The 120,427-nt window shown below is 39.9% G+C and overlaps 3 protein-coding genes and 1 non-coding gene across 11 annotated transcripts; 2 read left to right on the top strand and 2 right to left on the bottom strand.

Annotated features, from left to right (window-relative positions):
- Positions 1-5,131: 5,131 nt before the first annotated feature.
- LOC139666033 (gamma-crystallin M2-like) lies at positions 5,132-7,596 on the top strand. Its single transcript, XM_071545107.1, has 3 exons — positions 5,132-5,149; positions 5,916-6,158; positions 7,324-7,596. The coding sequence occupies exons 1-3, from the start codon at positions 5,132-5,134 to the stop codon at positions 7,594-7,596; spliced, it is 534 nt and encodes a 177-aa protein (XP_071401208.1).
- Positions 7,597-20,483: 12,887 nt separating this feature from the next.
- On the top strand, positions 20,484-39,436 carry LOC139666035 (ETS translocation variant 5-like). 2 transcript variants are annotated; one of them, XM_071545110.1, is made up of 13 exons: positions 20,484-20,569; positions 24,103-24,172; positions 24,444-24,531; positions 25,429-25,476; positions 25,650-25,700; positions 29,407-29,509; positions 30,567-30,824; positions 33,208-33,488; positions 34,016-34,078; positions 34,202-34,270; positions 34,586-34,737; positions 34,883-34,984; positions 35,834-39,436. In XM_071545110.1, the coding sequence occupies exons 2-13, from the start codon at positions 24,125-24,127 to the stop codon at positions 36,065-36,067; spliced, it is 1,497 nt and encodes a 498-aa protein (XP_071401211.1). In that variant the 5' UTR covers positions 20,484-20,569; positions 24,103-24,124; the 3' UTR covers positions 36,068-39,436. The 2 variants fall into 2 exon arrangements, with proteins under 2 accessions (XP_071401211.1, XP_071401210.1); XM_071545109.1 differs by having other exon boundaries at positions 34,883-34,990.
- Positions 39,437-46,524: 7,088 nt separating this feature from the next.
- Positions 46,525-86,858, bottom strand: LOC139666039 (voltage-dependent L-type calcium channel subunit beta-4-like). Of its 7 annotated transcripts, none has more exons than XM_071545116.1 (15): positions 86,796-86,858; positions 77,600-77,683; positions 68,657-68,734; positions 68,564-68,605; positions 67,407-67,529; positions 66,108-66,235; positions 62,300-62,376; positions 61,728-61,747; positions 58,576-58,656; positions 54,189-54,247; positions 53,100-53,209; positions 52,043-52,194; positions 48,282-48,377; positions 47,831-48,016; positions 46,525-46,785 (listed from the first exon to the last, which is right to left on the bottom strand). In XM_071545116.1, the coding sequence occupies exons 1-15, from the start codon at positions 86,856-86,858 to the stop codon at positions 46,525-46,527; spliced, it is 1,560 nt and encodes a 519-aa protein (XP_071401217.1). The 7 variants fall into 7 exon arrangements, with proteins under 7 accessions (XP_071401217.1, XP_071401219.1, XP_071401218.1 ...); XM_071545118.1 differs by having other exon boundaries at positions 68,564-68,614; positions 68,669-68,734; XM_071545117.1 differs by having other exon boundaries at positions 62,300-62,382; positions 66,111-66,235; positions 68,564-68,614; positions 68,669-68,734.
- A 12,777-nt stretch (positions 86,859-99,635) lies between these two features.
- Positions 99,636-99,729, bottom strand: trnai-uau (transfer RNA isoleucine (anticodon UAU)). The gene is made up of 2 exons: positions 99,692-99,729; positions 99,636-99,671 (listed from the first exon to the last, which is right to left on the bottom strand). It is a non-coding gene; the product is annotated as a tRNA-Ile (tRNA).
- Between the last annotated feature and the right edge of the window lie 20,698 nt (positions 99,730-120,427).

Below are 120,427 nucleotides of genomic sequence, written 5' to 3'. Positions count from 1 at the left end.
CCATGTGCCATCAAGACCTAAGAGTCTGCAGGTTTTCATTCCAACCAATCACTACAGCAGTTGACTTCACTGATTAGTTCCTCCTCTCTGGTTGAAGGTGTATTAATCAGTGAAATCAGCTGCTGTACTGTTTGGTTGGAATGAAAGCCTGCAGTCTTTTAGGTGTCGATGGCACATGGTTGCGGATCACTGATCCATAAGCAAACAAATCCTAAAAATACCCATGTCCCTCATGTCGGGTCAAGTAACTTTCTGACTTCCCAAGTAAGACTTCTATTATTTAGTATTTGTTGTAGATTCAGTCATATTGAAAAGTGGGTGTAGTGTACTTCACCTTTAATTTGTCACTTCAACCTGTCCCATATGAGTCCAGGTGGGGAACTCGTGGAGGATGAAGGTCTGGGAGAGGGCCAACTTCGAAGGCCAGTCGATGGACGTGGCGGACAACATGCCCGCCTTCCACGAGCGTTGGCACAGCCGCGACGTCCACTCCTGCAGGGTGTTCGAAGGCGCTTGGATCTTCTACGAGCATCCCAACTACAGGGGGCGCCAGTACCTGCTGGAGAGGGGCGAGTACCGACGTTACACCGAATGGGGGGGCGTGCAAGCCAACGTTGGCTCCATCCGCCGGGTTACAGAGTTCTAGGCACGTCAAACCCGAAGGCTGAACATGCATCGCGTGGTACTGCTCCAAAAATAAAGCAATGATACCAAATTAAAAAGCTACCGTTGCTTCGTTTCCTGTTTTTGAAATGATTTCTCATCTCCTCTTTTTCACTCATTTGCTGTGACCGATTTAATTCAGTCCAGCTGCTTAACAGTGGCATACCGTTACTAAGTTTCACATCATGAAATATGTATTATTACACATATTTGATGCCACATTTTAATATGCTTCCAGACATGTTGCATAAAGAGTCTAACTTAAGAGTTTAACATCAAGAGTTTAACATGTAGATGGACAATAACGTTTTTGATATTTTACAACCTCAAAGTACATGTAAACTCGTATGTAAAATATGTAAAATAAACGCAAAAGTGTTTAGCTGTGTTAGACTGTCGGTCCTTATCCAATAAAACAACAAATTTCATACTGAATACAAACATCTTCAATTCAGTGAATCACCTCAGTCAACTTGTAACGTCTACGTGGAAAATAACTTATAGTTTTTATGCACCTTGCAAATGTAAGCAAACATTTTACAGCCTTAAAATCTATGTAAAACGCATGTTAGTCTTAACATGAGTTAGTACTCTTAGTCTTATTTTTAAAGAGGTTTTCAAAATGAAAAAATATCTTCAATCCAATGAATCAATATGTAGCCAAAGACAGTAATGGAGCAACAGTGTTTCAACAGTGAGAGCCACACTGCAACCACAGACTCGAGCTTTAGCAACAGATTGTTTCACACCAAAATGTATAAATATTAAACTAACTTTTCATTATAAAGGAGTATTTAAATGTAAATGGGAAAAGGAATTTTGACTTTATCCACTGAGGAAAACAATTTCCCTAAGTCATATGCAAATCTGTGCATTTTTATGAAATATTAGCAAATTTGAATATGTTAATAACTAAATAAATAAAAGTCAGAAAACAAAACATGTTTGTATTTGTGTCCATATTCAACATATCAAGTTTAATTCTGATAGGATGGAAGGATTTTTTTCTTATTCACATGTGATGCCTTGCCTCAATAGCACTGATTTTCAATACTTTCACCTGAGTAGAATTTTGACTAGAGTCTGTTTAACATGATCAGAGTACAATACTATAGGTATTTCTAGTTTTACTTAGCTAAAAAAATACATTTGTGTATCACTTCCATTACTGCTTAAATGAGAATATCTGGACAGTCTTATAAAATAGAAATTGTTCAAGAGGCCCAGGCTACAGGCATCTAGGCACCTAGAGGCCCAGGCTACAGGCACCTAGGAATTCCGTGATGTCACATCTCCGGAGCATGGAGCGCCAACTCACCAAAAACCCACAACTCGCGACAATCTACCAGCAGGAGATCCAGGAGCTTGAGAGTGCAGGATATATCCCTAAGCTCTCCCCCCAGGAAGCAGAACAGTTGGACGAGTCGTGGTACATACCTCACCACCTGGTATCCCATAACAGCAAACACAGACTTGTCATCAATTGCGCCTTCACCTATAACGGTGAGAGCCTCAACAAATTCCTTGGCTCGTCACTTCTGGGGGTGCTTGTCCAGTTCAGAGAACATTGTGTGGCAATCAGTGGAGACATCCGTGGAATGTTCCACCAGGTCCATCTCCTCTCTGATGACAAGCCCCTTCTGAGGTTCCTCTGGTAGGACCTGCAACCCGGGAAACCCCCGGAAGTATATGAGTGGCAAGTCCTCTCCTTCGGCACCACTTGCAGCCCGTGCTGTGCCACATTTGCCCTCCAGAGGCATATGTTCAGCCACAGCAATACCTCCGCACCTAGGTTGAGCAAGGGCAAGTTCAGCTAGCCTTTGTACTTGCACGATCCCGTGTCGCCCCTAAGCGGCAACTTTCCATGCCAAGATTGGAATTGAGTACTGCCCTCACTGGTGGGCGGTGGATGACATAACCCGGGGGAAGACCCTATTGGAGCTGGCTCAGCCTAATAGATGGAGTCAGGGGCCAGAGTTCCTGTACCAGAGCCCTGAGTTATGGGCGGTAACCCCTACAGCAGTGACCCTAGAGGACCCAGCAGAACTCAGGAAGTCTAGGTTCTGTGAGTTTACTACTATTGACCCCTCCGCCATAGATGTCAGCCAGTACTCCACCTTCCAGGATCTGGTGGAGGCTACTTGCAGGTCCCTAAATGGCTGCTTCCCAGCTCAGTGCAGCTGATTACCAGCGAGCGGAAGACACTATTCTGCAAAGAGCACAAAGGGAGAGTTTCCCACAGGAGTACGATGCCCTACATTCCGACAAGTCCATCTCCTCTGGTAGTCGCCTCATCATGCTGTCCCCAGAGTTTGACACCCACACAGGGTTAATTTGTGTTGGGGGTCGATTACGGCATGCTGAAGGCCTCAGCACAGATTCGGTGCACCCGATAGTACTCGACCCAAAACATCTAGTGACTCAACTTCTAGTGCAGCAGTATGACAGCAAGCTATGCCACCCAGGACCTGAACGGGTCTTTGCAGAGCTCCGACGCCGGTTCTGGATTCTCAGGGGCCGAGAAGTGCCCAGAGTGCCAGAAGTGGAGGGCCAAACCGAAGGTGCCCAAGATGGCCGACCTCCCCCCAGCCCGGTTGCGTCTTCTGAAGCCTGCTTTCTACTCCACGGGGGTCGACTGTTTTAGCCCCTATTCAGTGAAACGGGGACGGAGCACTGAGAAGAGGTGGGGGGTGGTCTTTAAGGTTTCAAGAGGCTCTAGAAAGGGGCTGTCCAACGCTAATTGCGGCATGTGAACGCCTCATGTTCACAGCATGCTGCTGCCGCTCTAGTCAATTAAGAGTGCCAGTAGGAGTGGAGAGTGAGAGAAGAGAGGAGAGAGCGGACAGTAAATACTATTAAGAGTACAGTTACGTTTTAGTTCTTAGTATTATCACAACGCCAGTTTACTTTTCTGTTATGAGTGTGCATGTGTGACAAAGGGTGAGTAACCAATTAGCTTTTTAAGACATATTTGTTATAATGTGTCATTTTCGTTGCTGCATGGAAACTGCTGTATGAATTTGTTGATGTGTAACAGTTACCTTTGGCATAACGTTGATAGAATATCATAATCCATTTAGTAACTGGTCACATAATGGAGAGAGAGGCAGTGATGCTGTTTGAGTACATTATTTATTTATCTTGTTAATGTAATTAACAGTTAAAAGTTAATGTTAATTATTTTGGTTCTTGCAATATAGTATAATTATTACAATAATTTTGCTGTAGGTCTGGATACAAGGAATGTGTTATTGTTAGAGCAAATACTATACAGTCCACCTTTAGATAATAGTTTATACAGCTTGATAGGTTACCTATGTGATTACCTATTACCAAGGGTTGTTGTTTTTCTGTTTAGGCCACACTCCTGTCCATCCTGAGAATAAACTGGCCAGAGATAACCCTCATGTCTGTGTTTTCACTGACACACCGTGGCGACAGCCATCTTTAACCTTGAACCAGAATCCTCCAATTCAAAAAATAAATGTAAAAAACCAAGCTTTCTGTCACTTGTGTTCTATTTGGATAGGAACTATTTCTTCTCAAAGAGGCGCTACCTTCTAAACCGGTGCAAGCATCCACGAGAACCAGAATAATCCAAAAATAAATGCTGATAGAAAGATCGTTTTTTTTGTACAATTTTCTCAGATAACATGATTATACTGTGAATGTTGTGTTTTGCAAAACAACTTTTATCATAGTTTTCAAAGACTGTCCCGTATGCCCCTAGGTTTCTATTGCAGTAGAGTAGGAGGGGGCAACCCGGTGTTACCGGACAGGCGGAGCAGGCGGCTAGCGAAGTTCTTGATGGAAAACATGTTATTTGGGCCCAGGGTTCAAAATACTGAACTTTTTATTTAAATATGGATTACTAAATTAGAAATATGTGGATGCGGACGATTCTATGAGTGCAATAATGACTCTAGCGACCTGCAAACCTACTTCAGCCGCTGTAACTCCGTCAGAGTGGAGGGAGGATTCTGGGTAATCTATGAGACATATCTGGTATACATGTAAATTTAAGTATACATAAACATAAATACACAAACAACATAATTAAAAGTATACAGTATGAAATGGTGAAACAATTATGAAAATACCATTAATATATGCAGAATATAACAATTGTAAATGTGACTGAACTGTCTCCCAACTTTGCGATGATTGCCACTAACCACTGACAACAACTTTATTAGATCCACCAAATCTCTCTTTTTCTGGAATCAACAGCATACTCTCAAAAGGTCAACATCGACACAACAAGCATCAAACATTGCATAAACGTCATGTATTTTATAACGAATGCAGCATCAGCTATTGTGCCAAAGTTAATGCTGGGCACATCTGAATGACAATCATTCTGCTGGCAATGCATTTCAACGTCATTCATATATAGATGTCGACCATCCGTTCGTATCAGGGGGTTTCATTTGATTGAGTGAGGGAGAACATAGAATAAGGTCTGATGATGGAGCGCATGGGGAAGGTAAGTACTGTAACTATTTCCAGCCACTTTGCATTGTAATGCACCTGAGACGTGGTTCCAAATAAAGCCTACATGTAAACTGGTAGAAACAAGTTGAATGGAACCCCTCTGTTGTCAGTCATCTTCTAGTCCTTCTCGTCCTTTTCAAATCATAATGAATGAGATGGTCAAGGAAGCAGAGTCACTGATTACAGCCCAGTATTCAAACTGTAATATCTTAACAGACAGGATTTTGTGTAATTTGTTTGACCTATCTTATGATTGTTATATTCTGTTTTTATTCTGGCATTTTTATTGACTTTAATTTATTTTTGTACAAGTTGTTGCAAAGCAATTTGAAACACTGTTTAGAAAAGTGATATATTAATGGAGTTTCTTCTTCTTAGTCTTAGTAGTAGTAGTAGTAGTAGCGGTAGTGGTAGGGATAGTATTAGTAGTAGTAGTAGAGGTAGTAGTAGTGGTAGTAGTAGCCTAGTAGTAGTAGTAGTAGTAGTAGTAGTAGTAGTAGTAGAGGTAGTAGTAATAGTAGTAGTGGTAATAGTGGTAGTGGTAGGGGTAGGCGTAGTATTAGTAGCCCTATAGTAGTAGTGATAGTGGTAGGGGTAGTGATTAGTATTAGTAGTAGTAATAGTAATACTAGGCCTAGTAGTAGAACATTGTTGTAGTGGTAGTGGTAGAAGTAGTAGTAGTGGTAGTAGCAGTAGTAGTAATGCTTAGTAACTGCTCAGTCTTTACTTTGTAGACTAACTCAGAGTCCTGCTTGTAGATCTTCTTCTACGAGGACAAGAACTTCCAGGGTCGCAACTATGAGTGCAGCGGTGACTGTCCTGAGCTCAGCTCCCACTTCGGCCACTGTAACTCCATCCGGGTGGAAAACGGGGCCTGGGTGGTCTATGAGAGACCCAACTTCATGGGCTACCAGTACGTCCTGATGAGAGGGGACTACCCCGACTACCACCGTTGGAATGGCTTTAATGACACCATCCGCTCCTGTCGCCTTATCAGAAATGTAAGTCTCAGAAAAAAGGATTGGGAATCAAAATATTTATATAACCCTAACCCTAACCCTAACCCTAACCCTTATTTTATATGAAGCACTTTGCCAGTATACACTATCAGACAAAAAGGCACATGGTGGTAAGAGTGACCTTCTCTGGTGTTCATACCATACCAGAACACATGAAGAAATAGCTGAATATGAGCATCAGTCCAGACTTCATTTTGTTATGCTAGGCTTTCCAAACAAGAGTAAATGCTGGTTATCAACATGTCATCATCTTTCTACTTATACCCATCCTTGCGCTTTGGGGGTCTTTTCCTGTTGTTGGTTGGGATTATGTTCTCTAACAAACCACCCTGCATTTCTCTTGGAAGAGGACTCATTTTCAGGCGTTTTGGTGCTGTTACTTGGTGCCATCTGAGTTCGAATGGCACTGTTCTCCTGGCCAAATGAACTGAACTAAAGGAGTAATGCTCCAGAGTTGAAATAAACCACTGCAAACATCTTTGGTGTGAACGCACGCAAAGAGTAAGGAAGAATCAGAATTAGAGGTCAACCCATCGTTGCCAGTTCAGAGGAAGTCCACCATTTGTCCTACTGCAGAAGTGCTATTCTCTGCAACTCTGTGGTTCCTTTAGCATGCAAAGACCAAATTTACTACTGTAAAACAACAGTGACATGTGGACTAAACATGAAAATCCTAATGTACAGGGCCATAATGTTGTACCATACAAGGCTTTTTATTGTGTTTTGTCTGAGTATCACGCTTATTGCAAAATTATGGTCCGTGTGTGTCTGCTAGACACAGGATAGTGAGTTGATTTTGACAACAAAACAGTAGTTTTTAGTGTCTATTTTTCACGTCTATCACTCATGGATATACTCAAGGTATATACTCAAGGAGGAAGCTGTTGCATCTGAAAAAAAATTAACTTCTTGCCTCATGGTATGTAGACAGTATGTTTATACTCAACATGCAAGCAAATGCCAATGGACGAGCTAGATGGCTAATTTGGTAGAGAGAATGTATAGGAGGCCCATTAGTTAGTATGTCTGGTAGATGTTTGGTAGTCTGCTTTATTTGTCTTGGCTTTTTTCCTGGACAGTGAGGGTGCATATCAGTGAACATTCCTCATTAATATTGAGTGCACTCATCCACCTCTTTATGTTCAAGTCCTCCAGAATGCACAAGATTCGCATCTACGAACGTCCGGACTTCGACGGCCAGATGATAGAGTTCGGTGAGGACATGCCCAACCTGCTGGACCGCTGGCGTTACCGTGAGGTTCACTCAGCCCATGTCCAGGACGGCAACTGGGTCTTCTATGAGCATCCCAACTACAAAGGGCGCCAGTACCTGCTGGAGAAGGGCGAATACAGGAGGCACCCCGAGTGGGGGGCCCTTCACGCCTCCGTGGGCTCCATTCGACGTGTCGTGGACATTTAGACCCATCTCAGACTGCACCTCCCACTTCCATCATCCACTCATTCTCCCTAACTTAAGACTTTGTAAATAAAAACACAGGTGTACGCAAACTCCAGCTGAGTGGGTCTGTTTCTATTTACGCTGATTATGAAATACAAACCAGATCACAGCAGTGCTGCAACCTTGCCATAACATAACAATAACATTAATACAGGTGAAAACAAGAGAACAAATAAAACCCCATGATGACGTTCACACTATAATGAAATCTTGTGCATTTTATGTTTATGTGAGATTGAAAGTAATGTGAGTGTAGCACAGAGGTTAATCATCTGCCTGCCAACAGTACAGCAGCTGTTGAAATACCAATACTTTATACTTTGGGTTATGCTAATCACCCACGATAACCAACCCGGTCTCACGGCAGTTCGTGAAATAGTCATGAAATTTAATCTATTGATGCGTGTACATGGACACGATTTTTCAGTTTTTTTCGTGACACTCAGCACAACTTTAAAACTAATGTATTTCAATGGGAAGTATCTTTTTTTTTTTTCTGTCAGTCGGGACTCAGGAAGTAGTGTGACATTGAAATAAAATGGTGGCCAGTAAAGGAGTTGTCTTTGGGGTGGTGGATGGGTGTATACATTTACCTTTGATGCCGATGACCGGGGTTTGATTCCCAGCGTGTTGAAAGTACATTTCAACCACAAGCCACATTTAAATTTTTAACAAACGTTTTTCTTATTTAATCATGACCAAACCATTTCTCTAACCTTAACCAAGTTGTTTTAGTTGCCTAACCATAACCGTAACACAAGTAGTTTTATTTGCCAAAACTTACGTTTTCAAATTTGTGGTGGAGGAACGTAATTCAGGTCGTGGTGGAGGCACGTTTTTTAGGTCGTGTTCATTTCACGAAAAAAATGGCAAAATCATGTCCATGTACACGAATCAATCAGCAAGCCAATATATCAGTGTAATATGTATATGTGTGTGACTGCTCATGTATTCGCGGGCAAGTTGCACATGAATGTCTGTGTGAGTTGGGTGCTGACGGTTTGGTGGAGGTGAGCAGTGGGTGCTAGCCGGTGGTGGGTGATAGGCACCCAGCTAAAGCCCCGACACAAAAGGGCTGCAAAACCCCACTGATGATTCAGGAGGATTTGCCAACAAGGACCCACAGCATGCCAGCAGCCATTGTGCTGAGGTGGCAGCCTGTGCCAGGGATGGCTGAAAAAACAGGGAGCAGTCCAACCACTATCCACTACCCAGCCTGCACTGGGGCTGCTGATGCGTACACACAAACAGAAAAAAAAAAAAATAGTGTCTAGGGGTTAGACAAATATATCGGTTTGCTGATATATTTGCTAAATGCAGTTTCGGAGGCTTTTCCACCCTGACAAGAAGAACTCTGGGGGAAACACTGAATACTTGGAATTTGGGGATTTTTTTTGGCATAGAAATGAACAAATTGAAAGATATTAAATATTGGCACATATTTTAAATCAAGTTTTAAACATCCTAAAATATTTGTAATACAGGCCCTTTGTGTGTCCGCATCTGGATAGTGATACATCATGCAATTTCCCATGTATATCTTGCATGAATACTGCAAAAGAAAATCAACGACTTGATGATAATCTTGGTTTTTAATCATGATAACTTAGCGCAGATGCACAGAGAATATATTTACTGTTGGAGGTGTTTCAGTGCATTCTACTAAGCCATGTTTAATGAAAAGGAACTTCCACACACACCAATCAATCAACCAATCAATACATACATACAAGGTTTTTGGTATTACTATATTATCGGCTTGGAATCATGAAGTGGAGCTACTGTAGTATTAAATATGTCCAGCAGAGGGGAGTGCTGTACATGGATTTAACCAACAGAACACACACACACACACATACACACAGGCGTTCAGCATTGAGCCCATGCAATTACAGTTAGTGCTATTCCCAGAAATATCACTATCATCATCTCTTTTTTACTTTTAGTAAATAGAGACTTGTGTACATACCGGATCTGGGTCAAATGGTATTCACAAATAATTCATAACATTTGTTTTAATCTGCTTGGAGGACCAGATGGATGCAGATTACTATAATAAGAACATTCAAATAGTGTGAGGTAATTGTCAATCACAGAAAATTGTACTAAATTGACTTTCACCTACCATCCTTTGATCCTGTGATCCAATACAGCAATGTAAAAATACTCTCATTACAAGTAAAAGTCCTGCATGAAAAATCCTACTTAAGTAAAAGTACATAAGTATTAGCAGCAAAATGTAGTTAAAGTATTAAAGTAAAAGTAGTGGTTTGGTCCATCTGACTGATATTTTATTATATATGACATCATTAGATTATTAATACTGAAGCATCAGTGTGTAAGCAGCATGTTACTGTTGTAGCTGCTGGAGGTGGAGCTAGTTTGAACTATAAATATACAGTTAGCTAGTTTAGTGCAGTGGTTCCCAACCTAGGGGTCGGGCCCCTCCAAAGGGTCACCAGATAAATCTGAGGGGTTGTGAGATGATTAATGGGAGAGGAAAGAAGAAAAAACAAAGTTCTGATACACAAATCTGTTTTCAGTTTTTGGACATTTTCTCTAATCTTTGATTTTTGCTGAAATATTGGATCATTTGAACATTTATTGAAATGAAACCATGTGAGGTTTAGAGGGAAAAATCACTATTTGGTGGAGCTGTTAACAACTCAGACATCTGAAATGTGACCCGACTACACACTGCTTTTTGTAAGACATCAGAAGCCAAAAAGGTTGGAAACCACTGGTTTCATCTTTAACAATGTGTTGTATTTTAAAAGCTTGTTATATTATCCATTGTGTCAAATCTCCATCTGAAAAGTAACTAAAGCTGTGAAATAAATGTAGTGGAGTAGAAAGTACAATATTTCCCTCTGAAATGTAGTGGAGTGGAAGTATAAAGTAGCATCAAATGGAAATATTCAAGTTAAGTACAAGTATCTCAAAATTGTACTTAAGTACAGTACTTGAGTAAATGTACTTAGTTACTTTCCACCACTGCAATCAGAGTTACAAAGAGGCCAAATATTCATAGAGCATTGGCCACAAAAACTGCAAAAATATTCAATGTGTTGACAGGAACAGTGTGGACTGGATTTTGACACCACAAAACTACAGATTCAAAAATCACCACTGAACTGAATAAACACCTCTGTGACGGTCTCTGCATGAACTGTACTGAGCTTCACTAAGCTGGTTATGACAGGGCTTCCATTTAGAAACCACATGCATCCCATGCCATTGCACAGAGTCATAACGTGGTGTAAGGAGCACAAAACCTGGAGTCTTGAAAAATGGAAAATGTAATGGCTTTCATTATGAGAATGATATTTCAATGACCCATGCAAATAAGTACATGGGTCATTGAAGGAAGGATACCGAATAAGACACAGGAGCCACCTAGTGGTACAAGACCCTCATTACACAGGACAGGACACAACCCCTTGCACCCTGAGTTTCCCCTTAATTAGCTAAATTAGTAGCTTCAAAGTTAGAAAAAATATTTTTAGCCCCACTACAGCAGCGGCTCTATGCATCTAAAGATTTTTTTGGTTTTCATTATCTTAAAGCCATTTTGATCTAAAGGCTTATGCAAAAATGCTTGAAATGTGTTTCTTAGACAAATATAAATAGTGAAGTCGATGCCTATGTATGAATTTCTTCAAAAGCCTTTGCCTTTCCGTCAAGGCAAAGGGCAGCTACTTCAAAGAATCTAAAATATAAGATAGTTTTGATTTGTTTAACACTTTTTTTGGTCACTGCATAATTCAACTTGTGTTATTTCATAGTTTTGATGTCTTTACTATACTATACTCTTTACCTGTGTTTTACGTCTACTCTCTATATGTGATAATTTGGTAGCAGGTTTGATAGTTTGGTCTTTTCTGCAGTTTTTATTTGTCATCCAGTAACACAATATCCATGGACTGGGTGGAAGGAGAAAGGGTCATCTATAGACCCATCAAGGTATGTCAGCATTGTTTTATTGCGGTTAAACTGTAAAGATTTCAAGCTGTAAGTGTAGCATAAGAGGCTATTGAGTGACATTATCTCGAACAGAACAGACTGTGCAGCTCTGCTAGGAGAGGAAATATTATCTGTCACAAGTAAGAACCAGTTTTGTTTCAGGCCCACACTAAATAAAACACCTCACAAATTCTGGTAGAGTGTCTCTTATGCTTATACATGTGGACATCTGATGTTTTCCATTCCTTTGTAGAAAAAAATCATGGTGCAGTTGTTGAGGCTTCAGCAGAAAAACCGGGTCCCATCTGAGCTGACAGCTGAGGACATGACTGACTGGCTGGTGGAGCAGGGCAAGAAATCTCTCAGGGAGCGGTGAGACTTACTGAGACACATACAGACTGAATCTATCATGAAGCTAGCGGGTTTCTAATGAGAAGAAAATAGAGCAACACTTAAGATGACCCTTCTGTTTTCTTTCTATTTGGAGACTGTGGAGGTTTGAGCTTGAGGGTTTTGATGAAAGTGTCCAGCCTCTCCTCACGCTGGTAAGACCACGTTCAGGACAAGCTCTCCGCCTCTCTGATCTCCGCGGACCGTCGGGCCGCCTTCTCCCGCTCCATCCGGGAGAAGAAGGTCCTTTCTATCCAGGAAATACACACCAGACCTTCTGCTGGAGGAGCTGAACCGCTTTGGTGCTGGAGCTGCTGACCAGGATCGTTGACGTCACGGTGGGGGAGATCCGTGTGATGTTCGAGTCCCAGAAACACACGGAAATGTCTCAAGTGCTGAACACCAAAGAGGTAAGAAGACCTGTAGAAGCAGTATGAGATAGTTTTCATAGAGTTTCATTTTCCAAAATTCAAACTTCTCTCCCTCTTTAGGTGGATTCCACCCAGCCAGCTGTAGTGGATGGAGCCGTGAACTCAACCCCTCTTGATGGAGATTTGAGCCTGGAAACCAAGCCCAGAAATGGACTCTTTTTGCCCATTTACTATATTGCATGCATACTTTACATTACTACCGACCATTTTTCAAAGCACACCATACTTGTTTAGATGTTTGCGTTTTTCCTACCTTCCAAGCAGCCATTCGTTTCCATTCATTTCGTTACAGTATGAAAATCAACTTGCTGAGACTTGAAACTTGCTTGAGATAGGTAATCCATCACTATGAAAATCCCGCCAGGATTTATCTTTGTCAAAATTACTTTATCATTGCGTGGTAATTTAGCGCAATGATTGATCATGAACATTGATTCAAAAAGTCTACAGGTCTTCTGGTGCGTTCAGGTGTTAGTGGGAAACTCAGAAATCTGGGAACGTCCAAGTCGGCTGCCAAAGAGCATTGCATTCAGTGCTATTTTGTTGGAAAATCAAACATGGATGTCATGAAATGGATGATGTGGATTTGGCTGCTACTTGCTTCAAAAAAAAAACTTATGACAACATCTGCAGACTTTTCAAATCAATGTGTGCATTCAACTAAATTACCACACAAAAATAACATAACTTTGACAAAAATAAACCCAGGCAGGATGCTGGCAGGCAGGGCAAACGCGTTCAAACATCTAAAAAAACACGATGGTATGCTTTGGAAAATGGTCGGTAGTAATGTAAGTATGTGTGCAGTGTAGTAAATAAATGGGCTCAAACATGCAAAAAACGGTATGGTCCTTTCAGCTCTAATGTAATAATAAATAAATCTGGAATATGATACACTTGCAGACTGTTAATGGGAGGTCATGGATCATAATTGCTGATTTTTTTTAGGACCGTCAGAATTAACTGGCTGTAATCAATGGCAGCCAGTTAATCATTAGCGTGCAACTCATAAGAACACAAGGAAATGACTCATCCTGCAAAGAACAAGACGTCATTAGCCTGCTTTTTATTATAGGGCAATTCAATGCTGACCTGAGCTTATTGTTGTCGTTGCTCAGTTTCCACTCACTGCCCCCAATCTATGTGCTTCATTTTGCATCTTATCAACAGAGATTGTTGTCCGTTTTGGCTACAGTTTCAAATGGAAAGGTTGCCCTGGCAGTGTAGTGGAAGCCAGACTACAAAACCCACTGAACCTTGAACGGGTTGAGTAGGTCTGAGTGGGCTGAGTGGGTTATGAATGACAAGTTGGCAGATGGTCAGATATGTAACCAGGAGAATCTCATGTCTAAGGCCTGTAAATATACCATCTGGTAAATGCAACAATAAAAATATTTCCTTAAAGGAATAGTTCACCCAAAAATGAAAATTCTGTCATCATCTACTCACCCTCATGCCAAATGAAACACAGGTGAAATTTGTTAGTCCATATAACACACAGGGAGGTTGCCAACACAACTTGGTAGCAGCCTTCTCCAAAACAACTGAAGTCAATGGGGACCTGTTCTTTAGAGTTCCAAAACAAAAACAGCCAAACAATCACACTGTGAATAGAAAGACCTATACACCATTATTTGTTGCAAATCAATCAGCTGTAGTTCAGATTTGTACTAAATGATGGTGTAAATATACTGTAGGTCTTTTTGGAGCTCTGAAGAACTGGTCCCCACTGACTTCAGTTGTTTTGGAGAAGGCTGCTATGGAGTTGTGCTGGCAACCTCCCTGTGTGTTATATGGACAAACTTCACCTGTGTTTCAACTGGCATGAGGGGGAGTAGATGATGACGGAATTTTCATTTTTGGGTGAACTACTCCTTTAAATGACTCTCTTTCCAATGAACAGGTTTACTGTTATCTAGCCAAACTTTTGCAGCACGTTTGCCTGTATTTTACAACCTTTTAGCTCAATATAGATCAACTTGTAAACATTTCTGCAGCAGTAACATCAATACAGCAACAACATGCAGCTACATGACAGTTAGAACCAATACGTCAGTGCAGGATATGTGCTAGATAGTAACATCCTTGTTTATTTGGCCCCGCATCAAACGGAAGTGTAAAGGCCAGCGATGTGTTTTGTACACACGATAGCAGACACGTGACGGCAGAGTTCACAGGAGAAATGGCAAATCAGTAACAGGACTGCTGAGCTCAGCTGATGGGTGAACTATGGCTGTTATCATACATAGATCCGTTCTGGCGTTCATCGATGCTGATCAAGCCGTTTCGGAGCGGCACGTAAACAATCACGATACCACACTGCAAAAAAACATCCGCTTTAACAGGTCATTCAGTTTTAAGACTTAAGATGTGATCTTTATCTGTGATTAGAGAACTGCCAGACTGCCAAACCAACTGTCTTCAAGAATCTTCTTGAATCAAGGCACACTACTTTGTAAGTGGAGTAATCTACCTTATCTCGAGATGTTGTCACTACAAATGAAACTGCATTGGAAACAAGTCAAATTTTCTTACCAGATTAACATTTTTAAGGGGGCAATGAGGATTTTACTGCTCTTTAGCACAAAATGACCATAACACAGTCACCAGCCACTTTATCTATCTAGTACCAGGTAGGACCCACTTTTGCCTCCAGAGCAGCCTGAATTCTTCCCAGCATGAATTCATATTCAATACATCATACAGTGAGGTAGAGCAGCGGTTCTCAACGTGGGGTCCGGGGACCACCAGGGGTCCTTGAGGGGGTTACGGGGGGTCCCAGGCAAATTGATGAATTGTTAACCTGCACCATTATTTCATTTACAAGAAGTTAACACAATTAGAGAATGTAGAAGAATGACTGTTTTGGTCATTGTCTCTCTGTTATCTCTCTACCTACAATACAGACAGTCGTGGAATTTTGGACAAAATCAAATCAAATAATCAATCAGTATTTTCAGATTTGGGTCTGAGAGACAACATTTCATCAAATGGGGGTCTGTGGCCCTAATGTGGACTAAATTTGGGGTCCTTGATATGAAAAAGGTTGAGAATCACTGATGCAGAGTAGAGAGAGAGCTTTAGAATGGAGCAGTAGTGTGATCTACTGCATGCATTGCGAGCCCATGATGTCACCGTCCACGCTCCTATCTCTGATGCAGCACTGTATAAACTTGGAAGCTGTGTGCAATACCGAGCTATAGACCAGTGATTCTCAACCTTTTTCATATCAAGGACCCTAATTTGATGAGATTTTGTCTCTTGGACCCAAATCTAAGAATATTTTTGGCTGGACCGCAACAGTGGGGCCAGCCCTATAAACGTGAATGTCTGTCACTCACTGACTGACTGACTGACTGACTGACTGACTGACTGAGTGACTGAGTGAGTAAGTTACGCCATTGGTCGGCCGTGGCACGTGGCACACCCATACAAGGTCCAGCCATATACTAGGTTTTGACCTAGTCTTGTTATTGTTAGATATGATTTTGTCCAGAATTCCATGACTATGTAGAGAAATAACAGTGAAACTAGGATCAAAACAGTCATTCTTCTACATTCTGTAATTGTGTTAACTTCTTGTAAATGAAATAATGGTGAAGTTTAACAATTCATCAATTTGCTGGGGACCCCCTGGAACCCCCTCAATGACCCCTGGTGGTCCCCGGGCCCCACGCTGAGAACCACTGCTATAGACAACCTGTCGGGTGTGCACAAAAGCATCTTAAGAAGTTTGTGTACCTATTCTGCAAGAGCATCATGCTATGCTTTATGTAATAATAATAAGACTTGTAATAATTTGATATAAAATAAAATAAATTATGCACACCCTGATCCAAAATTAACCTTATTCCTTGCTAGCCCCATAATAGGAGTGCGGATCGGCCAAAATGTCCTCTGAAGATCTAACACTCCAATTGGTTCTCACAACGATAGTAAAGTACAAGAACACACACACACACACACAGGCGTTCAGCGCTGAGTATCCGGGCAGAATCATAAAGCATGTAGGCCATTCTTTGTCTATTTTTAGAGTTGTATTGCTGAGAGAGACTGCTTGGAGCACAGACATAATGAGAGCAAGCTGAGCATTATATTTAAATTGTTGCATGATTAGGTCGACTGTGGGAGCCCACTTTGTCACATGGGAATGGAGGCCAATTATAAGACTAAGAATATTCTAACTGTACATATTTTAACGGTCTTACACATTATAAGCTGAATGTCTTGCAGTGTGGCATGACAAAGGACCTTTGAAGTGGTCATTTGCGAGATCCTGCCTTTAATTTCTTTTGTCTCCATCTTTGTTTCTAAGCAGTCATTGATGTGGTGTGTTTTCATTTTGTCTCCATCCACCATTGCTGTGGTGTTTCTGCACTTCCCAGAGATCACCTGCCAATCAAACAGTGTGGGCGGAGCTTGGATTTTCTGTTGATGCAGTTAGAGTTTCAACCAACAATAGAGAGTAGCAAAACGGACATTTATGTATATGAAAAATAATTACTGATTACTTTAAAGGTAGTCCTCAAATTTGCCTAAGATTCCCATTCCTTATCAAGAAGCATCTCTAACCAGAACCACACTAAATACCAGAGCTAGCACATAATCAGGTGACAAACTTGGTGCTCTCTCTGAAAAAACTGGGAATGAGTTCAAAGTGGAATTAAAAGTGGAGAAACTGTTCCCCTGTCTGTGACGAGATTAATGGCCTTTGAAGCAGTCATGTGTGATACTGCTGGGTAAATACTATCAAAGAGCAACGAGAACTGTTACGAAAAGGCAAAGATGTCTGCTCCTGTTGGCTTTGGTGAGGGCCCAGAGAGGGAGAGGTGGATTTGGGATCTGCACCAACAACTATAAAGGCGGTATAGTATTTCCATGGTTGGACAATGGGATCTTGATGCCGGGCCATGCCTAGTCTTTAAAGGAGAAATCTCACCTTGCATACTCTTAAACTGTTAGATCTCATCAATCTGTGATAAATGCATTGCAAGAATTACCCCCCCCCCCCCCTCCCGCATGGATGTCACAAGCTGACACCAATAATGGTTAGAGGTTGGGCAAAGGTAACCTGACGCGCCAGATGGTTTGTTACACAGAACCATCTGGGAAGTCGTCCTTGGAAACTGTTTGGAAAAGGGCAGCCACTTTCAAAAAATACTTGGCAGGTGGTGAGTGAACCATCTGTCTATCACCGTCTAGCACGGGCTAACTTCAACCAATCAGATCAACGAACCATATGACGTAGTAGGACAGCACAGAAGAGGAAAGACAATAACAAACTATGTAGTTAGGATGTCGGTAGACGATTCTTGCCAGTCGGGAGAAGAGCAAAAACATCTTTTCCATCCAGAAAAGCCTTCAGTGCCGTTCTTTGCTCTCCTTTCAATGAAGAAATACTCTGCAGTTCAGAAATCACTGATGTTATAGCGGCATCTACGCTTGCGAGCCACCATTGTTGTGAACGAACAGTCGCTTCTCAGTGTCGTCACACCTAAACCACGCCCCCAGCTGCCCTCATAGGACGCTGATTGGTCTGCATCACTGTGGTTCGGCCACAAACGCAGAACTTGAAGCCTGGCAAGATGGATTCTCACGTGAACGTGATCTCGCGAATCCAGCTGCCTCGCAAGGTAAGGGCAAAGGGGTAGAAGCCTGAAAGGGGAAAGGTAGGCTACATACAGACCTACAGTAAGAGCATATAACATAAAGTCATAGATAGAAACAGACAAAAGACTGTAGTAACAGAATATGGAAAACCAAACATCTAATAGTCAGCCAAACAACTGCTAGTGACCAAAGAAGGTTACACATTGCACATGCAACATTGTGGTAATAGTTAGGAAAGTGGGTATACTACCAAGCAGAGGTAAATATACAGCAATATTTCCATGGTAATCAGGCTGATAGGAGGTTATATTCTAAATGCCCAGACAGAGAGGTGGATATTAGGGTTAGACCAATCTCGGAACCCATCGTCTATCGGTCTGACGACGATTAGACTCTGGGGGTGACGGCCAATATTTGGGGGTTTCCGGTGTAGCCAGCGGACATCCGGGCCAAGACTTCCTCTTCCGTGCGCCGGTCATTGTTTACAGTCCGATTAGCAACTTGAGACGCGAGAATAGAGTTGGAGTTGAGAGACGACGTCTCATATGCAGATATCTGTTTATAGAGATTAGCCGAAATGTCGTCTGGACCTAAAAAGCTTGTGAAACAAGCACTACTACCATGCCTGTTGTCAAAGTTGTTAATACTTCCCACTTGACAGTCTGTTAAATATGTAAATCGATATGGCTAACATCATGTGAGGCTAACATATACAAAATTAAATCTGGTTAACCAACAATCTAGAAATACATTGTTTGGACAGAAATCTACAAACAGGGGATGCACCTTCACACGTGTTCCAGCGTTTAAAGTCACAATGTGATGTGACGTATTTCCTGTTGAAACAGGATGTTGGGGTGGGACATAACGCAGGGAGGGATCACTCAAAAGTGTAAACCAATGGGATATCAGTTAGAGAGAGAGAAAGCGAGGTTTTTTTTTTGATGGGAGGGGCCGGGTTGTTCAAGAATCTGCAATGGTTTTCTTGGTTGGAATTTTTATGTATGCCTCCTGGTACACGATGATGTCACCACTAAAGATTTTCTGTTTTCCAGGAAGTAAAAGTAATGAGATTTTGATATAAAAATACAAGGAAAAAAATGTTTTGTCATTTTTTTTGGGCATAAATTGTCATATAGGTAGCAAATAAGTTTTTCAGGTCAGTGTCACTTTAAAAAAAATTAAAAACAATTTGATGCATGTTGGCTCTGCATTCTGGTGTTTGAGAAAATTGCAGTGATGGGCATATACTTTAAATTCCCCAGAAAAAGTAGGTGGGTTACTTAATGTATACCTTTGATACGCTGCTGTAAATATCAAAGCGGTCAACGGTTAGCTGTGGAGTAGAATACAGCCTCTTTGACATACCGCTATATGAATAATGGATATAAAAGATCAGAAGAACTCTCTCACAGCAAATTAAAGAGATAAAACATACAGATCATGCATAATACATAGCAGAGCATGGTCCGGCCACCACAACAATGCTGACGATACACTCCAAGCAACCTTGATTTATATATTAATATTGTTCTGCATGTATCCTCAAGATGAGAATTATATTCATATAGGTCCATTGTGCCAAATTATATCTAGAAATATAAGTAGGCCTAAAAGTAAACTATGAACTAGAAATCTAGAAATAACTTATTACACTTTCAGAAATATATTTATTTTAAGTTTTTAATTTGATGTATTTTTGATGATATGATTTACTAATAATATACAAATGAATAGCCCACTATGAATTGATATCATAAAAATTTACTCTTGGAGCGATATGGGTTTATGAAGGCTGATACCAGTGTCTTTGTGTTGAAGCTGCTGGTAGATGATATTTTCTGCTGATATTAAATATCTTTAGATTTGACTGTTTTCATGCTGAAAAAATAACAAAAAATTACTCGTATATAAAAAGTATTTAGTGTTTCAGTTGTGGAAAAGCTTCTGAAACAGCATTTAGAGCATCGTGGGACACTAAAACTCCCACTAAAACCATTACTAATTAAATTATTTTAGGGTTAGCAGTTCTTTAAGGCAGGGTGACCCCAGTAATTAATCTTAATTTCAGTAGGCTAATTACAAAAGAACTTAAAATTTGTTAATTTAAACCATAGTCATTACTGAAGTTTTATGAAGTTTTAAGTTTTTCAATGAATTTAAAAATGAATTTGTTTATTTACAATTAATAGTTTGAATTAATAATTTAATAATTTGAATTTTTAAACTTCTATCATTAAAAGGCAGTGTGCTCGGCCCTTTAAGAGAGCTGTAGAGACATGAATGAAACGCAGCCATTCATAAAAAACAAGGGGCGAGCTTAATGGCAGCCTTGACGGGGATTGGCTCACTCTTTGAATGGCATTGTGAAACAGCCAATGGGAGCGAAATACAGGGATCCGCTTGCGCTCCGGGGAAAGCGGACCTTTCCATTGACAAAATCCACAGTCGTGTTTTATCCGAGGAGCTGCGGGGAATGTAGCGGAGAAAAGCGGCGTCAATTTCTGTTTCACCACTGCCAAGAAACTTCACTTGCCAACGTGAGTCCTGCACTATTTTTCGGCCACTATAACAAAGCCTAGAGGTGTATGCTTGGGTCTGTTTTGCCGTGATTAATCACTGTATCGACACTGATTGCAGCGTTGTGATTTGTTACTCGCGGTGAGGGGGAGATGTGGGTAAATGCGAACGCCATTTTATGAGAATGATAGGGTACAGTAGACTCTTCTGGCGTCCATTTTCCTGCATCTGTCAGTTTCCATAACAGTAGTGTTGTTTGCAGCAGCTCTTTATCTCCTGCTCGTATCGTGATTCTTTCTCTGTGGTCTCTGGCAAATTTGTGAATGGTGAAGCTGAAGCTCCCCCCTTCCCTCCCTCCTCCGGCGAGGATCCAATTTCACTTCATTGAGAAAAACAAGGCGGCCCCATAGTCGGGATACATGCCGTTCTCTCTTGTGTTGAGGAAACGGTATGCCAAACTATTGAAACATCTGTCAGTCTTAATGTTGCCTTACTTACCGACAGAAGTACGTTGAACATGACTAAAGACATTTTTCGACTAGCTACGAGCCACTCTTCGAGTCGGGATAACGTTACACGCAATAGCCTACACCAAGCAGCACTTAAAATAAAATAGCAACTTTATTCCCACAACCTTCTTCCATCAAAACACACCGTGTTTGGCGGTAGCGAGCAGCGTGAACCAGTGGTAAAAGTTGACAATTTCTTGAAATAACGTGCTTCTTGTTGATAGTCTCTATGCCGAATATATAAGAAGAGCCTACCGACGGTCTTAAGATATCCGTGTACGAAGTGGGCTTGCCGATGAGAGAGGTAGCTAGCGTTAATTAAAGGACTGATTTTTGAATGGCGTTTGGCGTGATAGAGAGTATCCTACGAGACATATCGGTGCTGGGAGGCCCTACGGGGGAGGCGGGGGGAGGGGGAGGGTGGGCGTGTTGTACAGTTTGGAAACTGTCCGTAAAAGAACACCAAATGTCTTTCTTTGGGAACTTTTCTGAAACCGAATCTCTTCGTTTTTTACATTGTAATGGCGCACTTGGCCGGCCTCCACACTGCAGTGAAGCTCAATCTGGGTTATGTAACTTGAATTAAATCTCACAAGTCTAAAATGATTTTGCTGAGGATGAGTTACAGTGGTTTGATGAGTGTCCCGCATAGTAACTCACAGTTACTCAAGTAAAAGTAACAATACCATCATGGGAAAACACTTGATGCAAAGTAAAAGTTTACTTAAAGAAAAAAGTATAGAAGTAGCCTATTGGCAGTAAAAGTACTCATTCTTTCAGAGTGTTAAATTATTGATGCATTAACCTGTAAGAAGTATTCTAATGTTGTCGGTCTAACTGCTCCATATGCCAGTGATTCTCAACCTTTTTTATATCAAGGACCCCTAATTTACTACACATTAGGGCCACGGACCCCCATTTGATGAGATTTTGTCTCTCGGACCCAAACCTGAGAATATTTTTATTGTCAGATATGATTTTGTCCAGAATTCCATGACTATCTGTATTGCAGGTAGAGAGATAACAGTGAAACTATGATCAAAACAGTCATTCTTCTACATTCTCTAACTGTGTTAACTTGTAAATTAAATAATAGTGAAGTTTAACAATTCATCAATTTGCTCGGGACCCCCTGGAACCCCCTCAAGGACCCCAGGTGGTCCCCGGACCCCACGTTGAGAAACACTGCCATATGCTGTTGGGGAGTTTAAACTCTAACAATGCATCACATTTTATGAGCTTATCGTATGTTTTGCATGTAAAACCTTATTCTGCAAAGTAGTAACTACAGCTGTCAGATAGGCTAAATGTAGTTGAGTAAAAAGTACAATATCTCCCTCCTGAAATAATAAGTAAAAGTATAAAGTCTCACAAAATGGAAATACTCAAGTAAAGTGCCAGTACCTTAAAATTGTACAGTATTTGAGTAAATGTACTTTCCACCTCTGACTATGAAATATACTATGAATTGAACTCATTAAGATTGATATCAGGCCTAAAAAGGTGGTAAACTATAGGAAACTGGGTTTAGATAGAGTTAAGCTCCACTGAATCCCCAATAAAGCTACAGCAGATTATTATGCTGCCTGTTACAGACCAGACAAAATAGACTCCCTTCTTATACAGACAGCCAGTTTAACATGATCAAAGTCTTGATTGGATCGACCATAACTTTGAATCAAGCTGGTGAAGAACTCGTTGCCCTGCAGGCTGTATTCCTGTCAGAGCTGACTTACAGGAGCTTACATAAGGCCCTCATTGGCAACAGGGCTTTTACAGCCACTGTAAACCCTCCCCAGAGGAGCATGGGGGTTAGAAAAACACAAACAACACCAAGACGCATGAAAGGAAGGATGGTCAGATGGGTGGAGAAGGCAGAAGGCGTTGATGCCAAGTAGCCTAACAGGTGACTAGATGTTACTGCCTTGCTGCGTGGCTCTTCTCTGGTTTCTCCACAGAAAGACGAGGGGGAGACCAATATATTTGACCTTGTGACTGACCATGTTATTGGAGAAATGCATGTGACATCTTAAAACACTGTTAACAATCTGTAATATGGTGATGTACCTTGCATTTCTGCGTCTATTTGGTTTGTTGGTGTTGTATTTTTGTTATTCCTGTGGATAACTGGTCAAACGTAGGCGGCTGCAATGGAATTTGATCGCAGAAAAAAAGGAAAACATCCAACAGTGAAAACTAGAAGAGACTAGTAAATTTCCATTTTTCATAAAATATGGGATTCATTTCTTACATTTTTGGAATCAAGACCTGATATCCTAACTTCGTAAATTTGACATTTACCATTTTTTTTTTTTTATTTACCTATTTATTTTTTCTCTCAAATTGATATGCAGGCATATACTGTATGTATGCATTTATGCATGTGGATATATGTGTATATGTATATAAGTAATTTATGTTCATTATTATTATTATCATTTTGTAAACTATCATCATTGTTTTTATCTATACCGATGGTTCAGAGTTCATGCGGGTGGGAGGGAGGGAAGTTGTTTCGAGGGAGACTTGAATGATGCAACCAACACAAGTGATGTACCATGTTCAAAATCAATAAAGATAATGTGGTACAACAAAAATAATTACAAATTTCCACACAAAAACATGTAGTTAATTTTCCCATGGATGGAAAATTGGTCTGACATTTTGTCTGTCAGTGTTGCTTTAGCATTAGTTTCCTGAATGTTAAGGAGCTGCTAACACATTTAAAAGAATGTCATTAGTCTAGGTTTCAGTGGAGAGTTTTAGTGTCCCATGATGGTCTAGATGCTGTTTCAGAGGCTTTTCCACTCTTCTTCTGGGGAAAATGCGGAATATTTGTATTTTTTTAGGCATGTAAATGAGCCAAAAGATGAAAAGTGAGAAAAGTGCTCATTTAGGCTGATAAGAGAGTTGAATTTTTTTACTTGCTGATATTTTGTGCTGATATTCAATATGAGTCCAACCTCAGAACAAGCATCTCCCATTGTCTGACCATTGGTTTCCCCAACCCCTCTTCCCTCCCTCCCACCTCTGCTGTATTCCAGAGAGAGTGAAGACTCCTGCAGCATGGACGGCTTTTACGACCAGCAAGTCCCTTTCCTGGGGCCACGGAGTGTGAGTTTGAAACGTTTTTTTTTTCCACTGTCCGCCTCAGCAGAATGTCAAATTATTTCACGGATTGAACAAGGATGTGATCGGGAGCGCCAAAAAGGAAACGGGGGGGGAAACTCCCATCAGAGTTGAGGCAGGAGTCGAGTGTCCGGAAAATTTGACATCCCGCAAAAACACCAAAGATCACATCCTTGAAATGAATACAACTCGAACTCTAACTTTAAGTTCATTGGCAAATCTGTTCACGTAATAATTCCGTTTTTCAACTTTCTAGAAATCTCACGTAGAGGAACCGCAGGGCAAACCTCTCAGCGACAGGAAGAGGAAGTTTGTGGACACAGAGCTGGCTCAGGACACAGAAGGTAGGCTTATTATGGGATGTTGGCCCTTAAATGCAAGACAGAGTGTTGCCATAATGACGTCAGCAGAGTTCATTGTCTGTACGAGAGAAAAGCCCAGTGGCGTGTTCAGCAATTTATGCATAACCATTGGACTCTTTTACTGTACAGCCTACAGTTAGACTGGTAACACTCACTAAGTTAAGGGTTAGTTAATGCTTAATTAACAGTTAACTAATGTGTAATTTACTAATGGTGTTCATGTTAACTAAGGTATTAATTTATAAATGTAATAGTTTATAAAGATGACGATTAAATAATGTATAAATTAATACCTTAGTTAACATGAACACCATTAGTAAATGATTACCAGACACATTAGTTAACTGTTAATTAAGGGTTAGTTAATGCTTATTAAGCATTAACTAACTAACTAACCTTAACTTAGTGACCCTTATTGTAAAGTGTTACCGTTTGACTGATATATTGGTTTGCTGATATTGAGCTTAAAAATCAGATATTAACGATATGATTGATATGATGCAGTTTGATTACATATTTATTGTAGAGTTTATCAAAACCACACTGATTGTCAATGGGAAGCTCTTAACCTGAATTGATTCTAATAAGATGTTTTCATCAGATTCCACACAAACATGCATCAATATGTTATTCATCTTATTATTTTCTTCTTTCAATGGAGAGTTTTAGTGTCTAGGGGGAAACACTGAATACTTTTGAATATTTCTTGGCATGAAAATAATCAAATTTAAAATTATTGAATAAAGGGCACAAGATATCAGCTATCCAAAAGTATTGGTTGAACCCTAAAATATATGTATAGTATATGAAACATGCAGCCTGTATTGTTTACATGGAGTGATACAAAGAATAAATTGTAGTTGTTCTTCCATTTTGCAGAGCTCTTTCAAGATCTCAGCCAGCTCCAGGAAATATGGATTGCAGAAGGTGAGTACTGCAAGCATTGACTTCAATCATGTTAAAGGAAAAGAAACACTTTAATACTGATTGATCATATATAACAGTATAAGAAGATCCAGAGGGGAGTATTCCTTTAAGTAGGAGGCATGTTTTGATTAGAAGACTCCTTTTTTTTAATTTTCTCCTTTCCCCTCTTGCAGCCCAGGTTCCTGATGACGAGCAGTTTGTCCCAGATTTCCAGTCTGATAACCGTGAGTACCGGCTTCTCCTCTAATATTTATGGAGGTGGTGAGAGTCCCCGCAACAGTGAATCAACGCCATGCGGAATTACACACATTCTTTATTTATGCCTCCATTTCCCAAAGACGACATTGTTTCTGAACACGGGCGAACTGAAAAGACGGCTCTGTTTCGCAGATGGAACCGCTAAGGGTGCGATCACACCTACAGTTTGTTTTCTTTTGGTTTGAACTAGGGTTGCAAAATTCCGGGAATTTTCAAAGTTGGAAACTTTCCATGGGAATTAACGGGAATTCATGGGAATAAACAGGAATAAACCAGGAATTTACTAAATTGAAGGTATGCTCTTAATAGGGAACTTAAATATAGTTGGGGAAAATATATTTTAGCATAATCCTGACTAAAACAACCAGATATCATGCAAGTACAGTTGAATATCTATGCTATTCCTCAATCACATGCACACATAGCACACTGCTTACTGCAGGGCTGTTGAGACCACGCCCCCTACATGCACTGTGCATTCCTGTGCATTTTTGTTAATTTTTGAATGGGTTGGGTCGGGGGGATGAGTAATATTTAACTCAACATTCATGTTTTTGTTCTTCAATGAAAGAATTGATTGTTCAATAAAATATTTAACACTTGATAAAGTTCTACTTACAAATAAATCTGTTTTAATTGTATTATTTTGGATGGATGTCTGCTTATAACAAAACAAATATTTATGCTTGGATATGATACCTTTCCATTAAATTACCCTCAATTCCCAGTTAATTCCCATAAATTCCCATAATTCCCATGGAAAGTTTCCAATTTGGAATATTTCCAAAATTCCCCAGCTTAACTTCCCATGGAAATTTACCGGAAACTTTCCGGAAATTTTCCACCCCTTTGCAACCCTAGTTTGAACCATTGTGGAATAGTTCACTTTGTTGCATTTTTGTATTTGGTTCGTTTAAAGGAATAGTTCACCCAAAAATGAAAATTCTGTCATCATCTACTAGTCTTGAAGTTCCTGTCATCCAGGGTTTGTGCCTCACATGCATTTCTTCAAGACTCGCATGGAGTTGGCCACTGAGTTTAATGATAATTTTACTAGATTGGAGCGCTTAGTAGACTCCTAGAACCTGAGGCCCTTACTCATCAAGCCTCTCAGACAGGGAGAGCCGGTTTAACCCCATTAACCAAGGCTACATTTGCGCTCTAACAGGAAAAGTCTGAACAATAACCCTATAACCCTTCTAGAGATGTTTCCTACCAGGAAAAATATAATGGAACTACCCTTCAAGTCGGAATTCCAAGTAGGAAATTTGGGCATGATTTGTCAGCCCAGAGTTTCCTAAGATGCAGTTATCTGATGTAACTTTAACATGGCGACATACACTATGAATACTGTAGTGAATAATTTAACATATACATTGGAAATGTTAAGTTGCACTTACAGCGTTACGTTACAATGCTAATGTTCTATCCTAACTAGCTAGCTAACGTTGCTTAAAGGAATAGTTCACCCAGAAATGAAAATTCTGTCATCATCTCCTCCCCCTCATGCCAAATGAAACACAGGTGAAGTTTGTTAGTCCATATAACACACAGGGAGGCTGCCAGCACAACTTGGTAGCAGCCTTCTCCAAAACAACTGAAGTCAATGGGGACCTGTGTTTCAACTGGCATGAGGGTGAGTAGATCATGACAGAATTTTCATTTTTGGGTGAACTATTCCTTTAAGTTCACACTGCTTGTAAACTCAAGTCACATGGACTCACAAGTAGCTTGTGTTTTTTGGACAGTATTTTGTGTAAACTGTCATCCTGCCAGCTTAGAGATTTTGGCGAGAAGAGGGGCGTGTCAAATCAGATTCCAGTCCCTGTAACTTCGGCTGGTCACGTAAAGGTTAAGCGCCGGCTAAACGATGGCAGTTGATGTGGCCCAGGAAATGAGGCTGTGTGTGTTATAAAATGACTTCCTACCCGGCCTAACTGTACCCTAACAAGATCAGATAAGGGAGGAGGTGGGGAAATATTGGTAAGTTTGGCGTTCTATTCAGGAGGCTCACAAAGACGTCTCTGTTTATTGCTGCTTGATAGCTGCCTCAATGAAGTGGCTCTCAGTATAAAGCAGTTGACAAATCCGTGCTAAACAGCAGCCGCATTGTGTATTGAAACATTACCAATATTGTGTCATCATTGCATTATGCCGATGAGAATCTCGCCACAGAAAACGGTGCTTTTCCAGCTGAGGCCATGCTCATGTAGGAGTCTCAGAGCGAGAGGTCAAAGGGCACAAAGAGTGTTACATCATTCTCGTTGCTATGCAACACAAAGTTATACAACAACTTGCAAGCTTTATAATTAGCATGAGAATATTGCTGAAAAAATACCAATGGGCAAGAGAAAGTAAGCAATTGCTCTTGGTGTTACTCACCAGGGGCCGGATTCACCAACGTGTTCTTAAGAAATGACATAAGAGGAAAATTTAGGAAGTTCTTAAGAAGGCTCTTAAGTGCAATTCCTCAATATTTTCTTAGTAACGGTCTCATTTCTTCTTCTTTTTTCTTTTCTTTTTTTTTACAGATAGATAATATTCTGTTTATTACATGCACATCATATGCATTGACTACTCATGCAAGGAACATGTGACTTTCCAGATTGGCTCAAACAATCATTTTGTAAGGGAATAAAAATCCAACATCACTACTTTCAGACTGATTACTGGCGTCTGAGATGTATCATAACTTTTTTTTTTTTATTTATTAAAGTAACAGTCTCATTTCTTATGAATGTCTTTAATTTTCCTACTTAAGAACTTCTCAGAATAGGGCCTGAATTAATTCTGGTTAATAAACTTTAGGCTTACTGCCATTGAGGCTAGGAGACAAGGCTAGGAGGCTAGGAGACAAGGCTAGGAGGCTAGGAGACAAGGCTAGGAGGCTAGGAGACAAGGCTAGGAGGCTAGGAGACAAGGCTAGGAGGCTAGGAGACAAGGCTAGGAGGCAACCCAAAGTGCTTCCATCTATAAAACAATTGGGGAAAAACCTATTTAGGGCAACTAGAGCAAAGATTTAAACGTTGGTTGCTGTTGGTAACTGTAAAATTTGCAGCTTATTTTCAACAGACATGAGACAGAGGCCTACCTGGCCCTACACCAAATAAAGCTTTACAATAAATGTTCATCTTAATGTTAGGTGTAGGGGAACCTATGAAGACTTTGAACTATAACCTACTTGTCTAAAATGTGTTTAAATATATGATATTAGAGGCTTACCTTTTCACTGTAGGAGTTTTAAGACAGGTAAAGGGCAAATTGGAGAACTTTCATTTCAAGAATACCATTTATTCCTAAGTGTTTTCTTAGGAAGAAACATAAGAAGAAAGTTAAGAAAATATATAAGAACTGTTTTTGAGAATAGCATTTTTTCCTATTTTTTTTTTCTTAAGACTAAAGTTAAGAAAAAAATGGCACTTGAGAAGATTTTTTTGTCTTAAGAAGGTTTTGTGAATCCGGCCCCAGGAATCTAAGAGGGCTGCTTACTTCTTTCCAGGAATTGCTATTTTTTTTCTGTGACAGTAGTATTTGTTAATTGCTCGGGGCCACCTCTTCGAGAGCCGGGCTCTGTGTGTTCATTGGTGCATTTGTTCATGTGTACTTGTGCTTTCCTTCTCTCCATTTTGCTGAAACAAAATTGTTCACTGTGTGTGTGTGTGTGTTTTGTAGTGATGCTTCATGGACAGTGTGCCAGTAAAGTGAAGCGAGAACCCAGTCCGTCCAAAGACTTGTCTCCCTGCAGAACACCATACAAGTGCCTTTATAGTTACAGGTATGTATTCGTGTTAGACCGATATATGAGGCCGATATTGTCCTTAAATCAGATATCAGCCAGTCAGTGTCACCCACCTATGATATGATGGATTATGATGCAGTTTAATTGATTACATATTTATTGTATAATTGATTAATACTACAATGGTTGTCTATGGGAAGCCCTTAACCTGAATTGATTCTAATGAGACATTGTGATCAGATTCCAAAAGTGTGCACGAATCTGTGCTGTTATTGTCATCATCCTCCGTTTCAGTGGAGAGTTTTAGTGTCCCATGACAGTCACAATGCTGTTTCAGAGGCTTTTCCGTTATGTAATAACACCGCATTATGTAATAACTCGACAAAATGTAATACATTTTCACTTCATTATGTAATAACACAGCCTGAACGCAGTATGCAATAAATGTGCAGTTTCTATGTCTCTATGAACCCTCAAGTACAGTTTCTATTAAGCTAAGGAATACAGTGACACTTAATGTAGTTTTGACCAATGAAAGATACTAATCTACTGAACTAATAGTATCTTTTTAAAATGAATTTTGAGTCAGTATGATTCATGCTAGAATGCATAAAATAAACATTGTTGTTATAATGTTATAACGATTTTTATGAATGAAGACATCCATTTTGGTTGGTTATTACATAATGCACCATATTATTACATTTTCATCAAAAAAAAAAGTGCAACTCCCATATTTTGTAATAACCACCGCAATATGTAATAATTTATTACAAAATGCGGGGAAATTTATTACATATTGTGTTCAGGCTGTTTATTACAAAATGCAGGTGTTATTACATAATGTAGTGAAAATGTATTACATTTTGTCGGGTTATTACATAATGCGGTGTTATTACATTGCACGTTGTTACACACCCTGACAATAAAATTCTGGGGGAAATGCTGAATAATTGGAATTTTTTGGCATGAAAATGGTCAAATTTAATGTTTGAGTATTGACACAAAATACTGTTCATATTCTAGTTATTCTTTGCTGCTGCTATGACCCACTTTCTGCACAGTTTCATCTCCTTAACTCTTCTCTACCCAGTGCCTATGACAGCAAGCCAGTTGGGATCAAGCCACCGACTCCAGCCTCCGCGTCGGCATTACCATGCGGTCCCGCCCATCCTGCTGGACCTCACCCCGTACAGAGGCAGTTGCCACCCTCTGCCCCCCAGCTGACCAATAACTGCCCCCCCAGCCCCTCCCATCACCACGCCCTTCCGCAGGCCAGCCAAAGCCAGCAGTTTGCGGTGCCCCGTCCCCCCGGCAGATGCCCCAATGGCTCTTTCGGCACAGAACAAAGGTGAGTTGGGTTGGAAAGCATCCGGGGTGGGGTTCAAGGGCCAGGTAATGGTGCGTTCATGACCCATGGGAGACAAAGTAGATTCAAACTACTACTCGAAAGTGCTCTTCACGTCAGCTTTCAGATGGTAAATACTACTTTAAATACTATAAATACCGATTTCTCCAACTTCCTGAAGTCATTTTGTGATCACAACTCTTAAAATGCCGCGGACACAGCTACTTTTGGACTTGATTTTTGGTTCATGGTTGACACTGGAATGTTTGGTTTGCTGTAGAACATGAACTCAAATGCCTCCTAACTAAGCATGTGTGTTAAGTGTGAAAAAGCTGATCAGGAGCAGCCAAAGTCTATACAGAAAACTTCAATCAATGGCGTCTTGGCGTCAAATGAGTTTTAACACGAACACTTTCAAGTTGTTGCTTTTAAATCAAGGTGTTCCCATGATTATTCCCAGATGGTTATGAATGTAGCATTATACCAAAGAGAGCAGAGTCCTATTAAAGATGTGATGGCCATTATAAATTGTAAGATCATTTGTTGTCTAGAGGCTACTTAGGATGTCCTAGAATAGAAGGTACCCTAAAGACATTATTAACATTTAGTAAGTACAACGGTCATGGAGGACTGACTTCAAGACAAGAGCATATTATAAACCCATAAGACCAAGGAGACTGATGGATTTATTTGAACTCTGCAGCATTTAGTGGCTTCGTGCTGCTCGAGCGGTACCAAATAACTGCATCGAAACGCCTGAAAATGTGAGTCAGTCCTCTTTCAAGAGAACTGAGGTGTGGTTCATTAGGAGTGAGAACATAATCGGAACCAACTGCAGTAAACGACCCCAAAAATGCAAGGGGTCATGGGTATAAGGAGACGGTTGACATCTGATAGCCTGCAGTTCCTCATGCTTGGAAAGTCTAGCATAACAAAATGAACCGAGGGCAAATTGCAGTCTGGACTGATGCTCATATTCAGTTTGTTTCCTCATGTGTTCTTAACTGGTATGAACACCAGAGAGGGTCAATTGCGGCTAAAGCTACAGGGACTGGAATCAGATTTGTCTCGACTTCCCCCTGCCACCAAAATCTCTAACCTGGCAGGATGACAGGTAACCAAAACCAAGAAACGAGCTACTTGTGAGTCATGTGACTTTTGTTTATACCTTCTGGTTTACTTGTATTTGGGCAGTGTGAAGCAAACAAACCAAATGCAACAATTTAAACTTTTCCACTATGGTTTGGACCAAAGAAAACCAACTGTATGCGTGATCGCACCCTTAAATACCATGTACACGATGTTTAAGATCACATACTCATTGTTTGACTGGTCCTGACTCTTGCTACTTTCCCTGAAGTAATGCCTAAACTGACTGGCATCACACCTGGTTTTGGCCTTGTGACCGACATCCAGAGTTTGATTAGGACGATCTCACCTACCCAAACGAAAAAGCTGCTCAAGAATTACAATTTTCAAGAAGGAAAAAAATGGTTCATGATGCCTAAGAAGTGTTGAGATTTTACAAGCCATTTTGTCAATAATTCCGTCCGTCCCATTCTCGTGAACGCGATATCTCAGGAACGCCTTGAGGGAATTTCTTCAAATTTGGCACAAACGTCCACTTGGACTCAAGGATGAACTGATTAGATTTTGGTGGTCAAAGGTCAAGGTCACTGTGACCTCACAAAAGACGTTTTTGGCCATAACTCAAGAATTCATACGCTAATTATGACAAAATTTCACACAAATATCTAATAGGATAAAATGATGAAGTGATGACATTTTCTATACAAAAGTTCAAAGGGCAACTTCACTGTGACATCATAATGTTTTGCTTACCACTGTAGCTGAGAAAACAATCTTGGGTCATTCTACAAAAACGGTGGAAGTGCTGTCACTTACTTTTGCAGACACCAAAATCCTTTAAGTTGACCTAATAATCACATTGTTCACATTGTATAATATAATATATGTTCAATAAATAAAGACTGTCCTTGCAATGATAAAACAAAGAAAAATCAGATGTCACTGTTGTCTACATCTAATGTGCTGCCTATGATGCAGTTTGTATGATTACATATTTACTATTGTATAAATGTAGAATTGATCAATACTACGTTGCTGTTCTATGGGAAGCTGTTAACCGGATTTGATTTTAATGCAACATTTTCATTATTACTATCCTGCATTTCAAGGGAGCGTTTTTAGTGTCTCATGGTCTAGTTTTGGGATTTTTTTTTGCCACAAAAATTGTGAAATATAAATATATTGAATACAAGCAGAAAATATGGGCTGCTGGCAGCTTCAACCCAAAAAATATCAAAAGCCCATTTTGGTCGAACCCTAGTGTGAACCTCCTCCCTGCCGTTCCTCCACACCTCAGGTTTCATCGGCAGCTGTCGGAGCCCTGCTTGTCGTTCCTCGCTCCGGAGAACACGGCCAGGACGCCGTTCAACCCTCCGGTCCGCGACGGCCGACCCCTGTACCAGCGCCACCTGTCAGAGCCCCTGGTGCCCCGCCCCCCCCAGGGTTTCAAGCAGGAGCTGGTGGACCCACGCTACCAAGAGCAGGGGGTACCCGGCATGGTTCCTCCCCAACCCCGGACCTCCTCATTCCACCCTCTCTCCATCAAACAAGAGCCAAGAGACTTCGGCTTTGACTCAGGTTTGTGTATTATTACCTCCGCCAAGGAGGTTATGTATTCGGTGCCGTTTGTTTGTTTGTCTGTTTGTTTGTCTGTTAGCAGGATTACGGAAGAACTACTGGGCAGATTTTCATGAAACTTCGTGGAAGGGTGTTGCATGGGCCAAGGAAGAACCCGTTAAATTTTGGAGCGGATCTGGATCCGACTCACGAACAAGCAATAATAGCACGAACCTTGGCAGAGGTCTGCGCTCTCCGAGTGCCCTTCTAGTTTCTAATAGAACTATTTCCTCCCTCTAGTGCTGTTCTGATCACATCCCTGGTAGAAGTAATATGGTTTTTAAGCAGTGTACTGTGGGATGCTTACGTTGCATACAGTATCTCTCTAGCACCACTTTCTACAAGCCAGGTCATTAATGTAGTAGTCAATCCTATTAATGTTGCTTAGCTAGCCAAAGTGTGTGTATGTGTGTTTTATGGAAGCAAAATGACCTAACTAAAGTCTTACAATGGAAACCATTGACACCTTTTGCTCTTTTATCTTACAGAGGTACAAACCTGCCAGTCATCATTTGGGAAGTCGTCAATCTTCTACCAGAATAACAATGATGGTGAGTGTTTGTATTGGCTTTGAAATCGATTTTTCTTTATTGTGCCGTCGTGTGAGCCCGCAGTTTCTAAGTACAGCGAACTCTTTAACTTTTCTAACCCAATTTTTCATTGGGTCCCTGCAGGATTTGTTCATGACGGAGAGCCCCACTTGTACTACGACGACACCTGCGTCGTGCCAGAAAGACTTGAAGGTAAAGTTTAGTGATAGGAAACAAGCTTATACCATTGGACGTTTTCAAATTGAAGAGGATTTTAGTGTTGGCATAGGGTTAATCCATGTCTATGAAGCCCAGAGACACTTATGATCAGCCATTTGTGGACTTGAAAGTAGAGTTTGAGCTTAAAAACTATGTTGGTTTTTGAAGGCTGATGTCAATATTATTTTGATTGAGGTTGTTGATAACCTGTTTTGGGCTGATATTCAATATATTTATATAACCTTACTGTTGAGGGGAGTTAATGTTAATTCATTGACCCACACCACCAACCTGACTGTTCCTAACCAGGTAAAGTGAAGCAGGAGGGTCCGCCTTACCAGCGCCGTGGCTCCCTGCAGCTGTGGCAGTTCCTGGTCACACTGCTGGACAATCCGGCCAACGGACACTTCATCGCCTGGACCGGACGCAACATGGAGTTTAAACTCATTGAGCCCGAGGAGGTCAGTCATCATCGAAGCCCATAGGGATGTTTAGAACTAGGGTTAGACCTATATATCATCTTGCCATTATATCCAGACCAAAATTAAAATTCAGGCTGATATGCAATATTTAGTAATTTAGTAATATCTCTCTGGTTGTTTCCAGGTGGCTCGGCGCTGGGGGATGCAGAAGAACCGACCTGCCATGAACTACGACAAGCTGAGCCGCTCGCTGCGATACTACTACGAGAAGGGCATCATGCAGAAGGTAAAGGCAGGTCACGTTCCAATTCTCATTCCCCTTATTCTTATCTGTATGTACACATTTATGGCGCAGCAATAGAGCTATTTTGCTGGAGGGATTAGTTTGATTTTATATTGGTGTTTTTTTGTTGTTTGTTTTTAAATTGCGTCCTATCTATAATCAGTTCAAATTAGGATTAGACCGATATGTGGGTTTGCCGATATTGGCCTTTTATGAATAAATCACATCTGACCCAGTCAGTGTGGTCCACCTCTGATATGATGGATATGATGCAGATTGATTGATTACATATTTATTGCAGAATTGATCAATACTACAGTGTTTCTAACTGATTCGGTAACACTTTACAGTAAGGGTCACTAAGTTAAGTGTTAGTTAATGCTTAATAAGCATTAACTAACCCTTAATTAACAGTTAATGTGTAATTTACTAATGGTGTTCATGTTAACTAAGGTATTAATTTATACATTATTTAATAGTTTATAAAGATGACTATTAAATAATGTATAAATTAATACCTTAGTTAACATGAACACCATTAGTTAATGATAACCAGACTAACCCTTAATTTAGTGACCCTTATTGTAAAGTGTTACCACTGATTCTAATGAGACATTTTGATCCGATGCCACACAAGTATGCATGAAGGTTTTTGGCATGAAAGGTGGTCAAATTTAAAGGTATTGAATATCAGCACAAAATATAATCTTTTAGCAGCTTCAGTTCAAAATATCTGTATCAGCCTTAAAAAAAACCCATATTGTTTGTTTTGTATCACATCATAGGCCTATCTAGAATCTAGTGACCCTGGGTTAACATGTTCCTCTCCCCTCTGATTGGCTTCTCTTGCAGGTGGCTGGGGAAAGGTACGTCTACAAGTTCGTATGCGACCCCGAGGCCCTCTTCTCCATGGCTTTCCCAGACAACCAGAGGCCAAGCCTGAAGGGCGACCCGGACGCTGTTCTACCCGCCGGCGAAGAGGAGGGTCTCCCCACGCCAAACTACGACGAGGCGGGGCCTTACCTGTCTGATGGAGGGGAGCAATGCGTCCAGGGACTGGGTTTCCCTGACAGCTACCCATACTAACCTCAACAACCTGGGGGATTGGACTTTGAATGACACATATTTATCAGGAGGAGCCCAAAATTGCTGAGCAGTGTTGGAGATCTCCAAAATTTATACCCACATATGTAACTGAGTTGGAGGGTTTGGTTAAAGTAATAATCTGCGACATTTTCATATAAATAAATGTCCCTTTTGCCACGCACTATCACTGATTGATATAATGCAACAGTGATTCAACCTATATCCAGTTCATGAAAGCTTTTACATTTGCTGTTATAAACACCCGATGTTGAATAGCTCTTGCCTGGGAAAAAATCTTCTGGTGCACAGAAGTGATGTGTTTTACATTTCCGGTTTGTTTGGAACAAACAGAAGAAGAACTGGGTAGCTAGCATGAGCAGTGATAGCCACCATGGCTGAACAGACAAAGAAAAGAGCGCCACCTACAGAAAATCTCTGGAAAGTGCAGTGCAAAAACACCACAGCAATGAGCGCTTAGCACCAAAGATGGAAACAAAATTAATAAATATGAAGATCTCGAGGACTGCCACTTTAAACTCACTCCGGTAGAAGAGTGTAGTTCTGATTTGGTTTGATCTGTAGCATGACAGCCACTGAACTGACTGTTAGAGACTGGGAAGGGACTCATCCTGAGAAGAAGCTACAGTCCTTGCTAGCATGAATGACACACCTACATTTCCCCAACCTCTAACCACAAGGCCCCTCACCTGTTATCTCCATTTGTCACGGATGAAATAAGCATGCCTAGTCTTTCAAATAGCTCTGCCCTCCATTTCTTACCCTTGCAGTCTTTGCTGGTGTTGAATGGGTTCCTAAACTGGCTGAACTCTCAACGGGGACTGCCCATTGTTCCGACGGCCCATTATTCCGAAACCCCAATAGTCCGAAAAATGTCCACCTATTGGACCGAAAGCCCATTTGTCCGACAGCCCGTTATCCCGGAGGTGGTTGGGTTGAGGCATGGGGTCACTGAGGTTAGGGTTAGAGCACGCTTCCGGTCAAGGCTGTCAGAAGCCACGGTTGTGGATGGAGCCAGGCATGGACTATTTTCGGACTATTGGGGTTTCGGAATAGTTGGCCGTCGGAACAATGGCATGGCACCCTCTCAACAGCCAAGAACAAAGGCAGCTACACACAGTTTTACTTGGAGAGGGTAGGGATTAGGATTCATGCTGTGATTGCATAAGGCCGTGATCACACGGGACGCTCTTTTCAACGCAGCTGCAGCTTTTTTAAGCATTTGGTCGCGGCAGGTATGCATCTCCTCCAAACTACGCGCCTGGCATTTCGGACACTGGACATGGTGTGGCGCTGCCCTGGACTCAGAGTTGAACATGTCTCAACTTTAGCCGGCATTACGTCGATGTCACCATCCTCGGTTTCACAAGCTGAACAAGCTGGTGGAACTGCTCTACTGTCAGGTGAAAATAGCTGTTGAAACGGGCATTATCTAGGCAGAGCTCTTGGACGACATGATGAAACTCTGGGTGCTCCATTCTCCCTAGGACAGGGAGTCTCAAACCATGTGCCACGGCGGGCCAAGAGTAAGCAGGTTTTCATTCAAACCAAACACTACACCAGCCAATTTAACTGATTAGTTCCTCCTCTATGGTTGAAGCTGTGCTAATCAGTGAAATCACCTGGTGTAATGTTCGGTTGGAACGAAAACCTGCAGACTTTCGGCCCTCCATGGCCAAGACCCCTGGTCTAGGAGGACATCATGTTCCCAAATCGTCTGTTTCGGAACAGGCTCCTCAAAGTAGAGCAATCGTTAACTTTCCCATGTCCATTTTTATTTTCAACAACATTATCCTCTTTGTTACTTCAGGTTAACTAGCTAATGCTTGCAAGTGATTGTGTTGTGCTGCATAGCAACGAGAATGATGTAACACTTTTTGCGCCCTTTCACCTCTTGCTCTCTATGTTACTTGTGATGCTCACAGCTGAGCGTTGTCTTTGAACATGAGAAAAAACTAATTTTATCAGATCATGGCCTTAGAAAGGCAAGAGCAAACAACTAGCCCCATGTCTCATTTCCAGTATCTGCACTGCTTAACCCCTTTCAGATTGCAGCAGTTTTATGGCCTCATTCAAAACCTAAATATAACTTTGAACTTAACAACAGATGATTGCTGTGTAGCACACTTTGTTTTGCTCTGCTGACTGGTTGTTCAAATGGTTTGGAGACCATTTTGTTCCATTATGAACCATTGCATCAGGAACTAGAAGGGCACTCAGAGAGCGCAGACCTCCGCCAAGGTTCGTGCTATTATTGCTTGTTCGCGAGTCGGATCTGGATCCGCTCCAAAATTAAATGGGTTCTTCCTTGGCCCATGCTACACCCTTCCACACAGTTTCATGAAAATTGGGCCAGTAGTTTTTCCATAATCCTGCTAACAGACAAACAAACAGACAAACGGAACCGAAAACATAACCTCCTTGGCCGAGGTAACTAGATTCAAGGTTCCTACACTGTTTTGAAATTTCAAAATTCCATACTTTTCCAAACATTTTTTGTGTAGTTTCCAAAAACGATCATGATCTGGAAATGACCTTATTCTTTTTTCCATACATTCCCAGGCTTTCCAGACCTGTGTAGGAACCCTGTGTGTTGCATTTTGACGATGCTTAAAATATTCGGAGAGGTCCTCCCTCTTGCTCTCAGCTTCTCTACTCTGTCTCAACTCTGGGATCTGTATTTCACACCAAAAATTCTCCCCTAGCCACGGCACTCCTTTACTGGCAACCTCAAAGTGATTGATGTATTTTTTTGTAATGTTGTTGCACTGCTTGAAAGGGATACACATCTGTATTTTCCAGACGCTTTAGTCTTTCTATAAAGATGTATATTGAAATGTCTTTTGTGTACTTTTTTCTTGTGTTTTCAAAGCTAATATTTTTGGTCGCTATATGGACTTGTACGTTTTTTCCTATGACTGTTTTATGACAAAGGTACTGCTACTGGTTTTTCTCTGATTCTGTAATACTGCCACTATTAAGCTAACAGGTTGACCTGACACTATCTTGCATGGACTTTCTTACAAACAGCTCTACCAATCATTGTACCAAGATAAGTTTTCTGCTTTTTGTATAGTTTGTTAGCTTCAATGGCTGAAAAAAGTCTATAATTATATATGAATATATTTTTGCAAAAGGCCGCATTTGCTCGACATTGTATAAGCTGCAAAGTTTAGCCTGCTAATGTATTGCATCGTCAATTTCAGCCTCTCCCAAGTTTTTTGTGACTCTCCTGGGGGCAATTTTGACAAGGATGACTGGCACTGGTGTGACATCTACCCCTAGGTGTAATGTGTGCCTTCTGTTGCTTTCAGTTGAGCTCTGCTGGATACAATAAACTACTTTACTCTCTTTCCTTTCTCTTTACCTTATTGCTCTACTTTCTTGTGTGAAATCACTTGAACAATAGGTAAAAAATGAACTAGTTTCCATTTTGCATGGGTTTATGATAACTAGGCGTTTGCACGTGTATTTATCAGAATAATTTTGAAAGTAATTGGACCACAGGCTTGACTGCGGTAAAATGGATACTGGTGGATTTAACTAGAAGGGCAACAAGCCACCACATGAAGGGAGTAAATATAATTATAGCTACTCTTTCCTTGCATGATTTTGACACTGGATTGTACAGAAAGTGGGCCCAGGAAAGATTATGGAGGGACACTTTGCAATCACACCAAGGATGGGAAATTCTGGGGGGAAACATTGAATACTTTACATTTTTTGACATAAACAATATCACATTTAAAGATATTAAACATTGGCACAAAAGAATAATTCGAAAAATATTGGCATCGGTCTTCAACAACCCATATCGGTCAAACACATACATCAATTTTATTAAAACTGACTAATCAACTAAAACCTCTTAGTTGATTAACTAAAAGGGAGCAGCGCTATAACTCAACACTTGCTCAAGTGATCCACCAGAACATTCATTGTAATAGAGGGAGAGCCGTAAGCTATTCAAATATATTCTTCATGATAGAGTTGAAATCTGCAAACATTTCCAAATCTGACCTAAGCCCAGACAGAAATAGATGTGAGCTCATTCCAGTTTGCTCGCTGATAAACACTGACCCCATGTGGTCGATCAGTTACCATTGTTCCTCATAGAGCCTGTGGTTGTCTATGTAACCTGTGTGTAAATGAACTCAACATTACCTGCTGCTGAGCAATCCCAGCTGGTAGCTGAATATCCAATTTAAATGTGTTAGCTGTGATAATTAGTGCAGGAAAAAATACCCTAGGTGCAACAGATTATTAAAGTGGTAATCTTGTTTTTCTTGATTCATATTTGTTTTAAGCGGCTTCTGAGAACTAATTTCTATAGGTTAGCCTTTTTATAAAAAATGTCTCTATTTTTCTTCAGTTTTGTTTATTTTGGTCGTGTGCTTTACCTTTTGCTAACGTGTCATATGCATGTATATGTGTGTTTGTTTGTGTGTATGTATGTATGTATGTAGGTATGTTTGTATACTTGCATTTGTATGTGTGTATTCTATATGGCAAGCACTTTGTAACTGTGTGTTTCAAAAAGTGCTATATAAATAAAATTATCATTATAAAATTATTATTGATTTTGGTGACACCAATGGTGATAAGCGGTCACTGCTTTGGTGTTTTTAGTGTAGGCACTGGCCCAATAATGATAAAGACACTCAATGTAGACAACTTATATTTCTTCTACCTTCTTATATTTATTCCGAACAAACCTCTGTTGCTAGGTAGAACAGCAAACGCAAAACTTTTCATGATCCGGCTGTAACCCGAAGCGCTCGGACCAAAAAACAACCACGGTGACACAAATGCTGTAGACAACTTTAGAACGACTTTTATTTTGAAAAAGAAAACGTTGAAGTCACTTCTAGTTTTGCCTTTTGACACAATCACCTCCCGTTTTCACATATTTTTCTTTAATTCCTTTTTATAAATTAGAATGGTATATTATGCATGCAATACCGCATTAGCCGTTTAGGTTTCATCTTCCACAGAAAAGAAAAGATAAACACAAAATTCCCTTAGAAGTCCAGATGAAGCTGCTTGGAAAAAGGTCGACTGGAGAAGCCACAGCATGAAGCGATGTACACGGTTTGCGGTTGCATAGTACAGTACATGAAGTTCCTCATTTTAAAACAGCATGCCGTTTTGTATTGCACATTACTGAAACTTTGTATACTGGACCTTGCTGTTGTTCAAAGTGTCCCACACGGGTTGTCGTTTCATTTCAATGCGAGCACAAGTATACAGCAAATAGCATCTCTCAAAGACATTATGTACATTTATGTATTTGTTATAAAAATAATCACCAGCAAATATTCATCTATTACTTTTCTATTGGGATAAATGTTTGTTCTTTTGCTTCTTTTGTTTCCTTTTTTTTTTTTTTTTTTACATTTTTACCAGAGAAAATTCTCCCTATAAGTTATGTGTTTTGTGGTCACCTTGAGATTTAACCAATGTGGTGAAAGAAAAATAGATCGGAATGAAACTTAAGTTCGGAGACAAAAGTTTGGCCACTGAATTCTTAGAAGACAAAAGCAAAAGAAAGCCAGGACGGACACTTTTTGAGGTCAGTGAATGTGACATTTTTTTTTTTTTTTTTTTTTTTTTGTTCTGATCTATCTACACTACTTCATCATGTCATTATCTTTGAGAAGGGGGGCGTTCACAGGGACGGGGGACGGGGGGGATACGTTTCAATTCAACAAGTTAATCTTGGAGGTGATGGAAGTCAATTCATGGATTCAGTCGCTTCGTTCCTGGTAGAAAATGATGTGTGTGCGTGCGTGTGTGTGTGTGTGTGTGTGTGTCCCATTTGTTGGACCGGTGAAGGAGCTCACCTAAACGTTGGCCGGGGGTTAGGAGCCCGTGTGAACCCGGCGGAGGAGAGCTGGGGGACGCTGGTCTGGAAATCCCCTCTGATTGTCTCAAGCAGCCCAGCTCAACGTTTTGTTTCTAATGGACAAATGGCTCCCCGTTCAATCAACCAATGGTGTTTTTTTTACGCTATGGGGCACAATGAGACAGGTAAGCATGCTCGTAAACAATAGCATATGCACTCGCAAGTCTTGGTTTTTCAGTCCATGAATAAAAACAGTGTACAACAAAGAGATAAAACGCAAATGTGGGCAAAGGAATCCACTGACTCTTGACATAACCTGTGCCCTTACCAGATTCACATTGTAGGAACAGTTGCTCAAAAACGACTCACCTATCTTGACTTTTTGCAGACTTTGTTATGCTACAAAGTTATTTTGAATTTTTTTTTTTTTTTTTTTTAGATCTATGCAAAGTGATCTATTAAACCAAACTCTTGGAAGCTCTTTATACCTTCTTTTGTAAAGGTATTGAATTAAATTAATACACACCAAAAAAAAACAACAAGTATATTGAGACATTTGTTTTGGGCTGAACTGCTGCAAGGGCAAACATTGGCTAAGTCTAGTTCCTGAAGATTAAAAAAAAAAAAAAAAAAAAGAATTTGTTACACACTAAAAAGATAATAAAGACTGGTGCCCCTTCCCCAAAATTAGACAATAAACTAAAAGTGCACCATCTGTACTTTAACATATTGTGAGCTTGGAATTATAAGGTTCTATCTGACTTTTTTTCCCCCCCCAAAATGTATTTATCCACATATTCATGATCTATGAATGTTAGTTGATGCTTGTGTGGTGTTATTTTTTATTTTTTTTAAAAGAACCCTTTGAAAACGATAACTGTACTCTGCCCACATAGAACCTTATAATTCCAAGCTCACAATATGGCACTTGAAAGCACCAGCTCCCAACGTGGTTGCAGTCAATTGTGGTGTTTCAAGACACTCACCGTGCATTTATATTATGTGGATCTTAAACCTTCAGGAATTTCCTTTCCACTTTAATAGAACAGCACACTGCATAGATCTAAAAAAAAATCCAAATAAACAATTTTGTAGCTCATCAAATATTTAAGGGGATGAATCATTTTTTGAGCCACTATCTATTTGCTGAGTGCTTTGTTTATTCGAGGTTCATTCATTGTTTGTAAGGCACCAACTTAATCTGGTGCTACAGCAGTCACTACAGTACGTCATTTTTATCAGAAGGAAGGTATCTAAATAGAAGAGCAGGTAACCTCGCCGCCTCTCTAAACATGCCAAAGAATACTGCTGGCAAAACTCATTCTCCCACTGTTTCATATTGTACATATCTGATATCGGAGAGCAGATCAGAGAACAAATCCCTCCCTTTCACTCCTTTCACTGTTGTGCCAAAATTTGTTTGCCCTAAATATGTGATTCTCCTGGTCACTTCTTCTCGGTTTCAGTCCAGGGGAAGAAAATATCATTTTAATTTTTGGGGATTGTAACACAAATTAAGAATTAAAGTAGCCTAAGCCGGTGGTTCTCAACATGGGGTCCGGGGAGCGCCAGGGGTCCTTGAGGGGGTTCTAGGGGGTCCCCAGCAAATTGATGAATTGTTAAACTTCACCATTATTTCATTTACAAGAAGTTAACACCATTAGAGAATGTAGAAGAATGACTGTTTTGATCATAGTTTCACTGTTATCTCTCTACCTACAATACAGATAGTCATGGAATTCTGCAAAATCATATCTAACAATAGGGCTGTGCAAAAGAATCGATACAGCTGAGTATTGCAATATTTTTTTCCATGATACTGTATCGATTTTCCAGCCCCTCGTATCGATAAATTAAAAAAATATTCATGTTTTAAATGGATTTAAAATGTCCTTAAATGTCCCTCAAATCCCTTTGAATTAAATAGTTTTGACTCAATTTGTCCGCTGAGTTATCAATATAATGTGATGTACATATTAGACTACCCAGGTGGTACACAGCAAGTTGTATTTTCAGTAAATTATGTAGAATATTGCAATGTATCGCAATATGTATCGTATCGTATCGTGACCCATGTATCGTGATATGTATCGTATCGTGAGGTCCTTGCCAATACCCAGCCTTATCTAACAATAAAAATATTTTCAGATTTGGGTCAAATGGGGGTCCTTGGCCCTAATGTGGACTACATTACGGGTCCTTGATATGAAAAAGGTTGAGAATCACTGGCCTAAGCAACCTCACGATGTACCGAGTTCAAGCTTGTTTGTCATCTTATTATCTCAAATCACAACGTCCATTTATTCTTATTATACAGGCTATATATTAGTCTACTTGTCATTAATGAAGCGCAATTCCCCCATGATCATTTCCTTGTGCAGCGGCAAAACAACAACACACACCGAGGACAAAACGAGGACACACCGCCAGGGAAACACATGATTTAGAGGATACAAACTTTGGCACTCTTTTTTTTTTTTTTTCCCCTCCAGGAGAGATCCCCCTGTCAAAGCACCATGTCGGTTGGGTGAATAAACCCTTGTCCGTGTTCCTTTTTTGTCGAGGGGGAAGTGGGGGAGGTGGGGGGGGGTAAAAACGACCACTTTTAGATAGTTGTTTCCAAACCGCATTCTACCCATGGGTGCTAAAGTACCAAAAAGAATCACCTCCACGACACCCGTCCAAAACTACACAAAGTGCCAGAGGGACAAAGCTGGGGTAATAGATAGGTCTACTCAACTCAATTTTCCTTATTTAAAACACTGATAATTCTGAATTCATAAGAAAATATAACCATAGTAATGGCTCCTCTTTTGTATCATGCATTCCACTGAAACTCAAATTTAGTTTCTGAATGACATAAACCAATACTCAATTTTTTTTTGTAAGCCATTTCAGCGTATTGAGTTACAAACCTCAGGGTTCCAGGGATATCATTCATCTGCAATTTGGGCCATCTTTTTTTTTTTTTTTTTTTTTTTTGGAGAAACGTGTGCCCTATATTGTCCTAAAAACATCAACTTGATTACACTAGGGTTCTATTTTACGATTGAAGGGAACATGCTCTGCAGTCAGGACAACATGCCAGCTACACAGAGAATGAACATGATGCAAATGATCCTGCGATGAGACATTCCCGATGTTTTAATCCTCTAAAACCACAGGAAGCCACTTGGATGGTGATGGACCAATCACACGAGGCGGATCAGAGAACAGAGCCACCTGCTGCTGTTGACTTGGTAACCGACATCTATACATGTTTGTTATTTTACCTCTATGAGACGTTGATTTGAATGCTTATAAATGCAGAACAATCAGTAGCTTCAGCAGGAGATGCTCTTATAGGTCTATCCAACTAAAATCCAGTTTCCAATCGGATTATTCGAGCTGGCGAGGGCGAAAACAGTTTCAGTCAGAATATCCAAACCCGCTATGTAGGTTCTCACAGCATTGGTTTCTATGCCAGTCCAGTCCACATCTCCACAACATCAAATGGCATGTCAAGTATTGTGTTGCTATTGTATTTCACCTATCACCTACCTATCCTATCTGACAGACTGTCATTACAACTATTGCCTTCTCTAACTCTCTAAGTGCTAGCTGTTCAGAACAGAAGCAGTATTGCCGTCCCCTACAGTGTTGCAGAGATCTGATCCTGGCATCATCAGAATCTGTTCAGCTTATGACGGTGAGGGTCTGCACCCAAATGAAATCCTAAAGCTACGCTACAGAAAAGCTGGCCGTCAAAGTGACTTTCGCATGGCATATATCTGGGAAGTGTAAAGCGCCGGTTAGCAAAAACCGGCGGCCAAACACAGTCATCTGCACACCCCCCCACCCACCACCACTCTTCAGCAATCAGTTGATGTCATTTAGAAAAATGGACCTCCATATCTGCACCTTATCATGGAGCATCTGGAACGGCAGGTACAAAACTTCCATGGGGTGGATGTGGAAGTTGATACTCCATCTGCATGCAAACAGCTAAATGGTGACAGGGTTTATACAGGGCTCAGGATGGGGTCAGGAACACCAGCAGCCTTCAGCAGTGTCTCTGTGTGCAATGGGCTTCCCTCCAACCCAGTGGTTTGTCCCAGGCACTTAGAAGCCCGTACACTAATACCTTACCACTTTCCATAATTAGCTTGCCGTCAGTCAACGCAATCTGCACTGCCCGTCTGCCGAGCACTCTGTGTTAGTAGCACACACAAACCCAAAAGGTCCCGGAAACATAAACAGGAGCATTGAAATAATTCAGATTACAGCATTAGTTAATGTTGGCTTTCTGCACCTCTTTCTCAAGCTGACCAATCAGACTTGTTTGATTGACGGGGGTTTGCCCTGGCAGCTTGACAAACAAAATATACCTGAACGTGATTTTTGTTGGACTTTTGTTAAGAGAGGAAAAACCAGGAAGACAAAACAAATTAGGTGTGGACATAAAGAAGAATGGCACAATTTGGGACCGTCTCGGCTCTGTCGCAGCGTGTTTTGAGGGGGGGGGGGGGGGGGGGGGGGGGGGGGGGGGGGGGGTGGCGGAGATCGGGGGGGCCCCGGCTGAGGCCCCCGGGGGGGTGACGACGGAAGTGTGGGCTCAGAGCCGGTGCCGGGAGTCATGGCTGTAGCTGCCCGGTGAGCTGCGGTTGCGGTGTGGCTTGTAGGCGTCCTGATAGGGGTCCTGGTAGTCCTGGTAGGGGTCCTGCTGCTCTCGGCTATGCTGCGAGCCGGACGACATGCGGTTGCGTCCCTTGTGCGCTCGCTCGTTGTGGTAGTTCTCGTCCGATGTCATCAGGTTGCGTCGCTCGTTGGGGGTGGAGTGGTCTCCCGTGTGGTTGCTCTGTCTCATTCTTTGGCTCTGCTAATCATAAGAACATACCAAGAACACAGGTAAAGCTGGGGACACACTACTGACTCTACAAACTGTGTAAAAGCCTGGTCATCACACACTTGACACTACACCAGGCAAGATTTTATGTCAAATTACACCGTCCCGTCCCATGATATTATGGTGTCACTTCTAGGAACCTATGTAGCATCAAAACTGGCTGCTCTAGGGGAGTGTACCAATTGTAGCTCTAACACATTTATATACAAGAAAAAATAGATCCAGATACAGGGGTCCTTGGGGGGGTTCTATGGGTCCTTGGATGGGTTTCCAAGCATCCTTAGGGGGGTTTCAGGGGGCTCCCAGCAAAATTAGGAATAATTACATTTCTCTATAATTTAATTCACTAGAAATTGTCCTAATTACCTCCGCCAAGGAGGTTATGTTTTCGGTGCCGTTTGTCTGTTAGCAGGATTACGGAAAAACTACTGGGTCGATTTTCATGAAACTTCGTGGAAGGGTGTAGCATGGGCCAAGGAAGAACCCATAAAATTTTTGGAGCGGATCCGGATCCGACTCACGAAATTTGCATACCATAGCAGACTGGACTATTGGCCTTGGCAGAGGTCTGCACTTTCCAAGTGCCCTTCTAGTTTGTTTGTTTGTCTGTTAGCAGGATTACGGAAAAACTACTGGGTCAATTTTCATGAAACTTCGTGGAAGGGTGTAGCATGGGCCAAGGAAGAACCCATTAAATTTTTGGAGTGGATCCGGATCCGACTCACGAACAAGCAATAATAGCACAAACCTTGGCGGAGGTCTGGGCTCGCCGAGTGCCCTTCTAGTTATAGAATGTATAAGAATGATTATGGTAATCCTAGGTTTCACACTCATCACTTTTATATTTATCTCCCCACGTACAGTGTAAACAGTTCCAGAATTCAATACTATCAACGAATAAAATCTTCAAATGGGTCTGGAGGGTCAAAGGGTGTGGAGTCTAATTTGTGTCTTTGGGCGTCCGTGGCATGAAAGAATTTGAGAATCGCTGGCCTACGCTAACATTAAAGTGTACCTGCAGTCCAGAGATGGTGGTGGGGTACGGAGTGAGGGCGGTGGGGCCCAGGTTGCGTCCCAGCAGAGGGTTGAGGGGTGTGGCCAGTGAGGTGTGGGTGGCCTTCCAATAGGCCTCAAGGTACTCGGCTAGGTGCTCGCAGGCGTCCTCAAGTTGGTTCTCATCCAAGATGATGTCAAACATCTCCTGTTAGCCGCAGACGGATGGAGAGGTATAAGATGAGATAAAGCTAATACGATGAGATGAAACTTTTATAATCCCTGTGCAGAAATTCAGTCATTACAGCAGCAAAATAATAATAGAATACAGCATAGGAAAAACAGTTCTTTTATTATTAGTTATTTTATTCCTTTGGCAATTTTGTAGTCTGGGGCTTCAGGAAGCCATGGAGGAGTGTTGGACGAGTGTTCACCAACAAGCCATTGGTGAATATATGAGAATGACCACTCACCGGTGGACACTGAGCCAGTTTGTCAGCTGCCACAAGCTGGACATTCAGGTGTTTGCTTTGGGACTTCCCTCTGGACTTGACCAGCCTTTGCAGAACCTGGATTACAGGGTATGAAGTTACATTGCGCTCTACTTACACAGGACCAAAAGAATCATAGCTTTGGGTGCACTCGTTTAAGGGTACCTGGTACTCTCCTGGTCACATGACAGACACTGGAAAGGGTTTCTAAATATCCGGCCTCTGACAGATGGAGTGAGAAGAGGAATCTAGTTTAATTTTATCTAGCATAGTTAATGGCTTTGTATGGAAGCGTAATGCATTCACTTGAGAAAAAAAATTCTGCTGTTTTTCTGAATTAATGAGATAATTATCTCAGAATTCTGAGAAAAGTTTTCATGGAAAAAAAAATTATTCTGCTCTGTTTTTCTGAATTAATGATACATCTCAAAATCCCAAGAGAAGCTCTCATTCCTACTTGAGAGCTTGATTTCATGGAAGCAAACATGTCCTGTTTAGTTTAATCCAGTTTTATTTTGCTTTCGGTTTGAAACATTGGGATTTTGAGGTATCTCGTTAATTCAGAAAAACAGAGCAGAATTTTTTTTCCCATGAAAACTTTTCTCAGAATTCTGAGATAATTAGCTCGTTAATTCAGAAAAACAGGGCAAATTTTTTTTTCTCAATTGAATGCATTACGCTTCCGTAGCTTTGTTACGAGCTCTTGGGGAGAGAAACCTATCTTGTCAAGAGAAAAGGAAATGTACATGAACTGATACATTGAAATATTTGCCCATTGGAGTGCTTACTGGTCTGAATGTGACTTTCTGTTTTGGTTGTGGGCTGGTTCTACTGTCAGAGTAAAGCTTTCTGCTTTTGGTTATGGGTTGGTTTTACTGGTCAGATTGTGTCTTTCTGTTTTGGTTGTTGGCTGACTTTCACAGCTGTATCACAACAGGCAGGTTGACCTCCAGAGGGTCCAAAAGGGTGTAAAACCAGCAAAAACGTCACCAGGTTGGTACGACCAGGAACCCTTAAATGAACGCACCCTTTCAATCAAGACACATCTTTACAAATCTGTGGCAATATTGGTAGGCTGCTGTTTGTGAGTGTGCCAATTTGTGTCTACCCCAGCAAATACTCCCTGAGGCCATTGCTGTAAATAAGAATCAGGTCTTAGTCAACTTTCCTGGTTAAATAAAGGAAAATAATCCAAGTGTACAGGAAAATAGTGCAGCAGACATACACACGCTCTTCCATGCAGAGGTGTCATGGTGCAGATTACTTGGTGCAGATACTTCAAAACATATGTCGACTCGAAAGAACAGTATTTCATGCCAGTTTCTGAGACAACATCGTGCTTCTGCTGGGCTGCTACACAAGTGAAGGGAGAATGCCAACCTAAGATACAGATCATTAGGTGTTGTCTAGGTGTTCATGTGGTTTGTTTTCATCAACAGGATGATTCTGTGGGACGGTAAGCTGTGGAGATCATGATATGCTTAATTTTTTAGCTTAATTTTTGTTTTGTCCAAGCGTGACGAGATCAGTGTGCCCTTTTCAAACAACTTCACACCTGTTTACAGATCAGCTGTCCGAGACCAGCTGACGAGTCCGTGTACCCCACTAAAACGAACTGAGCTGGCCTGGCATCCCTGTTGAAGTTTGTGGGAGTTTCGGTGGGAGGAGAAATGAGTGTCAGTGAAATCACCTTCCTTTGTAAGGTTTGAAGAATATAATTATTCTTATTGCTTACAAGCATTGAAGGTCCTCGAACACATCTGTAAAGGTCTGCATCTTGGCTGATTCAACAGGACAGAAATTATGTTAAAGGGACATCACTCAATTTAAGGAATCTTTAAACAGAGTTAAGTTAAGTTAAAGTTAAGTTTAAGTTAAGTAAGACTCAAAGTCATTAGGCTTTTCGTAGATTATTCCGTTGTTCAATTTAGCTGTAATAGTAAGTGATGAGGACATAGACACAAAAATCATCCATGGGTCCCCACTAGCTAGCACATAATCCCAATAACGACACACCATTTGGGTTCAGATCAGGGAGGCCATTCCTCCAAACACGCCCCTCCAGGTATCCTAGTTGGTGCCAATGTGAGCATTCAAGTCTCCCATTAAGACTATGAAGTCAGTAGTTGGAGCCTTCTCCAGCACCCCACCAACTGTCTCCAAGAATCCAAAAGTGTTGGAAAGGAGACTCCGGCAAATTGCAGAACATCAGATTCAGGAGGAACAATGTGGATTCCGTCCTGGTCAAGGAACAGTGAACCAGCTTTTTATGCTCTCACAGATAATCAGGGGACATGGGAACTTGATAATCCGGTGTACATGTGTTCTGTGGATTTGAAATAGGCTTACGACCTTGAGTTTACATTCCCTGAGGTACCCTGTGGGAGGTACTGCAAGACTATGGGGTGCCTGGGTCACTGGTGCAAGTCGTCAGAGTGAGAGCTGTGTTCGCATTCTTGGCATTATGTCAAGCTTGTTCAAGGTGACCATCAGACTCTGACAAGGATGTGCCTCGTCCCTTCCTGACTGTGATATTCATGGACAGGATATCAGGGCGCAGCCAAGGTCTGGCTAGTGTCGGGTTTGATGACATCAGGATGGCATCTGTACTGTTTGCGGATGAAGTCGTCCTGCACTAGAATGGTTTGCAGCTGAGTGTGACATGGTCGGGATGAGGTTCGGCACCCTGGGTGCCTCCCTTTGGAGGTGTACCATGTACTATCACTCAACATAGTGTATGCTAAAGTGTTAGCAAGGAGCCTAGTATCACTCAACATAGTGTATGCTAAAGTGTTAGCAAGGAGCCTAATATCACTCAACATAGTGTATGCTAAAGTGTTAGCAAGGAGCCTAATATCACTCAACATAGTGTATGCTAAAGTGTTAGCAAGGAGCCTAATATCACTCAACATAGTGTATGCTAAAGTGTTTGTATGGAGCACCAGATTCAATGATCTACCATGGACACGTGGATGATTTTGGTGTCTATGTTCTCATCACTTAACGGTTAAGGTTAGGAAAACTTGGTGTATGCCTTTAAGTGTGGAGTTGCTATAATAATGGGAGAATGATTTTGTGAACCCCAAAAATATATAAAATTCCTTATTCTATGGTATTGTTGTCAGTTCAAAACCAGAAATTGTGTCCGTACCCATTAGACACATTCCCTGTCATCAAGTTGTTCATGTTCATAAGTAATGATTAGACTGTTCAAGACCACAGAAGAAGCATATAGGATTTTCTACAATTTCCACAAACTGATATATCGATTTGTGGATATATGGGGTCAATATTGGCCTTTAATTAAAAATCAGACTGGTCACTGTAAGCCATCTCTAATATTATTGATATGATGCAGCTTAATTCCATTTTTATTGTAGAATTGATCAATACTACCCTGGTCGTCTATGGAAAGCCCTAAACCTGAACTGATTCTAATAAGATATTAATTATTCTGTTTTTCAATGGAGAGTTTTATTGTCCCATGGTCTAAATGCTGTTTCAGAACCTTTCCACCCTGACAAGAATACAATTCTGGAGGAAACACTGAATACTTAGATTTATTTGTCATGAAAATATCAGCTATAAACAGCTTCAATTAAAAAAAAAAATCAGTATCAGCCTTCAAAAATCCATTTCAAACCCTTGTTGAAACTGCTATTGATCTTCTTGTAAGTTGATCTTATTGCTTTATGATGCCTTTGCCCTGTATGGCTTGCATGTGCATTACCCTCCCAGCATACCTTTGGCGAGGAGACTTTAACATGGACGATGATGGGGGCCAGGGAGGTCTTGAGGAGTTGGGCCGGGTGGTTGATGGTGTCGGCATCCAGGACCACCAGCTGGAGGGAGCGGGCCAACTCAAAGATCCTCTCAATCTCACTTTGCACTTCGGCTGATGAGACAAGACACAACACAAGTCATATTTTGTGAAATGAGCACAAACTCTGAAATGCAGGCTACGTGTTGTGGACACAAACAATGAGAAGATTATGTTCCTCTACCATGATAGGATTATTTGACAATAGCAGTAATTAGATGCACTATTTTGAAATGTTGATGACGGTTAAGTCAAGGCAACTATAGTAACTTTGGTTAAGGTTACAGTTCAGGTTAGGTTTAGGCAACTAACCCTAACACTAAGCTTCTTTTGTTACCTGTAGTCCAGAGAACAGAATAGTTAATTCAAATCACCTGCATATTTCTAAACATATTCATATTACTTGAGCAAAATACCTAACCAAATACCCCAAAAGCCAGCCTTTAAAATCTCATTTACCATGTTTCCTTGTTTGCGAGAGGCAGAAATAACAGAGACGACATAATTCCCGTTGTGATTTCACTGGAGAGCAAACTAGTGTATTATTTGTGGCTAAGTTGCTAACAGATTGCTAAGGATGGTTCCAGCAGTAACAAGTGTCTCCTGATTTGTGTTGACATTTTGCAAAGTGGTGTCAGGAAATGGACAGTAAGACTATATTAGGACAAAAGAAATACTTGCACATATGGATAAAGAGATGATAACAAAATTTAAAGTTACAAATTACTGTAAGGTAGGTAATGCTATACTTAGACGCATCGACAGGCAGTTTTACTTTTGGGAGTAGGTTTTGGCTAATTTGCTTTCATTTAATTCAGGAAGTACATTTCATTCAACATCACAAACAAACAAAACGTATGATATGAGGAAATGATTGAGAATGGACACTCTGTCATTAACAGGTAAATAGCAGTTTTTACATTTTGAAGTGACTGAATTGAAAATGCACTGACCACAGTGGAGTATGTGGAGTTTCTTACCTAAGCTGGACCGGGTGTTGGATCTTTCGATGATGGCCCTCTTACTGGGGTTGTTCAGAACAGACCTTTTGGCTAATGATATATCTGCTGTGACTCGCGTGATAGATATCCTGCAAAAAGGAAAGAGACAAAAAACATGTTCAACAGTCTGTTGAAACCAAGTAAATTTAGACCATCTTTATTTTCTAAGAGGGAAATTCAGGTGACAGCAGAACCCACATAAAAAAACAGTTCTAAAAGATAAAAATTTGACACAGAAAAAACAAAAAAATAAAATACTAAAAACCTACAAGTCATGAACCAAAGAGAACCGCCACCCAACCACACAAGTAAGGCACATTCCAAATCAACAGTCAACTTTCAAGAATTGAGAATTAAGCATTCTTATTTGCAGACTGACAATGACAATTTTTTTTTTTTTTCAGGATTTTGCTATAGGTTTTGAATGGGTGAATATAGAGTATGTTGAAACAGCTTTGAAAGCTGCTTTGAACTGATGGAAAGATATTTAGGTCCCAATTTCACAAAACAATGCGGGTAGAAGCTATGGACGACTTTTATTTTTGCGCAATATTTACACAGGTTTTCAACATTGGTGCAGGCCTTCCTATCAAAATCTATTCACAATATTATTCTATTGGAAGAGAATAAACAACCATATTGAATGATTGCCCAGCCCTAACTTTCTATGTACAAGTGCGGAGGGAAGACCAAGTAAATCCAGAACAGGGTTCAAGAATCTAGTGGAAAAACTGGTGGGAAATCCATTGATGGTCCGGGATGCAAATGTGTAGAGTAACGATGTGCACCAAATTTCTTGTGGGGTGGGAGATATGACTGGTTTTTGAAACATTTTAAGTTTGACCTGTAATTGTAAAGCCCCCTTTAGGCCAATCAGCATAATTCTGAAAATGCTGAAATGCAGCGGTGAGATGCATCATCCCTCCAAGTTTTGTCACCACAAATCAGTGGTGGCTGAGATACCACACGTGGAAAACTACCGAATAAACAATCTAACGAACAGAAATCAATCTATAGTCCCCTCTCGATTTCATCATGGGGGACAATTAACTGTCACATGCGTCTTACCTGCCGTCAAATCTGTGCTTGAGGAAGTCAAACAGCGCTTTCTGCATCATGTCTGTCACCTGTATAGGACAAGATAAGGTGTTAGCATGGTACAGAAGGAAGGCCTACTGTATGTAGTGTGATAGACTTGCTTTTATGTCATTTATGTGTCCAGCTGCTACTTTTTCATTTTTTATGTTTTACTGCTATTATTGTTGTTCATTTCTAGTTATTTTACTGTTCAATTCATTGTTTTAAATGTATTTAAAACAATTTAAAACAAAACTCAATTCAATTCAATTCAATATAGTCAGTTCAGTTCAATTCAAAAAAGATATCTGCCTTCAAAAACCCATATCAGTTGATCCCTATTTGAGCTCATGCATCATGGTGATCAGCAGATCAGCAGGTTAAGGAATAGTCTGCACACATCCACACACACACACACATTCACACACACAGTAATTTCAAACCTTGCTCTACTTCTGGTGCTGACACATTTGCACCCAGAAGGTTGTTACCGCGGCAACAGAACACAGTGGGGGATGAAGAGAGTGACTGTGCTTCCGCCATGAGGAGAGAGTTTGAATGAGGACCAAGTGTAGACCAATGTATCAGTTTCCTCATATATAAGGCGAATATTGTTTTCTTATTATAAATGGGATCTGGTCCAGTGTGGTCTGATTTGATGGATATGATGCAGTTTGATTGATTACATATTTATTGTAGAATAGTAGACTGGTTGTCTATGGGAAGGTCTTAACCTGAATTGATTTTATTGAGACAATTTGATCAGATTCCACACAAGTACACGTGAATGTTTTATCATTATTATTATTATTATTATTATTATTATTATTGTTGGTAGTAGCAGTAGAAGTATTAGTAGTAGTAGTAGTAGTATCCTGGGTTTCCACACATTAATACAGAACATATTGACAAATCAACCTCAGTGACATACAGTATATAGTGTGACTTCCACACCAAATTTTAAAATACATGATTATTATCATTAATATCCTGGGTTTCAATTGAGAGTTTAGTGTCCCATGGCCTAAATGCTGTTTCAGAGGGTTTTCCACCCTGCCAAAAAGAAAATTCTGGTGGAAAAACTGAATCGGTCAAACATTAAAGAGAATACAGTCAAGGACTAGTGCGGTGGAGAATAGAGATGGAGTTTTTGACCACCATATCCCACTGGTGAAGTGGTATATGCTGGTCAAAAATATCGACTTCACATTTTTCCATATCAGTGTAGACAGCTCAAGTGAGCAAATTTTCAGCTGAATCAAATCCAGCCATCAGCCCGATCCAGAAGAAAGCGACAGATGGCATTTCTTATATCACAGAAACAACCATCATGATGCATGATGCCTTATCCGAACCAACAGGATGGATGTGAGGTCATCAACCCTCAAGGGAGAGTGGATGGTGAACACGTGACCAAGGGTGGAAGCAATGAATCGCAAATCTCTTCTTACTGGAACCGAGTAGCTTTTTTTTGTGGACTTGTGCTTTGAGTATTTTTTGAAGTCAGTAATTTTTCTTTTACTTAAGTTCGTTTTGACTGATGTATTATACTCCAGTACATTTTACATTGCATCCATTACCGAGTACATATTTTGTCAGCTCTCCTTTAGCATTGCATCAGAAACTGGAGATCTTAAATTGCATCAACCTGTACAAGCATGCGTAGGAAAATAAATTAAACTAACTAAATTAACTAACTGTAACTTTAAATGCTCAAATTTATCCATGGTAGTAGCTTAGATATCAATCCAGCTATAGTATTATTGGTTTGTTTACCTGGTTGTTACTAGCAAAACAAACATCAATGTAGTAGGCTAATGTTATTGAGTATTTTTTTTTTAAATCAGATTGAATAATGACGTGAATTTCAAAATAGTAATTTTAGAATGCTCAGCATTGTCTATGACAACATCTGCAAGATACATTGAGGCTGATTATCAATACGCGTTCTTGTGCCCTCCGTGGCGCGTTTTACGTAATATCTAACGACAGGACGGAGGACGGATAGAAACCCCGGAAGTTTCCCTGCCAACCTCAAAATATCGAGGACGCATCGGATGGTGACTTGACCGTTGAGAACGAATTGAAAGCCCCAAGATTCATTGCGACAACGGCGAGCAGCGCAGTAGTCTACAGTACAGAGACAGTTAACAGCTGGGGAAATTAACAGCTGTGTGTCTTTAATTAATCACGTGAAGCACACAGTCCATCTCAAATTGCGAGGAAGCTTCTCTGTGCTTACTTTCATGAGAAGAACGTTCTCCCCAAGACAACTTGGGAAGAACGTTCTCCACAAGGACACAAGTAACGACTTGGCGTTCTTGGTTTTGATAATCAGCCCAAAATATTAGGGACATCTTCCTGATATTGAGTTGCAGCCCCTCCCCCCCTTGCAAAATACACATCTCAATAGTCTCAAAGCTTAGAAATCCTTCTCTAACTCGTCTCCTTCTCTTTACCCACATCTCCTCCTTTGTGATTGCTATAGATTTAATGAAGAAAATCAAAAATGGATAATGGCTTTTACCTGGATTCACCTGATCTGTGTACTTTATGAAAAGAGTAAAGTGTCCCTAATGTTTTGTACTTTCAGTGTATACAGCGCATTTATAGAGTAAACAGTAATGGAAGTGATAAGGCAGTTGTGGGAGGATTCATGCTCTCCATAATAAAGCCAAAACCTGTCAATTACCCACCATATTTTCAACTGACCTCTTTATCTTCTCGTTATTCTGGCTTCAATCTGCATTTTATGTGGGCGACTACACACTCGCAATTAACTGTGCCAACAGCAACCTATTTTGGGTGACAGAGGCAAAGGCTTAGGGGACTGATGTTTTTCCTTTACGATTTAAAGAACCTAGTTTTAACTCTGTCCCCTTTTTGCATAGTATGGGAAAGAGCACATGTAACAAGCTCTGTTTTTTTAAATAATTTGGTAACCTTGAGTATGAATTAATTGAGCACATTTGAATGAGCTACTCGAGTTTTACACCAGTACCTTTACTTCTACTCAAGTAAAATTTCTGCAAAGTAGCAGAACTTCTAGTAGGACATTTGGTGACACATAAGGCATTATATGATTATTATAAGCATATAATGCCATCAGAATATGTCATAACGTATTATGTATCCGGTATGACACAGGTCTTAGGTGCTAAGCAGTCATTGCTGTCACTTGTCAATCAAACAGTTTGGCCAGTACTGTGATGTCTTTGGATTTTCTGTTGATGCAGGTTGAGTTCCTGTAGGTGGCGCTGTTTTCTTTGTCTGTTCAGCCATGGTGGCTATCACTGCTCATGCTAACTACTCAGGTCTTCCTCTATTTATTCCAAACAAACTGGAAATGTACGACACATAAATTCCTGCATGACAGAGGATTTTCCCAGGAAAGTCCTTCCTGACACCGAGTGAGAACAGCAAATGGAAAAGCTTTCATGAACTGGCTATAGGTTGAATCACTATTCAATCAGATAGTGAGATACTGTTGAGTGATAGAGAGTAGCAAAATGCATATTTATATGAAAATTTAAAGTCTACATGTGTTTTGGTTCAAGATAGATTACATGTGTTTTGGACCTACTAACACAAGATCCAGGATAACATCTTGTTTGGAGGGTTCAGACCAAGGTCATTATTGTTAACGAAAACTAACGAAATAACGAAAACTAGGTGTGAAAAAACATTTTCGTTAACTGAAATAAAAATAAAAACGAGGCTTTACAAAAAAACGATAACTAACTGAAACTGTATTGTGTGTTTACAAAACTAACTAAAATAAACTAAAATTATAGAGAAAATGTCTTTAGTTTTCGTCTTTGTCAATTTATTTCATACATAAGCCTAGTATTTTGAATTTTTGAATCTCGCCCCTGACAAATACCCCATATTACAAAAAAAGACTAAAACTAACACTGAAACTAATAAAAACTAAACTAAAACTAAGCATTTTCAAAAAATAAAAACTAAACTAAACTAGCAAACCCGCTTTAAAAACTAATTAAAACTAAACTGAAATTGAAAACAAAAAGTCAAAACGAAATAAAAATAAAAACTAATGAAAAATGCAAAACTATAATAATCTTGGTTCAGACAACAAGGCAGGAAATTTGCTTCCCAACCAAGGAACAATTATATTACAGTCAAACAACATTGCAGTCATTCTTTTTGTAAATTCAAAAGTCGAACAACTGATCACGGGTCGGTATTTGTAATGAGAATGAATTGGATTAATATTGAGGGTTGGTGTCATTCACTGACTCTGAACCACAGCTCTCAGTCAGTGATAAGACTGTAGCAAAACGGACATTCACTAATAGAAAAATGTTGCAGATTATTACTTTAAAGTGACATATCTGACCGAGGTATGATGGCTTACCTCATAACCCTTGAGTGAGGGTCCCACCAGCACCACGGGCCTCATGGAGGGAACCACATCGTATGGGGGGATGTGCTCCGTCTGTTAACAGGAAGATGTTCAATCAGCAACAGTGGACTCATCAATAATATCCCAATATAACTTAGATCTACAGCAGCAATGTTAAGCATTAAACCAAAAAATGCCTAGTGAGACAGGATGGCTGTAATGGACTGCAGAATCAGTCAAACTTACATTAATTACAACACTGACTGATAGAAATCAGGTATGTTTAATGGGAGGTTGGTATGTTGCCATGTTGAAGCAACTGTCGGATCATGTAATAACTTGTCAAAATGTAATAAAATGTCACAAAATGGAAAAATGAAACTGTTAATGTACTTAATTAGTGCAAAATGTAGGAACATCTTGACTGAGGTTGCTATTTTTTTCCTGATACTGTAATCCATTATTGCAGTAACTGGCAATTATTGCAATATAGGGTGTGCAACTTTTTTTTTATTGTTCCAATATCAGTCCAAAGATATTAATACATTATCTGGCAATTGATTACTTTAACAGGTTTTGTTACATTTTCAACCCAATTAGAGGGGCATTCTATTACATTTGACCAATTATTAAATCATCATGTAGTTATTGTTTTAGCAGTTGCTACAAAGCATGAATGGAGATGGATGGCGACGTGGATGTGGTAGAGTTGTTATGAAACCACAGTTTTACCCTGCAATACTATACCAGACCAAATATCACAATATCAAGTAGTATCACAATACTGTACCATGCCAGAGTGGTAATACTAGAACCAAAAAATACTTGATTGGATACTGGATGGTTGGAGCAGTAGGTATAGAAGCCTAAGTATAGGAACCAAAAGTTTTAGAGTTTTTCATGACCCTCCATAATTATGTTGGAGTGCCTCTATGATGTAAAAATGTTCTTCCTGACCGGTTTGTTTATGTTGTTTTTCTGGTTTCCACTACAAATGGGCTGAAAACCACCATCTAATACACTGAACACGTGAAACAAGTTACAAAATACATATTCCTATATTCCTAAAAGTCCCTGATATTGACTGACTTCCCCAAGCACACGCAGTCAAATTCCCTGACTTTACAACCTCTAAAAATTCCATGATATTCCAGAAGTTCTAGGACCAGTAAGAACTCTGATCAGTGCTACTAGCACAAGCTGCTTTCATGTATCAAGTGTTAATTGTTGCATTTAAGACATTCAATACTACAGTATTTTGGCATCACAGGCATGGTAAAGGTTTGGTATTGCATACTTCAGTAGGACTGAATTATTGTGCACCATAGAATGTGGCATGTGGGTGTGCTGAAATATGCCCACTACCTTTTTCAGTGGCCTTGGTTCCGGGAAGGCAATTTTCCATTCATTTCTCCATAAACATTTCAGAAAATACCGATATAAATACCAATATAAAGAGTTTTAAGCTTTGAACCAAAGCAACCGGCTGAATCACAAGGTCAGAACAATAGATTTAGAAAAAATATATATGGCAAACTAAAAAAGGCAAGCATACATAACGTTTTTAAGAGGGAATGAACTGCTCATCTCATAGAGTGTTGCGAGTGATATCATCCATTTCCCATTGAACATTTGTTTGAGGTCATCAATTTCCCTCATTTTCATTAGTGATACTAAAAAATAGAATAGTAGTATATAATATAATAGGGATTACTGATTTGTAGCCCTAAAAAAATATCATGTCTGACAACAAAACCATGGTGGACCAGTGGCGATCGCTAACAATATTTTAACAAACTTTAGAGCAGATAACGTTCTTATGGTAACAGCAAAGTCTCTGAATTCTTAACAATAAAGTTAAAGGATACGGCCGGTGTTTTTAAATACATTTCTTATCGTCAACAAATCCTATGAAAATAACAAAATCAACAATGCGTTTTTTTCTACTCCCGTTACTTTCCGACTTCCCACGTTCCCTTTTTAGCCGTCAACCCAGAAGTCATTGGCTCCAATTGTAAGCTAAAAACCTTGAAATACAGCTCACAAAGACATAGTTTACATTTTAAAAATCGCTAACTGTTACCATGTCAGGCTGTTGTAGTTATTACCAAATCAAATTCAAATGGGAACAAATTCTTCATTACGCCAGGGACTATTTTCGAGGCTACGGAACTACTTTCCTGAGATAGAAAACGTGTTTACGGTCGGCTTATTAAGTTGTTTGAGGAAAAAGTCGGCCGGCCCGGTGCATCGTGATGATGAAATATGCTGCAGAGCAATCGGTTTTTTACAGGGTTCCTACACATTTTCAATTAAAAAATTCCATACTTTTTCCAGACCTTGATTTGTTTTGAAGATTTTGTCTGGTGTTCAATATGATTTACGCAGATAGACATCTTGCCCCTGCTAACTAGGTCATATCACTGTATAGATGAAGATTGTTCTTCTCAGCGACAAATATCACAATATGTGAGATGATTGGCAGGGTTCCTACACAGTTTCCATTTTAAAATTCCATATTTTTCCCAGACCCTATGTTCTTAACTGGATTTGATTTTGGTGGGTATTTGATATAATGCATGCTGACAGCGGCTGGGTAATAAGAGCGTCCCTCTATCTGAACATTATTCTTCACATCAACAAAAACTGTGGACTCAAAGTGGCTCTACAACAACATAAAAGCTAGAATTATGTGTGTATCGGACCCGAACCGCAACATTTTCCATACTTTTCCAGACATTTTTTTTCAAATCCCCAAACTATTCAAGACCTGGAAATGATCAAATTCATTTTTAATACTTTTCCAGACTTTCCAGACCTGCGTAGGAACCCTGCTTTTAATACAATGGAGTTCTACGGCTGCTGGGACATGGCTTCATTGGGCATCGGCTACATGGACGAGACTTGTTGGCAAAACGAATTCATTGCTGATTTTGTTATTGTCATAGAAAGCAATGCGTTAAAAACCACCGGCCTTATCCTTTAAAATCAGATTGGCTGATGGCTTCTGCAGGAACATATTTAGTCGTCTCACAATGGCTAACGAAAAATGAAAGGGAAATTGACTTCTGGAACCCCCGACGTTTCAGCGCTGTTATTTTCTGATGGCAGCAACAAGAGTCTAGTGCATGGTAAATGACTGGGTATTACCGTCACCAACTTACCACTTTCTGTTTCTGCTTTCCTGTAGGAGGGGAGAGAAGACAGTCGTCAGTGACTGCTGTTGGGGGAAAAAAGTCACCAGAATATCTCAGGAAACATTCCAACATGCTTCAGTTAAGCAACTTTTGATCATAATTCTTAGCAAATGAAACCTATCAAGGACATAACCGGCATGATATGAACAGATCGTCTAGGCATGTTATCATTCATAGAAAAAAAAAGAAAAAAAAAAAGATTTCTATTGTCCTAAGGTCATATTCACACAAGTCACATGAGTGCAGTTCAGGGGGGGTTCATAGTCTTGTCGTTGGGTTCACACTGTGGTAAGCCCCAGTCTCAGAGCGCCTGCAGTCCTCAACTGGAGGAAGAGGAGGATCATGGGAAAATGTACCAACAACTCTAAGGAGCAATCATTCTACGCAGCGATTGGTCAACTTATGCTCTATGCAGAGACACGGGAAGGCGTTAAAAGCGGGTCTCTCTTTCTTTCTACGACGGCGTGGTCGAGGAGGCGTGGCTCTAAGCTAGCGGCCAGCTAGTAAGCGCCCCTCTCCCCCCTGTCCGATGCGCTCACCTGCCGAGGATATGAGGGGTCGGATAGAGGCAGAGACCTCATCCTCTACACTGGAAGAAGAGTTCCCTCCAGACTTACTGGAAAAGACAAGAGGGGATAAAGAAAGACAGAAACACACCACCGCATTAATGTGGAAAATGGCAGAAAGGGTGTTAAAAAATTAGCAAAATCGTACTCTTATACAGAGCAAAGGTGCAAAACTTGATCTGATTCAAAAAAGGCTGAGAAGTGCTGATCAACAGGATGTAATGGATAATTCAAAAAGGTGGGGTTAAGCTGGAAAGACGGTAAAAAAATGTATGCCGCGTTCACGTCATGTCGGATCGACCGTAAATTTGAGCGACTGATTGGAAAACCCGTTCACACCAGCGTCTAAACGGTAATTACAAGTAGGCTATGTGGGAATTTTATTCAAATTGCAGAGATAGAAGTGTCAACACAGGCAGGAAACATGGCAGTGAATCCACCGATGTTGGCAGTCCAAGGAAATGAAAGTCAAGATTATCAATTATTATCAAAAATTATATTCACAGTAATACAATCCATTCTACTTACGAAAAGTGAGCGATATCTGTTGCCGTTCATTCATGGTTGATTTTAAATAAAGTAAAAATGATTTTGGATGTGGGCTTTCCAACAAGTTAAACACGCGAACGCTTCCAATTTGTAGCAACGACATGTCATTCCATTCGTCCACTTCTTCTGATATTACGTGAACACGGCATTAAATCACATATTTTAAGATTGTCAGTAAACAAAATCTAAAAATCTATTTTTTATGTTTGCTAGCACGTCACAACATTACCCATGTTGGCCTTTACACATGGGTGTTTCAAAAGGCTATTAAATGGTAAGAAATGCTAACTTTGTATTGCTAGCAGACATAAGGAGAGACTGGTAGCCATGGGTATTTATGATTGAGACCTGGGCTGGCTTTACACAGGAAGAGAAAATGTGATTTCAAACCCCATGTGGCCAAGAAGTGATGGGAGCAGCATGGCAGCATGCAATGAAAAGGTCAGATGAACACGATTTGTTAACACAAAATGATGTGTTGGTGGCACGTAAAGTGCTCAAATTCCATGTTCCCAGCACAAAACTGTTACATGACTATAGACAGGAAGTAGTGTCACATTGAAGTAGCGCAGTGGGAAGTAAGGGCGTTATGGTCAGGTAGGCGGATGGGTGTATGTGTTCACCTTCAATGCCAACGACTGGAGTTTATCTTATTTAACCCTGCCCAAAACTTTTCCCTAACCTTAACCAAGTTGTTTTAGTTGCCTAACCACAACCTTAACCCAACCCTTAACCCAAGTGGTTTTACTTGCCTAAACTTAACCACTAGCTAACCTTTAGCCGAAAAAGCTGTTGACACAGAATCCAATTCAAGGTGGAGGAACATAATTTTCGCATGATTCGTGTACACAGCATGTAATCTGCCTTTCAGAGTTTGTGCTCATTTCACAACTTTTTATGAGATCAGGTTGAGGAGAAACATGGATGCCCACAAGATTTTCTTTGCCCAATGTAAAATCCTGTTACCCATGCAACAGTTAATGTTACGTAAATTATATTAAAGGAATAGTTCACCCAAAAATGAAAATTCTGTCATCATCTCCTCCCCCTCATGCCAGTTGAAACACAGGTGAAGTTTGTCCATATAACACACAGGGAGGTTGCAGCACAACTCCATAGCAGCCTTCTCCAAAACAACTGAAGTCAGTGGGGACCAGTTCTTCAGAGTTCCAAAAAGACCTACAGTATATTTACACCATCATTTAGTGCAAACCTTAACTACAGCTGATTGATTTGCAACAAATAATGGTGTATAGGTCTTTCTATTCACAGTGTGATTGTTTGGCTGTTTTTGTTTTGGAACTCTAAAGAACAGGTCCCCATTGACTTCAGTTGTTTTGGAGAAGGCTGCTACCAAGTTGTGCTGGCAGCTTCCCTGTGTGTTATATGGACTAACAAATTTCACCTGTGTTTCATTTGGCATGAGGGGGAGTAGATGATGTCAGAATTTTCATTTCTGGGTGAACTATTCCTTTAAGCAACGTTAGCTAGCTAGTTAGGATAGAACATTAGCATTGTAACGTAACGCTGTAAGTGCAACTTAACATTTCCAATGTATATGTTAAATTATTCACTACAGTATTCATAGTGTATGTCGCCATGTTAAAGTTACATCAAATAACTGCATCTTAGAAAACTCTGGGCTGACAAATCATGCCCAAATTTCCTACTTGGAATTCCGACTTGAAGGGTAGTTCCATTACATTTTTCCTGGTAGGAAACATCTCTAGAAGAGTTATAGGGTTATTGTTCAGACTTTTCCTGTTAGAGTGCAAATGTAGCCTTGGTTAATGGGGTTAAATTGGCTCTCCCTGTCTGAGAGGCTTGATGAGTAAGGGCCTCAGGTTCTAGGAGTCAATCTACTAAGCGCTCCAATCTAGTAAAATTATCATTAAACTCAGTGGCCAACTCCATGCAAGTCTTGAAGAAATGCATGTGAGGCACAAACCCTGGATGACAGGAACTTCAAGACTTATTACGCAGACAAGGCAGGGAGGAGGCTGAAGGGATTACTAATGACAACTATTGAAACAGTTTCATTGCTACATTCTGCATGAAGAGAAGAGTTAGATGGAATAACTGCAAATAAGGTGAGTCAAGAGCAGACCTGGGTCAACATATAATTCAAAGTCCATCATATACGTATGATATTTTTCAGTGATTAACTGAATTGGCCTGGCACAAAGGAACCCAGTGGATGACCTCAAAAAATGTGTATACTGCAATGGCACTGTAGCCGGGAAAGAAACTGAAGTCATTAACTCCAAGAGCCCATTTGCTTCTTGCCAAGGAATTACTGTACACTAAAATCCATCCTGTCTGATTAAAGAATGTTTAACCTCCATATCAAATTGACCCAAGTCGGGGCAGGAGAGGTATGGGCACGCACGGACTGGGCGAGGCTGATTGTGTCTTATGAAGAAAAATAGAGCCTGCACATTATATTCGGCATCAAAGGCGTAAAGATGTAATGTCGACAAATACTCAGCAGATACTTTTACTATTTTAAAGTTAAACTGACCAAGAAAAGACTCTCCAAAATGGCTGGTCACTTACTAAGGGGCTAGTAGAGTAAACTGAAGGCTGCAGCAGTATACAAACAACAAAGTCAAACTATTGTTTGTTAACTACACGCCACACCAGTGGAGAGTAAAGAGGTAACCGTAATTTAGGATTAGTGGAAATAGTGGTAACAGAAACGCAGAACAACAACAACGGCTGCAGTGAAAGAGCAACAAAGGTGGCTGAGGTGATCTGAGGATTTAGATGCCGTTTGAATCAGTCATAACAAGCCCAGCAAGCCAGACCTCTAAAGAAGAGTTGACCAGAGAAGAGGGATGGAAACAAAGGCAAATAACTGGAAAGGGAAAATGGAGACACCTTTCTACAAGGCAACACGACCAATCATGTGATATTTTAGACCAATTGCAGTGCATCATGCAGTGGAGGCTGGGAAGTGAAGACTTTGAGTAGTTCGGCCAGTAAGCCTGTTCACACTGTAGAGTCTGAAGCCAAAGCATCACTTCCATTTGTCCATACAAAGTTGTCAAAATTTGTAAGTATACCACAAGCTTTACAAGAAAGAAAAGATTTGGCTGGTGTGAATTTCCAACTCCGTCCAGTAGCTGAATACAGTGTTCAGGCTTTATTATTTCTTTATAGCTGAATTTTTGTGGAGGACCAGTTGTTTTGGCGATCGGGATGTACGTGGTTTTGTTTTTCGGTGTCTTACCCTTGGACTCGTCCTCTCTTTTGCTCTTGCTGGAGCCGGATGTTCTCCAGCTTCAGAGGGCTGGGGATGAAGCCGATCTCGCAGCCCTCCTTCACTAACCGACCGATCCACCAGTCATTGTTGAACTTCTGTAGGTGTAACCAGGTGAAAAAAAAAAACAGAGAGCTGTTATCAGAACTGGAACAAAAACTAGCTTTTTTTGGCATTTTTGCACTACTTGGAATTGTTTGCACTCTATGAACCAAGTCTGGAAATTACCACATCGGCATCAAAACACTAGTGTCCTGAGTTCAGATGGTGTCAGTAGTTACTGAAGTCTAGGGTGCCATATTATCAGTCTTAGTTTGAATTAGGGCTGCAACAAACGATTATTTTCATTGTCGATTAATCTGTCGATTATTTTCTCGATTAATCGATTAGTTGTTTTGTCTATAAAATGTCAGAAAATGGTGAAAAATGTGGATCAGTGTTTCCCAAAGCCCAAGATGACGTCCTCAAATGTCTTGTTTTGTCCACAACCCAAAGATATTCAGTTTACTGTCATAGAGGAGGAAAGAAACCAGAAAATATTCACATTTAAGAAGCTGGAATCACAGAATTTTGACTTATTTTTCTTAAAAAATTACTCAAACCGATTAATCGATTAACAAAATAGTTGGCGATTAATCGATTAATCGTTGCAGCTCTAGTTTGAATGATGTTGTTTAATCTAAATGATAGATTTTCTCTTGTAATTAGAGACTGTGAAGCTGTCAAGATCAACAGTTGTTTGTTTTTTTTAATTTCGTAATGCAGTGTTTCCCACAGGTTGACAGTTTGCTTTGGTTATTTCATTTAACCCAGTATCTCATATTTTTTCAGGCACTTAAGTTTCTCACTCTAATGTAAGCTAATGAGGCTAACATTAGTTAACGTGAGAATGCAAACATTAGCTGACTATTATCCCCCCATCTGATTATCATGCAGCCAGTTCTTCTTCTATTTACGGCAAACAAAGCGGAAACTTAAACGCATCGCTTCCACTTCCAGAGGATTCTGCCCAGGAAAGACCTACACTACACCCCTTTCTGTTGAATCACTATTGTGTTATATCAGTTGGTGATAAAGAGTACCAAAACAAATTATTACATTTATTATACTTTTATTAATTTTACTGTTATTAAATGGGAAACCCTGCAGTGAATTGTCTGATCACAACTGTAAATTCATGTTTCACAGTTTGTGCTGGATTTCTGTCACAAAAACATTTATGTAGCGGTGTACAGTGCCTGTATAAGTGTTGATTAAATACACATGTACCTCTTTTATGTGGAGGAAATCCTTGGCATCAAAGGAGATGGCTGTGGCTGGCACTGGCACATCCTCATCCAATGCTCCGCAGTAGCTGACGTTGGTCTTCACTGCAAATGCGACGGCTTTAGTCTGGAGGTGGTAGAGACACTTACATTCAGTGGGGTAGTAGAGGGTGAACCCCACCCAAATATTTCTGTGCCCTCCTTTTTTATGTTACCCACCTGGAGTATAGAGTTTGCCCACCTTTATAAGCTGGTGTAAATCTATATGGTATAAGTTGATTGTATATAACAGTGGTTTTCAACCTTTTTCATATCAAGGACCCCTAATTTAGTCCACATTAGGGCCACAGACCCCCATTTGATAAGATTTTGTCTCTCAAACCCAAATCTGAGAATATTTTTATTATTAGATATGATTTTGTCCAGAATTCCATGACTATCTGTATTGTAGGTAGAGAGATAACAGTGAAACTATGATCAAAACAGTCATTCTTCTACATTCTGTAACTGTGTTAAGTTCTTGTAAATGAAATAATGGTGAAGTTTAACAATTCATCAATTTGCTGGGGACCCCCTGGAACTCCCTCAAGGACCCCTGGTGGTCCCCGGACCCCACGTTGAGAACCACTGGTATATAATATAGTACAGTGTTTCTCAATCTTTTTCATATCAAGGACCCTAATTTTGTCCACATTAGAGCCACAGACCCCCATTTGATGAGATTTTGTCTCTTGGACCCAAATTTGAGAATATCTTTATTGTTAGATATGATTTTGTCCAGAATTCCATGACTATCTGTATTGTAGGTAGAGAGATAACAGAGAAACTATGATCAAAACAGTCATTCTTCTACATTCTCTAATTGTGTTAACTTCTTTTTAATGAAATAATGGTGAAGTTTAACAATTCATCAATTTGCTGGAGGCCACCTGGAATACCCTCAAGGACCCCTGGTGGTCCCCGGACCCCACGCTGAGAACCACTGATATAGTATGTAGTGTATCTAATGCTGTAAGTTACATGAAAACAGTCTTTAGTTTTAATAAAATGCATACAAAATAAATGTATTCTAGTTCATAAGAAGGATACGGCACTTTCATCACCCTAACTTGCCACAGGTCACGGGTGTATTTGGCTGTGGAGTGCTACAAGGCGGTTTACCTTGGCTCTCTCCAGCTGTAAGGCGGCCTGCTGCTCCCTCTCCTGTCGGCTCTGTCCCGGGGCCTGACTCTGGCTCGGGCTCTGGCCCTGGACCTGGCCCTGCACCTCCCGCTCCTCCTCCAGAGAGACATCTGAGTCCGATGGTCTGCTAGTATAGGAATCAGCTGAGCCCTGCAATACACACAGTCACACATATAGGCTACTGTTAGTGAGGAACTGGGATACAAACACACATTCCATGTTTTTTTAACCTGTATTTATCCAGAGGACGTCAACTGAGCAATATCGACTATCGACTATCAATATAGACCAAAAAATCAAAGTCCTTCATAGTCATTCTTCTACATTCTCTAATTGTGTTAACTTCTTATAAAATAAATAATGGTGTTATAAGTTTAGTAATTCATCAATTTGCTGGGGACCCCCTGGAACCCCCTCAAGGACCCCTGGTGGTCCCCGGACCCCACGCTGAGAACCACTGATTGAGTCTATAACAGCTAAGTAACTGCAGGTTCATTAAACACATAAGTCAAACGAACAGCCAGGCTAGGAAATTAGCATTAGCGAGTCAAATGCTGCATTTTGTCTATTGCTCTATAGTTTGTCTATAGTTTGTCTATAGTTTATCTATAGTTTGTCTACAGTTTGTCTACAGTCAGTGTAGTGTAGAGTTTCTGTCTTCAATCTAAAATTCTATTTGGCTGGTAAAGTAGAGCCTGGTGAATAATGGAATCTAATCTACACACAGAGGTAATATACAGGTTACTGTCACTGTGGAACAAGGGAAGAATGCTGTCAAGTAAGATATTACAATTGAAATTTGTCTTCCTGCATATCCCCCTTAGATACACATACAATACATACACACATACAACCTCCAAATGCATTTCTTTTCAGGGGTCACAGAGGTCCCCCTGGAGCAGTTTATGGTTTAATGCCTTGCTCAAGGACCCTTCGGTAGTGATGGTGGGCATTTCAATGTATAATGTAAGCCACCCTCCAGCTGCCAGCTCACAGCTCAAACATACTGCTCCTGGTGTCAAGGACTGAACCGGAAAACTTTTAGTTGATACATCTCAATTCTAAGACTTTAAGAGTTTGTTATTCCTACCTGGAATTCAAATGAAAACCACTAATATCGAAAATAACAAAACAAAATTCTGTCAAAGAGAATGTATTTCCAACTGAACACAGCTGATCAAAGTTCTAAAACTATAAATGGGCAAAATAAGAGAAAGGACATAATTGTTCAGGAACATGATGTCCAACATGTTTGGCATGTTGTATTAATCCTGTTCTGTATTAATCTAGGACTAGAAATGCATAATGTGACCAACTGGAGGTTCAAGCAATGTAATGCAACGTTAATGTTCCTGAATATCCCCAATAAAGTGCTATCTCATCTTATCTTATCTTAAGAAAATAAAACACTACTGCCCCATTCAAATTTAAATATCAGCTGTTGTGTGCCACATTTTCCTATTTCATTCTACCCCTTATTTCCAGAAGGATTTTTAAAGAAAATAATAAAATAATATATTTCTGCACTGACATAGTAAGAAATGAGAAGTGTGTGGTTTGAGCATCTTGTCCCATTCCGTATTTTCTAGTTACATGATATTCAACTCATTCTTTATAACATTCTTTATTATCATCTCATTATTATCTCATCCCTTATTCAAATGCCTTTTTACCATATTACATCCATTTCCACCGTATTACAACCCATACTCCTTTGTCACATCTTCTTATGGTTTACTTAACTTTTAACTTTTAAGCTAGAACTTTTCAGAATTTTTAAGGACCCTCGGATGGCCTAGAATGAAGCTAGCAGTTAGCAATTGAAATGACGGGTTACTAACATTTGACAAGTACCTACAAACCCAAACATGCGAGCCTCAGAACTGTGTTGCGGTTTGTTAGGAGTAGGAGTGACAATGTAATCTGAACCAACTACAAGAAACGACTCCAAAATGCGAGGTGTAAGGAGACGGATGTTGACATCTAATACCCAGCAGTTCCTTGTATTTGGAAATCCTAGCATAATAAAATGAAGCAAGGGCAAATTCCGATCTGGACTGATGCTCATATTCAGCTATTTTTTCATGTGTTCTTAGCTGGTATGAACACCAGAGAAGATAAATTACAGTAAAAAGCACAGACAAGTCAATCATGCTTAGCTAAAGTTACAGGGACTGGAATCGAATTGTTCTGATTCCACCCTTCTATGTCATCAGTGATTGTCAGTGTTTCAACCTCTGTGTTGAAAAATAAGCTTTTTATCGTTAAACACATATGCGTTTCCATGACACCTACTACAATACCCATAAGCCTCGCCAACTCCCAACCAATCAGCTCTCTCGCTCGTTCCACGGCTGTTTGAAAGAAATATGATTTTACCTTATGAGTCTGATCCATCGTTCTTTCAAGCATTCACTCTTGGGGAATCTGTAAAATGCTGTACAACTGTGGACGCCAGAGTGGTGGTTACAATCCAGCACAAAGCCATTTTTATCAAGGAGAGCCGCCCGGTCAATCAAAAACAGCACCGTAGCATAAAGCACTATGGGAATTGTAGCTGAGCTGAGCTAAGGCTTACGTACACACTCTTGTACCAATAGCTTTTTTCTTATTTTTCTTAAATTTTAAAAATGCAAATCCAATTATGTTATCCATTACTCTTGCACTGTAAATTCTCTGATCAGTTGAATGAGTGGAACCATCTAGAACCCAGCTATTGTGAAATCTGGGTGGTACAAATGAATGGGCAAAACGCTTCCGGAATCTTGATGACGCACACTAGCATAGATGGGAACAATGAAAAACAAGAAATAAAGGTAAAAAAAAGGTTAGCTGCACACCCGTGACTCAGATGCAAAAATATGTAATTTATTGAGAAGTTACTAATGTAATGTAAACCTTTCATAAAGTTACATATTTTTTGCATCAAGCCTAGTTTATCCTGCCACACAATGAGGACGTCAGTAAGCAACGTTTGCTGGGACATGACTGGACAAAGTGCTTCTTTCTGCTGTGTTAATCTAAACGTCCAGCCGCTAATGATCATTCAATTAAGGAAGATCATTCATTTCAAGAATACACACCAGCTAGTCATCAAAGCTAAGCACTTTTTTTTTTTTTTTTTACACAAGCAAGCAATAGAAAGGCCTTACTTCAGCACACTGCTCAATTGGATTGTGTGCATCCAATCACTAAAATGAGGGTTGCTTGTTTTAAGAAAACAAGCATATTATATTATATATTATATTGTGCCTTTTAAGGGTTTTCAAGAATGACCAAAAGTTTTAGAATAACATGTATAAACAGACATATCACTCTAACAGGAAAAAAAAATGTCTGAAATATTTCTGCTGGACTAGTCCTATGTTATCTCTCAAATATGTAATTTTGAACACAACAGATTCTAGACACTATCTTATTCCAATTATCCTGGTAATGTATGATTTCTAAGCATTTGTTTTATTTTTATTTCACAATATCGCTTTCTCTCCATCTCTATACATCCTTTCTTGCGATCTAAGCATTCCTACAGTCCAGCGATAAGAAGGCAACATAAACATCATCTCATGCTGAATTCTGTGTGGAAGCTGGGTGCGTTGAGGGTATACTGTAGTTCCTGAGCTATTATCCGACGGAGTAGCTTCAGCATGTGACTCATCTACATCAGAATCCACTTAATGACATCATGATGCATGTTTCTCCCTGCCTCAGCAGAACATATACACCACGCTCGTTGCGGGGGGAAAGGGGGGGGGGGGGGGGGGGAGAGAAAAATGGTCAGTTGCACCTTTAACAAAGGCGATAACGTGACGGACGAGGATTTTCTCCTAGCCATGCCAGTGCTGGGAAAGCGGGCGAAAACGGGCCTCGGGGGGGGTGGGGGGAGGGATGGGGAATTAACATCTTTCCCTCGCTCTCTCGCAAAATAACGGCTAGGTCCATCTCTGAAATGGCTCCTCCTGGCCCTGTGTGCTTTGCCGCCAGCCATTCGCGCAGGCTTGTAGCCAGATTGCAGCCAAATTCGGCTATCTATTGACACATATACATACAGAACCACACACACCGCACACACACACACATATATATAGAGAGAACGGTGTGAATGTCACACATCAGCTGCCATCTCCCTAATGTGTGCACCCCCCAACCCCCCACCACCGCCGCCACCCACCCACCCACCCAACCCCCCCTCCAGCTGAGCAGAGCCCACGATCACGCTACGCTGTACCGTTGGCTAACCCATCAAAGGCCTCTTATGTGTGTGTGTGTGTGTGTGTGTTGAGCTGAGCCGTTTCCATCAATAAACACACACACACACACACACACACACAGATGCACCGAGGGAACTCTAAAGCAGAATCACACACACACACGCTTACCGCCTCCGAGTCTTCAAATCCATGCAGGTACAAATTGTCATACATGGAGGTTTGCTATTCCAACGAGCACCTCTAGAAGAATGGAGGAGGAAAAAAAAAAATGAGCGCGGAGGCGGAGGCGGAGGAGGAGGAGGAGGAGGAGGAGGAGGAGGAGAAGGAGGGGGGGGAGCCACCACAGAAGAAAAAAAAAAAAAAAAAAAGGATGGATGGTGGGGGGGGGGGGGGCGCGCGCGCGGGATGACGACAATCCCCTCTCTCCACGGCAAAGAAGAAGAAGAGTGAGGAGGGGGGGAAAAAAAAAATATATCTCTCCCCTCCCCGATGGATCAGGCCCTGGTTCCTTCCGGAGGGGCCCCCCCTGTCTGCTCGACGGATGCCGCGTCTTCCCTGAGCCCGGAGCGCTGCCGGTCCCGGCTTACATTATAGGATGGAGAGGCTCTCTCCCTGGAGGTAGCCCGATCCCGGCATTTTCATTTCATCAGCCTCAGTCTCTCCAAACACACACACACACACACATATATATATATACACACACAGCGAGTGAGCGAGCGGGAGCGGCAGCAGCAGCAGCAGCAGAGGATCCTTCCTCAATATCCAAGTCTGATGACAGAGCCAATGTGCAAGGAGCTGATTGGCTGGCCGGCTCGTCCACTCAGCTTTGGGCGAGCGCTCGCCTTGATTTGGGGGCGGGGGGTGGGGGGGGATGGGGGAGGGTGTGTGTGTGTGTGTGTGTGTGTGTGTGTGTGTTTGGGGAGGAGGGAGGACAAGGAGGGAGGGGGAGCAGCATCCTCCATCCCCCCCACCCCCCCCCCCCACCGTGTCTGTATCTAGCTCTCTGTTGCCTCTCCTCCTCCTTACTCTATCTCTGCCTATTTATTCTCCAGAGAGTAAAGGGGGAGAAAAAATAAATCTGGTGCTGAAATAATACAAAGAGGTCTGATGGATTTAGATATTTGCCCTGTGAATTTAGAACAAAGCTAGTTTCTTTCATTTTCAGATGAAGATTCAGAAATGACAGGTATTGCGTAAAGTGCTGTACTCTGACATGTGATGTACAGTTTATCGTCTAAAATCAGACACGGCAGCGTTTTAGTAGACTGGGTCTGAGTCATAAAGCCTGTTCCCTAGAGTGCTCATGTGGCATGATTTTGGCAGTGATTTCCTAAGGGACCGTTTAGGGAATACGTTTCTAATTATCCAGAACGAAACATCCATTCATGTTTTAGAGCTAGGGGTGTGTGGCTCAATGGGACACGCTGGTCAGGCCTTTGTTTAACGCTCTAGCCCAGTGATTCTCAACCTTTTTCATATCAAGGACCCTAATATAGTTCCCATTAGGGCAACGGACCCCCATTTGATGAGATTTTGTCTCTCGGACCCAAATCTGAGAATATTTTTATTGTTAGATATGATTTTGTCCAGAATCCCATGACTATCTGTATTGTAGGTAGAGAGATAACAGAGAAACTATGATCAAAACAGTCATTCTTCTACATTCTCTAATTGTGTTCTTCTTGTAATTGAAATAATGGTGAAGTTTAACAATTCATCAATTTGCTGGGGACCCCCTGGAAGCCCCTCAAGGACCCCTGGTGGTCCCCGGACCCCACATTGAGAACCACTGCTCTAGCCTGCATTCCCATAATATGTGTGGCTAAATTCCAAGCACATGCACTGTTCGAGGATTCTAGCTAGTATAATTGCCACATCTGGACAAAATATGTATTTAATCATTTATCATGATTTTGTTTTCAACTATGACTCAGATAAGAATCATGTTCATGATGTTTTGCAAATAAATTTAGTTTAGTTAAAAGTTGAATTGAATTAGTTAAATTTAATTAATTCCTCATAATACTGGACCCTGATTGGCTGACAACAGCGGCTCCTCTAATTCAAATGAGGTAAACCAGCTGAGTGGAGGCTTTCCAGTTGAAATGCTACAAACTGGCCTGATCCAATCAGGAGTCCAGTTGTAATGTGTTTACTAGCCTTAGCCTGAACCTGCCTGTAAAAAAAAGGGTGGATTACAATAACTTTAAATTGAACCACTCAAATAAAATAAAATCTAAATGTCTCCATTAAACATCTTTGATTATATATGTATATAAATAGAGGAAAATTTGAATTCCTATAATATATGACCTTTAAAAAAATCTACACTTGATTTGCAGTAAGTAAGATTTCTACTGCCCTATGGCACAAAATGACCATAATATATGTTAATATATATAGTCCTGTTTATAAGACTATAGGAAAAGACAGCAATCCATGAACATTCAATTGGTATATGATGCAGATAGGTGCATAACAACTTTCAATGCAACAAGCACGTAAATTGGAGAGTGATTTGTCAGTGAGTTGAGTATAAATCTGTCGCCATTAACAAACTCATCTTTTGACATAAAAAATACTTGATGTATTAAGCAAAGATGAAGTATAGCCCAAATCCCTTCACATTTTGCACAAACAAAATCTAGCACAAAATGACCATAATATATCATATATCCGAGGGGGTTTCATTGGGTTGTTGATCAATACCAACGACTCAACGATTACTTGTCCAGGTGCTGAGATTTCTGGCTTTCAAAACTCACTCCCTGGCTCACACTCCGTTTGGAACAAAAACTCCCCACCCACTGGAGTTTCAAGATGCTCCTGATATGAGCAAGTGTCCAACACATCTCAGCTCTGAAAACTACAAAGCCTCAAGCCAAAAAAGCAAGACAAAGCAGTATTATTATTGCAGTATTTAGCATGGTGCTATATTACCTCTTCACTACACGTTTCTGCTGGATCCCTGCTCTAAGTAGCTAGCTTAAGCCTCGCTATTGTGAAAATCTGACTATATCATATAAAAATATATAATATATTATAATAGGGCTGGGCAATATATCGATATTATATCGATATCGTGATATGAGACTAGATATCGTCAAAGATATCGTCTTTGGATATCGTAATATCGTGATATGGCATAAGTGTCTTTTCCTGGTTTTAAAGGCTGCATTAAAGTAAAGTGATGTCATTTTCTGAACTTACCAGACTGTTCTAGCTGTTCTATTATTTGCCTTTACCCACTTAGTCATTATATCCACATGACTGATGATTATTTATCAAAAATCTCATTGTGTAAATATTTTGTAATAATATAATAATATAATATACAATATAGTCGCAATATCGATATCGAGGTATTTGGTCAAAAATATTGTGATATTTGATTTTGTCCATATCGCCCAGCCCTACTTACAACTGAACATTTAGCCCACTTCGAAGAAAATACAGAGATATATATTGTGTATCGCCATTCAGCCTAAAAATACAGAGATATGATTTTTAGTCCATATCGCCCAGTCCTATATTATAATATAAAAAACAAATGGGTCTGGGCATAAATGGGAAGGTCAGAGGTTCTAATGCCAGAAACAACCATACGAAGCCATATGTGAGCCAATGGCTGGAGAGTAGCTGGCATTACATCTATAGTGCCCAATTTGCCAAGGCCCAACAGAAAAATGTTTAGTCCATGCTACATATATACCAGCACTAGCTCTGTTCTGCTCTGTTTGCATAAAGTATGCAAAAATAAACAAATGCAGCGCTGAATGAGTGCCATCCAAAAATCTGTTAGTCAGTGATGTGAGTTATGATCGTCAGTTTCAGAGTTGAAGGCTCACCACCTTTTTAGAATATTCATGACCTAAATTAATAGTACACATCACAGTAAGTGTTACCAAACTGATGTCAATGATGATATATGAGGATAGGGACTTTAAAAAGCATATATTAATGCTTACAATATGATTTTTTGTGTGTATCATCCTGCTCATTTACATCACTGGAGACAGATATGATATTCATTTTTGCATTGACCCAAAATGATTGGCTGTGAGACCATTACACATTATGTTAATTACCAATTACATAAAATGAATCACTTAATGAATCATTTGAATTGAGGTAACATTTCCATTTAATCATAAGTGTGAGGTTGATTCTAAAAAAAAAAGTGACACCTACTCTCACAAAATGATTCATAGCAAAATATATATTTTTTAATTCTAATACTGTTGTAGTCCTTGCTTGAAAAAGATTATACTTCTGGATCCTCAACACCTTCATCCTTTTTTTTGTTGTTGCTGTTTGTTTTCCCCAAAATGGAATTATAGCTCATATACTCATATAGAAGCAAAGTATTCATGTAATATACTCATAAACACATATTCATTTTTTCATTTTTTCTTCAATCTGCCAAACTGGGAAACACTGCATTCTATCAGGGTTCCACCATGGCCCTGATGTATAGTAAAATTCCATGACTTCTCCATGACTTTCCATTACTCAGTCAGAGTACTTCCATGACCTATAATGTTCCTCTTCCTATCTATATGTTCTTTCTTTCTCATTTGTCTAAAAGTGGTGAACAGTCTGGTTTCCACTCCAGTCGGACTGAAAACCATCTGATGCAATGAATGTGTGACTCAAGTTGGAAAATACAATCTGCTATATTCCTCTAAAGTGACCCGTTTGTACATTTTCTGACTTCCCCAGATAATGTATAAAAATTCCCTGATTGAATCACTCTATTCTATGTGCTCCTTCACATCCCGTGCCTTTCTTTCCAGTGCGGTACCTGTCTGAGGATGAAGCTGGTGGAGGTGGTGCTGCCATCGGACCTCTTGAGACGGCTCCTCCTGGAATAAGTCCCCCGGTTCACCTGTATGGAAAACCACATGTCAACCAACAGAAACACAACACACAACTGAAATATATAAAGCCAATACACAAAAAAACACCTATGTGGAATCCTGAACTGATAGGCCAAAGGCAAATTCAAGACCAGGGTTATTATGGTTTGGGATTTTTCTTTTGTTTAATTTTTATATAGTTTTTTGTTTACTTTTTTGGTAACACTTTACAATAAGTGTCACTAAGTTAAGGGTTAGTTAATGGTTAATAAGCATTAACTAACCCTTAATTAACAGTTAACTAATGTGTCTGGTAATCATTTACTAATGGTGTTCATGTTAACTAAGGTATTCATTTATACATGATTTAATAGTCATCTTTATAAACTATTAAATAATGTATAAATTAATACCTTAGTTAACATGAACACCATTAGTAAAGTACACATTAGTTAACTGTTAATTAAGGGTTAGCTAATGCTTATTTAGCATTAACTAACCCTTATTAGGCATTAACTAACCCTTATTAAGCATTAACTAACCTTTATTAAGCATTAACTAACCTTTATTAAGCATTAACTAACCCTTAACTTAGTGACCCTTATTGTAAAGTGTTACCATTTTTTTGTTTCAATTTCAGTTTGGTTCATTCAATTTCTTTCTTTTTTTTATGTTTTAATGTTTTAGTTTAGTTTATATTTAGTTACAGTTCTAGTATTTTTTGTGTTTTTTATATTTATTTTTAAAGGTATAATGATTAAAGTTCAGAACATGTATTTTATATAGGTTGGCAACAGGTATTGTGTAATACAAAACAATAAATCATAAATTCTGTTTAGAAATGTAGTTACATAAATTTTGGAACCACTTGGTTTCATTGTGTACAAATGAAATGCACTAGCAGACTCAACAGCAATCTAAATTCAGACCATTTAGCTGAAAGCCTTAAATGAATTAATCAAAAACAGGACAGAGAACAACAATCCACAAAATGCAGACAAAGACACAAAAGAATGTGTGTAATAGTGACAGAGAGAACAAGAGGGATGAGTGTGTATATTTTGTCTAATTACTATTCCAAGAAGTTTGTCTATACCCAAATCTGACAAAGAAAAACATGTAAAAAGGGACACTAACAAGAAGACTTCAAATGGACACAACAGTCCATAAAATGTACAGACGGGCATTGGGCACATAAATAAATATAAAATACTACTACTACTACTACTACTACTACTACTACTACTACTAATAATAATAATAATAATAATAATAATAATAATAATAATAAATAAATATATAAGTAAATAGTCAGCACAGTCCAATGCAAAGTTATGTGCAAATTGTCTCAACAGTTCACAAAATAACAAAATAAAGAGATGTACACAACTCTGCACATAAACAAAGACAGAAAACATTTCACATTTTATTTTATATTTCATTTTTGTTTTACTAGTAGACAAGATAGTTTTAGTTTCATTTTGTTGTTTTTTTGTTTTTTTTTTATGAAATGTTTTTTAACTCCTAGTCTTTGTCTTAGTTTTAGTTTATGATAACCTTGGTTAATTTAAGACATGCCTGTTTACCTCCTGGCTGCTGTAAATTGCCTCCAGCAGTTCTAACTGGGTTATGGGGATCAACTCAATTTCAAGTTAAGAAGTAGCCTGATCCCTGAGGCTGACAAAGTGTGTCGATTCAATGACATCAAAAAACTGAGGCCCAGATTCACCAAAGGTTTGCACAGAGAAGAGTGCGCGATACAAAATGACCAAATCAGAATGCCATGCTACAGTGTACAGTGGACTATGAAACCAAAGCCCTTAATTTTATCCCTGATTTGCCTTTATTTCTCATTACATAAACACTAATTATCCATTAAAAATAACATCGTTTTAAAAAAGCAAGGTTAGTATCATGGGTTTTTAAGGGATTTATTCATGGGTTGGTTCGTGGAGACACTAGAAATGAGGGGATTTTTTTTATGCCTTTTATGCATGGTTACAGGGTTATTAATGAGTTATTAATGGAAAGTTCCTGTCTCCCTGAATTTTACATTGAATTAGAAAGTAAAGAGTCAAACATTAAGGGGTGTTTAAGGAGGTTTTGATGGGGTCTTTGCATGAATTAAGGGATGAATTCATGTAAATGTAAGGGTATTTTAAGGGATTACTGGTTCGTGGAGGGACAGCAAGGAAAAAGTTTGAGAACAGGCAAACACCAAAGACTGTATATATCTGAGTCATTCAAATGTTATTGTCTCATAACGTTACTAGCCAGTGTGGTGGGTGAGCCTTATTGATGATTTATCTGCCAGAGACAAATTTTACTGGCAGCTGGTGCTTGGCAGGTGGGAATGTGAGATCCTGGCCATTTGTATGCAGGTTTTGGCTAACTAACACGCCTTCAACCAAAGAGGAACTAATCAGTGAAATTAGATGCTGTTGTGTTTGGTTGGAATGTAAACCTGCATATGGATGGCTATGGATGGAAAATGGTCGAAAACCACTGGTCTAAATGCTGTTTCAGAAGCTTTTCCACTCAAGAATTCAATTCTGGGGTAGGCGCTAATTTGGATTTTTTTTTGTGTACAATGGTCAGATTTAAAGATATTTAATATCATCACAAAATACTGGCTATCAGCAATGTCAATCCAAAAATAATTTTATCATCAATTTTTTAAAACGCAGATAGGTCGAATCCTACTATAGTCTAAACTCACCTAAACTAAGTTTACTCACCTTTGTATTTCTCAAATATAAATTCTCACTGTAGTCATAATTGCCGCATATTCTGACCTAGATGTGTTGAACAGCTGTCTTCTGCAAACTACAAATTTCACCAAATCGAAACAACTCAAAGTTTGCATAATTCAAATAATTGAACCAAAGTTGGTCAATATTTTATATTTTTTTAAACTGAAAAATAACCAAAATGTTGATTATTTGTTAAGCACTAGGACCATGAAAATTTTAAGCTTTCAAAAATCACCTTGGTTTCAAAAACGGATATCTGATGATGCAACCTTAAATATCTTTAGGCAACCACTTGGCCACTGATTGATTGATTGAGTTTATTCACCAATTCCATTAAAAGATCAAGAGGGACTCTGCGGATCGAATAGAGTTTGCTAACTCAGGAACCACAGAAGAGAAGAGTTTGGATAGTGACTTAGGGTCTTGTTGTGGTGGCAGCACCAGGCACCGCTCCTTGGCAGAGTGTAGTGAGCGGGAAGGAGCGTAGACCTGAATGAGGGAGTTCAGATAGGTGGGAGCCGTTTTGGTTGCCGCTTGGTAGGCGAGCATCAAGGACTTGAACTTGATGCGGGCAGCAACTGGGAGCCAGTGGAGGGATATGAACAGTGGAGTGACATGTGCTCTTTTGGGCCGGTTGAAGACCAGACAGACTGCCGCGTTCTGGATCATCTGCAGAGGTTTGAACGTACATGCCGGGAGCCCTGCCAGTAAGGAGTTGCAGTAGTCAAGGCGTGATATTACAAGAGCCTGTACCAGGAGTTGTTCAGACAGGTAGGGTCTGATCTTACTGATGTTGTACAGGGCAAATCAACACAACCGAGCAACAGAAGCCACATGCTCCTTAAAGGTTAGTTGGTCATTAATCATGACACCCAAGTTTCGGGCAGAGTTTGTGGGAATGAGCTGAGCTGATTGGAGCTGGATACTGATCGGTTGTTGTGCATAGGGATGACAAGGAGCTCAGTCTTTTATAGGTTAAGCTGAAGGTGGCGTTCCTTCATCCATGCCAAGATATCGGCGAGGCATGCCGATATCCGTGCCGAGACTGTGGGGTCTTCTGGCAGGAACGATAGGAAGAGCTGGGTGTCGTCAGCATAAGAATGGTACGAGAAGCCATGTGAGCGGATGACTGCGCTAAGTGAGGTGGTGTATATTGAAAAGAGAAGGGGTCCAAGCACTGACCCTTGAGGTACCCCTGTGGACAAGCAGTGCAATTTTAGACACTTGCCCCCTCCAAGACACTCTAAAGGATCTCCCTGAGAGGTAGGACTCAAACCAGTGGAGAGCAGATCCTGAGTAACCAAGCCAAGTGTGGAGAGGAGGATTTGGTGGTTAACTGTGTCAAAGGCAGCCGATAGGTCTAGCAACATTAGAACTGAAGACTGACCAGCGGCTCTAGCTGATCGCAGTGTTTCCACTAGAGACAATAGCACAGTCTCAGTAGTGTGTCCGTGCTTGAAGCCAGACTGGTTACACTGTGTTGTACACCATTGTACCATCAAGTACCTACACAGTAATAGTCTGTACTTACAATACTTTTCCAAAGAGCACACCAGGAAGCCTGAAAAGAGAGTATAGAAAGGCAGAAGACAGGTGGAAAAAGACCAAATTACAAGTCCACCATCTGCAGTTGAAGGAGCTTCTAACCTTCTTAAACCAAAAAAATCAAAGATGCAAGAGCCATATATTTTGCTGTTCTGATAGATTTTAATAATCATAATCCCAGGTTCTTGTTTAACACCACTGATTGGCTAGTAAACTGTGTATCTCATCTCTCCCCCCTGCCTCCTCAGTGGAAGACTGCAAAAAACTTTCTTTCTTTGTGAACAAAATTAACCTCAGAAGATCTAATATTACACCTCCTAGCTCCTACTCTGAGCTGCCATACATCACTGCTGTACTGTTGGATAAACTTGCCACTATTTCTCTATGCAATCTGACACAGTCACATATGTGACTGTCATCCAGTCCACTAAATATAATACCACTAGATTCTTAATATTTCCAGAATATTTTAAGTTTTTTTATTTTATTTTTTATTTTTAAGTTAGCTACTGTCCAGCCCCTGCTAAAGAAACCAGGCCTTGACCCAACCTTGCCTCAAAATGATAGGTTTATCTCAGAACTAGCCTACCTTTCATTTAAAAAATTATTGAATTATTTCTAAACAACTCCTTTACTTGAGGGAAATAAATTCCAATCTGGGTTTTGCAAACAGCACAGCACTGAGGCAGCTCTTGTTAGAGTCTCAAATGATATTCCAATGCGTGCCCACCAGCACGAGTGTTGTTACAAATGTTCTTACAAATGTTCTTGATCTTCGCGCCACTTTTGACACTATCGATCACACCATCTTGGTTGATAGAGTCCGACAATGGGTTGGGGTGTCTGGGTGTGCGCTGACTGGTTCTCATCCTATTTGTCACATAGGAAGTTCACTGTATCACTTGAAAATGATACATTCTCGTCTGCCCCAATCAAGTGCGGTGCGGTGTGCCCCAGGGTTCAATCCTTGGACCCATTCTGTTCTTTGTCTATATGCTACCCCTGGGACACATAATCCACTAGTTTGGCTGTATCTTTTATTACTGTTATGCTGAAGCCCAATGACACTGGTAATCTAATCACTCTAGACAAACCGCAATAAAAGTTCTCCATGCCTTTGTTTCATGCCACCTTAACTATTGTAACACCTTGTGTACTCAGCCAAAAAACTATTGAACGATTAGTACTGAATTCTGCTGCGAGACTTCTGACAAAGACTCCTCAACAGTCTCACATTTCCCCTGGCCTCCCTACATTGGCTTCCAGTTAGATTTATGATAAATTTCAAAATTCTTCTCATCACCTAGAGGGCTTTTTACATGGTCAGGCTCCACTATACATTTCTGAACTACTGACTCCCCATACACTGATTAGATCACTTAGATCTGAAACCCATAAACTCCTTTTTGTCCCATGGACTAATTCTAAATCCAGCAAATTCTATTGATTGTTTTAAACGTTGCCTTAAAACCCATTTTTATTATTTGGCTTTTTATTGATATCTGTCTGTACTGCTCATTTTGTCTTTGAGGTTTGTTTTTATCTTTGTGCTTAGGGTTGCAAAGGGGTGGAAAATTTCCGGTAAATTTCCGGAAAGTTTCCGGTAAATTTCCATGGGAAGTTAAGCTGGGGAATTTTGGAAATATTCCAAATTGGAAACTTTCCATGGGAATTATGGGAATTTATGGGAATTAATGGGAATTTATGGGAATTAACTGGGAATTGAGGGTAATTTAATGGAAAGGTATCATATCCAAGCAAAAATAATACAATTAAAACAGATTTATTTGTAAGTAGAACTTTATCAAGTGTTAAATATTTTATTGAACAATCAATTCATTGAATGAAGAACAAAAACATGAATGTTGAGTTAAATATTACTCATCCCCCCGACCCAACCCATTCAAAAATTAATAAAAATGCACAGGAATGCACAGTGCATGTAGGGGGCGTGGTCTCAATAGCCCTGCAGTAAGCAGTGTGCTATGTGTGCATGTGATTGAGGAATAGCATAGATATTCAACTGTACTTGCATGATATCTGGTTGTTTTAGTCAGGATTATGCTAAAATATATTTTCCCCAACTATATTTAAGTTCCCTATTAAGAGCATACCTTCAATTTAGTAAATTCCTGGTTTATTCCCGTTTATTCCCATAAATTCCCGTTAATTCCCATAAATTCCCGTTAATTCCCATGGAAAGTTTCCAACTTTGAAAATTCCCGGAATTTTGCAACCCTATTTGTGCTATATAAATAATACTATAAATATAAATAATATATAAATAATATAGGCCTAAGTAAGTAGCTTTACTTACATACGATTATGGTTAATACACAGGTTAATACAGTAGAATAAGGCCATTGTAAAGTAGAATGGTACAACATCATCTCATGCGCATATTATGCAATTCAATTGGGTATTTTAAAATAATAATAATAATAATAATATTTAAAAAAGTTATGAATAATTCTATTTTGAAAATATAATTGTTTGCCTAATGATGATAACAGACTTCAGTTCATACTTTACTCACCTTCTTATCTGCCACTAGCTTATGAACTTGCTTTCTGTAAAAACTCTTTGATTCATAATTCTTTGCTCTTATTTATTACTGACTAATATATTATTCACAAATTTTTATGTCATCATGTTTTTATGCAGTGTTTTTTTATGCTCTGTAAAGCACTTTTAAACTGTTTTTAAAAAGTAGCCATGCAAAAAGATTATTATGATTATAATTATTACTACTTCACTGTTTTCAATGGTGTTCATTTATTGAAGCCCTCACCCAGGACAACCAGTTTATCCCGAATACACCCTTAACTGGAGCATGAGCTAATATCCAGTATACCCTATGCATGTAAACAAACTTTCTTATGGCAAGTTTCACTTTACTTGAACAGTTTGTTTACATGGTCATTTCCTCTCATATTTAAGGAGATTTACTCTGAGACTGTCAACATTACAAGCCTCTAGTGGTATGGAGTGCAAGGAAGAACGCCTCAGCATCCAGACGACAGATGCGACAGATTATCCTGTGTTCTTCAAACATTTCTATATAAAGAAACTGGTAAACATGAGTCACACAGAACAGAACAGGGGTAAGGACAAGTATGGGAGGAGGGTTGGGGAGGTGAAATGTTTCTTGAAAAGATGAGTTTTTATTTCACGCCATACATAAGGAGTCCCATCGGGCTGGAACTGATATCTATGTGAAGAATATATTGATTCCACTGATTGATTCCACCCATCAGCCTCATTCCTATTGGCTACTGCTAATAGGCTGGTTGCCTATTTAGAGCCAACATGAAAAACATGGAAGTAGTGCTGATGATGGAGGACTGAAACGTTCAGCTTTTTTCTCACTTAGTCACTTTTTTTCACTATGTAAATAAATCATCTATTTTTGCATCCAATGAGCCTCAATAGTTTTTGTCAGTGTGCGGGCCTTTTCTGATTAAATGGACATCTATGTGAAGAATAAAATTATGGGGGAAGCACTTAATACTTGGAATTGTTTGGCATGAAAATGGTCAGATTTAAAGATATATAATATTGGCACAAAACATTGGCTATTGACAGCTTGACTCCAAAAATATGGGCCTTCAAAACGCATATAATATAACCATGGTACCTATAACCTGAACCTGTAGAAGTGTAAGAGTGTCAAATTATCTTATACTACATCCTTTCTTTCTTCCTCTTTATCTCTTATTCAGTGAGAGTCTTCAGAAACGTCCAAATATAGCAGCAGCCTTAATCTCCAGGGAGCTAAGTTAATTATCTGCCAGTGATTTGCCCCATTTCTGTTCAAATCTCCAGAGTTAGTGACAATGTCACCGTTAAAAAGTCAGAACCTACTTCCCCAAATTTATCAAACAGGGTCATTAATCTGGGTCACCATCTAGCTTTTCCTTTTTTTTGCTATATTAAAGTTGCACCATGCTCTGTGTTATCATAGGGCTGTAAAAGAGCACATGGCCGAAACACCTGCAAACCGTCCGTTAAAAAAAGAATAGTTTAGCACAGTATCTAAAAAGTTAAAAGTTAAATTACTTACTAATTGCTAGCATTTCACATCAATAGCCACCAAGGACGAGTAGGAAGGATACTGTGGACTTCAGTAGACCTAGGCTACGACAGTAAAACATATAGCCATAATCAAATACACTTTATTTAGCCCTATTCGCTGGTTAAATAGCCTATCATGCTGTCACCAAGTGCAGTTTCGTTCCCAAAACAATGAAGCTGAAGATAAATAACTCATAAATAACGGCTCTCTATGTATTTGAGCGTATAACCTGTGGAAGAGATCTAGCCCGACGTTCCCTTCTCTGTTGGCCAAACCGCATTCAAAAATCTGTCAATTAGCCTAAATGAGGTCTTGCTTATGGGCAAACATACACACCTCGCTGAACAAGACTTAAGACCTTACACAAGTCGTTAGGCTATTCTGGTATGTTCAGCATATTAAGTGGTCCACCAAGCAGCATTTTATTTCAATAAAATTTCAACTTTTAGAACTGATTCACACTGCTCGCTACCACCCGCCACTGCGTCGTTTTGGAGGAAGAAGGTTGTAGGAATACCATGTTAACCACTTCAAATAGTTTACATTTTATTGAAATAAGTGCTACATGATATATTTGGATGTGTGCCGAATACAAGAGCGGACCCTAGTGCTCCGTTCATGATCTTAAATTATGTTCTAGCACGTATGCACTTCTGTCGATAAGCAATGAAACTTTAAATTGCAAGATTTTTGAATGTAGTTTGGCGTGATATTTCGTATATACGAGAGCGAACAGAGAATATATCTGGGCTAGAAAAAATGACCTACCTGAAATATGGGCGCTTGGATGCCCTCGCCAATTTTGTTCCGTATGTAGATGTGCCGGGACATTTCGGCCAGGACATCAGTCCAGAGGGCTGGCTGCTCCGGTCCAGCCCAGCGGAGGGGTGGTGGGTTCCGGACTGCCTGCTCCAGCTTCACGCGCCTCCCGCTACACTACAGAACATGAGTGGTCTCGCGCCGCTGCTGCTATCTTCTGAGCGCTTCACCGCGCGCCAGGTGCTCCGCTGCCTGCTGCGCGCGCTGGGCGGTTCTTCCTGCAAACTGCTGCTGCTGCTGCTGCTCGCGCCACTCACAAACAGATGGGCCTGAATGACGAACAGAACTATTTTAGGCACGAGGAGGAATTGTTGGCAGGAAAAAAGTTAAAGATTTTAGGCACAAGAAGTAACTATTTAGTCACAAACTATATACAGTAGGCATGAGAAGAAGGAGCTATTTTAGGAACAAACAATTTTAGGCGTAAGAAAAACTAGGCTGTTTTAGGAACAAGCAATTGTAGGCAGTAGTAGAAGGAACTATTTTAGGCACAAACAATTTTATCAGAAGAAAAATAACTAGGCATGAGAAGAATTAGCTATTTTAGCCATGAGAAGGAACTACTTTTGGCTATTTTAGGCACTAAGTTTTTAGGAAAGGTTCTACCTGTAAGAGCCTCTTTCTATGGGTTCCAGTTTCTAAATCCAGATCTCCAGGTTATATTTAAGAACAGTTTTGATGTATGTGTCTGTGTATTGTGAGTTGGACTATAGTTTTGTATTTACCAGACCTACCTTGAAATGGCTGTGGAACACACTGGATTTGACTAAATAATCAAGGAATAAGAAGGAAAAGTCAGATACATTATAACCATGCAAATGAGGGTTAATTGGACACAAACTATAAATAATATTGTAATAAATATTGTAATGTCATGTATATAGTATTATGATTTGTTATTTTGTTGTAATGCAATGATAGTCATTGCAACTTCTTACTGAGAAGTTGCTGGCATTACATGTTCATTGGATACTGAATTATACTGAATTATACTGAAGGAACTGAATTATATTTATAGAGGAGATCATGCATATAAAGAGCGTGATCATGAAAGTCAACCAATCAGAAAACAATGTTCTCGAATTACATCCCTTCCTTATTTCAAAATTAAGATAAACTTAAATGCCTTGCTTCAAACGTTGTGGCTGTACAAGTCTTCATGAAGCGTTCTGCCTCTGCATTTGTTATCTTTCTGAGTGGCTGAAATCTGAATTGTTGTCCATTGAATGGGGGTGCATTGTTTGTACCACAACAGCTGGTATTCCAAACAAAGAAAAGATCTGATCCAGTTTGGGAATTACAGTAGTAGTAGTAGGAGGAGGAGGAGTAGGAGGAGCAGTAGCAGGACTTTATTAATCCCACTCTAGGAAATTTCTTTATCACAGAAACATCACAAGCAATGCAAGACACAGTGCCAAACACAAACAGGGCATACAAAACCAAACAGCACATACAGTAGGCTACATACAGGACACATAACCATCCATGTCTATACTATGCAGACAGGTCAGGCAAAAATCCATTGTGATCATTCCACAGGTTCAGCACACTCAAAACAAATGACAATTTGAACCTTTCTGTAGTGACTCAGCCAATGATCAACCATAAGTCAGGGTCAGCTAGCTGCTGCTCCATCCATCTTCTGTCGCAGGTGTACCAGTGATTCTCAACCTTTTTAATATCAAGGACCCCTAAGTTCGTACTCATTAGGGCCATGGACCCCCATTTGTCTCTCGGACCCAAATGTGAGAATATTTTTATTGTTAGATATGATTTTGTCCAGAATTCTATGACTATCTTTGTTGTAGGCAAAGATAACAGTGAAACTATGATAGTCATTCTTCTATATTCTATAACTGTGTTAACTTCTTGTAAATGATATAATGGAGAAGTTTAACAATTCATCAATTTGCTGGGGACCCCCTGGAACCCCCCTCAAGGTCCCCGGACCCCGGTCCCCGGACCCCACGTTGAGAACCACTGTATTACGCAGTCCAAACAGCATGATACGGAACTGCCACAGCCCTTTTCCTGTTGTGAAGGCTGTTTGGAACTGTCTTCTGGTGCAACCGCCCCCTGCCAGTACCCTGACCGAAGGGTCAGTGACGAGAACCATTTGGACCCCACCACCAGGTCAAGGGACTCGTCAGATCGTGGAACTAGCAGACTTCTGCTGCATACACCTGCATACACCTCCAATGTCCTGTTCCTGCAGTAATGCCTGGCTGCCTTGTGCAATCAATGCAAGGCAGCCAAGCATTACTGCAGGAACAGTCTGGCCAAAGTGCCTGGAGATAGCGATTGCTACGGCCTCAGGGTCATGATGTTTTTCCAGTTGTGCTCACTGCGCATCACCTTCCAGTGATGTGGCTAACTACACTGCTCTCTCTGTGGGGAACTATTTGTTGGCTGCTGCTACTAGCTCACATTTGGCTTTGAAGGCTTCCCAGGACATTTGGCTTTGACGGCTTCCCAACTTTCAGTTTTTCATGGTGAGCTCTAGTACTTTCCGTTTCAGTATCTGTGCCTGTACCATCCCCAAGTCTGATAGATTGCACACTGGCAAAGGTGTTTGCATCCCTTTGGGGTGCCCAGTGGAGGAACGTAATTAAGTACATTTACTCAAGTACTGTACTTAAGTACAATTTTGAGATACTTGTACTTTACTTGAGTATTTCCATTTGATGCTACTTTATACTTCCACTCCACTACATTTCAGAGGGAAATATTGTACTTTCTACTCCACTACATTTATTTGACAGCTTTAGTTACTTTCAGATGGAGATTTGACACAATGGATAATATAACAAGCTTTTAAAATACAACACATTGTTAAAGATGAAACCAGTGGTTTCCAACCTTTTTGGCTTTTGACGTCTTACAAAAAGCAGTGTGTAGTCAGGTCACATTTCAGATGTCTATGAGTTGTTAAAAGCTCCACCAAATAGTGATTTTTCCCTCTAAACCTCACATGGTTTCATTTCAACAAATGTTCAAATGATCCAATATTTCAGCAAAAATCAAAGATTAGAGAAAAAGTCCAAAAACTGAAAACAGATTTATGTATCAGAACTTTGTTTTTTCTTCTTTCCTCTCCCATTAATCATCTCATGACCCCTCAGATTTATCTGGTGACCCTTTGGAGGGGCCCGACCCCTAGGTTGGGAACCACTGGACTAAACTAGCTAACTGTATATAAAGTAGTTCAAACTAGCTCCACCTCCAGCAGCTACAACAGTAACATGCTGCTTACACACTGATGCTTCAGTATTAATAATCTAATGATGTCATATATAATAAAATATCAGTCAGAGGGACCAAACCACTACTTTTACTTTAATACTTCAACTACATTTTGCTGCTAATACTTATGTACTTTTACTTAAGTAGGATTTTTCATGCAGGACTTTTACTTGTAATGGAGTATTTTTACGTTGCTGTATTGGTACTTTTACTTAAGTAAAGGATCAGAGTACTTCTTCCACCACGGGGGGTGCCCCCCTAACATGAGCATCCATGCTAACGCCTACCCTCCCCTGTGCTTGTGCCCCAAACATGATCTCATGTATAAAAGTGTCTGCCAAATGTGAAATTGTAAATTGTAATTGTAAAACCACCTGATATGTAATCCATCCAACCAGCCCACAACACTCTGATAGTTCATCTGCCCCCTTGTGAAAGAGGGTACAGCCTTTCTGCATCCTCTTCACTGAGAGCCCTCATTCATTTCATTAGTTTCGTTTCACTACTCCAATTATTCACTGCACTCCTCTCCAGTTTGAGTTTTACATTGGGACCAGTTGTATTTAGAACCCCCAGTTACCTCACTTCCTGCAGGCAAGTCTGAAGTACCGCCCCTAAATTCTACCACAGGTGTATATGATGGGGTAGGAAGACTTATCTCGTCCTGATTGCTGGTGGCCTTTTTCTTTACATCCATACTCTGCTAGCTAACTTATATACCCAGAGAACAGTGTGGGTGTGTGGGTTTTCTATCCGCCTTCTGACACCAGTGAAGCATTGCAGGTTCTCTGTTGTTTTAGTTAGCCCCAAGAGTAAATGATGAATGACGCAAGGATTCTAACTCATTGCCAGATGGCACTTTATTATTGCACCTTCAAGGCAGTGAGGACTTATTCCACAAAATTAGAAAAACTATGGTTCCTATTGTTAGTACCAGATTCAACAGTCCCCTTCTCTTTACTTAGCATGTGCCAAAAAACATTTTAGGTGCCACATTCACAGAAATATCCTGTTTCATCAAGAACTACATCACATTAAGGAAGCAAGATGCTCTCAAAATGCGGTTTCATTGTGACTTTAAAGTTGGGTGCGCCCGGCATATAAATTACACATCTATCTGACGAACATTTTCACATATGCAGTTGAAAACAAAAAGCTTTGAATGAAAAAAGTCAAATGAATTCAATGAATTACTACTGCATGATCTTTTGGATATCTTTAATAAGCATTGTGGCATTTTACTAATCTGTTCAATTTAAATTTACTTTTGGGCTGAGGTCGATTTCCCACTGCAGTGCAGTAGCCTACATTTCATAGGCTACACCAGCGGTTCTCAACGTGGGGTCCGGGGACCACCAGGGGTCCTTGAGGGGGTCCCCAGAAAGAGAATGTAGAAGAATGACTATTTAGATCATAGTTTCACTGTTGTCTCTCTACCTACAATACAGACAGTTGTGGAATTTTCGACAAAATCAAATCAAACAATCAATCAATATTCTCAGATTTGGGTCTGAAAGACAAAATTTTATCAAATGGGGGTCTGTGGCCCTAATGTGGACAAAATTTGGGGTCCTTGATATGAAAAAGGTTGAGAATCACTGGGCTACACCAGTTGTTCATTTGGACTTGACCTACAGTATGTATTAGCCACTGGGTTTATTTGTTTGTATTCATAAATGCAGAATGATAGCGATTCCATGAATGTCCATGTTTTTCATATTTTAAAGGGTCTTTGTGTAGTTTCTGGCTCAATATGCTGACCTCTATCATTCAGCGATGTCATTACAACAACAAATCAAGGTTTGGCCCCTCCTCCACCCTCCTCGAGCACATGCCTGTTGCTTCCAATTAAAAATTACAATGATTTTTGATATTCCTGTTAAAAGTAAGGTTAAAGGTCTCATATTGTGGAAAACAGAATTTCCATTGTCTCTTTGATTATAAGGGAGTTGGATGTGCTATCTAAATATTGTGAAAGAATATTGTGAAAAAACATTGTCAAAACGCACGGTCACCAACTAAATCCACACAATCCATGTTAGTGCAGCGAGCCTCTAAACGAGCCGTTTGGACTTCCGTAACTTTGTGGCGTCACAAAGGTTCGCTCATTATCATTTTTGTAAGAAATAATAGACTAACAAAGTGTTTTTTTCAAAGCGGTGGAGCGGTTGTCGTTGTTTATTACTGGAGAGTTTTCCCTACCTGTAGCCGACGGGCCGCGGTGTCTCATGTTGCACTCTTGAAACGGTTAGCCAATCAGAACAGATGGGTTGTTAATATTAATGAGCCTTAAAGACACAGTAACAGAAACAGCCTGTTCTTGGTAAGGCTCAGAGAGATTTTTGGTACATGACACCACACAAACAGCTTTTAATGGACTTCAAGACATAAAATAAAACACTGGAAAGTGTAGAATATGGGACCTTTAAACATCTGGCCATTGTGATAGAAAGAGATCATAAAACTAGAGTGTAAGAAAACTTCAATCCCTTGATTATGTCAGGCCAGAGGTTTAATTTGGAAGGTGTTTAATTACTAAAGTAGGTCTGTCTAGAGTAATTTACACAGCTTTAGCATTAGATGTCCCTAAAGATAGTTGTACTAGACAAGATAGATAGACAAGCTTATATTTAACTTTATATGGAAAAATAAATGACATTTCATTTGGAAAAATGTACTGATGAATAAGGTCTGTTCAGGTGGTCTAGCTGCTTTAGATTTTGCCTCTTTGAATGAAACTTTTAAAGTGGATCAGACAATTCTTGGAGAATCTCACATCTATTTGGATTTCATTTCTGCCCATAGTTTTGATTCCATTGGTGGTTAAAATCTTTTGCTCAGATGCAACTACGATGTCACACAAATCATCCCACTTAAATTATCCCACTACCACAGACAATGCTGGCCATTACTATACAAGCACAAATATTCCCCATATAAACATTTATATGTAATAATAAGGACATACAATTTAAAAACAAGATAATATTTTATAAAAGTTAGTTTGATAAGAACATTTTGCTTGTTAGTCAGTTGTTTAACAATGAATGTGGCTTATTCACCTATGAAGAATTTCTCTCTGAATATGTAATATATACTATAGATATATAATACCTGTGTCATTCCCACTTTGGATCCTGAAAGTTTATATATTGTCAACAGATGTCCACTGTTAAGTGAAAAAGCTACTAATGCATGCATTAGGAACATTATTCAATGAGATAGTATTTCATCTCCTCCCGCAGTCTTTTTTTGGAATAACATGTTCAAAGATGTTAATTGGAAATGGACTTGGCTAGTACCAAAAAAATATCTGTTAACAAATAAGGTAAATAAGTTAAAATTTCTCTTAAAATTATTCATAGATGCTGTCCAGTAAAAATGTATTTAATTAAATATAAAATTGACGTTTTGTAACACAGAAGATGAAACAGTGCGTCACCTCTTTTGGGATTGCTCTTACAGCCAAACATATAAGAGGGAATTAAAAAACAACTTAAGTGATATCAATATTCCAATTAACCTTGAATTGAAACATTCAAACAACCCTGAACTGTTATATAGATAATATTAAAAAAAGGTAATCACCCCAAAGCTTTAAACACTTGTCTAGCCGTTGCCACTTTTAGTATCTCTTGATATTTTCCCTGCACCCATCCTTTTATACTCTATTATATTGGATTCTCTCACTATTGTTCTTGTTGTTGTTTCTGCTTTGTTTTGTATGATTTTGGTCATGAATATTTCATACTTTCATATATGTATTTGCATATGACAAATTGTTGGAAAAAACATATAATGTAAGGGCTTTTAAGCATCATCAAAATGATGCTTAAGTGAAAGCAATCATATTGAATGTGTATGTTAAATATGTTTCTAGCATATACTATTTTGTCATAGTCTGTGGTGTTTGTATGAGTGTGTGAAGGCAACTTCTCCCTTCCAGATAAGTTTTAAGTAGACCTGGGTCAAATAGTATAATAAAATAAGACTTGGTGTTTGTTTTATCCTCTGGGAACCACCAGATGGGTGGCGTTTTCCACATTAGGACAATTCAGATATTGTCAGGTGTCTTTCCTGGTTGTTCAAACAGGTTCAGTTTTGACACAGATATGGTTTTAGCAGTGAAAATGACAAAATATATTTTTTTTATCTTTCCATTTGCCCAGAAGATGGCAGTATTACCAAAGCTAAAGCAACACGGGCTCCTGTGTGTACCCAAGGAGGATTGCATGTGCATAGAGAGGTGTGTTTTCAATGCTGCAAGCCTAGAGGGTGATATGGTCCCACAGATACCTTCTGTAGTTCATGCTTTTGCTCAAATGACATTTCCCATTGTGGAATATTTTTCAACCTCCATAGAGAAGGGATGGGTCTACTCATTCACCTCCCGTACCCAGGTTTTTCCAATCACATAACCCCCAGGCTAGGCAAGATGTTCTGTCAAGACTAGCAAGTGGCATAAATTGTGCTGTTTCTGTATAACCCTTAACTTTACCATGGTGTCCTATCCATCAAATGAATGGCCGATTTCTGAACTCAGCGGTTGCTTATTGCATTCAGGGTGCCTCAGGCTTAGCTGAATGATAACTAAAATTGTGTCTGACCTAAATCAGCAGTAGTTTTCGCCACCTTCTTTAAATTCATAAAATCAAATAAAAAGTTTAAAAAGAAGGAGAGGAGAGAGAAGAGACTTTCACTTTTGATGTTCTTTAATGAAACATCTTGCCTAAAAAGACACCAGGAGGCAGCCACAGTGTAATAACAAAATAAAAACACCCGTCCCCATAAACCCTCACACCCCCAAAGTACATTCACACCATGATTCACACACACACACACGCCTGCACGCGCCAACACTCGCTCACACACATACACCCACACACACACGCTTGCTCACAACCCCCCCACCCCAACTCTCAACCCCACCAGACGTAACAGACAGAGCAGCAATGCAACGAGGCATAATGCTACAATACACATGGCATACATCAGTACTACAGTGCACATTGCAACCAGCAACAATACAGCAATATATGATGCAACAATACACATAGCAGTACAGTAACACACATTGCAAACATTAACAGCATACCAGCCCAAACAGCCACTGTAGACGTCTGTCACAAGTAAAAACATACCAACTGATAAAGGTTGAAATTGCCATCTGCTATTGGCTGATCTTAGGTGCCAGGTGGTGTCACCTTCTATAGTCCAAATCAGAATGTTTGTAAACAAACAGATTGGCTATACTTCCAGGTGGATAACTCACACCTGTCAGCTGCGGAAATCGTTCGTTTTAAGCAGCGGTAAATACGAGTCAACTAAACAAAACATTAGCGATTATGCCGAAATCGGGTTGTGTTTGGGGCTGTAATAACAAATATAGCTTGGTACATAATGGATTAGGTTCAGGCTTTTTCCGTTTTAAAGCAACCTAACGGAATCGGTGGATACAGATAATAGTTTACAGGCCGTCTGCATCTACAGAACTGGAAACAGGCTGACAGAACCACTCATGACCGGGTTTTACGGCAGGCAATTTCTTACAGGTCAGTAATAAAAATTATAAACGTCGCTGTTGGGTAGCATAACGTGCGAGCTTGCTAGAGTGAGAGTAATACAGTCTCTCGGTTTTGCTAGTCTCCTTTGGGTCTAGCACAGCAGTAGCTCCGTTGTGACCGGCACTGCACTGCCAGTCCCAAGGCGTTCCATTAAAAACCATTCGGGTAAAATCTTTCACTTCATGTAGGTAAGGTTTCCTGACCGAAATTTTGCCAACATGATAAGCTTTCTGAAATCCTCGAGCCCTTTTCTGTTACACGAGTAAAACATATTGTCAAAGTGCCACAAATGTTTTATCTGCACGGTTTTCAATGGACCGCGGTTCTAGCACAGCACAAGTAGCACAACACACGCAGTGGTTTGTGATCTGGCTTTGATATCATACCCTGATTTACAGTCAAGATGCTTTACAATCGAGTCTGAAAGTAAATAACGAACAGTCCACAGTTTCTACTATAAAGCAAAACACTAAAGAATGACTGGTTTGAGGTTGTTTTGTTAGATCAGCACTTGGATTTGAACTTCTGCTCGCTGAATCACACTAACATAGCCGACTTTGTGTCACTGGCTGTCACTGTTTGGCTATATAACATAATATAAAATAAAAACAGAAAGTTATGGTTATTGTGTATAAGAGAGTGGCCAAAACAGAACTTTTAAGCATTTCTAAACATTTTGGTAAAATATAGTAGTTTGTGGACACATGCTTACAATAGGCTATATATTTAGGTTATGTTAGATTATACACTAACAAATATCAACAGCAACAACATCAGGAACGTCTTGTTTTCAGTGGACAGCCAGAACTACATAATGTCTGTGTATTTCTAATCACAAGAGCTTAAAAAGGGGTCTTACTTTGATTAAATAACACGAAAAATACTGTAGCGCCGATGCAGCACCACCAACATTATCCGCCCGGAAGTAAGTTCTTTGTTGTTGTGACGTCACGCTGATGGCCTATAGAGTGCAACAGGTGGTGACATCACCTGGCACCAAAGATCAGCCAATAGCAGATTGCAATTTCACTAGCATGCTTTTTACATTTAGTTCCTGAATTTCCCTTTAGGGGATCAATAAAGTGCAATCTTAGATGCCAGGCTTTACACAGATTTGGGTTTGGGGTTTAGTTACTCTTTAAAGTCTGAGTTCTCTGTTGAGAGTTACAAGCATGATAATTGTAGCAACACTGTTTTGACATGACCTCGTTTTATGTCTGACTCCTTGATACATGTGAGCAGGGCTGTAGTAAAGACCACCTGACTCGAGTCCAAGTCAATTCCAAGACCAGGTCTAGTGGAGTTCAAATCCAGACCAAAATAGACAATAAACAGTGCACATCTGTCCAAAAATAATGCTGACTAAGAGAGATGCAGGAGCTCTGGACAAAACCCTTCCACATCCAGCAAATCAATGCATAGAAGTTTGAGGGCCATTACTTACTACAGACAGGTGTACACCCTTAAATTGTTTGTAGTGCTGGGGAGAAAATAAATGAAGTTGAACCAGGTGGAGAAAAATGTATCTTTTAAAATTTTTAGATAGGTAGGAAAAAAACCAAGATGTAGAACTCATAGAAACTCTGTTTTCCTCTGAGGCCTGCCACTCTCAGCGCTTTGCAGAATTCATCAGGGTAAGAGGGGATGTCAGGGTCTCATATAAAAAATTATGGGGAATGAACGTATATTTATATTCACAAAGACAGCCATTAATCTAAGAGGCAATGCAGCTGAACATGGATCGACTCACAGAGACTGAGAAATGGCATGCCTGCCCGCTGAGCTGGATGATTTCTGCATTAGGTGAGTGGTAAATGCTCAGAAATATTCATATTGAACGGTCTAATTGTTTGAAAGGACATGAGTGGAGTATCTTGTAAGCCATTGACCTTGGTCGCATTATCAGGAACAAAACTATTTTAGATATTTCTAAAACCATTAGTTGGTCTTATTTGTTGTGAAGCATTTTTACCAAAAAAACAAAAAATCCTTTCACTTCAAGTAGTTAAGAGCTCCACAGAAATACAAATAGAGCATCACTACATTTTCACATCCCTTTTGAGAAGCTGGAGTGCTAAAAAAGGAACAATTTGTAGCCGAGGCTTTTCTTTTCCTACCCTACAACTGGACGAAAACATCTAAGCACTCCTCAATCCATCTCCACTACTTAACCTCTGAGACTCCAAGTGGTCCAAGTTTCTGGTCAGCATGTTGCATGTTAGTGGTTCAGCACTCACATGGCTGATAGAGCCGTTAAATGGACGGTCTCCAAATCACTTAGTATACTGTAAATAGCATCTCTTCTTTTACGGAGTCTGTTGAACCTGTGCATGTGGAGGATTGGCCTTTTTCCCTGTAAAGCTTGGGAAAAAGCCCTTGATTAGTTCCTTAACGTTGCGTGAATCCCTTTAGACATCCTCAGGGATAAGCTAAAAACATCATGGTCCACTGGCATGGATTCCTTTTTTGTCACGAGGCAGACAAGTAAGCAGAAACTCTATTTATGACTTATAGAGTAGTAGCACTTGTTGAACCAAAACCAGTTCTTAGCATTCCTCTTAACCTGCATGGACTACCAGATGGGTGGGATTTGCCACATGGAACACTGCAATGGTTGACAGAAAGTTAAGTCAATCACAGTAAAAGTGTTTGAATGTCAGATGCTGGGCAAAACTATCATCATGAGGTTTTTAGGTCAAGTTTTTCTTGTTGATTTAAACTGATTTGCAGTGATTGAATGAAGGATTCTATTCGTCCTTCTGTCCTTCAATAGGCCCTGGTTCAATCCCTTTGTTGGCATGCATCCACCCTGCTGAAGTGTCCTTGAGCAAGACACTGAATCCCTACCAGCGCCAGGGGTGCTGTAACCTGACGCGCCAGATGGTTTGTTACACAGAACCATCTGGGAAGTCGTCCTTGGAAACTGTTTGGAAAAGGGCAGGCACTTTCAAAAAATACTTGGCAGGTGATTGGATGAACCATCTGTCTATCACCGTCTATCACGGGCTAACTTCAGCCAATCAGATCAACGAACCATATGACGTAGTAGGACAGCACCGAAGAGGAAAGACAACAACAAACTATGTAGTTAGCATGTCGGTAGACGATTCTTGCCGTCTTTGTAAGGAAAAGTTGCGCAAAAGGGCACTCTTACGAATTTGATTCAAAGAAGGTAGCAAACTAGCCTCTTTAGGAGCCGCCATTGTTGTGAACCAACAGTCGCTTCTCGCTGTCGTCACACCTAAACCACACCTGTAGCTGCCCTCATAGGATGCTGATTGGTCCAAACCACTGTGGTTCGGCCACAAACGTATAACTTGAAGCCTGGCAAGATGGATTCTCGTGTGATCGTGATCTCACGAATCCAGCTGCCTCGCAAGGTAAGGGGTGCTGATCTGTAGCTGACTTCTCTGTGAAAAGGGGGAAGTGTAAAGACAAATTTCTCCTTCAGGGATATCACAAAAAAATTGAGGAGTGGTGGTGGTCATGGCTGGCTGTCACAGGGGTCGCTGATGCTGTTGAACAAAGGAACACCTGAGGCGCTCCGTAGTCCACCACCAGCTCCTTGGTCTTCCTGATGTTGAGCTGGAGGTGGTTGTTGTCACACCAACCTACAAAGCTCTCTACCAGCTCTCTGTATTCCTCCTCATTGTCCTCCGTGATGCAGCCGACGATGGAGGAGTCATCAGAGAACTTCTGTAGGTGGCACGATCCAGAGTTGAAGCGGAAGTCAGTGGTGTAGAGGGTGAAACTAAGGACCGGAACTATCCACTCTACAACTGGTGTTGACGACTGCGTACAAGACACTTCACCGGTTCAAGTCAGTGGTCAACTACCACAGTTCACCACAGGAGGTGAACTGTGAGGTTGGGCAGAGGGTGAGAATGTTACCGCTGTGCGACGCCCTTGAATCACAGTACAGGAAGTCCTCACCAGCCAATGAAGCGCTTACCTTATCAAGGTGATAGTCGTCTAAAAGCTCTGCTCCAGGTGAGGCTCGAACTCACAACCTCGGCATTGCTTTGCTGGTTACTGTCATATAAGTACCGCGCGCTAACCGATTGCGCCACTGGAGCTTCTTGTACAAAATCAGACAGTGGCATATCATCCAATGTAAACATCACAAGAAGAGTTCAGTATGTGATATTGTGTAAAGCTTCATAAAAATAAGACTAATAAGACTAGCAAACTAGCTAGACAACAACACAAACCAACCATCCTGTAGCTGGAATACTATTACATACATGAATACAGTTAAAACATATTAAATAAAAGTTAAATTACTTACTTCAAAAAATACTCAAACTACAAGTACGCCTACACAAAAATGTTTAGATTCCCTGTCAGTTAACGAATTAAGAATTACAATGCTAACATGCATTAAGAGAGACAGGTAGACGGGTAATTGTTTTTATGTCTCTTTTTTGATTGTTTTTAAAGCACTTTGAATTGCATCAATGAATGAGATGTGCTCTAGTAGCCTAATACACCTGACTGGATTTGACTTGACTAGCATCGTTAGCAAGTCAGGACCCAGATGGCTGGTGAGGATTTATTAAATACAAGTGTGACAGAAAGTCACAGATGGATAACAAAGATTGAAGTATGTTGAAGGTGACTAATAAACCATAATATCTTGATCTATATCTTGACAGAAAGTTTGAGTTTGAAAGTGACATCTAGACGTTACTATGGACCCAAGACATGGATTTCCCTAATTAATTATTAATACAATCCACTTTCAACTGTAGATCACAACACTGTGTTACTTTTTGGTATCATAGCTCTTTCTGATTTATTTAATTCTTTTGTTTTTTCTTGATCCATGCACCTTGGAAGAGCTGCAAGGTTGCAAAACATGAAAACACCATGAAAACCTCGACGAGAACCTTCAACCTGTCATCACTGTGTTTCTAAGACATAGGGTGGCTTAATTCATGTCAAATTCACACCAGTAAGGTCTTACTGGTTGTTACAGGCTGCCGTTAGCTCTGTTCCTTCTCTTTTTTTGCGTGTAGTGTTCCCTGGTAATTGATTCTGTAGCAAGCTTCAGTAAAATATTGCACTGTCACTCTCTGGAACCAGCATCCTGCCTCCTCCTGTAGCTTTCATTAGCAGCCTGTCAAAGTTGGATTATGAAGGTGTGGAGGCAATGCAGACTGCCCTGGTCAGCCATACATTGTCTTCACACTAAGAAAGGTAAGAGGGCGCAGGAGGGTTAGTACTTTTTCCTCGCATGGGTTGTTAGATTTGAAGAAATCCTGGAAAAGGCAGTCAGATGCTGATTAGAAGTCCCCCGCTCAAATCTGTGTCAATGAATTATATGTATCCCTTTGAGGCTGTGATCAGATTGGAGTCTTTTTTCTGCTGCTGAAACGCAAAGCTTAGCTGTCAGCGTTGCAAGTAACAAAGAGAGCAAGAGGTGTTAAAGGAGTGTTAAATCATTCTGGTTTGCAAAGTTTGACATCAACTTGCAAGCTATGCAGGCTAATTAGCATCAGCTAGCTAGCCTGAAGTAACAAAGTTTGAGTTTGAGTTTATTAGTATTCATACTCACAGTTAACAACTGAATAGAAGCAGAATTTACATGAATAAAAAATAGAAATATATCTATACATGATTGTACCTCATAAAAATTTAAAACTATGCATATCATGCACCCATACATTCATACTCATACATACGCATTTACAAAAAACAACCATACACTTACATACAACCATGCATACATTTTAAAATGCCATAAAAAACAATAATATACAACACAACACAAAACAAACAAAAACAAACACAGACCCCAAAGACTTCAGCTATCCATCTTTTGTTCCATTCAGTTCTGTATTGTACAGTCTGACTGCTGTAGGCAGGGTTGCTGCTTTCAGCCTGTTTGTTCTGTACTGGATGTGTGTAAAATGGTTGCTGTTCCGTAGCAGTCTGTTTGTATTGTCTGCTCTTGTCTGTGGGAGCAAGTCATGGAGTGGATGTTGTGCATCTTTGACCAGTTGAATGGCTGTCTGTTCCCTGTTTTGAAGAGATGGGAGTTGCGGTGGTGGGGTGCAGCCTCTGGAGACGATCCTGAGGGCCCTTTTTTGCACCCTCTCCAGTAGTGCAGCCTGGCTTTTATTGCACCCCACCAGAAGGGCACTGCCATACTCCAGAGACGGCCTGACCACAGCAGTGTAGATGGTAACCAGGTCCTCGCAAGGTAGGCATGCTGGTTCTTGGCATCAGTTTATTCATGTTGGCATCAGTTTATTCATGATGAATCTTTCCTGTATTTTTCCCAAGTGTGACGTTAATGAGATGGGCCTCCAGTCACTAGGAGTGCTGGGGTTTGAAGTTTTGCGTATGGGGCACACACTTGAAGTCTTCAAAGGGGATAATATTGTTGAAAATAAAATATGGACAAGGGAAATAAGGGAATACAAGGGACAAGGTAATTTTCAGGAGAACAGACCACCCACAGACATCATCTCATCCAAGAGCTCCAGGTAAATAAAGGCCATTTTAAGAGCTATTTTCACATTGACATCATGTGCTGCATTATGTTCAACTTGGAGTCCAGGGCAGCACCCCAAAATGCATCACATCCATCCAAAACCATTGAAACTAACATTGCAAAAAGGCAAAGGTGCATAAAAAAACCATCATATGTGATCACAGCCGAAAAGGATAACTTAATGCTCTGTATGCTTGTGAAATTGCATGGGTTTTTGGTTACTGCTTTAAAGCCCCCCAATTTTTATTTTTTTTATCACATACATGGGTAATTGTGGCTATGCTGACATAGTCACTTGACGAATGTGACAGCACCCCCCCACCCCCGACCATTCTTATAATCTTCTCTTTCACTCTTCTCTCTTTCTGAATTATTTGTCTGCCCCCTGCCAGGCCACGAATACAAGAACTGTGAAGAACTTGAGTTTTTTTTCTCCCTACTTCCCTTGCCCGCAATCCTTTGATAACAAACTTTTCTCTGATATAAGTCTTAACAACATAAATTCATAGGCATTCATCATAGTAGGTGTATATAGCTAGTATATAGGTGTATATAGCTAGAAGCTATATGAGGAAAAAAAATGAACAGATTTTTATTTGTATTGTCATATGTCATATACCACTACATCACTGATTGTCACTCCCTAACTATGAATTCAATACATTGTTTTCAGGTGTTCATTGCTGATTTCAGACCATAATTCATGGAATATTTGATTAGGGCAGACCAAACTGCTTGAACACTACTTTTGATACAGCTACAATTGTCCAAAGAACAAATAAAAAGGACCTTTTTTCTATATAATACCCACTTTGTTTCTGGGACTTATGTCTTCCTATGTTAAGAGAAAGTTTGATCAGAGAAATCCTCTAACAAGTGGATGCTGAGTGTGGTGGATTAACTGAGTTTAAAGAAGGAGGATTAAGTTGTTTTGCTCTCTTTTTGATCCAAATGGAGTAATTGGTCAGTATGCCAGCATGTTAACCGTGCATAAGCCAGAGTATTTGTCTGCTGTAGAAATGGATAGTCTGGTAATTGGAATGCATTTACTGCCACAAACCTGGGTAAAATGCTGCTTCCAAATAGTTATTTTCTTTTCTTTGTGGGGTTTACCATATATATTTTTGAAGGCCAATACCAAAGCTGCCAATTGCTGATATTTTGAGTTGATATTCAGCATCTTTAAATTTTTATTTTCAGTACAAAAAGTAAAAACAAAAAAAATTTAGCAACTGCTAAGAATTTGCAAATATTATTTCACCCAGATCTCACTGCAACACATTTTATCAGCTGCACTTAAAGCAAAATTTTAAGTAAAAATCCAGCCATCTTACAAGCCTTACCATCCCCACTAATTGAGACGCTGTAGATTGTCCCTATTTGCCCAAATTAAATTCCAGTGGTGGAAAGTAACTAAGTACATTTACTCAAGTACTGTACTTAAGTACAATTTTGAGATACTTGTACTTTACTTGAGTATTTCCATTTGATGCTACTTTATACTTCCACTCCACTACATTTCAGAGGGAAATATTATACTTTCTACTCCACTACATTTATTTGACAGCTTTAGTTACTTTTCAGATGGAGATTTGACACAATGGATAATATAACAAGCTTTTAAAATACAACACATTGTTAAAGATGAAACCAGTGGTTTCCAACCTTTTTGGCTTTTGACGTCTTCCAAAAAGCAGTGTGTAGTCGGGTCACATTTCAGATGTCTATGAATTGTTAACAGCTCCACCAAATAGTGATTTTTCCCTCTAAACCTCACATGGTTTCATTTCAATAAATGTTCAAATGATCCAATATATCAGCAAAAATCAAAGATTAGAGAAAAAGTCCAAAAACTGAAAACAGATTTGTGTATCAGAACTTTGTTTTTTCTTCTTTCCTCTCCCATTAATCATCTCACGACCCCTCAGATTTATCCGGTGACCCTTTGGAGGGGCCCGACCCCTAGGTTGGGAACCACTGGACTAAACTAGCTAACTGTATATAAAGTAGTTCAAACTAGCTCCACCTCCAGCAGCTACAACAGTAACATGCTGCTTACACACTGATGCTTCAGTATTAATAATCTAATGATGTCATATATAATAAAATATCAGTCAGAGGGACCAAACCACTACTTTTACTTTAATACTTTAACTACATTTTGCTGCTAATACTTATTTACTTTTACTTAAGTAGGATTTTTCATGCAGGACTTTTACTTGTAATGGAGTATTTTTACATTGCTGTATTGGTACTTTTACTTAAGTAAAGGATCAGAGTACTTCTTCCACCACTGTCCAAATGTAAAAGTGAAATCCATAAGTGTCTCCAAAACAGTAGTGAGCGAGTGCTCTGTCCAGAAAAAGTTTGTTTATGGTTGAATTACAATATGATGTGAATGCAGCAGAAAACTGTCAGCCAGCCAGTATAACTGTTATAACTGAAATGTTGTTCAATTGGCTATATAAATATAAGTGTAACTACAGTGTGAGTATTTTAATTGCTTTTTGGGTTTGACGTTTCACTTGGCCCTTGTGGATTGTATTGGAAAGCAGCGTTCAATGCAAACTGAAATTCACGTGGCTCTACAGTGATATAAGTTAGTGATTCTCAACCTTTTTCATATCAAGGGCTCCTAATGTAGTACAAAGTAGACTCACGGACCCCTATTTGACCCAAATTTGATAATATTTTTATTGTTAGATATGATTTTGTCCAGAATTCCATGACTATCTGCATTGTGGGTAGAGCGATACCTATGACCAAAATAGTCTACATTTCTTCTACATTCTCTAATTGTGTTAACTTCTTGTAAATGAAATAATGGTGAAGTTTAACAGTTCGTCATTTTGCTGGGGACCACCTGGAACCCCCTCAAGAACCCCTGGTGGTCCCCGGACCCCACGTTGAGAACCACTGATATAAGTGATACAATCCTGAGTCAGTTGAGTCACAGTCAATCGACATGACGGCAAATACTAGGAAAATAAGGCCCAGGTTGAAAATTGAATTATCCTTTAAGAGATCAGAGATCCTCTAGCATGATGCCACAGTAGAATCAGGGTACAATATCCATCTGTCCACCCAGAATGTCCTAGGTGCCATCATACCCCGGTCTCTCTAGGGCATATGTTCTGGTCCTGCCAATCTCTAAGCAGCTTCTGGTCATCAATCTTTGAATGTTTTCATCTTTATGCAATACAACACTGAATCCTAACCCCCTTACTGCCATTTTTGGGATAGTCCAGTCAGAGGGGGCCTCCTTTGATTAAACCTGGTCTCCTTTTATTAGTTATTTTGAAACTCTATCCTTTGACTGAACAATCTGTAGCTGTCATACATGTAAACTGGTTAATTTACGTACCAAAAATGTAAAGGACAAGGCTGGAAACATTTTTATTTTTTTTTCTCCTTGGTTGTTTGTGTGACCCTGGATGGGGGGATGTGGGTGGGGGTGGGTGTTTATGTTAGAGTGGGGTGCGGGTGATAAGTCAGTATGTACATGTAACCATATTCCAACTTGAATATATTTTGTATTGTGAAAATGTAAATAAAGTTGTTAAAAAAAAAAAAAAAAAGAGCCTTGTGGTAAGTGGTTTTAGTGTCAGTATAGGAGAAATGATGGCAGAATGACCTCCACGGCCCAACTGTGAATGAGAAGTGATTTAATAAAGGGCACTGAACCGTGATATTGGCAACGCCCTCAGTGGTAATCATTCACGATACTGATACACTGCAGCAAATGAGGGAGTGAAGGAGGGAGAAAGAAAGAAAGAGAGAAAGAAAGAAAGAAAGAAAGAAAAGGCTGATGGATAGATGGGTGGATGGATAAGTCAAGATAGGGGGGTGGCAGCCTAGGGGTTAGGGAAGCAGGCTTGAGACCAGAGGGTTGCCAGTTCAAATCACTTTTTTTTTTTTTTTAATCACTTTATTTTTGTAGTTTTTGTTTTAGTGGAACACAAATACACAGGAGAAGTGAACAGACAGGTAATAAAATATAATACAATATATATAATATATATTGTATAATACAATACAGCTCTTATGTTATCAGTAGTTAGCTTTGTGTTAAGGGTTACTTTCCCCAGGAAGAAAGAGAGGCATAAAGAGAAAACATCAATAGGGCATCAAGTAAGGATCACCTCAAGTCCATATCAGTCCCAGTCCATCTAGTCCTCAAAGTAAGTTAAAATGATTATTGTCTTATAACATTTATCCAACAAGTTCACATACAAACCCATTTTTGAAAAAAAAAATAAAAAAATAAAATTATAAATGTGATAATACTAGCAAATCACATACATAAAGTTAAGGGAGGAGAGAAAAAGTAATATCCATATTCATATGTAATAACCATTTCGACCAATACAAAATGTATCGATACAAAGTCTGAGAGAAAAGGTCAGTTTCTCCATATCATAAATTTCCTTTACTATCGCTATCCACTCTCCTTTTGTTGGTGGATCCTTGTCTAGCCATTTCTTAGTTATTGCTTTTTTGCTAGCTACAAGTAATACTTTAAGAAGGTACTTGTCCTGAGCGTTAAATTCGGTTGGTATATTACCTAAATATATAGTGCCAAAACTATGATCAATCTCAAAACCCAGTATTGATTTTATTTCTGTTACTATCTCTAGCCAATAGGATTGGATTGCTGGACAATTCCAAAATATATGAAAGTGATCAGCCATTGAATTGTTACATCGTCTCCAGCAATGTCCAGATTCTGATCTACCATTCTGTAAATATTTTCTTCTTGGAGTAATAAAAAACCTGATAATATTCTTCCATGAGAATTTGCTCCATTGGCCAGAACTGGAGGTGGTGGATTGTATTTTACATTACGTTTAGCCACTCTTCCTCTGTTAGGGCTTTATTTGCTTCATTCTCCCATTTAGCTTTAACATATAAAGTGGAATGGTTCTTAGAAGATTGTATACATGAGTATATTCTTGATACCAGTTTCTTGTGGCTGTTGCCCCTAGATGCATCAATAAAAACAAATAAAAGACTCATTTCAGTCAAATCACTTTCGATGGATAAAGGTTAAAAAAAGTTCAATTACGGTAGAGCATTCCTCTTACAAAATAATGTAAAATAATCCTCTCTCTCTCTCTCTCTCTCTCTCTCTCTCTCTCTCTCTCCCCTAAGCACTCTGCTGTAATGGTTTGATATCATGCATTAGGTTATCAACAAATCCATATTGTTGTTTATGCAGCGTGGCAGGAGCTGTGTTGGCATCGGGGGGGGGGGGGGGGGGGGGGGGGGGGGGGATCTTGGCAGCATTATTGCGCCTCTAAATTGGTTTAAATTGATGAGAAAAGCTCATGTTACAACTTAAAGGCTTTTTCTTTTAGGAGTTTGAAGCACTTCACTTGCTACTTGCCATGCAGTGTAATTAGGAATTTATTTCTATTACCTTCCAGAATGGTCTGTTTAACCAGCATGCCACCCAAAATGATGTCAGTTGGTAAATAGATTGAGAAAACAGGAAAATCCGAACTGTTTGAACAGACAGAAAATAACCTTGTACAGTACATCATCAGTAACTGTGAAAATGACATTGTCTGCAGTATGGAAATATTATTTGGTGGACACTTTTAACCAGAACGCTTTACAGTGGGTAGGAGACAAACCCCCAACCTTGGCAGTGTTAGTGCCTTGCTCTAGGGAATGGAACCCCTAACTCTGGCAGTGTTAGCACCTTGCTCTAGGATATTGAACCCCTAACTCTGGTAATGTAAGTGCCTTTCTCTAGGGAATGGAACCCCTAACTCTCACAGTGTTAGTGCCTTGCTTTAGGGAATTGAACCCCCCAAGCCTTGGTGGTGTTAGTGCCTTGCTCTAGGGAATGGAACCCCTAACTCTCACAGTGTTAGTGCCTTGCTTTAGGGAATTGAACCCCCCAAGCCTTGGTGGTGTTAGTGCCTTGCTCTAGGATATTGAACCCCCAAGCCTTGGTGGTGTTAGTGCCTTGCTCTAGGGAATGGAACCCCTAACCCTGGCAGTGTTAGTGCCTTGCTCTAGGATATTGAACCCCTGGCAGTTTTAGTGCCCTGCTCTAGGGAATGGAACCCCTAACCCTGGCAGTGTTAGTGCCTTGCTCTAGGATATTGAACCCCCAAGCCTTGGTGGTGTTAGTGCCTGGCTCTAGGGAATGGAACCCCTAACTCTGGCAGTGTTAGTGCCTTGCTCTAGGGAACGGAACCCCCAAGCCTTGGTGGTGTTAGTGCCTTGCTCTAGGGAATGGAACCCCTAACCCTGGCAGTGTTAATGCCTTGCTCTAGGGAATGGAACCCCTAACTCTGGCAGTGTTAGTGCCTTGCTCTAGGGAATGGAACCCCTAACTCTGGCAGTGTTAGTGCCTTGCTCTAAGGAATGGAACCCCTAACTCTGGCAGTGTTAGCGCCTTGCTCTAGGATATTGAACCCCTGGCAGTTTTAGTGCCCTGCTCTAGGGAATGGAACCCCTAACCCTGGCAGTGTTAATGCCTTGCTCTAGGGAATGAAACCCCTAACTATGGCAGTGTTAGTGCCTTGCAGTAGGGAATGGAACCCCTAACTCTGGCAGTGTTAGTGCCTTGCTCTAAGGAATGGAACCCCTAACTCTGGCAGTGTTAGCGCCTTGCTCTAGGATATTGAACCCCTGGCAGTTTTAGTGCCCTGCTCTAGGGAATGGAACCCCTAACCCTGGCAGTGTTAATGCCTTGCTCTAGGGAATGAAACCCCTAACTATGGCAGTGTTAGTGCCTTGCAGTAGGGAATGGAACCCCTAACTCTGGCAGTGTTAGTGCCTTGCTCTAAGGAATGGAACCCCTAACTATGGCAGTGTTAGTGCCTTGCAGTAGGGAATGGAACCCCTAACTCTGGCAGTGTTAGTGCCTTGCTCTAGAATATTTAACCCCCAAGCCTAGGTGGTGTTAGTGCCTTTCTCTAGGGAATCGAACCCCTAACTCTGGCTGTGTTAGTGCCTTGAACACCACAAATGTCGAAGTAAAGTGTGAATCAGCTAATAGTTTTACTACAGTGATATACTTTGACCTAAATATTCACTACAGTTTCAGTCAACAGAAGTGCTTTAATGTTTTTTTTTGCAGTGTAGTTGGCAGTAGTGCTTATATGTGGTCCAAAATCTGTGTAGATGTGAATCGGAAATGTGTGCAGCAGAAAAAAATTGGCAGAAAGAGTGAATGAAAACCACTCTAGTGAGTGAGTGCATCCTCCAGGTTATGTTTAATATTTATGGATTCCTGCTCCAGTTTTTTCCAGTGCTGAATAGGAGGAAAAGAGAAAGAGAAATAAAGACCAATGAGTACATAAATAAATATAGAGTACCAGTATATGGGGCTTCTCTGTTTTTGTGACCTTGTGGTGCTGGTCCTACACAGCACAGCTGCTCACTGGACTATGCAGGATGTACATTAGTGTGTAGCTTGTTCATGAGGTTCAAAACAGTAGCAATGATTTGTAGACTGAATGGTCTGAAACACCTGGTGATAGAGACAAGGGTTAGACTGATATATGGGGCTGTCCTTTTATTAAAAATGGGATATGGTCCAGTCAGTGTGGTCCACCTCTGATATGATGGACATGATGCAGTTTGACTGATTACATATTTATTGTAGAATTGATCAATACTGCACTGGTTGTCTATGGGAAGACCTTAACCTGAGACATTTTGATCAGATTCTACTTAAGTATGTATGGTTTATCATTATTATTATTGTTATTATTATTATTATCATTATTATTATTATTATTATTATTTCTATTATTATTAACCAGTGGAGAGTTTTACTATGATACTATGATTCCTATGATGGTCTAAACGCTTTTCTACCTGGCAAGAATACAAGTCTGGGGGAAACACTGAATAGTTGGAATTGTTTGGCATGAAAATGGTCAAAATACCAGGCTCAGTCTTCAAAAACCCATATCAGTTGGGTTGAGACTGAGTTTCATTTTGGTTTGATTGATCAGAGCTGGCACAACAGATCCAAAAAAGACCCAGCAGAGGCCATTCCTCTCTGTCTCAAGGGGAAGGGGAATTTCACCAAAATGGATTTTACAGCTGGTCTCCTGCAAAAGCAGAATTTGTCATTTTATGAGTTCTCAGTTTTGAATTTTCAAGGTCAAGGAAAGGTCCTAAGTCCTCATAAATTGCATTGCCTGAGATGGCCAATGGACAATTGTTCCTGCATGTAAGTATTGAGAATTACAGAAAAAAAATATGTAAATATATTTTGAGCAAATAACAACCAAAAGTTCAAGTTGAGCAGAATGTTCCTTTAGGAGTCATCCCTCTCTACATCCCTCACAGCAGTAATTATAAAGGCTAATTAGAAGACCGCTGTGAATAGAAAACCTATTAAGCCCCTAATAGGCTACTCACCAACGAGCCAGACCATCATTTATAAACAGTTCCAAGGGTAGACTGATCAAATAGACAGTGTACCTCTAACCGTCTGACTCAAATTCATATTTCCTTGAACTTGGTTTATAAGCTTACAAGAGAAGAGTCTGGCCCCCATTTTCCCAGTTGCATCCTAGCTCTAATATCCTTTTGTATTTCTTTTACTTACAATGGAACAAACATGATATTTGTGTCAAACTATATTTGGAACAGCCTACTTGCATCTAGCTTGCTAAAAAAAAAAAAAAAAAAAACTCTTGCAACAGTGATTTGGACCACGTTTGGGTGTTTTGGATTGGAGTCTTTCCTCCAATTTGAGATGGTACAGACAGAAATTGGCAGACCTGGGAGAAATAGTTTTTGCAAATAATTCTGAACATTTGCTGTAACCTGCTTGGAGTACCAGATAGGCGGGATTTGTCACATATGACAGCGCAACGGCTGCCAGGAAGTTTAGACAGTCACAGAAAAAGTATGCGAGAGAGTCACGTTTGCATGCTTTTCTGTGATCTACAACTCTCCCTCGCACGACCGACCGAGTCGGGCCAACGCTAGCCGAGGGTTGGGAAGGGAACTCATTTTGAGACGATTGCATTCCAGGTCAGTTCTGTTGCACATTGCCAAATAGATGAGTAAAGGCGCAGTGCATTTGGCCAGTATCTGGAGGGTGGTGTGCCAAGATGTGAGATGCTGCGAGGCAGAAACAATGATTCCAGATGGTTTGTTGCCCCCCCATGCGATGAAATCGGGCCGTGTCCGTCCGTCTGTCAAACGTGATTATCTCAAGTTTTATCTCAGACACGACTGGTCTGAATTCGACGAAACTTTAATTAACATTCCAACATTCAGACTTTGGAAGGCCGTACCTGGTACACCTCCAGTCTGATTTTGATGATGAGAAACGATTCATCTTGTTACTACTTGGCCCAAGGGGTGCTTGCATCATTTGCGGGCCACAACATGTTTTACTAGTTAGCATAAATTATATAATAAGATGAAAATAATATGAACAAACTAAAAAGTATGTAGTCCATATTCCCTGAAGGTAGGGACACTTCCCCCCAAAATGTCTTCTGTGTCTCTCCTTAGCTCTTGTGTTGCTAGCAATGCTCTGCATGATAGCTCTATTGTCACAAGAATATTGTATGGCAGTGATTCTCAACCTTTTTCATATCAAGGACCTTAACTTAGTCCACATTAGAGCCACAGACCACCATTTGATGAGATTTTGTCCCTCGAACCCAAATCTGAGAATATTTTTATTGCTAGATATGATTTTGTCCAGAATTCCATGACTATCTGTATTATAGGTAGAGAGATAACAGAGAAACTATGATCAAAACAGCCATTCTTCTACATTCTCTAATTGTGTTAACTTCTTGTAAATCAGATAATAGTGAAGTTTAACAATTCATCAATTTGCTGGGGACCCCCTGGAACCCCCTCAAGGACCCCTGGTGGTCCCCGGACCCCATGTTGAGAACCACTGCTCTACATGATAGCTCTATTGTCACAAGAATATTGTATGGGCACCAAGGCCCTGCTTCGCACTTCCTATTTTTGGTTGCTTGTAACACAGGGCTGAGGGAACATAGAGCTGAGGGAACATAGGGCTGAGGGAACATAGGGCTGAGGGAACATAGAGCTGAGGGAACATAGGGTTGAGGGAACATAGAGCTGAGGGAACATAGAGCTGAGGGAACATAGAGCTGAGGGAACATAGGGCTGAGGGAACATAGAGCTGAGGGAACATAGGGTTGAGGGAACATAGAGCTGAGGGAACATAGGGTTGAGGGAACATAGGGCTGAGGGAACATAGAGCTGAGGGAACATAGGGTTGAGGGAACATAGGGCTGAGGGAACATAGAGCTGAGGGAACATAGGGTTGAGGGAACATAGGGCTGAGGGAACATAGAGCTGAGGGAACATAGGGTTGAGGGAACATAGAGCTGAGGGAACATAGAGCTGAGGGAACATAGACATGCTCCCCTCTATGTTGCCCAAATTTACCAACAGGAAACCAAAGCAAACAATGCAAACCAAAATGTGAAAATGAATGGACTCATTTTAGGGATGTTGTCCCATTGGTCAGTTTCCCTGTTAAGTGATGAGAACATAAATACCAAAATGCTAACATGCTAATGCTAGCATTACGTGTTAGCATGGCGCTTACTGTCACTCAACATAGTGTATGCTAAAGTGTTAGCATGGAGCCTACTGTCACTCAACACAGTGTATGCTAAAGTGGGATACTGTCACTCAACATAGTGTATGCTAAAGTGTTAGCGTGGAGCCTACTGTCACTCAACATAGTGTATGCTAAAGTGTTAGCGTGAAGCCTACTGTCACTCAACACAGTGTATGCTAAACTGGGATACTGTCACTCAACATAGTGTATGCTAAAGTAATAGCATGGAGCCTACTGTCACTCAACACAGTGTATGCTAAAGTGGGATACTGTCACTCAGCATAGTGTATGCTAAAGTGTTAGCGTGGAGCCTACTGTCACTCAACACAGTGTATGCTAAAGTGGGATACTGTCACTCAACATAGTGTATGCTAAAGTGTTAGCATGGAGCAACAGAGCCAACAATCTACTCAGGACACATGGACGATTTTGGTGTCTGTCCTCATAACGGATAATTGACCAACGGCACAATCTAGCAAAAAGCCTCGGTGTGTTCCTTTAAGCATAGCCTCTGACACAGTGAAGTGAGGCTTGTCTGCCGCTGAATGGCTGTTACTGTCTGGCCCGGGCCGCGCCGCTAAGCCACCTGCCCCGCGTCAATGGGAAACACAAACACAGGATTACAGCCTTGACCGTGGAAAGCAGGATTTCCAAGAACCGGGCCCGGCCGTGCCTTTTATCCCACGGGAGCATTAATCCCACCGGCAGTGAAAGGCTTTGCTAAGTTTACAGCGGACAGGCGACGGACTTGATCAAGGCACTGAAATTCCATTTGAACTAATCTAGAGTCTCTCCATGCCACCACAAGAACAGAAGTTTTTTATAATGCTGGTCTGTACATTTGTATGGCCTACTGTAGACCTGAGAATGTGAATACAACACACATTTGCTATCATGTATATAAGCTGTAAATTCACCACTGTTGTCTCCAGTTTTCCTATAGCCTATCATGCTTCCCACATATTATTATTTTACTTTACATAATTGTTCCACTGTTTAGTACTGTATACATATTGCTATTTTTAATTTTTTTAGAATGTTATGTTTATATATGTGTAGTAATCCATTTTTAAGTAAGCATTCAAGACTGTTAGTAACAAGTAAATCCATGCATGTCAGTGATCCATACTCTTTCCAGTACTTTCCTGTGTTTATATAACCCCACAATTGTTTACATTCTTATTATTTTTGTTGTATGTTTTTGTTTTTTTGCTTCAATTTTTCTATTTCTCTAATTCTCGATTAATGAAGTTTCACCTTTTCTTATCTAAAACTATAGAATATAGAATGGCACTTTCTTGAACTTGCACTTCATGTCCTTTATCGATCACCCAAATAATGCTATTTATGATGTGTTTACATGCTTATGTTTTATGTTATATTACGTGCTGTCATGTATGGTTGTTGATGTTTTTGATATTCTTTTATGCTCTTTGTGCAAAGCAAATTCCCCCGAGGGCAATAAAGGTTTCATTCATTCATTCATTTAATAAAGCTTGTCATCTATGACCTCTTCCATATACATAAGCTATGCATGTGTTCGCTGACACACAGTTAGGTAAAACATTCTCTGGACAGCATATGTGACTAAACTTCCATTTACCTTTAATACCCTTAATAGCCTTATTTAATATCTTATTTAAGGAACATTCAGCAAAGAAGTATCATCAATATAGTATACATAGTATCTGCCTTTAGCCAGGCGGGTACCATTGCTTCCATTATTCATAAGTCAATATCCCCTTACCTGCCTATATAGAAACATTCAGCCATCATGCAAAGGGGCAGAATGGTGGACATCAAAGTCCCGCTGACTTACCTCCATACCTGCCTCCTCTCCGGGGATGTAAATTATTAAAGACACAAGGGATGATGGGAGAGTGAAGTCACTAAAAGTAGAGCATCTTGTGACCCCTGACTTCCTGCTCATTCATCAGCCAGTCCACTTAAAAGAAAAAAAAAAAACACGTGAACACTGTTAAAAACAACTATTGCAGCCCTGGGTCCATTTTGTTGTTTGGTGTACTTTTTAACTGACCAAACGTAGACAGCATGACATCATGTTGTATATTTGAAATAATGAAAATAGTGTTAATTAAAATACTAGTGATATCGAATAGTTAATTTGTACTAGTTATATTTGTTGATTATTATAGAACATTAGATTTTCCTATAGTTTCTCATGTATAATACATTCATGTAGTAGAAATGCTTTACATTTACCTTTGACTCAATTTGACAATAGGAATGTGAAAGTCCATGGAGCAACACAGTTTTGTGACCAAGAAAAATGATTTGCCAATTGATGAATCTTGTTAGTGTGTAACTGTTTGTTTTTCACTTAATGTTCACATCAGACTCATTGGTAACACTTTACAATAAGGGTCACTAAGTTAAGGGTTAGTTAATGCTTAATAAGCATTAACTAACCCTTAATTAACAGTTAACTAATGTGTCTGGTAATCATTTACTAATGGTGTTCATGTTAACTAAGGTATTCATTTATACATTATCTAATAGTCATCTTTATAAACTATTAAATAATGTATAAATTAATACCTTAGTTAACATGAACACCATTAGTAAATTACACACTAGTTAACTGTTAATTAAGGGTTAGTTAATGCTTCATAAGCATTAAACTAACCCTTCATTAATGTACCCTTATTGTAAAGTGTTACCGACTCATTGCTTTTTGCATGGACTTCAACTCGATTTGTTGCACAAAGGAGTGCTGCTACATCCTGTTATTTGCTGCTGTGACAAGCTAATTCCCCATGGGGATAATTAAAGTTTCAGCTAAACATCTAATCTAATCCAACCATCCAATCTATCTATTTCTCTGTCTATCTAAATTTATGTTATTAAAACTGGTGTTCAAAACATTTCCAAAACAGCTGTACTGCATATACTGTATTCTTTACTGGGTCTACAGTGTTCAGTCCTGTGTTTTTTTAATAATCAACTATGGGCATATTTTTGCTGTCTCATCACATCAGGGAGAATGGCAGAGCATTTTAATTGTGCTCTTAGATAGAGTGTGTGTTTTTCTAATCCATCAATTTTCTGAGCTTCCCATCATTCAAAGCCTGCAGGAATATATATTTCCCTATTATGTTTAACTTTAATTTCACTTCAACTTGGCTAAACCTTTTTTTCGGTTTTCACAAGAGCTTCATGCTTAGCCGGTCAACAAGTTCAATATAGAGTTTGACAGAGTTGACACTGTTAATGTCTTTCTCTCCAGCCCTTCTGAACACTATCCTGCTGTACGGTGTCTCTTCAAATTGACTTGAAGCTGACACCTCCCTTCATATTTGAAGGAGTACACAAAGTTTTGGTAGTGTTCAACTTCGCTGTTTAGTGATGAGAATAGACACCAAAGTCATCCATGTGTCACCGGTAGATCATTAGCTCTGGTGCTCCATGCTAACACTTTAGTATACACTATGTTGAGTGACAGGAGATTCCATGCTAATACTTTAGCATACACTATGTTGAGTGACAGTAGGTTCCATGCTAACACTTTAGCATACAATATGTTGAGTGACAGTAGGTTCCATGCTAACACTTTAGAATACACTATGTTGAGTGACAGTAGGTTCCATGCTAACACTTTAGCATACACTATGTTGAGTGACAGTAGGTTCCATGCTAACACTTTAGCATACACTATGTTGAGTGACAGTAGGTTCCATGCCAACACTTTAGAATACACTATGTTAAGTGACAGGAGATTCCATGCTAATACTTTAGCATACACTATGTTGAGTGATAGTAGCCTCCATGGTAACACTTTAGCCTACATGAAATCGAGTGATAGTAGCCTCCATGCTAACACTTTAGCATACACTATGTTGAGTGATAGTGGCCTCCATGCTAACACTTTAGCATACACTATGTTGAGTGATAGTAGCCTCCATGGTAACACTTTAGCATACACTATGTTGAGTGACAGTAGGCTCCATGCTAATACTTTAGCATGCACTATGTTGAGTGACAGTAGGCTCCATGCTAACACTTTAGCATACACTATGTTGAGTGACAGTAGGTTCCATACTATAAGTTCTGCTAAAACTTCAGAAATTGAATATTCAAATATGCTGATAGTGCCACATTTCTCACAGAAGGCAGTTCTATTGCACAATAGTAATGATAATACACATTAGTAACTCACTGAGGTCTGATGTTGCCAGTGTTCTCTCAAATCAATCTGCAAATGTCAGTAATCACTTCCTCATGTTTATATGCATTTATTCAGAAAGAGCTGATGAGCCATAATGTCAGGCACATTGCCAGCTAGTAAGCTAAATGATGAGTTTGAACACAGTCTACACCTGGGACGCATTCTGCACTGGTTTGTTCAGATAAGGGTATACTGCACAGTATCACAGCACCCTGCCTGGAATGAAATGATATAGGTTAACTTCAGAAAACGATTCTATACATATGTCAGGTTAATTACCTGCAGAGTAGAGTCATTTTACATTCTCCTCTGCTAGCTGTCTTCCACATGCACAGTGTGCATTTGTTATTTGTTCCTTGGCACGAAGAAGAAGAACGCTTCTTCTTGCCATTACTGACGGGTTGCCTTGGAGATAAAGGTTATGGGTGTTAGCTACCATTTAAATGAACTGGCTAAACATTGAAAGCAATGGCCAAAGTATAGGACAATCACAGATAAAGGGGAATTAGTGTGGATTCTGTTGCACTGTGGGGGCGGACACACTGATCCTTCAGACATTTTTGACGGATGCATTTCTGTCTGTTGGGCTGTTTTGGAATGTCAACATGGTGGGCGTGGCAGAAGAAGAGTAAGGAGTACACACACACACACACACACACACTGCACACCCACAGACATTTACCCACTGTCTGCATACCGAATTTTTTGCACAGACTTTTTGTACAAACATTTGCACAGGACTTTTGCACAGACATTTTTCGTCACTTAATATCACTCTGTATATTGTACATAGTGTTCTATGGATATTTATTATTATTCTCTCTTATCTCTACTTTTTTATACTTTGTGTTTCTTGATAAATGGCATTCAGAGTGGAAGGCAAAGGAAGAATTCATTGTACGGGGAAACTTTGACTTGAGTTAAACAGGCCAAGGAAAAAGAAGAAACAGAAACAGAGTATCAATTCATTAGAAAACTGACCTGGAGAACCTACAGTCATCCCAACGTTATAACAGGCTTTCTCTGTTTTTGTAATCCTTTGATGACGAGTTGTACAGGAACGCCTCTGATTGGCTAAACGGATGGTGACAAATCCATCAGTCCAAAAAAACTTGATGTATTATCAGCCATGTCTGGACAACGGACAGCTCTCATTGAAAATGAATTGAAATGAACGTACAATGGATCAGTTCACTTTGCAAATTTTCGTGACAAAAATTTTTGTGATAATTACTTGACAAGTGTTGATTGGAGAGTTGTTTGTGCACTCATAGAGCTGAGTCTACAATTTGTCAATTTACGATGGTCCAGTTATTGTTGCTTATGGAGAGCCATAAAATGCATAACAGAAGTGATTTTAAATGTAGCTAAGTACAATACTTATGTCTGTACAGAAAATATGTACTTAAGTTAAAGTAAAATTACTTAAATACTCAAAACCCATACTCATAAAATACAAGTACAAATACAAAAAACTACTCAATTACAGTAACATGAGTAAATGTAATTAGTAATGTCCATCCTTATCATTTAACTCATATTTTTAATATTTATTAACTATGTTTTTATATAATTTAATATTATCATAATTTGTTTTCATCTTCAATATTCTATTTCTTTATCAGGCCTAAATTTTTCCCATTAATGATCTCTGTGTAAAATGGATGGGTGTGGTGAAATGGAGTGGTGTGCCAGGAGAGGGGAGCACAGAATTAAAAAAATTGTATTTTTAATAAAGTCTGAGAAAGTCTGTGAAAAACCATGAAAAAGGAGACCAAACAGGAGAAATTTTCGAATGGCTTCGAAAATAAATGTTCAATGACTTGCTGACGTCCAGTGAAACCAGGCATGTATTCTCACACGTACCAATCTCTTGCCCTCCTCTTCCTCCTCTCTTCATCCTCCTGTCAGTCACGTAGTGGTGCCCTCGCCAGGAGAGTGACACCTGAATAAAGTGTTGTTGAAATGAACAGCTCTCTCTAAACCCACGGGAAAAAAAACACTAGGGCTGAAGACAAGACAGTTTACTGTGTCACAGTAACCTAGAAACAAATCGACCTTATCAGATCATTTGCTTTTTTTTTTTTTTAGAATACTGAATGGATCTACAGCCACACCACAACAAGCTTTTTCAGCTAGCTCTCTGTTTCTAGCCTGATTGTTTTATATTTAGCCAGTTCTATAATGGACCTTGATGATGTTGCCAGCTGTGGTTGCTAGATTTGTGAGTTCCTTCGATTATGAGTACATTTATATGCACATTAATATTAGGCTATTATGTGGGATGTTCAAGTATTCTGTTTAACAGCTGGAGCCTGTAAACCAGTGGTGGCCAATCTGCAGGCCGCGAGAAAATGAAAATGTATTCAAAATGAAAAATGTAAATAAAAAATGTAAATCATTTTAATTAAGCCTTTATTTATGACTTTCTTGTATCATACTGGTCAAATTATGAAATATTAAGCTTTTGTACCATTTTGGGATACTTACTGTGTTAATTATGGTATCTTGTTGTACTCAGTTTACTTTTTTTTCTTTCCTCCTTCCTCCTTTCTTTCCTTTTTTTTTTTTTTTTTACCTTGTGCTCTATTGTATCTTGCTGTACTCGGTTTACCTTCTTTTTACCTCACTGTTTTAATCTCTTATTCTCACAAAAGCCCTTCTAGGGACGGGTGTCGCAACTTAGCATCCGCTATAAACACTATGATACTTGCATCGGATAGCTGTTCTCAGTTTGTCTATGTATATCGTATCTGTCCCTATCAAGTAAACCATAAATAAATAATTGATCAATAAAATCACACTGTGAATTTGCGCGAGATGGCCTTAAAATTGCACAAGAATTTCCCTTCTCCACAAAAGTGAACTGACATGCTGAACTGTACTCACATACCAAACCTCAGGAGGCTGATGGAGAACAGCAGAAGTCACAAAAAGTAAGTGAACATTTAACGTATAATTTTTAACTTAATGTATAATTTTTTGGTAACACTTTACAATAAGGGTCACTAAGTTAAGGGTTAGTTAATGCTTAATAAGCATTAACTAACCCTTAATTAACAGTTAACTAATGTGTCTGGTAATCATTTACTAATGGTGTTCATGTTAACTAAGGTATTAATTTATACATTATTTAATAGTCATCTTTATAAACTATTAAATAATGTATAAATTAATACCTTAGTTAACATGAACACCATTAGTAAATTACACATTAGTTAACTGTTAATAAGGGTTAGTTAATGCTTATTAATTAACTAACCCTTATTAAGCATTAACTAACCCTTAATTAATGTACCCTTATTGTAAAGTGTTGCCATTTTTTTAATAACTTACAATCTTGAGATATATTACTGGCAGTAGTGTGACAGGGTTGTGTGTGTGGGAGGGTGCAATTTTATCCTGTGTGGCCCTCAGACCAACACACAGGCCATGGATAACCACAGTTCTATTGTTTGCTATGGTAATTTGGCTAGTACCACATGGCAA

The sequence above is a fragment of the Centroberyx affinis genome, unplaced genomic scaffold, assembly GCF_046629955.1.
Source record: "Centroberyx affinis isolate AG114_WGS23_722 - 3 ecotype Tasmania unplaced genomic scaffold, CSIRO-AGI_Caff_v1 ptg004772l_1, whole genome shotgun sequence".
Lineage (NCBI taxonomy): Eukaryota > Metazoa > Chordata > Actinopteri > Beryciformes > Berycidae > Centroberyx > Centroberyx affinis.
The sequence above is the reverse complement of the archived record's forward strand: the minus strand, read 5'-3'. Positions and strand labels throughout refer to the sequence as shown.

Coding starts and splice junctions, on each gene's coding strand:
- LOC139666035 (XM_071545109.1), top strand. CDS start 24,125: ATGGACGGCTTTTACGACCAGCAAGTCCCTTTCCTGGGGCCACGGAGT. Junction 25,477..25,649: donor GGAAATATGGATTGCAGAAG/GTGAGTACTGCA, acceptor CCCCTCTTGCAG/CCCAGGTTCCTGATGACGAG. Junction 34,079..34,201: donor CTACCAGAATAACAATGATG/GTGAGTGTTTGT, acceptor GGGTCCCTGCAG/GATTTGTTCATGACGGAGAG.
- LOC139666033 (XM_071545107.1), top strand. Junction 6,159..7,323: donor CCTGTCGCCTTATCAGAAAT/GTAAGTCTCAGA, acceptor TTTATGTTCAAG/TCCTCCAGAATGCACAAGAT.
- LOC139666039 (XM_071545115.1), bottom strand. CDS start 86,858: ATGTCCCGGCACATCTACATACGGAACAAAATTGGCGAGGGCATCCAA. Junction 66,236..67,406: donor ATTTCCTCCACATAAAAGAG/GTACATGTGTAT, acceptor TTACACCTACAG/AAGTTCAACAATGACTGGTG. Junction 48,378..52,042: donor TTAAAGTCTCCTCGCCAAAG/GTATGCTGGGAG, acceptor CCTGTAATCCAG/GTTCTGCAAAGGCTGGTCAA.